General features: G+C 47.1%; 1 protein-coding gene across 4 annotated transcripts; it reads right to left on the minus strand.

The window, feature by feature from the left end:
* Positions 1–18464: 18464 nt before the first annotated feature.
* Positions 18465–101646, minus strand: TRMO (tRNA methyltransferase O). Of its 4 annotated transcripts, none has more exons than XM_029603784.1 (5): positions 101383–101646; positions 84797–84971; positions 77986–78143; positions 44723–45355; positions 18465–19932 (listed from the first exon to the last, which is right to left on the minus strand). In XM_029603784.1, exons 2-5 carry the CDS (start codon positions 84883–84885, stop codon positions 19700–19702), a joined length of 1113 nt encoding a protein of 370 aa, XP_029459644.1. In that variant the 5' UTR covers positions 84886–84971; positions 101383–101646; the 3' UTR covers positions 18465–19699. The 4 variants fall into 4 exon arrangements, with proteins under 4 accessions (XP_029459644.1, XP_029459624.1, XP_029459614.1 ...); XM_029603764.1 differs by lacking the exon at positions 101383–101646 and adding an exon at positions 101180–101254; XM_029603754.1 differs by lacking the exon at positions 101383–101646 and adding an exon at positions 100187–100430.
* Between the last annotated feature and the right edge of the window lie 42533 nt (positions 101647–144179).

Genomic DNA, 144179 nt, shown 5'->3' on the forward strand with positions numbered 1-144179 from the left:
GCAGTGCAAATCTTATTTCCCTACTGAACAATTGTGTACAATAAGTAGTCATTTTCTTCCTATACACCAGCACCTTAGCTGAAAAATCGGAGAATAAGAGAAACTTTTGTTACGTTTGTGGATCCTTGGACAGAGGTAGAGTAGATACAACCTACAGGGAGGAGTCCTGCAGGTCCCTACCATTGGCAGGTGAATTCGGCTGGAGCTTCTCTTATTCTCTGATTTTTCAGCTAAAGTGCTAATGCACCCTCATGGGCCAGCCTGGAGGTGAGAGCGGCAGTCCATGAAAATAGCCCGTAGACTGCCAAATGTAACAGTATTCACCACTTAAGCCCCCCTCCAGAGGCCTTGAGTTTGCAGGGGTACCGACCACAGAGAGACCTTCGGATCCCTACGGGTCTCTTGGTTCAGGCAGTAGTTTCTACAACTAAACGATTGGTTTTGACCCTAGTTCGTGCAATTCTGGGGGCTGAACCTTTGCTGCAGGTAAAGGGGTGGTCACTTCTGGGTTTCTTTGACAGAAAACAGTCCCCACTATTGGGGTGAGGATAACTTTCCTTCTTAGGGTTTAGACAGGCAGGATCAAATAGAAGTGAAGGTTACCTTTCCCTCACATATTGCAGAAGGGTGTACAGGGCTCATATTTCTTCATCTTTCTCAGTAGTTAATGATGCAAATCTTTTCATAGGTCAGTTATGTTTCTTTTCCAGGTTTTTGTGTTCCATTCTCTCTTGAGTCAACTGGTCTTTCAGTTGTGCGAAAACAATCTTAAGAGTATTCTTGTGGAGACACTAAGCGGCGATTTGAGTTTCTTGAGACTCCCTGCCAGGGGTGCGAATGTTCAGAAGGGTGGCAGCCATAATTAGACCTCAAACAAGATCCTATGCACCCTGGTACCCAATGGGTGAGTTCCCATCGTGGACCAATCAAATTGTGGTTGATGTTTCTGCAGCCATGGCAGACCCAGGATGACTTGACTCAAGGTTCTTGGAAGAACATGGAAAGTAGGTGTGTGCGGGTCCTACTCTTAGCATGAGCAGAAGAGTGGTACAAGTTACCAAACTGGGAAGAGGATCTCCATGGACGGAGGAAAGCGCCAAAGGTGGTGTCAAGGGAATCATGGGAATTCAGTACCGGTCAACATGCTGCTATTGCACAAAATTCCCCCCTAGTGCCGGAATCCACCGAGGCCTGGGTGGTGAAGCACACAGGGGTTTTTTCCAAGGAAACAGTCAAGAGGAACTGGGGAGACGGGGTTGCCAGACCAAGAGTCACATGCTACAATGCTTCGGGGTGGAGGACGCTTCCCCTTCTCTCAATGTACCAAGCCAATAGGTGACCAGAAGTCCCACAATAAAGGCAAAGGCCTAGTTGAAGTTGTCAAGTCTTCTCTTTGTTCATGAGATAGGAATGCCCAGTTGCATGGGCACCTCTGGTAAACCCACCAATGGCATGATGGGGTCAAATATCAAGGAAACAATGTCCTGTAGTGACCCTTTTTAGAGGAGAGTCTCTCAAGCTCACTCCTGGAGCCATCTGTCAATCTTCCTCATGAGATCGATGAGGCCTTTGAGAGGTGGGAGGTTCCCATGCCAAGATCTCATCTTTAATCTTCCAGGAAGATTGCATGTAAACTGTCTCCCTGCCAGTTCAGTTCCGTGGCCAGGGTTCGGTACTCTATGGTGAAATCTATTAATGGTCAATTTCCTTGGCGCAGGTGCAAGAGGTCTGAGCCCAACGTGGGCAGCCAGCCAGGCTCATCAAAGACTTGCTTAAAGGCCAAAATGAATTGTTGAAGATTCGCGAGAAGAGGATCTGAGAGCTCCCATAGGGAGGTGGCCCAGGCCACAGCCTTACCATCCAAGGGTGGGGGTCTTTCTGACCTCTGGATTTATGTGGCTGATCCATTACTCCTGCTTAGGGGCTTAGTTTTCTATTTGTCCTTCTGTCTTCTTTTTTGTTTAGACAGGCACTTACAAATAGGCAGTTCTAGATAAAATATCCTTTAAGTGTATCAGGGCAAGATCTCTTGTTTTTCAGACTGCTTTTGGGGCCTGTCAGTATTTAACTGCATATTTCTTGGTTATTATAATTCATATTTGCTGCTTTCAGTCATAAAATCTGGGATATCTCCTCACATTCTCCTTAGCCTGTTTAATCCCTCTCCAGGGCAGCCGTTGTCTTTAGGCCCCAGGAAAGGAAAAAGAAAACAAAATGTTCTTCTGTTTGTCATGGGTTTCTGTCTGTGCAAGCGTAGCTCATAAATCCTCAAACTGACACCATATGTGGCACTGTGTGCAGTCAGAATGGCCAGAGAATTCACACAGGCTAGGCTTTGGCTGAATATTCAGGAACTTTATTAAGTTGCTACATATCTTCACAGTTTACAAAGAAAGCAAACAGCAACTTCCTCCTCTTTCCCCAAACCTCCTGTTCCATCCTGGGCCTAGCCAGATATACACCTTCCCAGGGGCCTCCTCCTAGACCAGGATACCCTATTATCTGAAGCTTAAGGTGGACCGGGACAGATTTCTGGATATGGTCCCTTAAGGTATTTTGGGGTTTTCTTGTGTACACCCTTTCACAAGAGGAGGAAGATGCAAATAGAAACCTTAAAAAATGAATACAAGGCCTAGACAACAAAATGGATGATCTTGAAAACAGGTCCCTGCATAATAATTTAAGAATTGTGGGACTTTCTGAATGTCATAAATCTGGAGTTAAAGAATCGTGGTTCCCTGAGAAACTTGCTGTGCCTGGACTTAAAAGATAATCTGGTGCTTGATTGGGCACAAAGATTGGGCTCCAAACTTATTACCCAAAATATACTGCGAGTGATTAAAGTGAGGCTGTTGAACTATTCACATAAAATTATATTACAAGTTTAAAGGAAGAAAGTATTAAGCTTTAAGGGTTATAAAATATTGCTATTTCAGTATTTCACCAGTAAGATATATGTATTGCAGAGAGAGTTATCTCCTATTTGTGCTAATTTTTTTTTTTTTTTTTTTTTGCAATATTTGACTAAACTGCGGTTTTGGCATGGAGGACAAATGAAATTTTGAGTCTACAACTTTGGCATAACTGTTTATTCAGTCTTTTTAAAGAGCTAGCTGAAAGAACCTAATTATGTTGAAATTGGTCTATCAATAAATAGATGGTCTAGATTTTCTATTTTGAGTTTTTTAGCAGGCCTCTGCTACATTAATTCCAGAGTAAGTTTTGGTGAGATGGAATATTGTTTCTTTCTGTATACCTAATTTTTATGCTGATAATAGAGATTATTACTTATAAATGTAACCCTTTTTCCATGGAGAAACTATGTCCTAAAGGGCCATAAAAATATTTGTACTTCAAGGCTAACTCCTCAGTCTTTTTTTCCCCCTCTTCTTGTCTCAAGAGGTGGGTTCTTTCTGTCAGGGGAAGGATGAACTTCAAGGCCCAGGGCTCTGATGGAATACCTTGTGTGTTCATTATCTCGGCTCTTTGGGGCAGGTACTTGTACAAAACAGGTGAGACTTGTTCAAATAAGAGTTTACTATGTTTTGTTGTAAGATAATTAAGTTTAGTGATGGTAAAAGAATACTAGCTTAAAGTCTCTCTATCCTTATGTATGTGTCCCTCAGTGTAGGAAGTTAAGATTTGCTTATCCTGTGAGGGAATGATCGATTTATTTATTTGTTTTTTATATACCGACATTCAACATGTCATCACATCGGTTTACATATAACAAATTGAAAAAGAAAAGGTTACATTGTAATAAATAGTAGAAAGGAGATAGTCAAAACAGTAGAGGGGGAATTAATGAGCAAGGGAAATAAAGAAAGTATGATTAGTAAATATTAAATAGAGTGGTGATGATGATTCTTCTTATTATGTTGGGTATGGCCAGGGTGTCCTAGCAGTGAAAAGGGTCCCCGGTTCCCACAGTATCTGAGGTCCACAGTGCATTCCTGGTCTCCAGCCTGTCTGTGGTCCTGCACTGGATACTCCACTGGGGGTTTCCTGATGTCTTCTTCTCTTCTCTCCTTTGAAACTTCTTTCCATTCAAATTTCAGGGGACCTTCCTGGAGGAAAAATCTAAACTGCTTCTAATTCTGGATAAGGAAGCGGGCAGAAAAATACTTCTTTCCCACTTGAATGGCCAAACTAAATTTTAGAAGAAAAATACTGTCACTTCACTGAAGTCTTTTCAACATCCTCTGGGGTGAAGGGGTGAACAGATCCCTCCTGTGCTCCCAGACAGGGGTTTGCAGAAGGCACAGGTCTCAAACACAAAAAAAATCTCAAAACTCAGCTAAAAGAGTAAATATCAGAGTCTCTCTGCAAGAGGTACATCGCTGGAGGCACGGTACAGGACTGCAAGGTTGGATGCTCAGCAGGACCAGAGACATTCTTCCACCTAGCCATCCTCCTCCCCCCCACAGATTGAGCTCATGGGTTCAAGCGGTCAATGGTTCCTGCAGTGGCAGTATATAATGGTGAGTTAGTACTACCGAACAAGGTTGAACACAAACATTGGCATGAAGGAAGGAACTGGCAAGGTGTGGCAGACAGGACGAGGTAAGGCTTGATACAGGAGCTAGACAAGACTTGGTATAGCAAATGTTGCTTACCTGTAACAGGTGTTCTCACAGGACAGCAGGATGTTAGTTCTCGCATATGGGTGACATCATTAGGATGAAGCCCAATCACGGAAAACTTCTGTCAAAGTTTCCAGAACTTTGACTGGCCCCTACTGGGCATGCCCAGCATGGCACTAACCCTGCAGCCAGCAGGGGTCCCCCTTCAGTCTTATTTGAAAGCTACAGGTAGTGCCGAAAAATAAAATAACAAAACGTTACGAACCCAACACCGCGGGGCGGTGGGTGGGTTTCGTGAGGACTAACATCCTGCTGTCCTATGAGAACACCTGTTACAGGTAAGCAACATTTGCTTTCTCACAGGACAAGCAGGATGGTAGTCCTCACATATGGGCGAGTACCGAGCTGAGGATGACCGAACATGCACCAAATGTACCCAACGGCGTGCAACAGGCACAACTGGGGTGGAATTTGGTAGAGGGCATCCTGAACCCTACCAGGCAGGCAGAAGGGTGTTGGTACGTCACGTTGGAAATAGGTTACGCAGGACAGACTGGCCGAAGATGGAATCTTGACTTCCGGCTTTGTCCAAGCAATAGTGGGCTGCGAAAGTATGGAGGGAACTCCAAGTGGCAGCCCTGCAAATGTCAGGAAGCGGCACCGATCGAAGGTGTGTTACTGAAGTCGCCATGGCCCTCACAGAGTGTGCTTTAACACGATCTTGAAAAGGAATGCCTGCTTACTGATAGCAAAAAGATATGCAGTCTGCTAACCAGGAGGAGAGAGTCTGCTTACCCACAGGTTGCCCTAATTTGTTGGGATGGAACGAGACAAATAACTGAGGGCTCGTCCTGTGGGCAACTTTACGGTCTAGATAAAAAGCTAGAGCCCGCTTGCAGTCAAGGGGATGCAGAGCCTGTTCCCCTGGATTGGAATGGGGCCTGGGAAAGAAGGTAGGTAGTATGATGGATTGATTAATGTGAAACTCCGAAACTACCTTCGGTAAAAATTTAGGGTGAGTGCGGAGTGCTGCCCGGTCCTGCAGGAGTTTAGTGTAAGGCGGATAGGTAACTAGGGCCTGTAACTCACTAACCCTGCAAGCTGAGGTGATAGCCAAAAGGAAAATCATTTTCCAAGTGAGATATTTTAGATCACAGGAGTGAAGAGGCTCGAATGCTGGTTTCATGAGCCGACCAAGAACCAGGTTAAGGTCCCAAGAAGGGGCTGGAGTACGTAAAGGTGGCTTGATGTGGAGCAAGCCCTTCAGAAAGTGTGTTACAAGGGGTTGTACTGAGATAGGGACATCCCCGACCCCTTTATGGAAGGCGGCTACCGCACTGACATACATTCTGATGGAAGATGTCTTGAGACCCGACTCTGACAAATGCCAGAGATAGTCCAAAAACTGTGGGATTAGACAGGAAAAGGGATCAAGGGACTGAGAAGTGCACCATGAGGTAAACCTTTTCCATTTATAGGAGTAAGATTTTCTCATGGAAGGCTTCCGAGAAGCAATCAAGACACGGGAACTGGGTCTGAAAGGTTAAGTGGTTGAAGGATTAATCTTTCAACATCCATGCCGTCAGGGACATGGCCTGAAGATTGGGATGGCGTAGGCTCCCGTTGTTTTGAGTGATCAGAAGCAGGTCCTGTCCCAAGGGAATGTGCCTGCGGATGGAGAGATCCTGTAGTATTGGAAACCACACTTGGCATGGCCAGTGAGGTGCTATCAGGATCATGGTTCCCTTGTCCCGACGTAACTTCACGAGAGTCTTCGAGAGAAGAGGAAGTGGAGGGAATGCATAAAGGAGACCGGTTGCCCATGAGAGGGAGAATGCATCTCTGGACTGAGAGCCTTTGCTGCGAATGAGGGAACAGTAATGGTCTACTTTGTGGTTCTGAGGGGATGCAAAGAGGTCTGTCTGAGGATGACCCCATTGTCAGAAGATGGAGTTTGCTACCGAGGGGTTGAGAGACCACTCGAGCGGTCGGAAGACACGACTCAGCTTGTCTGCTAGAACATTGTCCACTCCCTGCAAGTAGGTGGCCCTGAGGTACATCGAGAGGGAGAGAGCTTCTGCCCAAATCTGCGCAGCTTCCTGACACAGAAGGAAGGAGCCTGTGCCTCCCTGCTTGTTGATGTACCACATGGCCACCTGGTTGTCAGTCTGAATCAGGATGACTTGATTGGAAAGGCAATCCTGAAAAGCTCTGAGAGCATATCACATTACTCGAAGCTCCAGGAAATTTATCTGGTATTTGGCTTCCTCTGGAGACCAAAATCCTTGCGTCTGCAGATCGTTCACATGGGCTGGGCTCTGCTCCCCCCCCCCCCCCCCCGAAGTTGGAAGCGTCATTGGTGAGAATGACTTGAGTATCTGAGCTTCTGGCATGTGAAAGGGCAATCCCTGGAGGAGATTGCTCTGATTGTTCCACCAAGCGAGAGACAGACAGAGTGAGTCGGTGATGTGGACAATGGCCGATAGAGGCTGAACAGCTTGAATCCATTGTGACTTCAGAGTCCAATGCATGAGTCTCATGGCCAAGCGGGCCATCGGTGTGACATGGACTGAGAACGCCATGTGACCTAGGAGGACGAGAAATTGGCATGCAGTCGCAGTATTTTGAGACTGTAACTGGTGAGCGAGAGACACGAGAGTTAACGCTCGTTGTCGAGGTAGAAAAGCTTTTGCCTGCAAGGTGTCCAAGTCTGCCCCAATGAACGACAAGGTTTGAGATGGGACTAAATAGGATTTCCCGTAATTGATGAGAAATCCTAGTGAAATGAGAATGTGTAGAGTCAAAGTGAGGGACGACTGAGCCGCTTGCTGGGTTGGGGCCCTGATTAACCAGTCGTCCAGATAGGGGTAGACGTGAACACCTTCTTTTCTGAGAAAAGCTGCGACAACTACGAGACATTTGGTAAAGACTCGTGGTGCAGATGCCAGGCCGAACGGAAGCACTCTGTATTGATAGTGCTTGGGGCCTACTAAAAACCTCAGGTATTTGCGATGAGTTGGAGTTAGCGCAATGTGTGTGTATGCATCGTGGAGGTCCAGAGAGCAGAGCCAGTCTCCTCTTTGTAGAAGAGGTAGAAGGGATCCCAAGGTAACCATCTTGAACTTTTCCCACTGGAGGTACTTGATGAGAGCACATAGGTCCAGGATTGGACGAACACCCCCCGATTTTTTGGGGATCAGAAAGTACCAGGAATAGAACCCTAGGCCTTGCTGCAAGTACAGAACGGGTTCTATTGCTCTTGACTGGAGAAGGAGGGAGACCTCTTGTTCCAGAAGAATGGAGTGGTCGGACGTTCTCCACGTCTGCAAAGGTGGGGAGTCCGGTGGCAGGGTGAGAAAGTTGAGATGGTAACCCTGAGCAATGATTGCCAATACCCATTGGTTGGTTGTAATTGACTGCCACATGTTGAGAAGATGGCACAATCGATCTCCTACTGGTATGTTTGTAAGAGGAATCTGGCTGCTGCTCTCCAAGCGGAAGTCAAAAACCTGAAGCAGGTCCTGGCTGGGGAGCTGCTTGTGGTTTCTGCTTTCGGACTTGGCGAGGTTGAGGTTTCTGATAAGGTCTCGTAGTACGGGACCTTGCTGGTGGTGGGTAGGCCTTCCTTGGACTGTAGAAAGACTTCTTAGAGTCCTTCCTGAAGGGCTGTCTTGAGGAGAAGTCTGAAGGTATCGAAGATAGCTGTTTAAGGGTCTCATGATGGTCTTTTGATTCAGCCACCATTTGTTGAATCTGTTCACCGAACAGATTATCTCCCACACACGGCAGGTTGGACAACCGGTCTTGCACTTCTGGGTGAAGGTCAGAAGATTTAAGCCAGGCCCACCGTCTTGCTGAAATGGCAGCTGCAGACACTCTAGTAGAGGTGTCAAATATGTCATAAGATGTTCGAATCTCATGTTTTCCTGCCTCAAAACCTTTGTTAACAAGGGTTTGTAGCTGGTCTTGGAATTGTTCAAGCAGGGACTCAGATAGATCCTTTATCTGTTTAAAGATGACCCTATTATATTGGGTCATATAAAGCTGGTAGGCAGCAATTCTGGAGATGAGCATGGCTCCTTGGAACACTCGTCGACCAATGTTGTCTAGGAACCTTTGTTCCTTAGCAGGTGGGGTGGATGACTGAGGTTTTGACCTTTTTGCCTTTTTCTGAGCTGACTCTACCACAACTAAGTGGTGGTCAAGCTGGGATTTTTGAAAACCTGGGGCTGACTGAACTAAGTAAGTAGTGTCAGCCTTCCTGTGAACTGGAGCAATTGACCCAGGATTTTCCCAGTTCTTTTTGAGAAGATCAAGAAGTACTTGATGAATGGGAATGGAGGTGATTACCTTGGGAGCATCCAGAAATTGGAGTAACTCCATCATTTGGTGCCTGTCATCCTTTTCCATCTGAAGTTGAAAGGGAACTAACTCAGACATTTCCTTCACAAAATTTATGAATGAGAGGTCCTCTGGAGGAGAATGCTTTCTACTTTCAGTAGAGAAGGTGGTGAAGGTAAGTCATCGGTGTCTGTTGAAGTATCATCACCCCAAGTATCATAAGGATCAGCAGACTGTCCTGTAGGACGAGAAGGGGGTTGGATACCTGAAGGCCCCGGGCGGGGCTCCGAAAAAATCGAAGGAATCGCCGGAGGCACCGATGATGGCATGGAAGGCATCGGTGCATCGATGGACATATTGGCACCGATGGCTGAGGTAAAACTCCCGATGGAGGAATGTAGGACGGTGTTTCTCCTCCCGATGAAGCCGTCCTCAGGGAGGGCATCGGAACCATCGGAGACCCGGGATCCATCGGTGGAAGGGCGGCCATCAGCCCCTCCATCCTGGACAGCAGCAGTGCCAGCGCTACCGGAATCTGGTCGATGACAGCTTCCACAATCTGTGCCGGTGGAACCTGGAGACGTTGCATCGCCTTTTCGAAGGCCTCCTGAACCAGCCGGTCCAGTTCTTCTCGGAGACCTGGAGCAAGCAGCCCCGGCTCCAGAACAGAAGAGGGAGGCAGAGGCACAGCCGGAGGGACCACCTTTACAGGCGGAATCGCGGCTCCCAAACCCCAATCGGGTGAGGGTGGCCTCGATGACCCGGTCGCAGGAATGGTCGGTGCCTTTCCTGGATGGGGCTTCTTCGACAGTGGCGAGGTCGATGACTTCGCTCCCTCAACGGTCTGAGTCTTGCGATGTTGATGACGATGTCTCTCCCTGCGATCCCCTCGATCCTGAGGGGGAGTAGCGGGCGTCGATGGCCGTGAAGACGTCGATGGTGGTCGGTCACCGGTCGGTGGTCAATGCTGGCGCGAAGTCGATGGTGTCGGGGTCTGAGCACTGAAGAGGAGTTCCATCTTCTCCATTCTGGCTTCGCGACCTTTTAGTGTCATGAGGGCACATTTGGTGCAAGTCAGGTCATCATGCTCACGGCCTAAACACATTACACAGACTCCATGGGGTTCTATGATAGACATGGTGCGAGTACAGTCCGGGCACAGACGGAACCCCGACGCCATGGCCATTGAAAAAAAATCAAGCCGCGGTACAGTTGACAGCCAGTAGGCCACAAGGGTCAAATTCGACGGTAATCGACAGAAAAACAGAGGAAAAACTTACCGGAGTACCACAGTCGAAGAAAAGTTAGAGGAGGGACCCCTGTAGGGCAATTTAACTTTAAATAATTCCGTGAGGAAAATTCCTGTCAGGAATCACTTTAGAGCTCCTAAACCGCGAGGCTACTGCTGCGCGGAAAAAAGAAGACTGAAGGGGGACCCCTGCTGGCTGCAGGGTAAGTGCCATGCTGGGCATGCCCAGTAGGGGCCAGTCAAAGTTCTGGAAACTTTGAAAGAAGTTTTTCATGATTGGGCTCCATCCTGATGATGTCACCCATATGTGAGGACTACCATCCTGCTTGTCCTGTGAGAAAGGCTGAGACAAATAAACATGGTCATTTATCAAACTGTGCTACGGCGTTTTCGCCTCAACACATGCGATAAGCACCATAATGCATGGTACGATGCAAATTTTTAAAAGGGGAGGGATTGGGGAGGATTCGGAGGCGGGATTTCTGAAAAAGTGGGCTGGCTTTGCACTTTGCGAGCTATAATGACGAAAATAACTACACCTTTTTCAATTGCGTTAAGCTGTGCGATATCATGCATTATGCCCATAAAGCAATTTGTGATTTTTTTTCGCAAATTCCATTTTGGGCATTTTTAGGCTGGGGAAGGGTCTGAGATATGGGAGGAGAGTGGAGGAAGGGCCTGAGATGGGGGGAGAGGAGAGGGAGGGGAGGGGGTGAGAGAGAGAGAGAGAGAGAGCGAGCCTCTGGGGGTGGCACCATAGTATGCAGCTATTTTTGCTACTATAGGAGGCCTACCTAGTGGAGGTTTAAGGGTCTCTATATAAACACTACCCAAGTTACCCAATGACACTGCCCACTTGATCTTATACTTCTGAGGCAGAGCAGTAGAATTTCATTTATTTTCCTTTTTGCCAGATTCTGGATTATTAAGGAGGGGCAACTGATTACCATTAATGGGTTTTGGTTTGCAAACACGAGCAATGTTTGCTTGTGAAATGAATGCCAATCCCTTATTTGATGTCTTCAAGATGTAACTTTACATTATGGTGTTAGCTGAATTTCATTACTGAGCACTGGCAGGTTATTGGTACACAATTAGATTTAACTGTACTGATCTCAAGCTTTCTTCATTGAAGGGTACTTTTCTGAATACTGCATCATTGGATTTACTTTGTTTTGAAAGCAATGACTGACTTACATTCTTTATATCAATAACCCTTACTATAAGTTTGCCTTTTATTTTTTATAGACATTTGATATTTCACTTTTTTATTAAATGGATCCAAGGTAGACTGTAAACAAACAGGGTCATTCATCAAAATGCATTATGGCGTTATCGTACGCAATATGCGTTGACGCCATAACGTATGCAATAACGGTAATTCACGGCCCACATTTTTAGAAGGGGTGGGATCAGGGAGGCGTTGGGGTGGGATTTATGAAAATGAGGGTCAATATCACACTGTTTTAACACCAGAAATAACTATACCTTTTTTCTGGCAGAAGCTATCTCTATAGGAGGGCCATCTAATAGCTCGAGGTGAGGGGTTGGAGGTGGTTTAGGGTAGAGTGAGACGTACAGACAGCACAGTACACCTTGGTGAAGATTTGACATCATTTGGAGTGAGGAAAGTCTCACAAAGATGAAATTTTGTACTATGTTATCTCACCCTAGCTTGATGGTACCATAGAGTCTTGTTTGTTAGTAGTGTTGGACAGTATGATGGAACAGAGAGAATAAAGCAGATGAAATGCTGGCAGCGTTAGAAGGATAAGGTAGTTCAATAAAAAAGTTAGAATAAACTTTAGGGTAGATCATTCATGGTAGGATGAAAGTCTTTCAGGATGTTTGATGTCCACAAATTTAGCTTTAGACAAAGGGGGAGTGGCACCCAAATGTTAAAATATAAGCTTCTGATCTTTTTTTGAAAATTCTTCTAGAATGGTTGCTCCTGGTTGGGGTTACTTATTTATTTATTTATTTATTATTTTTATATACTGACATTCATCTCAATTGAGATATCACACCGGTAGGTATTGAGATATCACACTGTAGGTATTTCTCTATCCCCAGAGGGCTTACAATCTAAGTTTTTGTACCTGAGGCAATGTAGGGTAAGTGACTTGCCCAAGGTCACAAGGAGCGATAGCGGGACTTGAACCTTGGTCTCCTGGTCCATAGTCCAGTGCTCTAACCACTAGGCTATTCTTCCTCCCTTCCTTCCTATCCTTCCTCCCTGAACCACCCCTTTAACATCGAAAACTTATTGTTTTCGATGTTAAAGGGGTGGTTCAGGGGTGGGTGGAGAGAGCCAGTGTTTTTCTGTAGAACCATGTTATTGGATTACTTACCCTAATATAAGATTTTTAAACTGCTGATGCAGTGAAGCGATGGATGCAGTGTTTCATTTCTTGGCTTTTATATGGTCTAAGAGTGATGGTGACCCACTTTAAATATGTAACTTGGAATGTAACTGGTCTTCATACTTCAGTTAAAAGATACAAAGTCCTATCACATTTAGGGGAATTGAAAATACAAATAGTACTTTTACAAGAAACACACCTTACTGATTTTGAACACAGAAAATTGAAACATAAATGGATTCCCCAAATTCTTAATGTTCAGGAACATCTAAGAGCTGTGGAGTAGCTATATTGATTCATGACTATTGCCAATGCAGGAGGTAAATTTATAATACTTTTGCGGAAACTCTATGGCAGGGGTGACCAACTCCAGTCCTCTAGAACCACAAACAGAACAGATTTTCAGGATATCTACAATGAATATTTATGAGATAGATTTGGATGGACTGCATCCACTGATTGCAAATCTTGTAAATGACTGGTGATTATATACTTCAGCACATTTAAGGGAGTTGAGAACACAAATATGTTGTGCCTCCCCTGTGCAATATGATGGTCATTCATATATGATCTAATATGTGAACTGTTTTCCCATTTTCATTGTGATAAAGTGAGATCAAGTTTGTACTGGTTTGATAGTAATCTTGCACTTTAAGGGTTCCTTATTTTTGGCATCTGCGATAAGCAGCATGGCTTCTATTGACCTTTTGGGATCCTGCCAAGTAACTGTGACCTGGATTGACTACTGTTGGAAACAGGATACTGGGTTTGATAGACCTTTACTATGACAAATCTTGTGCTCTTAGGTAGTTCTTATGCGTCAACGAACCCCATAGGGCCTGCCAAGGGCTTACAGACCGTTACTCACAGTGTGTCCGGCTTTGCTCTACCACAATGGCGCAGCGGACCTGAGAAATAGTGCTACAGAAGGGGGAGCTTTGCACAACCTAGTACAGAAGGAGCCGAGGAGGAACAACTGACTTTATACCAACCTGCAAAGTTCCTCCATCTTCCAGGCCCTGATCCTCCGGGACCTTGGTCACATCCAACCACAATCGTTAACAGTTGGCTTGGTCATGGTCTGGCCCCAGACACTAACAAAAAATATCATGACCATTGGTTTAGACATCTTCCAGGCCCACAGGCAGTCTTTGAAGCCCCTGGGTGTGGTCTTCTTAAGAACCAGGCATAACTTTTTCTTTTCAGTAGCACTGAAAACTGCTGTTGAGGGGCAAATCAATTCAAGTTAAAATTAAAAAAAAACCAACCCACAAGCAACATGAAATACTGAGAGAGGGTACAGGTCTGAGCAGGATTTCAGACAAAAAAAGAATGAGACTCATGAAGCAGCACCCACACAGGAGCTCTAGCACATGCTCAGTACAGCAAAAGCTCCATAAGGTAGGATATGAGGGTCTTTTCAGCGCTGTCAGATGACATCAGCCCTGTGAAATGGCTAATTCAGCGCTGCTTGTCAATGAAGAAAGAACAGCTCCTTATACCCTCTACTCTTATTAAGTGCAAGATCAGTTTATCTCACCCCTGTTCTTACAAGAAAATAATCTTGGGCTGAGGCTACAAAGAGAAAATATGGGTATGAAAAAAAGCAAATTTGCTTACTTGTAACAGGTGAAACATAGAAATGACGGCGGAAGAAGACCAAATGGTCCATCCAGTCTGCCCAGCAAGCTTTCACACTTTTATTTTTCTCTCACATACTTATCTGTTTCTCTTGGTGTTCTTTGAACACAAGACAAATCAGCCACACCCGTGAGTGATGTTATCTGATAATGCTGAAAAGTAAAAGCTCTTGCACAGCTGCCACTATGTTAATCTCTGCAATCGTTTTAGCCAGTTAGCCAGTCTTCAACTCTAGAGGGGAGACGGGTGGGATTGTGTGGCTGATTTGCCTGCTGTCTACAGCGAACACCTGTTACAAGTAAGCAATTTTGCTTTCTCGCAGGACAATAATCAGCCACACAAGTGGGGACTCCCATGCTAAGTACTGCATGTAAGTATTTGCGATGTTTTCATAACAGTACTGGGAACCTATTGCGTTAAGAGATTGGTGGGAGAGCTGAAGAAATTAATTAAATTAAATAAGCTACTGAGAACTGCTTGGCCTAAACTGTCTTGATATGAAGCATTTTCTAGGCAGCAATGTATGGATTGAAAAACCAGGTGGCAGCCTTACAGAGATCCTCTATGAAAGTGGTAGGAAGATAGGCTAAGGAAGCTGCCATAACCCTCCCTCTGTTACCTTCAAGATTTTGTCCTGATTGTATCACTTATTATTACAAATCAGACATCCACGCGGATTATAAATCTACTTTTGGTAGAAATGTAGGATGAGTCTTTAAAAACTAGTCGCTTGTGGAAAATTTAAGTATAAGAAGAGTAAGAGACCAAAGCTTGCTATTTGCTTACTTTCTGGGAAGAAATAGCATATATCAAAATTAAAACATTCCAAACAAAAAAAAGGTATTAAGCATCTGTTGCTAAAGGGTCAAATGGTGATAGCATGAGTTGAGCCAGAACTAAATTTAGATCTCAAGGAGCAGTGGAATTTTTAATTGGAGGTTTAAGATGAGTTAGGCCTTTCATGAACCTAAAAATTATAGGTTGATGGGAGATAGAAAATAAATTCAAATTTTTGTGGTATGCTGTGATTGAAAACTAACTGTGTCAGAGTTAGTGATGTCTGTGCAGCACAGACCATGGACCACTGATGGTCCCTTCAGGCAGGAAGGCTGCACTATAGCCAGGATCTGCACACTAAGCCCATCTGATTCGGGAATGAAAACTAACAGTGGCAGTGGCTCTGCCTCTAAATGGGTATTTTGCACAAGGGAGAAGGTAGGGTGAATGAGCAGATGAGGTGGTAGAAGCAGGGCAAAATAGGAAGAGGCAAAAGGGAGATGATGAGAAAGAGGAAAGGAAAAGCAGGAGGCAGATGCTGGGGTAGTAAGTTACAGGGGATAGGATGCTGGGGCTGGAAGTTAAGGAGGAAGGTTGGAACCCACCTCTGCTGCTCACAAAAATAAAGCTTGCATGCACCCCCACTGCTAATCCACGCCAGGCTTTAGGGGGCACTTATGATGATTTTCACCCAGGGCACCATCTGCCCTAGGGACAGCCATGTAGGAGGTACTGAAATAAAAGATGAACAGGGTTGCTGACAAACAAAATCTAAATCATCTAAATACCAGACTATTTTCTTGAAGCTCGAAAAATGTTGCTCACTTCAGTAGACAATGCATAGAAAATATTAGTTGACTTTCAACATTCCCATAATGAGAACCAAAGACTTGACAGCTGGAATGAAGAAGATTCCTGTTGGATCGCCTGATTAGAGGCTGGCTAACTTATACCAGATATTCAGCAGCATGGATGCACCGCTGAATGTACCCAGTTAAACATATCTAGCTAACTTTGAATTATCTAACTAACTTTAGGACTACTCTGAGACCGTCCTAAAGTTATCTGGATAAGTTTATTCCTTTCCAGACTGTCTCCAAGTTATTTAAATAGTAAGCTGGATAACTCAAATCTGGAGAAATCGGCAGAATTTTTGAAACTCTGTGGTATGCCCAGCTAAAAGCCAACTTAGCCAGGCAAAACCTTTTCAATATAGATCTCAATCTTATTGGAAGTTGAACAGCTAGGAACTGAAGTCAGAGAAACCAAATTTTACATGTCTAAAAGGAGGCTAATTAAATCATTAGAACCTTTTCTCTTGTCAGCTTCTAAATTGTCTTGGCTACACGTGAAATTGGGGGGGAATGCAGAGAGAAGTCCTTGATTGGGAAAGCACTTCTAGCTAGACTCTCTCTTGCAAGGCTCCTGGAGCAGTATGTAGGAACTTTGATGTTTAATGGCATTGCAAAGAGGTTTTTATTATGATATTTTTTTTGTTTTTATAATTTATTGTGCACCATTTTGATATTCTGTAAAAATCAGTAGCGCAAAATAAATTACCATTACCATCTACAAGAAGTCCTCAGACTTGATACAAATGGATTCCTAAAAAGGTTGTCTGAAATCAAAAAGCAAGTTGATAGCAACTGTGCCATAAGAATAATGTTAGAAATGGAGAACTAGTTTAAGCACGATGACCAGATACCGTATTTTCATCAAAATAACCCAAAATAACCCAAAATAACCCAGAATTTAATAACAACTTCCGACCTATTTCCAACCTACCATTTATAGCTAAAATCATGGAAAAACTGGTAAACATCCAACTATCCAACTACCTAGAGGACCACAGTATTCTGTCCCCAAACCAATATGGTTTTCGCAAAGCCGCAAGCACCGAAACGCTACTAATTTCACTCATGGACTACCTACTCTCTGGTATTGATAAAGGCCAAGCATATTTTCTAATCCTCCTTGACTTCTCGGCGGCCTTTGACACCGTCAACCACGCCCTTCTTCTAAAACAGCTGGCAAACATTGGTTTAACAGGTGCCACACTAAACTGGTTCAAAACATTTCTAGAAAACAGAGGATACAGAGTCAAAATTCATAATAAAGAATCCCAATACCACCCTTCTAATAGAGGAGTGCCGCAAGGATCATCACTTTCACCCACCCTTTTCAATGTCTACCTGCTACCACTCTGCCAACTACTAACAAAATTAAGCCTGAAACATTTCCTTTTTGCAGACGACATACAGATCGTAATCCCTATAAAAGAATCAATCTCAAAAACAATGGAATACTGGGACAGTTGCCTATTAGAAATTAAACTTCTCCTCAACAGTCTAAACCTTGTACTCAATGCTTCGAAAACAGAATTCCTGCTCATATCACCGGAAAACAATAACACACTTCCTAAACCACCCACACTCCTTCAAACAACCCACGTAAGAGACTTAGGAGCCATCCTAGACAATCGTCTCAACCTCAAAACATTCATTAACCAAACCACCAAAGATTGCTTCTACAAATTACATATCCTGAAAAGAATAAAACCGCTGTTTCACACTCAGGACTTCAGAACAATCTTGCAAGCAATAATCTTTTCCAAACTAGATTATTGCAACTCATTACTATTAGGCCTCCCAGCTTCTTACACCAAACCTTTACAAATGGTTCAGAACTCTGCAGCCAGAGTCCTTACAAATTCCAGGAAAATTGACCACATTTCACCTATTCTCAAAAACCTCCATTGGCTTCCGATCCACTATAGAATCATGTACAAAACCATTAACATCATATACAAAACTATCAACCAACACACGCAACTTGACCTACAAATACCTCTTAAAAAATTCACCTCCGCCAGGCCTATCAGGGAACACTACAAAGAGTCACTCCAAATTCCAAAGGCCAAAACCTACCAACATAAATCCTTGAGTCTCAGAGCCTTCTCATCAGCAGGTCCAGCTCTCTGGAACTCGATCCCACCTGATTTGAGACAAGAGCCATGCTCTTTAACATTTAGGAAAAGACTAAAAACTTGGCTTTTCAAAAAAGCATTTCCAAGCCTTGAATAAAACCTCCTCTCACTAGCACTAACTCGTATGCAATAATGGAATGTAAACACGAATCAACCAACCTCAAACCCTCTCTCACTAATTCCTGCTGAATATTTATCATACTATTACCATTCACAACTGTCATATTTATTCATTTGATTACCTATGTACCGTTTCATTTTTCACTTGCTATTCTAATGTATCAATAGGCTGAAATGTAAATATTGTGCTGTTCAATTTCTCCCCTTCCATCCCAAGTTTATTTTCCTTGTTTTTGTAACTTTCCCTCTCCCTTTTTCTGATTCACTGTATTTAAAGTTCAAGGTTCTTATTGAAAATATTGTTTTTTACGTTACGTTATGCTTTACACTCCTTGTTATTTGTAAACCGGGTTGATGTGATGCCTATCATGAAACTCGGTATAACAAAAACAATAAATAAATAAATAAATATAGTACTGTAAAAAGCATAGCCACATTTTAAAGCATTACTTTTTTTTTGTCTAAAGAGGACAGTATCAAGGCATGCCTACAGGACATTGCACTGACACTGTTTTGTGGAAAGGAAGTCCCTGGTACGCTTCCTACTGATGTCACTTGGCAGGCTTCATGGGCATCAGCACACCAGTGTGAAGTTCCTGGAAGACACTCAGGTATCTTAAAAGTCAAAACAAGAGTTTTTAAGTTAATCACTTTGTTTATTTACAAATTTTATTTATGAATTGCATAAAATCAAAATCCGTAGGGATAATGGATGTCAATTTAGAAACAAATACCTATAGTACCTGAATGTAGAATATAAATCAAATACATTGTAACTCTGAATCACTGTGATTCAAAACACCTTAAGTCAAGGATTTCCTGAATTAGCAGTGTACTCCAAAGTTGAAATAACTACTTCTCTATGTGATTGTCTAACGACCATTTGTGTGGTTGCAATTGGCAACTTAGGATGTCTGCTATCTAATTTTGGTTTCTTGGAAGATAAGCAGATAAATATTTACCTTTTTAGATCACCCTTGGATGTTTGACAAGGGCTGGAAGAGGCTGTTCCTCCTTGTTTGGTAATTTAGATCATCACCACTTTGTCCTTTAACCACAGATTAAATACCTTTCGAGTACTGAACACTGCTCTCAGTTCTAGATGATTTGTGCAGTTACTTTTCTTGTGGTGACCAAGCTCCTTGAGGTTGATTAGGTGAGTGCCCTTGTCTTCATTGGAGGCATCAGTGGTTACTATCATTTGAAACTGAGGCTAGTGAAACAAACTAACCTCACACTAAATTTGAGGTATCCAACCAGCACGCTAGAAGACGGATTAGAGCATTGGATATTTTCACTTTGTAAGATAGAATCAACATTTCCAGCCCACTATTATGATTTTAATTGCCATTGATCTTAGCTCCTGCTGAGACATGTAAAGGGAATAACATGGACTATCGATCAATTGGTCCTGCTGTCTACGGAGACTTTATCAAGCTTTCTGCACCCCAAAAACTCCCCAAACTACTGGAGTGCTGAGATCCAGTAGCTATGCTAGTCCAGGAGAAAACCAGATTCTTTGAAGGATATGAAACCTTTTACTAGACCAACATAAGAGTTACCAAAAGATTCTATAGAGCATAAACTTTGGAGATTTCATAACACCTCCTTCAGATGAGCTGTTGTACAACGTGAAACCTTAAACACCATTGTCAGTGTACTGACTTGCCTCCACTGGTTTTACTCGAAGTACTTCTGCAAAACCCTCACCAAACCAACATGTAACATGAACCATATCCAGAGTGAAATAAAAGAGACGATCTTGGCATTGTTTTCTTCGGTACACTGATCGAGGGTCTGCTGCTAATACTGTGGTGATTGCATGCTTCATTTCTTCTGGGGATCGGAAATATCTGAACATTTTCAGTGTAGCTGTAGACAAAAAACAGAAAAAACACAAATTAAATGGAAATTGGAACTCAACCAAAACATTATCCCAGAAATATCTAACAGAAGTACAGATCAGGCAGAAAACCATAAGTACTAATAATAAATTGTTTAAAAACCGTGAAATGTTTAAGAAGTAAAACTTGTTTGTACACTGCCAACGAGCCTAAATATGTTCACATTAATTTAGTAAAACACTTGCTCTCTTGCCTAGGAAAAGGGATCCTGCAAGGTTGATCCAGTCCAGATATCTAAAGCACACAAAGCTGCCACCATGCCACAGTACTAGATTTTCCGATTCTCCAGTAAGGAGTCCAATCACCCATATACCCAGAGCATATGCATGCATCATTGAAGAAGCAAAATTTGCTTACCTGTAACAGCTGTTTGCGTTGACATGACAAAGTCACACAAGTGAGAGACATCATCTAATGGTGCAGAGAGGAAAAAAACTCTCAAGAGCATAGGAAAAAAAAAGTTTTTCTGAGCATGCATGGGGTTGCTGTGCATCTGCCAATATATGACACTCTTCAATCTTTATAGCAAGCTAACTATAAGGATTTTCAGAAGGCGTTTGACAAAGTTCCTCATGAGAGGCTTCTAGGAAAAGTAAAAAGTCATGGGATAGGTGGCGATGTCCTTTCGTGGATTGCAAACTGGCTAAAAGACAGGAAACAGAGAGTAGGATTAAATGGGCAATTTTCTCAGTGGAAGGGAGTGGACAGTGGAGTGCCTCAGGGATCTGTATTGGGACCCTTACTGTTCAATATATTTATAAATGATCTGGAAAGAAATACGACGAGTGAGATAATCAAATTTGCAGATGACACAAAATTGTGCAGAGTAGTTAAATCACAAGCAGATTGTGATAAATTGCAGGAAGACCTTGTGAGACTGGAAAATTGGGCATCCAAATGGCAGATGAAATTTAATGTGGATAAGTGCAAGGTGATGCATATAGGGAAAAATAACCCATGCTATAATTACACGATGTTGGGTTCCATATTAGGTGCTACAACCCAAGAAAGAGATCTAGGTGTCATAGTGGATAACACATTGAAATCGTCGGTTCAGTGTGCTGCGGCAGTCAAAAAAGCAAACAGAATGTTGGGAATTATTAGAAAAGGAATGATGAATAAAACGGAAAATGTCATAATGCCTCTGTTTCGCTCCATGGTGAGACCGCACCTTGAATACTGTGTACAATTCTGGTCGCCGCATCTCAAAAAAGATATAATTGCGATGGAGAAGGTACAGAGAAGGGCTACCAAAATGATAAGGGGAATGGAACAACTCCCCTATGAGGAAAGACTAAAGAGGTTAGGACTTTTCAGCTTGGAGAAGAGACGACTGAGGGGGGATATGATAGAGGTGTTTAAAATCATGAGAGGTCTAGAACGGGTAGATGTGAATCGGTTATTTACTCTTTCGGATAGTAGAAGGACTAGGGGACACTCCATGAAGTTAGCATGGGGCACATTTAAAACTAATCGGAGAAAGTTCTTTTTTACTCAACGCACAATTAAACTCTGGAATTTGTTGCCAGAGAATGTGGTTAGTGCAGTTAGTATAGCTGTGTTTAAAAAAGGATTGGATAAGTTCTTGGAGGAGAAGTCCATTACCTGCTATTAAGTTCACTTAGAGAATAGCCACTGCCATTAGCAATGGTTACATGGAATAGACTTAGTTTTTGGGTACTTGCCAGGTTCTTATGGCCTGGATTGGCCACTGTTGGAAACAGGATGCTGGGCTTGATGGACCCTTGGTCTGACCCAGTATGGCATTTTCTTATGTTCTTATGTTCTTAAGGAACGGAGGATGAACTATCTACAGTCCGGAGAATTGATGGACCAGAGGCAGCATGGATTCACCAGGGGAAGATCCTGTCAGACAAATCTGATTGACGTTTTTGACTGGGTGACTAGAGAATTGGATCGAGGAAGAGCGCTCGATGTCATCTACTTGGATTTCAGCAAAGCTTTTGATACGGTTCCGCACAGGAGACTGGTGAATAAACGAGAAGCTTAGGAGTGAGTGCCGAGGTGGTGACCTGAATTGCAAACTGGTTGACGGACAGAAGACAGTGTGTGATGGTAAATTGAACTTTTTCTGAAGAGAGAGCGGTTTTAAGTGGTGTACTGCAAGGATCTGTGTTGGGACCGGTCCTGTTCAATATCTTTGTGAGCGACATTGCGGACGGGATAGAAGGTAAGGTTTGTCTTTTTGCGGATGACACTAAGATCTGCAACAGAGTGGACATGCCGGAAGGAGTGGAGAGAATGAGACGGGATTTAAGGAAACTGGAAGAGTGGTCGAAGATATGGCAGCTGAGATTCAATGCCAAGAAGTGCAAAGTCATGCATATGGGGAGTGGAAATCCGAATGAACTGTATTCGATGGGGGGGAAAGGCTGATGTGCACGGAGCAGGAGAGAGACCTTGGGGTGATAGTGTCTAATGATATGAAGTCTGCGAAACAATGCGACAAGGTGATAGCAAAAGCCAGAAGAATGCTGGGCTGCATAGAGAGAGGAATATAGAGTAAGAAAAGGGAAGTGATTATCCCCTTGTACAAGTCCTTGGTGAGGCCTCACCTGGAGTACTGTGTTTAGTTCTGGAGACCGTATCTACAAAGAGACAGAGACAAGATGGAAGCGGAACAGAGAAGGGCGACCAGGAAGGTGGAGGGTCTTCATCGGATGACATATGAGGAGAGATTGAAGAATCTAAATATGTACTCCCTGGAGGAAAGGAGGAGCAGGAGTGATATGATTCAGACTTTCAGATACTTGAAAAAATTTAATGATCCAAAGACAACGACAAACCTTTTCCATCAGAAAAAAATCAGCAGAACCAGAGGTCACGAGCTGAGGCTCCAGGGAGGAAGACTAAGAACCAATATCAGGAAGTATTTCTTCACGGAAAGGGTGGTGGATGCCTGGAATGCCTTTCCGGAGGAAGTGGTGAAGTCTAAAACTGTGAAGGACTTCAAAGGGGCGTGGGATAAACACTGTGGATCCATCAAGTCTAGAGGGCGTGAATAAAGAGGAGGCAGCAAAACACTGCACGGAGCAGCAGTAGCCACAGAGGCATTCACGGAGCAGAATGCCAGTGGCTGGAGTTCCACCTTCACGGAGCGGAAGGATGGAGGGCTGCCATCTAAAAAAAAAAACAAAAACAAAAAACAAACAAACAAACAAAAAAAACAGGGGTGGGTAAGAGTATGGGGCAGGGGTGTGGCCTGCTTGTTACAGCTGTTGCTACCCCTAATTGAGCTGGATGTTCACTTGGATGCAGATACGGCGCTGCTCTCTACATTGGTGGTGGGGTGGAGGGGAATTAGGGCTGGAGGGTACTGGAAGCCAATAGTAACAGGTGGGAGAGAGAAAATGGGAAATAAAAAAATGGATAAAGTGTGTAGCTTGCTGGGCAGACTGGATGGGCCATTTGGTCTTCTTCTGCTGTCATTTCTATGTTTCTATTTTGTGACTGACTGGTCCTGCTATCGATGGAAAATACTTATTACAAATAAGCAACTTTGCTTTGCCCATGGATAAGCAGGGTAATCATCAGTCACACAAACAGGGGACTCCCAAGCAATGACAGATTTAGGATTTTGCCACCCCTAGGTGTTGCAGGTGCCGTGGGACCTGCAGAATTTTTAATTTTTTAGGACGTAATTGCACCAGGAGTACTTATTTGATAGCGGTTGTAGATGCTGGTACCACTGGAACTTTAAGTGCCATTGGGCTTGTCTCAAGTGGAGACATGCAAATGGTGTAACAAAGTAAGGAGGGTAATTAAGGCCATATGGTCCATCCAGTCTGGCCAGCAAGTTGCTCATGGTAGTAACTGCTGCTGTGTGCAGGTTACCCCAATGCCTTCTGTTAAGTAACATGCAGTCTTGCTGCCATGTAGCCTAGTATTTTCAAGCATCAGCAGGTTGAAACTTTTGTTTGGAAAAAAAGCAGAGTTGCTTACCTGTAACAGGTGTTCTCCCAAGACAGCAGGATGTTAGTCCTCACATATGGGTGACATCATCAGATGGAGCCCTGTCACGGAACACTTGTCAATGTTTCTAGAACTTTGGCACATTGAGCATGCCCAGCATGCCACTAACCCTGCAGCCACCAGGGGTCCCCCCTTCAGTCTTGTTTGTAGCAAAAGTACGAGCGAAAAATAAAATAATAAAACGTAAGCGAACCCAACTCCGCGGGGTGGCAGGTGGGTTTTGTGAGGACTAACATCCTGCTGTCCTGGGAGAACACCTGTTACAGGTAAGCAACTCTGCTTTCTCCCAGGACAAGCAGGATGGTAGTCCTCACATATGGGTGAACACAAGCTACAGGCTGAGTCATACGTATGAGGCCAAGCAGCACTGAACATGTGCAACAGGCACAACAACTGGGGTGCTGTTGGCAAGGATGAGGCAGCCTGAAATTCACAGCGGGTCGAGGTAGGACGAGTTGGGTTCCTACACTGGAAACATATTTCTTAGGACAAACTGGCCAAAGACGGAATCCTGTCGTCCAGCCTTGTCCAGGCAGTAGTGAGCTGTGAAGGTGTGGAGAGAGCTCCATGTCGCAGCCCTGCAGATGTCAGCAATCGATACTGAACGGTAGTGTGCTACAGACATTGCCATTGCCCTGACTGAGTGTGCCTTTACTCGTCCCTGCAGTGGAAGGCCTGCTTGCTGGTAATAGAATGCGATGCAGTCTGCCAACCAGTTTGACAGTGTTTGCTTGCCCACCGCATTCCCAAGTTTGTTCTTATCAAAAGATACAAAGAGTTGGGTGGATTTTCTGTGGGCTGTAGTGCGGTCTAGGTAAAACGCAAGAGCATGCTTACAGTCCAAGTTGTGGAGAGCTCCCTCACCTGGGTGAGCGTGAGGTCTTGGAAAGAAAGTGGGCAAGACACTGGACCGATTTAAATGGAAATCAGTTACCACCTTAGGAAGGAATTTAGGGTGAGTGTGGAGAACCACCTGGTCATGGAGGAACCTTGTGTAAGGTGAGTTGGTCACAAGGGCCCGTAACTCACTCACTCTGCGAGCAGACGTGATGGCTACTAGGAAAACAACTTTCCATGTTAAGGTATCCGAGTTCGCAGGAGTGCAAGGGCTCAAAAGGAGTGTGCATGAGCCATGCAAATACCACATTGAGGTCCCATGCCACGACCGGTAGCTGTAGAGAAGGCTTAAGCTGTACTAAACCTCTCATGAAGCAACTCACTAGGGGTTAAGCCATTATCGGGGTATCCCCTATTCCTTGATGGTAAGCAGAGATGGCACTAAGGTGCTCTCAGATAGATGATGTCTGGAGATCAGATTCCGAGAGGTGCCAGAGTTAATCTAACAGACTCTATGTGGGGCAAGAAATGGGATCCAAGCCTTTTTGTGTGCAACACAAAGTAAATCTCTTCCATTTAGAGCAGTAGGATTTCTGCATGGAAGGCTTCTGTGAAGCTACTAGGACTTGAGATACATCACTTGAAAGGTTGAGTGGTTGTAGTGTCAGCCTTTCAACATCCAGGCAGTCAGAGAGAGAGAGGGCCTGGAGGTTCGGGTGGCGTAACTTGCCGTGACTCTGTGTTATGAGGTTGGACGAGATGCCCAGGCGAATGGGGTCCTGGACAGAAAGGCCGCAAAGTATGGGAAACCAAATTTGGCGCGGCCAGTACGGGGCTATGAGAATCATTAAGCCCCGGTCCTGTTGTAGCTTCACGAGAGTCTTGCTTATCAGCAAAATTGGAGGATACGCATAAAGCAGGCCTTTGTTACAGGGACAGGCGAAGGCATCTCTGGCTGATGCATGCCGATCCCTGTGCAGGGAGCAGAAGCTTTCCACTTTGTGCTTTTGACTGGACGCAAAGAGGTCGATGATCAGATGACCCCACCGGTGGAAGATTCTGCTCGCAACTGAGGGTTCCAGAGACCATTCGTGGGGCTGGAAACATCGGCTGAGGCGGTCCATCAGTGCATTCTGTGTGCCCGCTAGATAAGTGGCTCGCAGAAGAATCGAATGCGACAGGGCCCAGGCCCAAATCTGCGCCGCCTCCTGGCAAAGCAGATAAGAGCCCGTGCCCCCCCCCCTGTTTGTTCAGGTACCACATTGCAACTTGGTTGTCTGTTTGAATCAGGACAACTTTGTTGGAGAGGCAATCCTGAAATGCATAAAGGGCATACCGCATCACTCGAAGCTCCAGAAAGTTGATTTGATGGGTCGCTTCGACTGTTGTCCAAGTCCCTTGAGTTTGAAAGCCTTGGACATGGGCTCCCCAACCTAGGTTGGAGGTGTCTGTAGTTAAGGTCACCTGAGGAGTTGGTTGCTGGAAAGGAAGACCCACTTGTAAGTTGGCTTTGTGTGTCCACCAGGCAAGGGACAGACAAAGCTGTCTGGTTATGTGTAACAGGGACAACAGCGGCTGAGTAGCTTGTCACAACTGGGATTTCAGAGTCCATTGGGACTCTGAAATCCCATAGCCAGGCGTGCCATAGCCATAGTCCCATAGCCAGGCGTGCCATAGGGGTGACATGGACTGTTGATGTCATCTGGCCGAGCAACCTGAGTAGCTGGCCAGCTGAGGCTCCTTTTCGTTGGCAGATAAAGCTGGCAAGGTTGGGCAGCGTAATCACACAGTCGTTGGGTAAAAATGCTCTGGACAGTGTCGTGTCTAGGTCTGCTCCTATAAAGGAAAGAAGATGAGACTGTGTCAATTGGGATTTGGGGTAATTTATTAGAAATCCCAATGAGTTTAGAAGCCTTATGGTGAGTCCGAGAGAGTCCAGGGCTCCTTGTTTTGACTGGCTTTTTATGAGCCAGTCGTCCAGGTATGGAAAAACGTATACGCCTCTGCTGTGTAACTGCGCAGCCACGACTGCCAGGCTCTTCATAGAGACTCAAGGCACCGAGGCTAGGCTGAATGGTAGTACTTTGTATTGATAGTGATTGCGGCCCACCACAAATCGCAGATATTTGCGATGAGGTGGGGATATCGCAATAAGAACATAAGAAAATGCCATACTGGGTCAGACCAAGGGTCCATCAAGCCCAGCATCCTGTTTCCAACAGTGGCCAATCCAGGCCACAAGAACCTGGCAAGAACCCAAAAACTAAGTCTATTCCATGTTACCATTGCTAATGGCAGTGGCTATTCTCTAAGTGAACTTAATAGCAGGTAATGGACTTCTCCTCCAAGAACTTATCCAATCCTTTTTTAAACACAGCTATACTAACTGCACTAACCACATCCTCTGGCAACAAATTCCAGAGTTTAATTGTGCGCTGAGTAAAAAAGAACTTTCTCCGATTAGTTTTAAATGTGCCCCATGCTAACTTCATGGAGTGCCCCCTAGTCTTTCTACTACCCGAAAGAGTAAATAACCGATTCACATCTACCTGTTCTAGACCTCTCATGATTTTAAACACCTCTATCATATCCCCCCCTCAGTCGTCTCTTCTCCAAGTCCTAACCTCTTTAGTCTTTCCTCATAGGGGAGGTGTTCCATTCCCCTTATCATTTTGGTAGCCCTTCTCTGTACCTTCTCCATCGCAATTATATCTTTTTTGAGATGCGGCGACCAGAATTGTACACAGTATTCAAGGTGCGGACTCACCATGAAGCAATACAGAGGCATTATGACATTTTCCGTTTTATTCACCATTCCCTTTCTAATGATTCCCAACATTCTGTTTGCTTTTTTGACTGCCGCAGCACACTGTACCGACGATTTCAATGTGTTATCCACTATGACACCTAGATCTCTTTCTTGGGTTGTAGCACCTAGTATGGAACCCAACATTGTGTAATTATAGCATGGGTTATTTTTCCCTATATGCATCACCTTGCACTTATCCACATTAAATTTCATCTGCCATTTGGATGCCCAATTTTCCAGTCTCACAAGGTCTTCCTGCAATTTATCACAATCTGCTTGTGATTTAACTACTCTGAACAATTTTGTGTCATCTGCAAATCTGATTATCTCACTCGTCATATTTCTTTCCAGATCATTTATAAATATATTGAAAAGTAAGGGTCCCAATAGAGATCCCTGAGGCACTCCACTGTCCACTCCCTTCCACTGAGAAAATTGCCCATTTAATCCTACTCTCTGTTTCCTGTCTTTTAGCCAGTTTGCAATCCACGAAAGGACATCGCCACCTATCCCATGACTTTTTACTTTTCCTAGAAGCCTCTCATGAGGAACTTTGTCAAACGCCTTCTGAAAATCCAAGTATACTATATCTACCGGTTCACCTTTATCCACATGTTTATTAACGCCTTCAAAAAAGTGAAGCAGATTTGCCCTGGGTAAAGCCATGCTGACTTTGTTCTATTAAACCATGTCTTTCTATATGTTCTGTGATTTTGATGTTTAGAACACTTTCCACTATTTTTCCTGGCACTGAAGTCAGTCTAACCGGTCTGTAGTTTCCCGGATCGCCCCTGGAGCCCTTTTTAAATATTGGGGTTACATTTGCTATCCTCCAGTCTTCAGGTACAATGGATGATTTTAATGGTAAGTTACAAATTTTTACTAATAGGTCTGAGATTTCATTTTTTAGTTCCTTCAGAACTCTGGGGTGTATACCATCCGGTCCAGGTGATTTACTACTCTTCAGTTTGTCAATCAGGCCTACCACATCTTCTAGGTTCACCGTGATTTGATTCAGTCCATCTGAATCATTGCCCATGAAAACCTTCTCCATTACGGGTACCTCCCCAACATCCTCTTCAGTAAACACTGAAGCAAAGAAATCATTTAATCTTTCCGCGATGGATATAAGCGTATGTGTCTTGCAGGTCCAGAGAGCAGAGCCAATCCCCTTGCTGAAGTAGAGGAAGCATGGTGCCCAGGGATACCATCCTGAACTGTTCCTTGCGAATAAATGTATTCAAGGTACGGAGGTCCAGAATAGGCCAGAGGCCGCCTGTCTTTTTTGGAATTAGGAAATATCTGGAGTAGAACCCCTTTCCTTGCTGATTCGGTGGAATAAGCTGGGCCACTGCGTCCTGGATCTTATCCCCGAACAGGTTGTCTCCGGTACAGGGTAGATCTGCCAGTTTGTCCTGCACTTCCGGGCTCAGGTCTGAGGCCTTAAGCCAGGCCCAGCATCTAGCACTGATGTCTGCTGTCGAGACTCTGGATGCTGGTTCAAAAGAATCCTAGGCAGCTCTGACTTCATGTTTACCTGCTTCCATTCCTTTTTGAAGGATGGAGGAAGTCTTCTTGTTGTTGCTGTGGTAATGTCGCCGCAATCTCCTGGACTTGTTTCCAGAGATTTCTATTATATTGGGTCATGTATAGCTGATATGCTGCAATTTGCGATATCAACATGGACCCTTGGAAAATTCTTCGTCCCAACGCATCCAATGCTTTCTGTTCCTTACCAGGAGGAGCAGAGGTGTGGACGCGATCGTTTAGCCTTTTTCTGAGCTGATTCCACAACTACAGAGTGGTGGGGCAGCTGACTATTTTGAAAACCTGGGGCTTGTTGAACCAGGTAGGTAGCATCTGTCTTTTTATTGACTGGGGGTACTGTACCTGGATGTTCCCACAGGCGGTGCATGAGGTCCAAAAGAACTTCATGTACCAGTATTGCCATTATTTCTTTTGGAGCATCTACAAACTGTAAGACCTCCAACATTTTATGGCGAGCATCTTCCTCCATGACCAGTGTAAAAGGTATAGTCTCAGACATCTCTGAGGAAACTGGCAAAGAAGAGGTCTTCTGGAGGAGATTTTTGCCTTTCCTCCAGCGGTGAAGGCCCTTGAGAGCAAGTCCTCGGATGTCATGATGAATCATCTGAGGATGCATCTTCCCATGGATTATAGGGACTTTCTCCTTCTCCCAGTGGAGCTCCAGATGGAGGAAGCCTGCCAAAGCAGAGAGGGCGGGAAGGCATCGATGGATGTGGCGCCGGCATCGATGGAATCAGAGCTGGCATTGAGTGCATCGAGGCAGATGAGGTGCGCTTAGGGACCTGTAGGCCCAATGGCCCTATTATGGGCTCTGGCATCGACTGTTCCCTTGGAGGGATGTGGCCGGGAATCGATCCTTCCTCCTTCAAGGAACCCGGTACTGGAATCGAGACCTGTGGAGGCCTCGATGGATGACTGGATGCCAGCGTGTCAGGTGGCAGAGGAGTTGATAAGGCACCGATGAGCGTATCGAGGTGCTCAAGGAGCGGTGCCATCATCAAGGAAGTCTGTTCCGGGGCCGGCGCCGATGGCGACGGGAAGCCTAGAAAGTCTTTCGGCACTGCCTCTTGGATCATGCGGTCCAATTCATCCCGGGAAGCCGGCATGGGTGGCACAGTGATTGGGGTAGGAGGCAGGCTAGGCGTCACCGGAGCCTCCACGGGGGCCCGTGGAGGCTCAGTGCCCGGCACCTGTGGGGAACGCCTAGAGGTCCCGGGTCCAGAGGACTATGGGAGTTCCTCTCCCCGGGCCCTGTTTGCAGGCAGCTCGATGGAAGTCGATGCCGCTGCAGTATCGGTGCCGGCACCGGTCGGGGACGCCCATCTGTGCTTCCCCTCGGTGCTCGGACTGGTCTTTCCCGGCACTGAGGATGATGACACCGATGTCCTCTATGGACGGTCACCCTGTCCACGGTGCTCCTGGCGAATCGTCTCAGAGGTCGACAGACCCTCCAAGGTCGGTGGCGCTTGAACTGGCGTTGATGGAGCAGTATGTTTTGAAGCAAACAACTGCTCCATTTTGTCCAGGCGAGCGTGACGGCCTTTGGGGGTCATTTGTGCACAACTAGGGCATCGATGAACATCGTATGTGGGGCCTAAGCACAAAACAGACTTCATGCAGGTCCGTTATGGACATTGTCCTCGGACACTCAGGGCATTTCCTAAACCCAGTCACCATGTTAAAATTTGGCGGGCACACGGTCGGTGATCATCAGGTACCGAAGTGGTAAGCCGCTGGGAACCAACCGCAAGTACCGGAAAAAACACTTACCGAGCATCGTAGGGAATGGAGCACGATGGGGACCCCGATGAGGGATTTTTTAAAGAAGATAAACTTCAAATAGTTCCGTGAGGAAAGTTGTGAGAAATTTCTCACAGAGCTCCTAAACCGCGAGGCAACTGCTGCGTGGAAAAAAAAAGAGACTAAAGGGGGGACCCCTGGTAGCTGCAGAGTTAGTGACATGCTGGGCATGCTCAGTGTGCCAGTCAAAGTTCTAGAAATTTTGACAAAAATGTTCCATGACAGGGTTCCATCTGATGATGTCACCCATATGTGAGGACTACCATCCTGCTTGTCCTGGGATAATTAGGATTACTTTTGGTTAGATCATGTGTAAGCAGTGAAAAACAAAAAACATTTTTCTTCCTCAAAATAGCAGCAACTACAAGAAGGCATTTTGTGAATAGCCAATTGAGAGGCGCTGAAATAAAGAACCCAATATTGATAATGTTAGTTGACAACAGTAAAAAGTAGATATTTCCTGTGAGCCTTATAGCTTGAGATATGCATGTAGGCATCTTTGAGGTCCAGAGTGGGTAGTCAGTCGTTGAATTACAGTTGAGGGTTGATGGTTCCTAGACAGCTCGTCTTGAACTTTTCCTTCTTCAGGTATTTATCTAGATCCCTGAGGTCCAAGATGGGATGGAGGCTATTTGTTTTCTTCAAAATGAGGAAGTACTTTGAGTAGAAACCTGTGTTTCTTTGTGGTATTGAGACTGGCTAAACTGCATTTACTGCAAGGAGGGTTGACAGTTCTTGTTGAAAGAGCTGAAACTGTTCCATATGGAGTGATTCTTTTGGTGATTATATGGAAGCAAAGTTTTGAAATTTAAATGATATCATCGATCTTATAAAAGACCATACAGTGTTGAAATGTTGACGCCTTCTCCCCAGTGGGACATTATTCAAATCTAATTTGCCTAAAAAAGGGGTATACAGCAGAAAACCCCAGAACACCTTAAAAGACCGGCTCCAGAGAACTGGCCCGATCCACCTTAAACCTAATACAGCAGGGAATCCTGATCATGGAGAGAGATCCCTAGGAAAGGTGTATAACTAGCCAGTCCAGGAGTGAATAGGAGGCTCAGGGAAGAGAAGGAAGCCTAGAGAAAGAATACTGCTGAACTGCAAGTTGTATTTCTACTTTTGTTTTGTTTACTGCAAAGAATAGCAGAGGTGCTTTGCTTTGTTTCTGTAAAGTCACAATTAAGGGAGCCCTCTATATCAATGTCAACTCACACAATATGTCAGTGAATGTATTTTTATTAATGAGACCACACCATAAAAACCTATCTAGACACAGAATACTATCTAGCACAATCACGCTTCACATTCATACTAACACATCACACATTTAAAAATATTATCACATTTAATATTAAACAATACTTAATAACATGTGCTAAACATTTAAACAGCACTGTATATGATTTTATAATGTTTTTCAACAAAGACAAAGCTTAATAATGTGCAAAAAGCAGCACTGCTTAATAACATGTGCAAAAATCAGCTTTTAAATCGCATTAAATTAACATATGCTCCAAATTTATTCATAGGATACTGGGAAATAAACCAATATATTAGCTCAAAAAATCTCCTTTTTCAGTCATGATCAATATCCAGTGACCACAATGATTTAGCATAGTCCATTGGACTCCTTTAGGACCAATCCAACAAGCGATCCTTGTTTCACCCGTCTTTGGCGGGCTTCCTCAGGGATAATTCACGCCAAATCCCTCACTCTATGATTTCACTTAAAAATAAACAAAAAAAACCAAAGTACAATAAGGTATCCAATGTTATTCATGTTTTCAGAAAAATTCAACCAAAAATGCTTACCTCCTATATAATTAGCCCTCTCACTTCTACGGTCTCCTGTTTTAGTAATAACTCGATACTTTTCACAAACGTTTCATGACTTCAAACATCGCTTCAAACAAGAAAAACCTCTTTCAAATCATTTTCTCCAGTTGCTTATACTGCAACCAAAAATATAGATTAACTTTTACAAATATTGAGGACACACAACGCCATTAACCAGCTTACTTACATCTCACCTACATACTCACATTTAAAACAGAACTGACGACACTTCCCGCCGGTAATGTGATCCACTACACATAGCTCATTACTTTTATATTGCCATCAATATTATCTCAATTCCAATTGTCTCTCAAATGACGAAACCCATTGTCAATAATTCATTAACTGATTAAAGAAAGGCTACCCACTAAATCGGGCCATTCAATCCATTTGGGGAACTTGTGTTCCAATCATTAATAAATTTTTGTTCCATGCGTCTCAAAGCAGAAGATAGATCCCCACCAAATTCCAATTTTACTTGTTTGACAACAAAAAAACTTTAATTGTTCTACCTCATGCTTATTCTCAATCCAGTGTTTGACCAACGGAGCCTCTTCTTTTAACATTCTAATACGGCTCTTATGTTCAGTGATGCGTGTCTTCACAGCCCTTATAGTTTGCCCAATATAAATATATAAACAGGGACATAAAATAGCATATATCACTCCTGCAGAATTACATGTAAACAAATCCGGTAATTCATACGGGCGTTTTAAATTTGGATGTTGAAAGGTTTGTATGGTTAATGCATGATTACAAACTGCACAAGAGCCACAAGTAGCCTGTCTTTATGTTTCTTATTTTGAGAAGCATATTGTGTATCCATTAGTTGGGTTTAATCATGTAATATGGTGGGCCAGATATATAGATGATGTTTTTGTAGTATGGAATGGGAGTATAGAAGAATTAACAGCGTTTTGGTCAGAGGTTAATAATGGTGATACTCATCTACATTTTACAGTCTCCATTGATTCTAAATCTGTTTCATTCTTAGATATGCGGGTATATGTGGATCGGGATAGAATTGTCACTTCCGTTTACAGAAAACCAGCAGACAGGAATGTATTGTTGCATGCCCGGAGTTTTCATTCGAGACAATTGAAAAATAATATCCCAATTGGGCAATTTTTGCGTTATAGACGACTGTGTTCATCTGTTGATGAATTTAAAAGTCAGGCAGTGATATTAACCAATAAATATTTGGCTCGGGGATATTCTAAGTCCATTGTCAAAAAAGCTTACAAACGGGTTCTTTTTTCCAACAGGGATAACCTTTTGATTAAAGCTCAAAAGGAACCTTTATCCAGAGTAGTTTGTTCGGTCCCATATTCATCGAAATCTTCTCAGATTAAAAATTTGGTGAAGAAACACTGGAATGTTTTGGCCCCTTTAAAAATTTTTGACGACTATCCAATTTTTGCTATTAAGAAATGCAAAAATTTGTGGGATAATTTAAATCAACATAGTAAGAATAGGGGTGAAAATCTGATTCGGGGTCAAGTAACTTGTGGCTCTTGTGCAGTTTGTAATCATGCATTAACCATACAAACCTTTCAACATCCAAATTTAAAACACCCGTTTGAATTACCGGATTTGTTTACATGTAATTCTGCAGGAGTGATATATGCTATTTTATGTCCCTGTTTATATATTTATATTGGGCAAACTATAAGGGCTGTGAAGACACGCATCACTGAACATAAGAGCCGTATTAGAATGTTAAAAGAAGAGGCTCCATTGGTCAAACACTGAATTGAGAATAAGCATGAGGTGGAACAATTAAAGTTTTTTGTTGTCAAACAAGTAAAAAGGGAGGAGGAATAGCCTAGTGGTTAGAGCAGTGGACTATGAGCCAGGAGACTGGGGTTCAAGTCCTGCTGTCACTCCTTGTGACCTTGGGCAAGTCACTTTACCCTACATTGCCTCAGGTACAAAAACTTAGATTGTAAGCCCTCTGGGGATAGAGAAATACCTACAGTACCTGAATGTAAACCGGTGTGATATCTCAATTGAGATTGAATGTTGGTATATAAAAATAATAAATAAATAAATAAATAAAATAAAATAAAATTGGAATTTGGTGGGGATCTATCTTCTGCTTTGAGACGCATGGAACAAAAATTTATTAATGATTGGAACACAAGTTCCCCAAATGGATTGAATGGCCCGACTGAGTGGGTAGCCTTTCTTTAATCAGTTAATGAATTATTGACAATGGGTTTCATCATTTGAGAGACAATTGGAATTGAGATAATATTGATGGCAATATAAAAGTTATGAGCTATGTGTAGTGGATCACATTACCTGCGGGAAGTGTCATCAGTTCCTGTTTTAAATGTGAGTATGTAGGTGAGATGTAAGTAAGCTGGTTAATGGCGTTGTGTGTCCTCAATATTTGTAAAAGTTAATCTATATTTTTGGTTGCAGTATAAGCAACTGGAGAAAATGATTTGAAAGAGGTTTTTCTTGTTTGAAGCCATGAAACGTTTGTGAAAAGTATCGAGTTATTACTAAAACAGGAGACCGTAGAAGTGAGAGGGCTAATTATATAGGAGGTAAGCATTTTTGGTTGAATTTTTCTGAAAACATGAATAACATTGGATACCTTATTGTACTTTGGGTTTTTTTGTTTATTTTTAAGTGAAATCATAGAGTGAGGGATTTGGCGTGAATTATCCCTGAGGAAGCCCGCCAAAGACGGGTGAAACAAGGATCGCTTGTTGGATTGGTCCTAAAGGAGTCCAATGGACTATGCTAAATCATTTTGGTCACTGGATATTGATCATGACTGAAAAAGGAGATTTTTTGAGCTAATATATTGGTTTATTTCCCAGTATCCTGTGAATAAATTTGGAGCATATGTTAATTTAATGCGATTTAAAAGCTGATTTTTGCACATTATTAAGCTTTGTCTTTGTTGAAAAACATTATAAAATCATATACAGTGCTGTTTAAATGTTGTTTAGCACATGTTATTAAGTATTGTTTAATATTAAATGTGATAATATTTTCAAATGTGTGATGTGTTAGTATGAATGTGAAGCGTGATTGTGCTAGATAGTATTCTGTGTCTAGATAGGTTTTTATGGTGTGGTCTCATTAATAAAAATACATTTACTGACATATTGTGTGAGTTGACATTGATATAGAGGGCTCCCTTAATTGTGACTTTACATAGATATAGGGAACCTATTGAACTATATTTTTCCCTTAGTGCACTATACACTTGTTTTGTTTCTGGTCATTAAATAAAGAAGTTTGAGAGATTTGGCAGAGTCTAGCCTAAGTCTGTTTTCTAGCTACCCCAAAGACTGTTTGCATTGCTAAATAGTGTGTCAGTTCAGGGATTTCTGCGCTAAGCCTTGCACATATAGAAAAACCACGCCAAAAAAAGGAATAAAAGCGGGAAAATATTTTTCTCTTTCCTCCTTCCTTTTCTTGGAGCCTCACTGCAACGGCAGCCAAGAGTTTAATTTACAACAGGCTAAGGAGTGAGAGACTTGTATCTACAGTCAGAGTCAAACTAAGGCAGGGTTTTTTTTTTCCCCTGCAAGGAAAAGAAAAGTTGTTTGGGTGTTCTAGATCCGGACAGAGTACTTTAAGGAAACTTGTGTTACCACAGCCAACAGGATAGCATGGAGTAATACAGACCCTCAATGAAGGGCAGCAAAAAACCTTGGGAGCAAGCACACCCTGACTGAACAGTTTGACCAGCAGCAGGCATTGTTGAGCAGATGACACTGAACCAGTTAGCCCAAGCAATGCAGACCACCATGATGTAAGCATGGCCTCCAGCTCCTGTTCTGTTCAAGAAGGCAGGGGAAGGCTCGGACGTGTTCTTATAGAATTTTGAAAGAACTGCCCACTTGATGAGGTGGCCAGAAGCTAGCTGGACTACATACCTAGCAAATCTACTCCATGGCAAGAGCCAAGGGGCCTTTCAAGTGGCCAATCCCAATGGAAGAGCCAACTATCCCGCTGTCAAAACAACCAACCTGCAAAGAACAGATTTAAACAATAGAGACCTACTAGCAGCAATCCCGAAGGAGTACCTTATAGTTCAGGGAAACTCCACAAAGCCTTTTTTTTTATCAGCTAAAGGATGCCGGATGGAATTGGCTATAGCCAGAGGTGAAGACAGGTGTCGAGGAAGCCAATCGGTTCCTTCTGGAGCAGTTCCTGGACAGGCTGGACCGACTCACGACACCCAGGACTCTGCCTGGAGAAAGTGTTGGAAATAGCAGATACTTTCCATCAGGCTCAGATGATGCCAGTAGTGCAGAGGCTGAAAAGATAACCAGCACAGGCTCCTTATCGTGGCAAGGAGAGTACAGGACCCCAACACCAGTCCCTGGAGCAGGACAACTCTGCCTCCGTAATTAGAGCACGGCCACCAGGTGTCTCTGCCTTTTCATTTAACCTGAGATGTCACATCCCCGCTTACTGCAGGAGCTAGGGAGGAAACGCTAATAGAAACAGATGGGTTTTCAAAAGTTTCCTGAAATTTAATAGGTGCTTCTCGGCCTTAAGAAAGCCAGCAACAGAGAACATTCACTCATGGCATTGAGCCAGGTGAATAAATTTGACAGTAGGGATGACAAGCAAGCCTTTGGATGCAGAGTGTAAAAGCAGATAACTGACAGGCCTAGGTAAACTTCTAGAAGCAAGATCAATCACTGCTTTGAAAATTTGTATAAGAACTTTAAAGCATATGCCACTATATGGGAAGCCAGTGAAGATGAGCTAAAATTGGAAATATATGGGACTGAAGAGGCATTCCCAAAAGCAGATGAGCAGCTGAATTTTGAATGGCTTGTAACCTGCTAGAGACCCAAATAGAATTACAGTAATCTAATGAAGTAAGGATTAATGACTGTGTAACAAGATGGAAGTCAGATGGAGATAACACAGTCTTACTAGTACATAACATACAAAGTTTGAAAAAACAGTTATAAAGAAGAAGCTGAGTTTGTGAATGTAGAGAAAGAGCTGAACCTAACTGAATTCCTAAGTCCCAGGCTTCAAGTTTAATTGGGATATTAACATCATTAAAGGCCCAATTGGAGAGGACACCCTGAATTTTAGAGTACGAGAGAAACACAAGGTAGAGATTACTTACTTGATAATCTCCTTTTCCTTAGTGTATGCAGATGGACTCAAAACAAGTGGGTATAGTGTGCTCGTGCTAGCAGTTGGAGACGAATCTGACGTCAGCACGTGTACATATACCCCCGCAGGAAGTGCAGCAACTCATTAATCTTCCTTGCAAAAGCTTTATGAATATATGTGTGACTGACCGATCGATTAAGGGAACATGATTACCCTGACCGATTGATAGTAGCTGGAGACCGCCAGGGTTCTCAACCGGAAGGCGTCGACACCCGGCAGGGTGGATGCCCTATCATAAGAAAACATGGCTTACCATGAGTCTGTGAATCCCCATGTATGCCGGCAGCCGGCCGGGATGCTGAGTCCATCTGCATACACTAAGGAAAAGGAGATTATCAGGTAAGTAATCTCTACATTTCCTAGCGTGTAGCAGATGGACTCAAAACAAGTGGGATGTACAAAAGCTACTCCCGGACTGGGCGGGAAGCTGCCCGAGGTCCGTTCAGGATTGCCCTCGCAAATGCTGTGTCCTCCCTGGCCTGGACGTCCAGACAGTAGAATCTGGAGAAGGCATGGAGGGAGGACCACGTCGCCGCTTTACATCTCTCTGCAGGCGACAGCATCCTAGTTTCTGCCCAAGAGGCCGCTTGCGCTCTGGTAGAGTGAGCCTTGACCCGGAGAGGTGGTGGTTTTCCCGCTTCTACGTAGGTCGCCTTGATAACTTCTTTGATCCAGTGGGCATAGTTGCCCGTGAGGCCACTTCCCCTTGCTTCTTCCCGCTGTGAAGGACGAACAGGTGGTCCGTCTTTCATACTGCTTCTGACATTTCCAGGTATCTGGACAGTAGCCTGCCGATGTCGAGATGGTGTAGTATTCGACCTTCTTCCGACTTCTTCAAACCTTCCGTGGTAGGCAAGGATATGGTTTGGTTGAGGTGGAAGTGTGAGACTACTTTGGGTAAGAAGGAGGGAACCGTGCGAAGATGGATAGCCTCTGGAGTGATTCTGAGAAACAGATCACGGCAGGACAGGACTTGTAGCTCTGAGATGCGGCGTGCTGAGCATACAGCCAGCAGGAACACCATCTTCAAGGTTAACAAATGGAGGGACAGGCCTCGAAGTGGTCTGAAGGCGGGTCCCGCTGGAAATTCCAAAACTAGGTTGAGGTTTCACAGGGGTACTGGCCACTTCAGTGGCGGGTGAATGTGTTTGATTCCTTTCAGGAAACGTGAAACGTCTGGGTGTGTGGCGATGCTGTTGCCGTCACTCCGGGGACCGTAGCAGGATAGCGCTGCCACTTGAACCTTGATGGAATTGAGGGACAGACCCTTCTGAAGTCCATCCTGCAGGAAATCCAAAATGATAGGGATCTTAGCGGCATGTGGATTGGTGCCGTGAGTTTCGCACCAGGCTTCAAATACTCTCCAAATCCTTATATATGTTAGGGATGTGGAGAACTTGCGTGCTCGGAGGAGTGTATCTATTACTGGCCCCGAGTATCCTCGTTTCTTCAGTCTAGCCCTCTCAATGGCCAGACCATAAGAGAGAATTGAGCTGGATCCTCGTAGAGATTGGGACCTTGCCGCAGCAGGTCCCTGTGTGGAGGCAGGGGATAAGGGATTCCCTGCCAGTAGTCTTCTCATGTCTGCGTACCAGGGTCTTCTTGGCCAGTCCGGGGTCACTAGAAGAACTAGGCCTCTGTGCCGCTGAATCTTGTGTATAATGGCGCCCAGTAAGGGCCATGGAGGAAAGGCAAATAGCAGGATCCCCTGGGGCCATGGCTGTACTAGGGCATCGATCCCCTGGGATAGAGGATCCCGCCTGCGGCTGAAGTATCTGGGCACCTGAGCGTTGGACCTGTCCGCTAGTAGGTCCATGCCCGGAGCCCCCCACCGATCCACAATCATCTGGAAAGCTGTGGGCGACAGCTGCCATTCCCCCGGACTTAGGCTTTCTCTGCTGAGGAAGTCTGCCGTGGTGTTGTCCTTCCTGGCGATGTGGACGGCGCAGATGTCCTGGAGATTTGCTTCCGCCCAAGTCATCAGGGGGGCTATTTCTAGGGATACCTGTCGGCTTCTGGTTCCGCCCTGTCAGTTGATGTATGCCACCGTGGTGGTGTTGTCCGACATCACTCTGACCGCTCTGTTTCGAAGTCTGTGGGCAAATCGCAGGCACGCTAGCCTGACTGCCCGTGCCTCTAGTCGGTTGATGTTCCACCCAGACTCTTCTCTGTTCCACCGCCCTTGGGCGGTGAGTTCTTCGCAATGTGCTCCCCAGCCGTTCAGGCTGGCATCTGTAGTGAGCAGGGTCCAGGTTGGGGAGGACATTCTTGACCCCCGGCTCATGTGGCTGAGCTGCAACCACTACCGTAGCTGATTCCGCACCCTGGCCGGTAGAGGTAGGTGTATGGTGTAGTTCTGTGATCGTGAGCTCCACCGAGATAGGAGGGCGCGTTGTAATGGTCTCATATGAGCCCGCGCCCATGGTATCACCTCCAGGGTGGATGCCATAAGGCAGAGGACCTGTAGGTAATCCCAAGCTGTGGGCGGGTGGCGCTCAGCAGGGCCTGCAGACGATTCCGGAGCTTTGATCTTCTCTTGGAGGTCAGGCTGACCTTGTCTTCCTGGGTGTTGAATCGGACTCCTAGGTATTCCAGCGACTGAGAAGGCTGTAGGGAACTCTTGTTCAAGTTTACTACCCATCCTAGGCTTTCCAGAAGAGCTATAACTCTGTTGGTTGCCTGGTGGCTCTCCTCCGGTGACTTAGACCTGATCAGCCAATCGTCCAGGTAGGGATGGACGAGGAGTCCTTCCTTCCTGAGGGACGCCGCCACTACTACTATGACCTTGGTAAAGGTCCGCGGCGCGGTGGCTAACCCGAAGGGTAAAGCTCGGAACTGGAAGTGTTGGTTCAGGACTTTGAAGCGTAAATAGCGCTGGTGATCCCGATGGATTGGGATATGCAAGTAGGCTTCCAACAGATCTAGGGATGTGAGAAACTCCCCTGGCTGTACTGAATTTTTGACAGATCGCAGAGTTTCCATGCGAAAGCTGGGGACCCGTAGGTGTCGGTTGACTGACTTGAGGTCCAGGACGGGCCTGAAAGTGCCCTCTTTCTTGGGTACTATGAAATAAATGGAATAATGCTCAGAATTTATCTCCCCTGCAGGCACTGGGATTATGGCTTTTAGGGATAGGAGCCTCCGCAAGGTAACTTCTAGTGCCGTCCTCTTGAGGGGTGAACAAGGAGAATCCACAAACTTGTCCGGCGGGAGCCGAAGAAAGTCCAGGTAGTACCCTTCTCGGTTGATGGCGAGGACCCACTGGTCCGAGGTAATCTCGACCCATCTGCGGTAGAAGAGGACTAGCCTGCCCCCTATGGCTGCTACCCCCGGATGGGTCAGCTGATTGTCATTGTGGGGTACGGCCGGGACCCGAACCCGAGCCGGTTCCCCTCTTGTTGTGCTTAGTCCGAAAGGACTGGTTCCTGGCCTGCGAACGAGGTGCTTGGTAGCGAGTCCTGTAAGGGTTGAAGCCCTGAGAGTTTCTACCTCTGGATGGTCTAGGAAAAGGGCGCGGGCTCCTCCTTGGCCTGTCTTCTGGTAGACGGGGTAATGGAGAGGCACCCCATTTATTGGCCAGTTTCTCGAGGTCGCTGCCGAACAGGAGGGATCCCTCAAAGGGCATTCTCGTGAAACGTGTCTTGGAAGAGGAGTCGGCCGACCAGTTACGTAGCCAGAGCTGCCTCCTGGCTGCCACTGAGGATGACACTCCCTTGGCTGTCCTACGGACTAGGTCGGAGGCTGCGTCAGTGAGGAACGAGAGAGCTGATTCCATCTCTTCTCCCGGGGTGTTGTTCCTAGCCTGTGAAAAACAGGAACGCGTCACCACGGTGCAGCAGGTCGCAATTCGTAGGGACATGGCTGCCACCTCAAAGGCTTGCTTCAGAATGGCGTCCATGCGCCGGTCATGTGTATCCTTGAGAGCCGTCCCCCCCTTCCACCGGAATGGTGGTGCGCTTCACAATTGCGCCAGCATTTCCTTAGTTGCCGGGTCTAAGGGGTACATGCCAGCCAAGGCTCGACCCCCTTTGAATGAGGCCTCCGGCGCATTCCATTCCAGATCGATTAGCTGCTGTGCTGCTTGTAGGAGGGGAAAATGGTGAGACGTTTGGGCGCAAGCCCTCTAACAGGGGGTTCATTCTAGGTTCCCCTGGGGTGTCATGGCCTGGGAGAGCCAGTTCCGACAGGCATTGAGAGATCAGGCCTGGGAGATCCTCTTTCAGAAAGAAGCGCCTCATGGTCTGATATGGTTCAATCCCTGAGGGAAGTTCTCCCTCCTCGGGGGGCTCGTCGTCTTCCTCAGGGCAATCTGAATCCCCATAAGTGGGGGTTCCGGGTGGCGAGTGGCCGTGCCTAGGCCTAGAGGGTCCAGGGGCCGGGTCATCCGGTACGTATGGACCCGGTCGGGGAGCAGACTGTATTGTGACAAAGGCATGAATCCCCTTGAATAATTCCACCCAGGACAGCGAAGCAGGATCTGGCCTCAGGGGCACCAGGCCTCTCGGGTTCCCTGGCTGCTCACCGCTGCCTGCTAGGTCCGGGGTGTTCCCTGAGGAACCGGCAAGTACGCTGGGCTGCGACCGGCCCTGGCCCGGGACTCCCAGGGCCTCTTCACATTGGACACATAGGGAGTCTGCTTCCTCGCTCTGTGTGGCTCTGAGGTTGCATGCAGAGCAGAGGCTTATGCCTGATTCTGGACGTGCCAGCTCTGCTGACGCATGGGCTCTCTTACGCTCCATCTCGTCTGTTAACTCAGCTGGAGTCTGCGCTTTGCAGTCTGCGCTTTGCAATATGCGCGAAAGGTGTGCGCCTGCCAATCTGCGCTCAATCACGTGTGCCTGTCCACGTGCGCTGATCAACGTGCGCGATTCAACGTGCGCCTATGAACGTGCGCCTATGAGTGGGCGCTTAGTACGTAACAACAGGCGCCTATTGCGCGGTGACGAACCAGGGCAGAAGGCGACAGCGAGCAGGCAGGCAAAACGGCGACCCCCTTGACAGGTTGCCATGTAGGCAGACTCTGCTACTCCTCGGTTCCTCGGAGACCAACAAGTAAAGATGTACGCCTTACCTTGTCTTCGGCGCTTCCCGGCTGCGACCCGGGCGGTCTCCGGCTGCGGGGGGAGAGGGGGCGATTACCGTCACCGCCGCGCTCGAGGAGGTGCACCCGCTGCCTCTAGGCCGCGCCCGAACTAGTCTCGCTCGGGGGCCAAGTCCACGCCGGGACCAAGGCTGCCTCAATGCCGCGCCCGAGCCCTCCTACTCGGGGGCTAGGTCCCTGCCGCGAGTCGGCCACCGGACCGAGGCTCTTACCTCAGAGGGACCACGGAAATCGCCTCGGGAAACTCAACTGGGGGAGGGACCGAATGGTATCACCGCAGGAGTGTGGGGCTCATCTTCAGGTAGGCTTCTTCTATGAATTTAGTCGTTAGAATTTGGAAAAACGCTCAGCGTGCGTGAGGGAGCTCCAAACTGCTTTGGAGACGGAAATTACTGCACTTCCTGCGGGGGTATATGTACACGTGCTGACATCAGATCCGTCTCCAACTGCTAGCACGAGCACACTATACCCACTTGTTTTGAGTCCATCTGCTACACGCTAGGAAATAGAGTATTTACTTCCTTTAATAAGAGTATTTTTGGGGTGACCAAAAAAAGAAATCAGGAGACATAGAATTTTATTGCTGTTCACCTTCTGATCACTCAAACACATCAAAACTCTCCCTTCCCCTTCTCACTATCATTGGCATGTGTTTTGTTTTGATCTAATTAAGGGGAGTATAGCTCCTGAAAACTAGTTAAGAAATATCACTTTTTTTTTGTTCTTAAATCTTTATATCTGTGCATTGCACTGGATTAACAGCAACAACACTTTTATTCAGGACTTTATAGGAATCTGTTAATATAGAGATGTAACAATTAAAATAGAGCTCATTTAAAAAATATATATATTTTGTGACTATCACAATCTTTACAAGGGGAATCCTTGGTGAAAAATTCTCAGGTGCCAGGTCATCTGGTTGCCTGGCATTTGCTGCTGGCCCGAGCAGAGACACCATGGCATCAGGCTGCTCTCTACCAGTACAAAACAGACTGGAGGTAGAAGAGGATAGAGTAAAAATATAAAACTAAAAGCGAGCCAAAAGAAAAACAAATAGACAAAGACAAAATAAAACAAAAATAACTACGCCAAAAAAAAAAACCCTAACTAAAAATAAATTCAATTAAATAAATAAATAGAAAGATTTTAGCAGGAAAAATACATGTTTGTTCTAGCTATTAAAAAGTTTTGGCTGGTGCTTAAGTTTTCTAAATTTTTTTTTACCTTTGCCTTTAATGGAAACACTAGCACTACACTTTTAATTTTGTTAAGTCACAAAACAAAATGTCCAAACTAAATTAACACATCCAAAAGCCTTCTCATTTGAGAACTGTTCTAGGGGTGTGAATAAATGCTTAGACTACATAGCCACAGCTCCCAAAGTTTTACTTCCAGCTTTGTTGCCAACTATATAAGAGCTTAAGTCAGCCATTTTTCCATATTACATTTCTAAATTTCCATTCTGGGCTGAATTAACTTGTGTATTAATTGCAGTGATCTGCACATAGTAACTAAAGCAGCAATTAAAAAAAAAAAAAAAAAAAGGTCTCTGTGTAAGCAGCCACCCTATTTTTAATCTTACCACAGTTTGGGACCTAAAGGAGAAAACAAGAAGGCAATAACTCAGGAACAAAAAAATCATTTTATGTTTTACTGTACCTGTAGATCCTGCAGCTTTAAACTGCCTGATTTCCATTTCTGAATGAGCAGTAAATCTGACCCGCAACGTGGCAACAGGAGAGTCCCTCACCCAAGATGGCACACTACTGGATAGGTGTTCTTCCTGCTGCAGTAGCTGAAATTCTGAATGTTGCTCATTTTGGATTGCCCTTGATCTTTCTCCCACTGTAGCCTGCGCAGTATCCTGCGACATATGTGTGTCAGCCACAACCAAGGGATGCAACCTCTGGCCATCAGTTGCTACAGGGGAAATATCCATTCTTGGAGCACTGTATTCTGATTTGCCTAGTTTAGTTTTATTGGAATCTTCATAGCTCAAATGCTTTTTTTGATCACTTTCCAATGCTTGGCAGTCAGGATCAGGAAACACTTCCTTCTGGTTCTGATGGGGCCGTGGCCTGCCGCTGTGCAACACATTGGGCATGTCTCCATTATCAGCCATATCCACTGACTCTGGTGAACACTCACTTTCACACCGGCCACCTTGTTCATTACACATGTCAGCAGATAGCTCTGCATTCTGTGGTGAATCGTAGTCTGAGATATATGGCTTAATGTCAAGTACTGGCGTGCCTTGTATCATATCAATTCCAGAGAGGTGCAGGGTTCCCCCTAAATATAAAATAATAGCAAGACATACAGTCTTAAAGTATGACACCAAATACTGACTATGCCAAATGTCAGGCTGGCTACCCTGACTCCATATCACAATTATAACAGCTACAATTCTGCATTTAACTCACTGAAACTTACAGTCATAATCCTTTCTTCCTATTAACAAAATTAGAAGTATGACTATGTGAAGGGGCCGATAAAAAAAAACAAAAACAACACACTTCCATCACCTACACTCATGATTTGCTTTTTCCTTCTTTTAGTGATAACTGGATTTCAAATCATAAATGCAACTGATTTTTCTCTGACATCATTTAATAATTGATAATCACACTGATCAAATACATTTCATTGTTAACTACGACCAGATGGTGCTTAGGTCCAATTGACAAAGGCATAAAATTCAGAGTCACTAGATTAGTAGAGACCAGGAATTTAAGGGTGGCAAGAGATCATAGTGCTGGATGTACTTTGCAAGTGAACTGCGGGGGCCAGCAGAAAACAACTCTCTCAGCTGCTCCCATCTCCTGCAGTCCACTGGTTATAAATAGGAGTGCTAATAAGAGCAGGTCCTGGGAAGAATTAGGAACAGCACTTTCCACCTATTCTCCCTTCCATTGCTTACAGATGCATCCCTCTTGTAGTAGCATGACAGCAACAAAGTGAAAGGGATGAGAAGAAATGGGAGAGTTAGTAAACAGGAGACTGGAGAGTATATGAAAAATGAGAGAAAAAATGGGGATACATAGAATAAAAAGGTGAAAGTGGGGAGAGTGATACACAAGGGGAAAGGGTGAGATAGGGCAAGAGAACAAAGGGTAGCGATACAGAGCAAGGCAGGGTGGGGGAGATGGGAAGAAGCTTGTACTGTCCTCAACAGGATAAGCTGGAGCTCAGATCAGAGAAACACAAGATGACACGAGGAAAGTCAGAAAAACTGCAAAACATTAGGAGGAAAAGAAGGGAACGAGAATAGGGTTTCCAGTAGGTCAGTACGTGATCTGCCTGGTCAGGTTTTAATGAAAAGCAGGCAGAGCCTTTAAACCAGCAATGCAAGTGCCACTAATCTGCCAAACACCAATCTCCACAGCACTCTCCTCTCCTCCCCCACAGACCTGTCCTTCTTGACATATTAGAAGCAGCTGGGACATTAAATGAAGACATGCAGGCCTGGAACTCAGCCAGCATGCACTCCTCTGCTTCTGGGTCCAACTAGAGAGGGCAGGAGGGGCCTGGGAATGGAACGTGCACTGGCTCAACCCTAGGCCCATACTCTTTTACCTTGTGCCCCTACTTCTTCTGTTGTTGCAAGGATTGGGGGGGGGGGGATGATTGTTGGGGAGGGCTAGCTATCCAATTTTTTTTATTTTTGAAAGTTGACAAGAGAGAAGAAAAGGAAAAATCTAGGACAGAGGAAATGGGGTGTTAGTGTTTTCTTGAACCAACGGTAGTGCCAGAAATTGCTGTTTTTGTTCAAATGTACTTTATATTAGAGGCATATGCTTGCACAAGGCAGGTCTCTTATCATGCTAGTACTGATCTAAGTATAGTTGTAAAGCAGAGAAGGCACCATTGTTTGTTACTACTCCATATTTGCGATTATTATAATGGAGAAATTACTACCTGATAATTTCGTTTTCCTTAGTGTAGACAGATGAATTCAGGACCAATGGGTATAGTGTGCTCCTGATAGCAGTTGGAGACGGATCTGACATCAGCACGGGTACATATACCCATGCAGGAAGCTCTGCTCTTCAGTATTCTCCTCGCAAAGCAATTGTGGATATATGTATGTCTGGATAATTTGATTAACTTGGTTAACTTTGTTTAACTTGAATAACTTGAGAAACGTGATCAACTTGAACTGGTTGACGTGGACTATAGCTGGAGACCGCCAATGCACACAACCGAGAAATGCCGACACCCGGTAACTATGGGTGTCCTAGCTGAAGGGAAGCGTGGCTTACCCGTGTTTGTCTTGCTCTCGGGAATTGACACCCGAGGTTTTCGTGCATAGCGGCAGCCATGGGTGGGATACTGAATCCATCTGTCTACACTAAGGAAAACGAAATTATCAGGTAAGTAATTTCTCCATTTCCTATCGTGTAGCAGATGGACTCAGGACCAATGGGATGTAGAAAAGCTACTCCTGAACCGGGTGGGAGGCTGCCCGTGGCCCACTTAGTACTGCCCTTGCAAATGTTGTGTCCTCCCGAGCTTGAACATCCAGACGGTAGAACCTAGCGAAGGTGTGACTGGAGGACCATGTCGCCGCCCGACATATCTCGGCAGGTGACAGCATCTTGGTTTCCGCCCAGGACACTGCCTGGGCTCTAGTGGAATGGGCCTTGACTTGTAGTGGTGGATGCTTGCCTGCCTCTACGTAGGCCGCCTTGATTACTTTTTTGATCCAGTGGGCTATGGTTGCCCACGAGGCCGCTTCTCCTTGTTTCTTCCCGCTGTGGAGCACGAATAGGTGGACCGTCTTTCGTACGGATTATTTATTTATTTAAAAATGTTTATATAGCGCCTTTAGAAATAAGATTGATCAAAACGGTTTACAAAAGACAAAAAAAAATAAAAATATAATTACAAATCATAAAATAAAAATAGAATAAAAATTTACATAAAACTGGTTAATAAAAAACAATTAAGTGAGTGTTATTTTTACAAACAAGTAAAAGAAAAAAAAATAATGTCTGTGAAACTTTAAACATAAAATTGAGATATATTATAATTATTAATTCATTGTACCTGTTTATTTGATGGAATCTTATATGCCAACCGGAAGAGATATGTCTTTAGTGATTTTTTAAAATTGATTTCTGTTAGCAATTTGACGAAGTGTGTTTGGTATGGAGTTCCAAAGAAACGGGCCTGCCACAGAGAAGGCACGTTTTCTTGTAAAGTGTAATCTGGCAAGCTTTGGTATGGACTAGGAGTCTGCCGATGTTAAGGTGGCGAAGACATCGAGATTCTTCCGAGCCCTTGTGCTCGTCTGGAGATGGCAGGTGAGATGGAAGTGAGAAACCACCTTCGGAAGGAAGGAAGGAGAGGGACAGTGCATAACTGTATGGATCCCGGTCTGAATCTGAGAAAGGGTTCCCGACAGGATAGTGCTTGAAGTTCGGAGATGCGACGGGCCTAACATATTGCCACTAGAAATGCAGTCTTCAAGGTTAGTAATCGTAGAGACAGACCGCGGATAGATCTGAAGGAGGATCCCGCTAGGAAGTCTAGTACTAGATTGAGGTTCCATAGGGGTACCGGCCACTAAGGGTGGACGGATCTGATTGACCCCTCTCAGGAAGCGGGAGACGTCCAGATGAGATGTTAGGCTAATGCCTTTCACTTTGGTTCCGAAGCATGCCAACGCGGCCACCTGAACCTTGATAGAGTTGAGGGACAACACCTTCTGTAAGCCGTCCTGCAGGAATTCTAGGATTGTGGGAATTTTGGCTGTCCGCGGAAGGATGTCGTGGTCTTCAAAACAGGCTTCGAATATTCTCCATATTCATATGTAGGTTAGCGATGTGGAGAACTTGCGTGCTTGGAGCAAGTTGTCAATCACCGCCCTCAAGTATCCACTCTTCTTCAGGCATATCCTCTCAATGGCCAGACCATAAGAGAGAATAGAGTTGGGTCTTCGTGGAGGATCGGGCCTTGCTGGAGCAGATCCCTGTGTGAGGGTAGGTGGAGAGGACTCCCTGTCAAGAGTCTTTGCATGTTTGCGTACCATGGCCTTCTTGGCCAGTCTGGGGCCACCAGAAGTACTATCCCTCTGTGGTGTTCTATCTTGCGGATAATCCCGCCCAGTAGGGTCCACGGGGGAAAGGCATATAGCAGGTCTTCCTGTGGCCAGGTCTGGACGAGGGCATCGATCCCTTGGGATTGTGGTTCTCGTCTGCGACTGAAGAAGTTGGGGACTCGGGCGTTGGACCGGGTTGCCAGGAGATCCATGGCTGGGGTTCCCCAGCGGTTTTCTATCAATTGGAAGGCTGTGGACGACAGCATCCATTCCCCTGGGTCTAGACTCTCTCTGCTGAGGTAGTCCACAGCAGCGTTGTCTTTTCCCGCGATGTGGGCGGCTGAGATCCCTTGTAGATTTGCTTCCGCCAACCCCATTAGGGAATTTATTTCCAGGGACACCTGTTGGCTTCTGGTTCCTCCCTGGCAGTTGATGTAGGCAACTGTTGTGGCATTGTCCGACATGACTGACCGATTTGCCCTGGAGTCTGTGATGGAACAGTAGGCAGGCTAGTCTGACCGCCCGGGCTTCCAGTCGGTTGATGTTCCACCCGACTCTTCCTTGTTTCATTGCCCCTGGGCCGTCAGTTCCTGGCAGTGGGCTCCCCACCCTTGTAGGCTCGCATCCGTGGTGAGCAAGACCCAGGTTGGTGGAGATAGTCTTACTCCCTTGCTTAGATGGTCTTCTTGTAGCCACCATTGGAGCTGGTTCCGCACTTCCTCCGGGAGCTGGAGGCGAATGGAGTAGTCCTGGGACATCGGGTTCCATCGTGACAGTAGGGAGCGCTATAGCGGGTGCTTGTGGGCTCTTGCTCATGGGACCACTTCCACGGTTGATGTCATAAGGCCGAGGACTAGGAGGTAGTCCCATACTTTGGGGCGGGGACCTCGAGCAGGTCTCGCAATTGGTTCATCAGTTTTCTTCTCCTTGTAGGGGAAAGAACAACCTTGTCTTGTTTGGTGTTGAACCGGACTCCCAGGTATTCTAGAGATTGGGAGGGCTGCAGACAGCTCTTGTTTTTGTTGACGACCCACCCGAGGCTCTCCAGTAGAGTCTTGAATCTGGTGGTCGCCTGATGACTTTCATCTGGAGATTTTGCCCTGATCAGCCAATCGTCCAGCTATGGAAGTACGAGGATTCCTTCTTTCCTCAGTGTCGCCGCCACTACCACCATGATTTTGGTGAACGTGCGGGGGAGCTGTGGCTAGCGTGAAGGGTAGCGCCCGGAACTGATAGTGGTGATCCAGGATCGTGAAGTGTAGGAAGCGCTAATGCTCATGATGGACTGGAATGTGCAGGTAGGCTTCTGACAAGTCCAGGGATGTAAGGAATTCTCCCGACTATCGCCCTTATGACCGAGCGCAGGGTTTCCATTTGGATGTGTGGTACCCTCAGGTAGCGGTTGACAGACTTGAGGTCCAGTATGGGCCAGAACATTCCCTCTTTCTGGGGGACGACAAAAATGGAATAGTGCCTAGTATTTTGTTGTTGCGTGGGCCCCAGCGTTATGGCCTTTAGGGTGAGTAATTTGGCCAGTGTGGTTTCCACTGCCATCCTCTTGGAGAGTGTGTGGCAAGGAGATTTCACAAACTTGTCCGGAGGTATGCCGTGGAAGTCCAGATAGTATCCCTCTCGAATGATGGTTAGGACCCACTTGTCCACTGTTATCTCGACCCATCTTTGGTAGAATAGGGCAAGCCTGCCCCCCATCGCTTCTTCCTGTGGATGGGTCGACTGATTCTCATTGTGGAGTGCGACTGGGGCCTGGGCCAGAGCCGGCTCCCCTCTTGTTGTGTTTGTTCCGAAAGGACTGGCCCCTGCCTGCGGGGCGAGGTGCTTGATTATGTACTCTTGTAGGGTCTAAAACGCTGTGATCCTCTGCCCTTAGGTAGTCGAGGAGAGGGGCATTGGCTTCTTTTGTTCTTGTCCTCCGCTAGCTGAGGTACTGGAGATTCGCCTCATTTGTCGGCTAACTTTTCCAGCTCGCTCCCGAACAGGAGAGCTCCTTTGAAGGGCATTCTCGTGAGTTTCGTCTTGGAAGTTGCATCGGCTGACCAGCTTCGGAGCCAGAGTTGCCTTCTGGCTGCCACTATGGATGCGATGCCCCTGGCTGAGGTGCACACCAGGTCGGAGGTTGCGTCTGTGAGGAAGGATACTGCTGGTTCTAGTGCTTCGACGGGCGTGGTGGCTTTCCTGGGCATTGATAAGCAGGCGTGTGTCACCACGGCACAGCAGGCCACAATCTGCAGCGACATGGCTGATACGTTGAATGACTGTTTAAGGATGAATTCCTGACGTCTGTCCTGGGCATCCTTGAGTGCCGCTCCTCCCTCGACTGGAATAGTAGTGCGCTTTGTGACCGCGCAGACCATGGCATCCACTTTGGGGAACACTAGTAGATCTTTGGCTGAGGGTTCCAGTGGATATAGGGCTTCCAGGGCCCGCCCCCCTTTGAAACTGGCCTCCGGGGCATCCCACTCCAAGTTGATCAGCTGTTGTACGGCTTGCAGCAATGGGAAATGGCGGGAGGCATGACGGAGCCCTTCTAGGAGAGGGTTCGTCTTTGGTTCCTCTGTGGCACTTGTGCCTGGAATGGCGAGCTCCTTCAAGCTGAGAGCCACGAGATCTGGTATCTCGTCTTTGGAGAAGAAATGCCTCATGGTTTGGTAAGGTTCCGTTCCTGGAGGTATTTCCCCTTCCTCCAGGGAGTCTTGATCCTCGTCAGAGGTGTCCGTGTCCCCTATGGTGAGGCTTTTGGCCGGGGGGAGCACGTCACTGGAAGGCTTGGAGGGCCCTGGGAGGCAAGGGTCCTCTGGTGGCGGATATGTCTGTGCCATCGGTGGCAGTTGCATGTGGATAAAGGTGTGGAGACCCTTAAAGAATTCTACCCAGGAGAAGGATCCTGGGTCTAGATTAAAGGCTGCTGCGTTCCCCAGGGACCCCGTTTGGGGGAGGGTCGTGCTGGGGATAGAGAGGTCCAGGGTACTATCGGTGGATCCGGATTCCTGTACCGGCTGGGGGGGCCTTGTCCAGGTTCTCCCAGGGCCTCCTCGCACTTGTAGACACAGAGCCTTGGCCTTCTCGTGCTGCGCAGCTCTTATGTGGCAGGCTGGGCAGAGGGCTTGTGCCTTGGTTTTCTTGGCCGGTGGTGCCATGGTTTTGTGCGCGTAGGTCATTGAAACCCCGGTCTGTGCATTTACTGTGCACACCAGGAGGCTTAGCTATGCGCTCTGGGTGTGCCCAAGATGTGCCTGTAGGCTGGGATACGCGCTCACTGAGATACGCGCGCCGCTGTGCACACAGACTTAACTTGTGCGCCCGGCACAGTTGTGCGCGTAGCTGTGCGTACGGCACCTATGCGCGCACAAGTAATTTGTGCGCCCAGCTCGTCCTTGTGCGTAAGGTTCAGTTAGGTGGACAGAGCGGCAAAATGACGTCGGCGACCACACGAGCAAGATGGCGACCACCTCAGAGGGTCTCCATGTGGGAGGACCCTCGTATCTGATCAGGTCTAGCCCGGCCTGGGCTGATCAACCCGTTGGTACAGACGCTGGCTGGCGATCTGTGCGGTTATCCAAGCCTCGGAGACTTAGAAAATGTTTTCTACATTACCTTGTCTCAACGTTTCCCGGTTTCGTTCCGGACGGTCTCTGGCTGTGGGGGGAGAGGGAAGTGCCTTCACTGCCGCGCTCGGTATTGCACCCGCTGCCTCTCAGCCACTCCCATTGCTGGGGGCTAAGTCCACGCTGGGAACCGGCTACCGGACCAAGGCCTACCTGAGGGATCTCGGAAATCACCTCAGGAAATCTCAACTGGGGGAGGGACCCTTAGGTATCACCGCAGGAGTGTGGGGCTCGTCTGGAGAGGTAAGATTTCTTTGTTGTTTGGAATTTTCTCTCTTCTTTGGTTTGAATACTCTTAACGCTGAGCAAGCGTGTATAGAGTCCCGAACTGCTATGGAGATGGAAAATACTGAAGAGCAGAGCTTCCTGCACGGGTATATGTACTGGTGCTGACATCAGATTGAAATCTGACTCAGTCTCCAACTGCTATCAGGAGCACACTATAGAGCACACTATACCCATTGGTCCTGAATCCATCTGCTACACGCTAGGAAAAGATGTATTATGATTCTGGATATTGTCAAGTCGAGCTGCAGAATTTTGAATGATTTGTAATGGATGCAAAATGGAGAGGTAAACCAATGTAAAAAGTTGCAATAATCAATTCCATGTAAGATTACAATTTGAAGCACAATGCTAAAGTTGGAAGATTTGAGGAGCTTCAGATGACACAGTAATTTCAGTTTCATAAAAGATACCTGGATCACAGATTTTACCTGGGGTAGCATGAATAGCCTAGGGTCCAGAACTATGCCCACAACACAAACCTTACAAGATGGGATGATGGAACAACTATCGAATTGGAATAATGGAAGGATGTCATACAGTCATGGTTGTCCAAGAATTATTTCAGTTTTTTCATATTAAGTGATAGGTTGTTAGAGCGAAGCCATTTCTTGATTGATGTGAGACAGGAAAAAAAAACTGGACAGTTGCAGCCCATGTTGATTTTAGCAGGAATACAAACTGGATGTCATCAGCATCAACGAGAGAGAAGTACTGAATGATTCAGTATATCAAATGCTGCTGTAATGTCTATCTATAGACAGACTCACTCTACTTTTTCAAACCTAAGCATATTATCTGTCTGTCTGGTCCCATGCTGTACTACTGTCTGCCTCCAGAGGGCACACACTGCAGGCCAATGCATATGCTTTGCAAAGCTCCACAATTCCAAACAGCACAGATCCAAAGAGGAAAGCTGCCTGGCGACTTGAAAACTACAGCCTCGTGGCCTGATTGAGGCAGGGAGCTATATGATTATTGAGCACACAGGTAACGGTGTCAGAATGGGGAAGAATGCAGGGGGTCTGGCAGGGAAAAAAACATGCTCTGATTAATTTATTCGGGTCTCAGCTAGTAGATAAATATTTTTCAGTCAACCTGTCACTTTTTTTCCCTTGGTTCCCCCAGTCTTGCTTTGGTTGCATCTTATTTGTCTACGTACCTTCCTCATCTCCTTTCCTTCTTTTTTTTTCTTAAAGTCCAAATTCTACTTAATTACCGTGTTTTTCGCTCCATAAGACGCACTTTTTTTCCCCCAAAGGTGGGGGGAAAATGTATGTGCGTCTTATGGAGCGAATATAAAAAAATAACCAAACAAAAATCTAACAAACACCCCCCCCACCCGACCCCCCCAAGACCTGCCGACTTAATTTCCTACAACCCCCCCCCCCCCCCAAGACCTGACAAATTAATTTCCTGCAACCCCCCACCCTCCTGACCCCCCCAAGACCTGCCAAACGTCCCTGGTGGTCCAGCGGGGGTCCGGGAATGATCTCCTGGGCTTGGGCCGTCGGCTGCCAGTAAACAAAATGGCGCCGACGGCCCTATGCCCTCACTATGTCACTGAGACCGACCGCTGCTATTGGTCGGTCTCAGTGACATAGTGAGGGCATAGGGCCGTTGGCGCCATTTTGTTTACTGGCAGCCGACGGCCCTATGCCCTCACTATGTCACTGAGACCGATCGCTGCTATTGGTCGGTCTCAGTGACATAGTGAGGGCATAGGGCCGTCGGCTGCCAGTAAACAAAATGGCGCCGACGGCCCTATGCCCTCACTATGTCACTGAGACCGACCAATAGCAGCGGTCGGTCTCAGTGACATAGTGAGGGCATAGGGCCGTCGGCGCCATTTTGTTTACTGGCAGCCGACGGCTCACGCCCAGGAGATCGTTCCCGGACCGCTCCTGGACCCCCGCTGGACCACCAGGGACGTTTGGCAGGTCTTGGGGGGGTCAGGAGGGTGGGGGGTTGCAGGAAATTAATTCGGCAGGTCTTGGGGGGGTCAGGAGGGTGGGGGGTTGCAGGAAATTAATTCGGCAGGTCTTGGGGGGGTCAGGGGGTGGAGGTTGTTAATTTAAAGGGTTGGGATGGGGGGGGGGGGGGGTTTGGGGGTTCCCACAGAAAGAAAAATTTTCTGATCTGGGGAGTGGACCGAAATGGCCCTCCCCAGACCCGAAAACAAAATGGGGAGAAAAAAAAAAACTATGCACTCCCCTAATTTGCTCCATAAGACGCCCAGACGCAGAGCCGGTTTAGCACAATTTTTTTTTTTTTTAATTTTCCCCCTCTGAATCCTAGGTGCGTCTTATGGTCAGGTGCGTCTTATGGAGCGAAAAATACGGTACTTTCTTGTTTGGTGTTCCATGCACTCTAAATGTTCAGGACATATGATAGGGCACCTAAGGAATGACAAGTGTAGAGAGTTTTATGTAAAAATTTAGACACCCTTGGTCAAACTGTAGTTTCACTGAATATCTAAATGAAAAAAAGCTGACACAACCATGATACAAAGTTAAATAATTCCAGACAATGCATATCCATGAAGGAAGGATGCCTAGTGACCCTGGAAACCACAGGCCCCCGGCCTCCATCGGGCTACAGGGCTATCGAGCGATGAGGACGCATATGATGGTATCAGGCCGGGAAAGAATGCTGGGGTTGAATATACTCGGATGAATTTCTCCTGGTGTCAGCTAGTATACAAATATTTTTCTACTAACCCATCATTTTCACCCCCAGAGTTCACCCCATCTTATTTTACTGCATCTCTAGGTCGATGAGTTGAGTATCATTGCATACATATTGCAAATAAGGCCATGTCCTCAGAGGATTCCTACCACTTTCATTGTGGATCTAGCTAAAATAGCCCTCCACAATAATTTTATGCTTAAACGGCAGTTTTATCTTCAACCACAAGGTGTGGCTACGGAACCTGTAATGAGTTAAGATATGACAGTCTGATGACAATTATTTACATGGGTCACATTGGTTTCAATATTGGAGAAATTACTTACCTGATAATTTCATTTTCCTTAGTGTAGACAGATGGACTCAGGACCAATGGTTATAGTGTACTCCTGATAGCAGTTGGAGACGGATCAGATTTCAATCTGACGTCAGCCCTAATACATATACCCCTGCAGGAAGTGCAGCTCTTCAGTATTCTCCTCAAAAAGCATTGTGGATATATGTATGACTGAATAATTTGAATAACTTTATTAACTTTATAACTTGGATAACTTAATTAATTTGAACCGGTTGAACTGGTTATAGCTGAAGACCGCCAGTGCCCTCAACTGAGAAACATTGACACCCGGTAGGATGGGTGTCCTAGCTGGAGGAAAGCATGACTTACCCGTGAATCACTCGCTCTCGGGGGTGTCACCCGAGAATTCCATGAGTAATGGCAGCCGTGAGTGGGATGCTGAGTCCATCTGTCTACACTAAGGAAAACAAAATTATCAGGTAAGTAATTTCTCCATTTCCTAGCGTGTAGCAGATGGACTCAGGACCAATGGGATGTATAAAAGCTACTCCCGAACCAGGTGGGAGGCTGCCCGTGACCCACTTAGTACTGCCTTTGCAAATGCTGTATCCTCCCGAGCCTGAACATCCAGGCGGTAAAACCTGGAGAAGGTGTGGATGGAGGACCATGTTGCTGCCTGAGATCTCGGCGGGTGACAGCATCTTGGTTTCCGCCCAGGACACAGCCTGGGCTCTAGTGGAATGGGCCTTGACTTGTAAAGGCGGTGGCTTGCCTGCTTCTACGTAGGCCGCCTTGATGACTTCTTTGATCCAGCGGGCTATGGTCGCTTGCGAGGCCGCTTCCTTTTGCTTCTTCCCACTGTGAAGGACGAATAGATGGTCCGTCTTTCGTACGGATTCCGACCTTTCCAGGTATCGGACTAGGAGTCTGCCGATGTTGAGATGGCTTAGACTGCAAGACTCTTCCGAATTCTTATGCTCATCTGGCGATGGTAGTGAGATGGTTTGGTTGCGATGGAAGTGAGACACCACTTTGGGGAGGAACAATGGAACTGTGCATAACTGGATAGTTCCCGGGGTGAGTCTGAGGAATGGCTCCGGGCAGGACAGCGCTTGTAGCTCGGAGATACAGCGGGCTGAACAGACTGCCACTAGGAAGGCTGTCTTCAATGTTAATAGTTGGAGAGACAGGCCATGAAGAGGTCTGAAAGAGGCTCCTGCTAAGAAATCAAGGACCAGGTTGAGGTTCCACAGAGGCACTGGCCACTTTAGGGGAGGTCGGATCTGCTTGACTCCTTTCAAAAAGAGGGAGACATACGGAACCAAGAGCTCTCGCTCTTGGTTCCGTAGCATGACAATGTGGCCACCTGAACCTTGAATCAGTTGAGAGACAATCCCTTCTGTAGCCCGTTCTGCAGGAATTCCAAAACCGCCGTAATTTTGACTGAGCGTGGAACGATGTTGCGGTCCTCGCACCAGGCTTCGAATACTCTCCAAATCCTTATGTATGTTAGGGATGTGGAGAACTTGCGTGCTCGGAGTAGGGTGTCAATTACTGCCCCCGAGTATCTGCTCTTCCTCAGGCGAGTCCTCTCAATGGCCAGACTGTAAGAGAATCGAGCTGGATCCTCGTGGAGGATCGGTCCTTGTTGGAGCAGGTCTCTGTGTGGAGGTAGAGGGAGGGGGCTCCCTGTCAGCAGTCTTCGTGGCCAGTCTGGGGCCACTAGAAGTACTGGTCCCCTGTGGAGTTCTATCTTGTGTATGATTGCGCCCAATAGGGGCCACGGCGGGAAGGCGTATAACAGGGTCTACTGTGGCCAGGTCTGTACCAGGGTATCGATTCCCTGGGACTGGGGTTCCCGCCTGTGGCTGAAGAAGCTGGGCACTTGGGCATTGGACCGGCTTGCCAGGAGATCCATGGTTGGTGTTCCCCAACGGTTTACTATCAATTGGAATGCTGTGGTTGACAGCCTCCATTCTCTTGGGTCTAGACTTTCTCTGCTGAGGTAATCCGCAGCGACATCGTCTTTCCAGGCGATGTGGATGGCTGAGATCTCTTGAATGTTCACTTCCGCCCATGACATTAAGGGGTCTATTTCCAGAGACACCTGTTGGCTTCTGTTCCTCCCTGGCGGTTGATGTAGGCCACTGTTGTGGCGTTGTCTGACATAACTCTGACTGACTTGTCTCTGAGTCTGTGATTGAACCGTAGGCAGGCTAGTCTGACTGCCCAGGCCTCTAGGCGATTGATGTTCCACCCCGACTCTTCTTTGCTCCATTGCCTCTGAGTGGTCAGCTCCTGGTAGCGTGCTCCCCATCCTTGCAGGCTGGCGTCCGTGGTGAGCAGGATCCAGGATGGTGAGGATAGTCTTGCTCCCTGGCTCAGATGGTCTTCTTGTAGCCACCATCTTAGTTGGGTCCGGATTTTGTCCGGGAACTGAAGGTGTATGGTGTAGTTCTGGGACAGTGGATTCCATCGCGATAGTAGTGAGCGCTGTAGGGGTCTCATATGAGCTCTTGTCCATGGCACTACTTCCAGTGTGGATGCCATGAGGCAGAGGACCTGTAGGTAGTCCCATGCTGTGGGGCGAAGCTCGCTCAACAGGGTTCGCAACTGGGTCATCAATTTCGATGTCCTTGTAGGTGTCAGGATGACCTTGTCTTGTTTGGTGTCAAACCTGACTCCCAAGTATTCTAGAGATTGGGAGGGCTGCAGACAGCTCTTGTTTGTGTTGACCACCCACCCGAGACTCTCCAGTAGAGTTTCGACTCTGTTGGTCGCTTGGTGGCTCTCCTCTGGGGATTTCGCCCTGATCAGCCAATCGTCTAGATAAGGGTGTATGCGGATTCCTTCCTTCCTCAGTGTTGCTGCCCCCACCACTATGATCTTAGTGAACGTCCGGGGTACTATGGCTAACCCAAATGGTAGTGACCGGAACTGGTAGTGATGGTCCAGGATTGTGAAGCGTAGAAAACGCTGATGCTCTTGATGGATCGGAATTTGTAGGTAGGCTTCCGACAGATCCAGGGATGTAAGGAACTCTCCCAGTTGTATCGCCCTTATTACCGAGCGTAGAGTTTCCATGCGGAAGCAAGGAATCTTCAGGTGATGGTTGACTGACTTGAGGTCCAGGATGGGCCTGAACGTTCCTTCTTTCTTGGGAACGATAAAATAGATGGAATAATGTCCAGTATTTACTTGTTGTGGAGGCACCGGTGTTATGGCCTAACACCGGTGCCTCCACAACAACCGGTGCCTATAACCTAAGCTTGACCCTTCTGATCTCGCCAACTACCGTCTGGATCTCTAATCTCCCATTTATTTCTAAAATCCTTGAAAAAACTATCAATCGCCAACGCAGTGACTATTTAGATGCCCACCAGGTCCTCTCCTCCTCCCAATACGGCTTTCGCAAATTACATAGCACAGAAACCCTCCTCCTGTCCCTTACTGATTACCTAATCAAAAGCCTAAAGGACAATCTCATCTTCTAGCGATCCTTGATATCTCAGCTGCGTTCGATACAGTCAGCCATCAGATCCTCCTCCAAAGACTTCGTGAGATCGGAATAACCGGACTTGCCCAAAACTGGTTTAGCTCCTACCTTTGCAACTGAAATTACAAAGTCAAAATTGGCAACCACAAATCAAAAGAAATCCCTCTTACGCAAGGGGTCCCTCAAGGCTCCTCCTTGTCATCTACCCTATTTAACATCTACTTACTACCCCTCTGCAAACTTCTATCCAACCTTCAACTCCCACACTTTCTGTACGCTGATGATGTACAAATTCTTATCCCTATCTCCGATTCACTACCCAAAGCTCTAGAACTCTGGGAATCCACACTTGTCGCAATTAATAACCTCTTAAATAGTATCCAACTTGCCCTCAATACCACGAAAACAGAACTGATGATTATATCTACACCTACGTCCTCACATACCACACCAACAACACCTTTAATTTCGCCACACATCCAATTCTCACATCAAGTCCGAGATCTAGGAGTCATGCTGGATGATCAAATGACATTTAATAAAATTTATTAACGAGATACTCAAAGAATGCTTCTACAAGATTCATACCCTTAAAAAACTTAAACCTCTACTTCACTTCTCTGACTTCCGCACAGTTCTACAAGCTATGATCTTTTCCAAAATTGACTACTGTAACTCTCTTCTATTAGGATTACCTAAAAATTCCATCCACCCTCTGCAAATCCTGCAAAACACAGCAGCCCGTATCCTCACTAATACAGATTCAAAGGAACATATTACCCCTGTTTTAAAAGAGTTACATTGGCTCCCTATTCCCTCCCGCATACAATACAAGACGCTATCACTCATCCATAAGGCTCTACACAACCCAGACATGAAATGGTTTACTGACTCCTTACAATTCCATACATCTAACAGACCTACCAGAAATCCATACCTCGCCACTTTACAGACCCCCTCTCCCAAACTATCCAATTATGCATCTACCAAGACTCGAGCCCTTTTTCTAGCTGGTCCCATGCTATGGAATTCAATGCCCACTGACCTGCGTCTTGAATTGTCTCCTAAAATATTCAAACAAAAACTCAAAACATGGCTCTTCACCCAAGCCTACACATAATATCCACCCGCTCATTTACACCCAATATCCTCCCTTCACCCACACCTAATACCTCTTCTCCCAACATGCTCTATTTCCTTCACGTTTAGATAATTTTCTTGTATTTTTTATATTCCTTATTTATACTCCACCTAGCCATCCTCTTTCCTTCTTCCCTCATGTTATTTATAAGTGACCCTGCCTCTCTTTATCCTCTCCCTCCAAATTTTACTTAAATTTGACACTAGTTTACCCATGTTATTTTCTTTATTCTACATGTTATTTGGTTAACTTCATATATTTTATTTGTTTAATGTACTACGCCCTGGCGTATGTTCTTGTTTCCTGTACACCGACGTGATATCTTTGATGAATGGCGGTATATAAAAACCAATAAATAAATAAAATAATCAAACAAATAGCCTCTAAGGCTAGTAATCTGGTCAGTGTAGCTTCCACTGGCATCCTCTTGGAAGGGTAGTGGCAGGGGGATTCCACAAACTTGTCCAGAGGGAGGTGGTGGAAATCCAGGTAATATCCCTCTCGAATAATGGCTAGGACCCACTTATCCGAAGTTATCTCGACCCATCTTTGGCAAAATAGGGCAAGCCTGCCCCCTATGGCTTCCTCCTTTGGATGGATCGGCTGATTTTCATTGTGGGGTGCGGCTGGGGCCTAGGCCCGAGCTGGCTCCCCTTTTGTTGTGCTTGTTCTGAAAGGACTGGCTCCAGCCTGCGGGGCTGGCCGCTTGATATGTGCTTCTATATGGGTTGAAGCACTGTGATCCTCTGCCCCTGGAAGTTCGGGGGAAGGGTCGCTGGTTTCTCTTATTCCTGTCCTCCGGTAGCCGCAGCAGTGGGAACTCGCCCCATTTGTTAGCTAGTTTCTCTACTTCGCTTCCAAACAGGAGGGTTCCCCTTGAAGGGCATCCTTGTGAGTCTCGTTTTGGAAGATGCGTCGGCCGACCAGTTTCGGAGCCAGAGTTGTCTTCTGGCTGCCACAGCGGATGACACTCCTCTAGCTGCGGTGCGCACCAGATCAGAAGCGGCATCCGCGAGGAATGATACTGCTGGTTCTAGGGCTTCCCCAGGAGTGTTGTTCCTGGTCTGTGATAAGCAGGCCGCGATCTGTAGAGACATAGCGAAGACATCAAAGGACTGTTTGAGGATAGATTCCAGACGTCTGTCTTGAGCATCCTTGAATGCTGCTCCTCCCTCCACCGGGATAGTAGTGCGCTTCGAGACCGCGCAGACCATGGCATCCACTTTCGGACATGCCAGGAGATCTTTAGCGGCTGGGTCCAGAGGGTACATGGCTGCCAGAGCATGCCCCCCTTTGAACCCAGTTTCTGGGGCATCCCATTGCAGGTCAATTAGTTGCTGGACGGCTTGTAATAGTGGGAAATGATGGGAGGTCTGACGGAGTCCCTCTAGTAGGGGGGGCTCGTCTTAGATTCCCCTGAGGCATATGTACCCGGGATAGCAAGCTCTTTTAAGCTGTGTGTGACCAGGTCTGGAAGCTCGTCCTTTGTGAAGAAGCGCCTCATGGTTCGGTGGGGCTCTGTCCCCGGTGGGAGTTCCCCTTCCTCCAGGGGTTCTGAATCCTTATCAGAGTTGTCCTTGTCCCCCAAGGTGGGGCTTCTGGGCGATGGGATCACTTTCCTGGGCATAGAGGGTCCCGGGATGTTGAGGTCCTCTGGTGGAGCTTGTGGCCGTATTATAGGAGGCCCCGGGTGCATGTACATGAAGGTATGCAGACCCTTGAAGAATTCCACCCAGGAGATAGATGCTGGGTCTAGACTAAGAGGCGCTGTGTCCCTGGGGAGCCTCGTTTGAGGAGGGGTCCCGCTGTGCAATGCTAGGTCCGGCGTACTGTTCGAGAGGCTGGAACCCAGTACCAGCTGGGGAAGGCCATGAGTTGGATCCACTAGGACCTCTTCGCACTGTAAACAAAGGGCCGTGGCCTCCTCATGCTGTGCAGCTCTAATGTGGCATGCTGGGCAAAGGCCCTGAGCCTTGAGTTTCTTTTCCAGTGGTGCCATGGCTTGTGCGCGCAAAATACAGTTGGGCGCTCCGGTGTGTTGAAGTTGTGCGCGTAGGTTTGGTGCGCGCTGATGTGCGCCCAGATCGAGTTGTGGGCCCAGCACAGTAAGCCCGTGGCTACGCGCGTCATCTGTGCACATGGTACTTGTGCGCGCGACGTTGTGCACACGGATCGGTGCGGCGAACAGATCAAAATGGTGACGGCAACCACGCGGACAATATGGCGACCACCTCGGAGGGTCTCCACGTGGGAGGACCCTCGGATCTGACCGGGGTCTAGCCCTGCTAGGGCAGATCAACCCGGTGACACTGGTCCCGGCTGGTGACCTGTGCGACTCATCGAGCTTCGGGGACCGGAGACTTAATTAGATTTCTACCTTACCTCATCTCGACGCTTCCTAGTCTCGTTCCAGGCAGTCTCCAGCTCCGGGGGGGAGAGGGAAAATACCTTCACCGCCGCGCTCTAGGTTGCACCCTCTGCCTCTCAGCCTCACCCGATGTCGGGGGCTAGGTCCCCACCGAGGGTCGGCTGCCGGACCGAGGCTTACCTCAGAGGGATCGCGGAAATCACCTCGGGAATTCTCAACTGGGGGAGGGACCCAATGGGTGTCACCGCAGTAGAGCGGGGCTCGTCTGTAGAGGTAAGATTTCTTCTTATTTTGGTTTTCTTTGGTGAAATTACTCTAACGCTGTGCGAGCGTGCATAGAGTCCCTAACTGCTATGGAGACAGAAAATACTGAAGAGATGCACTTCCTGCAGGGGTATATGTACTAGGGCTGACGTCAGATTGACATCTGATCTGTCTCCAACTGCTATCAGGAGCTCACTTTATCCATTGGTCCTGAGTCCATCTGCTTCACGTTAGGAAATAGTCCATTGGGTGAAGGAAGACATTACAACTGCCTATGTGGATATGGATGTACCATTACCTAGACAGGTCATGGTGCATTCCACTAGAACTCAGGTGGTCTCGTGGGCGGTGATTTGGTTATCTCCTGTTGAGATTTGCCGGGCAGCGACATGATCATCCTTTACATACCTTCTCCAGGCTTTACTGCTTGGATGTTAAGGCTTTCGCACGTGTGATGTTGACAGGACCACAGGCAGCCTCCCACCCTTTTCGGGAGTAGCTTTGGTACATCCCACTGGTGTGGACTGGCCTGCCTGAGTGCAGAGAAAGGCGGAATTACTACTTACCTGATAATTTTCTTTCCCCTAAGGAAGGCAGGCCAATCCCACAGCCCACTCCTGGGCTGCAGACGATGCAAAGTGTTATTCTGATTTGTTTTAAGGACTGGTAAGTGAAATAACCAGCCCCTAAGATCAGTTGATGTTACATTTTTACCAAGCTTACAGGCCAATCGGAGCGCACTGTTAACCGGCATTTGGACGCGAGTTTTCGATGCACTAGCTTTACCCCTTATTCAGTAAGGGGTAATAGCGCATCGAAAACGCGCGTCCAACCCCCCCCCGAGACTAATAGCGCCCGCAACATACAAATGCATGTTGATGGCCCTATTAGTCATTCCCACGCGATATACCGTGTTTCCCCGAAAATAAGACAGCGTCTTACTTTCTTTTTACCCCCAAAAGTCCCACTATGTCTTACTTTCAGGGTATGTCTTATATTGGAAAAAAAGTCGAATTTGGTTTTAACCATAAAATAATTATTTATTTACAACCTGAACAGTATGGTATTCACCACAAAACAGTTTTATAAAAGCAAGTGCCAAAAAAGTCTTGTTACAACCGTATCATGACGGTATTTCCATGTATAACATGTAAAACAATGAAAAACGGTAAGAACGAACAGTTTGAATATGTTATACTGGCAGATAAAACAGATTTATTTTATGATAACCATGTCATCATCTTCAGGAACATCATCATAAACATCCACACTCTGAGGTTCCTGTAGATTTTCTTGGGACTCTCGGGACTCCATTTCTTGCTGAATCATTGGCCCAAATCTCTCATGGGTAGCAACGGCACTGTCCTGAAATGAGCAGGTCTTGTCCAGGTAGCCAGCTCGCAGTGCATTTGTGACGCAGGTGTCAGTGATCTTATCCCATGAATTCTTCACCCAGTTCACAATTTCTGGCAGTTTGGGCTTCACAAAGTTCCCACGTACATTTCTCTCCATTCGGTTTTCAATGTAGTCATTGATTTCCGCACGCAGATAGTCCTTGAACGGATTGTTAATGGCGATATCCAGAGTCTGGAGATAAGGCGTCATCCCTGCGGGAATCATGATTTGGTCGATTCTTCGCTCATGAAGGAAGTTTTTCATGTTTTTGGCGCGGTGTGTGCTGGCTGCATCCCAGATCAGCATCCCTTTTTTGTTTCCTCGCATAACAAGCGGCAGCATTACATCAAGCCACTTCCTTATAACATCTTGTGTGGCCCAGGCCTTTTCAGTTTCCAGCACATAAATGCCAGAAACCCGCTCAATCTTGTCCTTCTTGCCCTTTGCAATGAGTAGCGGTGTTACTTTAGTGCCATCCAGACGAATCGCCAAAATGCAGGTGACACGTGCACTTTCATAAGCGGTGGAGGGAACGTACACTGAGGAGGCACCTCGTTGATCAATGGTGGTTTGAGCTGCTTGGCCCATGAACACGGCAGTTTCATCCATGGAGATCATGTTGCAAAGACTGTACTTAGAGAAGTCAATGTCATCCACAAACTTCTTGTAGGCAAATGCACGTTTAACAATCTCAGCATCTTCCAGCCTAAAGAGGGTTGTGGATCTTCTCAAAGACAGGTCATTGCGTTCAAGAAAGCTATCCACCTAGTGCTGTGATGCCTTGAATTGTTCAGGGGAAATGTCAAACTGTGGTGCCACTGCAAGGGCATACTCCTGAATCTGAGCCCTGGTCACCACCAATGTCTTTGCTCTCCTGTCTGCAACCCACTCAGAGACCAGGCTTTCCAGCTCTGTATACATTGGTTGTCGACCACATCCAATCTTGCGCTTTTTAGCCATTCTGCTCTCCACTTTTTCACTCAGGTTAGTGTATTCTGCACGCCATTTTTGGACCAATCGGTGATCCAACATTTTCTCCTTGCAGAACTCCATTACATTTTTACCCAAAGATTCTTCGACAATCGCTTTTTTATACTCCACGGTGTAGCTCTTCCTTTTACCACTGGAACTGGAAGCGCTCATGTCTAGGGGCAAAAATATAGTGTACGGTAAAAGCACTGCTTATGGTTCCATATCACAGTCTCCCATAGGGTTACAGCCTCATACAGTATCCCAAACAGGGATACGGTAGTACCGTATATGTGTTATGCGAACAGGGGACATAGGCAATATACCTCTCTATCCTGTGTCTTCGCAGACAGCGCGATATCAGTGCGGGAGATCGCGCGGGGCACATCCAATGAGAGCTGCCGGAGACACATGACGCTATGTCTGACAGCTCTCATTGGCTGTGCCCATGTGACCTCCTGCTCTGCTACACAATTGGTCGATCCAGTATCGTCCGGTCGAAGATTGCCCGTCTGTAACGTGCTCATAGCGCACAATTCGGGGGCGCAAGGCAATTCAGAGATACAGTCACCAGTTTCGCGCGTCCGTAGCGCTTCTTAAAACAGACGCGTAACCCTTCCCGCACCCGGCATGTAAATGAACGAATTAGCTGTATAATGAAGGAATTAGCTATTCCCCTCCGATACCGTAACGCGCGCTCATGTTCTCTCATTAGTAACGCACTGTTTTGCCGCGGCCGTAACATCTTAGTTTACCGCCTCCCCCTAGTAGGAGTTAGGACTGTGAGTCTACCGGTAGTACGGTAACAAATCCATGGACACCGCTTAAGACACTCAAAAACAATAAAACACAATAAAAAAAAAAAAGCGATACAGAGATGATCGAGAAAATGTAATGATGTGGGACACATAAAACCTGTCAGAAAAAAAAATAAAAATTTTTAAATTCCTGTCGGAGGGCCGCGTGGGTCCAGGCGGCCGGCGGGAGCCGGGTGGTCGCGTGTTAAATCTAGGCCGGGTCGCACAGGCGCGCATTCATTCACTGCCGGTGGGGGCTGCGATTCGGCGCTCAAGGCAGTCACATGCCATGACGTCACAGCATGTGACTGCCTTGAGCGCCGAAAGCAGCCGGCAGCGGCAGCCGAAAGCAGCCGGCTCCTCCGCCTGGATGAATGAATTCATTCACTGCCGCAGCCCCCACCGGCAGCCCCCACCGCCGAATCGCAGGGGTCGCACAGGCGCTGTGGGCCTGTGCGCGCATTCATTCACTGCCGGTGGGGGCTGCCTCGGCAGCCCCCACCGGCAGTGAATGAATGCGCGCCTGTGCAACCCGGCCTAGATTTAACACGCGACCACCCGCCGGCCGTCTCGAACTAACGCGCGTCCACCCCCCCCTCCCACCGCCGCCGCCTGGAACAAGCGCCCACCCGCCCGCGGCACTGTTTCTACCGCGGCCTTACTGGATCGACCTGTCAATGAAGCCGGCGCCACCGTCCTCCTCCGCGCTATGCCGTGGCTACCTTTTACTTTACTACGTCTTACTTTCGGGGGATGTGTTACATTAGCCGACCCCCCTAAAATTCCCACTACGTCTTACTATCAGGGGTGTCTTACTATCGGGGAAACACGGTAGTAAGTAAAATGTGCAGCCAAGCCGCACATTTTACTTTAAGAAATTAGCGCCTACCCAAAGGTAGGCATTAATTTCTGCCGGCGCTGGGGAAGTGCATAGAAAAGCAGTAAAAACTGCTTTTCTGTGTACCCTCCGACTTAATAAACTGGCATTAAGTCGGAGGCCCCAAAAGTTAAAAAAAGTAAAAAATAAAAAAAATTTTAAATGGGCCCATGGCTCGAAAACTGGCGCTCCTGTCCAAAAAGAGGCGCTAGGGACAGTGGTGTCCCTAGCGCCTCTTTTTACTGCGGACCCTAATTTAAATAAATTAATTTACTGTATCGCGTGGCGCCGGTTTCCCGCGATTTTTACTGTATCGGCCCGTTCGTGCTTCTCGTTGGTTGGAAGCATGAGTGGTTGATGATTAATAGTCGTGTTCAAGTATAATCAGTTTGTCCGCTGTTTGGCTTTTTTAGAGATACTGGCAAGCTGATGTTGAGGCAGGGCTATATGTCTGTGAAATCAGAATGTCAGTTTTACTCAGTCTCTATCTGTTGGAAGGAGTGCATAACTTACTGGTGTGGCATGGCCTGCCTTCCTTAGAAGAAAAGAAATTCAGGTAAGCAGCAAATTGCTTTTTTTTTTTTTTACACCTTTGTCTTGGCATTGGCATTTTAGTTTTCTAATTGCTTTTGTCCCAGTCTCTTTTCTGTTTGTCTGTCTTCTCTTAACTCTTCACCCCCCCCCCAGTCTCCTGTCAATATTCCATTTCTTATTTCTTCTCCTATTTTCTTCACATCCTCTTCCTCTGTATCTGTGACCAGTTATCTTTCTTTTTCAATTCCTCTCACCATTTCTTTTTTTCTGCCTCTGTCCACTCTGATGTCACCTTTTTCTTCTCCCCCCCACACTCTAATCCTCAATCGCCTCCTTACGTGTCGCCTACTTACCAGGTTTCCCTTGCCTTTGTGCACCCCTTTCCCCAGCCCTTGTGTGGTGAAACAGATTTTGCATGCTCTGTTTTATTGTTCTGCCTTTGATAATTTCCCCCAGAGAACTCATGTCCTATGTGCTAGCTTGCAGGTGGTGGTTGACCTCTGCACTGTAGTTCAAGCAGGGACTTTGGATGCTGCTTTGATTCAGCAGGAAGCTTAAACAGCATACATAACCCAGCAGTCCTGAGAACATGAAAGACTGAAACATCCCGTAGTTCCATTGATGAGAGAAAGCTCACTGTTAGTATTTTGTGCCTTGATTGGCTCTTCAGACTGAGAACTGGCCCTGAAAGTCTTGGGAGTACAGAGGGGGAGTGGATCTCTGTGCTGAGGCCCTGTTCAGTTCTTGTGGACAGCTTTTTCTCCTTCCCAAGCACTAAATAAGTAGTGTAAAGTGTTTAGTTACCTTTTGCTGTTTAAACCTTGTTGTTTTACCCGCTTCTGGTTAGCATATTAAATCTCGTAACTGTTTACTATTCCTTCTTTTTGTTAATAATTAGTTTTAGTTCTGCCTGTCTTGGACTGATTAATGATTCTGGTATTATATGTATTTGGTCTGTGAGTGTTTTTCTAGGAAGTGTGACCCTTGGGAGGTGTGGGGTCCCAGTGTCTCTAGAAACCTCCATGGGATAGCTTGTGGGTGGGGAAACTTGCCTAGAGGCAGGCAGGAACCCAGTTGGCAGGTGGGAGGTTGCCAGTGTAGGGGCATGTGTGCAGGCGGATCTGTGCAACATTTGGCAGGATCCTCCGAGTGGCCACAGGATTACCTTGTGTGAGTGTTAGGGGTGGCACTGAGGTGTTACGTGACAACTTGCAATCCACACTCTCTCACACTACTTTCCCAGCCTCTTATTTTCCCTCCTACCACCACGACCTTGGAGAAGGTTCTGGGCACAGAAGCCAGACCAAAGAGTAGGTCCTGAACCTGACGACAACCAAGTTTCCTGCGTTTCGCTGTTCTATGTTCCTGCCAAATGGGGCTATGTAAATATGCCTCCATCAGATCGAGAGACGCAAGAAATTCCCCTTTCTGAACTGTCAATTACGGAGCGCAGAGTTTTCATCCTGAAGTGAGTCACAGGCAAATGCTAAGTGATTCCCTTCAGATCCAGGATGGGTCAAAAGGAACCTTCTTCATTCTTAGGAATGACAGAATAAATACAATAGCGCCCCATATTTTCTTGTGATCTGGGAACTGGAATTTTGGCCTTCAGCTCTATCAGCTTTCTTAAACGTAACCGCCACTGGCTCTCTCTTCACTAGGGAGTTGCATGGAAAAACCATAAATGCATCCGAAGGAATTTAGAGAAAGTCTAGAACAAACTGTCCCTTACCACCTCCAGGACCCACTGGTCCATCATAATCTGGGCTCTCCTCTGATTAAAGTGAGATAGACAATCACCTGTTTCCTGATCCAGTAGGTGAGCCCTCACACCTTCACTGCAAAGATCAAGAAGCTCTGATCTCGGAGCCAGTGTCCTTATGAAGTTTCATAGACCAAAAGGACAAACCGTCTGAATAGACGAGACTTGAAAAGCTGATCCTCTAAGGGAGAAAGCAACAGAAATCCCTGGGGCAGCCCTTAATCCCAAAAGAATGAGACACTGCTTTCCTGTCCTCCAGCAATCGAATTTTGGATTCATCCCATCTATTCGCCATCTTCTCTAACTCACTGCCGAAAAAGAGTGAACCTTAAAGGGTAACCTTGTCAAATTTGACTTGGAAATAGTGTCTGCTGACCAGTTTTGCAGCCACGACTGGCACCTAGCCACTATCACCGAAGCCACACCTCTAGCGGTCATCCGCACCAAGTCACTGCCCGCATCAGCTAAGAATGTGGTTCCCAGTTCCATCACTGGCCTGTTATCAGACCTCACGCCTCAAGACTCCTGAGAGAGACGCAAACATGCCCGAGATACCAGGCAGCAGCAAGAAGAGTGGGAAGACTCTGAAAGGAGATTCCCTGTTCCAGATTGGAAAGTACCTGCCACCAGGACAAGGAGACCCAGAGGGACGGGGTGACTTGAATGCGATCTTGAAAGCTCTGTGGCTTGCCGCCACTGAGACCTCAGGGTCCATTGGGCTCTATGCATGTGTAAACGTGTCAAGGGAGTAACATGGACGGTCATGGCCATGTGGCATAACAAACTCAATATGTGCCAAGTCAATATCTGCTGGCTCTGTTGAACAGCTGCGTAATGGCTGCTACTGTGACAGCCTTCTGGTGCGGCAGAAACGCTTTGGCCTGAGCTATGTCTAGCAGGGCTCCGATAAGTCCAATTGAGATGATGGACTGAAATAGGACTTAGGATTCATTCTCAACTACCCAAATGACTTCAACACTTAAATGTTCAAGCGCATGGACCTGGCTGCCCCTGCCTGAGAGGTGCTCTTGAACAGCCAATCATCCAGATTGGGAGTGCATGTTTTTCCCTGTCTGCAGAGGTGCACCACCACCACAGCCAGGTATTTTGTGAATATCCATGGGGCGGACACGAGCCCGAAAGGCAACACCCAATACTGGAAGTGCTGTTCCCCTACTATAAACCAGAGATACTTCCAGTGACCATGGAAAATCTCGATGTGGGTGTATGAAGATAGAGGGAGCATAGCAAAAGAGGAATCAAGGTGCCTAGGGAAACCATCGTGAACTTCTCTCTTTAGAAATTTGTTCAAGGCTCTCAGGTCTAGGATGGGACGAAGTCCTCCTGTTCTCTTTGGAATCAAGAAGTACCTGGAGAAAAATCCCTCCCTCTTTGCCATGGTGAAATGGGCTCCACCGCTCTGGCCATTATTTATTTATTTGTAGTTTTTATATACCGACATTTGTTTAGTAACATCACATTGGTTCACAATCAACTATACTTCGCAACAGAGCTAAAAAAACCCAAACATTTAGCGCCCGTGCTTTACAAAAGATATTTTAACTTTAGGATATAAGGGTAGGAACAGAAAGAAGGTTAGAGCGTAATAGAAAATAACTAAGAGAAAAGTTGGGAAATTAATTCAATTAAAATAGATAAATAATTTAAGGTTGACTTGAAAGCACAATGGGAGACATGGTTGCAATATAATTGGGGGACAACATATGTACACTCTATTAAATGGGATAAGGGGTATTATAGAACAGTAGAGGTAGGTAAATTTATTCACATATCACGTCATATATCAAAGATCTAAATACGGTAGAGCTAGACGCGATAGACAAAGAGAGAAATAACCGAAAGAGAGTGAATAGGGTACAGAAATAACATCAAATTAAGGGGGAACAACACTAAGGTTGTAAAAAATCATGGGGGAAGGAAAAGACTTATAATACATTGGGGGGGGGGGCAAGAGAAGGATGTATTGGGGAAGAGGGCATAACTGCGAGGTGGAGGGCAGATATAGAGCTTACACAAATGTGTGGGTATAAGTCTAGTAGGAAACAGAGATGCTGATAGATAATTGTATATAACTTAAGTATAAGTTTTTAAGAATAGCCAGGTTTTGAGTTTTTGTTTGAATTTTGTGGGCATGATTCCTGACAGAGATCAGGTGACATATTGTTCCAACATAGAGGCCCAGCTATGGATATGGCACGCTTTCTAGTTATGTCGAGTATGGTTGCTTTGTGAGAGGGTGTGTGGCAGCATGTTGTGTTCTGGGGGGGGGGTCTGGAGTGCTTGTGGAAGTGTAGGTCAATGTTGAGCCAGATCGTATTTTCGGTGTGTAGGGTCTTATATATTAAAGATAAGGTTTTGAACATAATCCTTTGTGCAATGGGGAGCCAGTGCAAATCTTTGAGGATGGGTGTAATATGTTCTGACCTTCGAGTGTTGGTGAGGATATGAGCTGCTGCATTTTGCAGCATTTGTAAAGGCAGTACGGAGGGTTTGGGTAGGCCTAGAAGGAGGGCGTTACAATAATCAACTTTTGAAAAATGAGGGATTGTAGTACGGTGCGGAAATCATGTTGATAAAGTAGAGGTCTTAGTTTTTTAAGTGTATGTAATTTAAAATAACCATCTTTTATAGTATTGTTAATGTGTTTTTTAAAGTTAAGGTGGTTGTCTATTGTGACTCCAAGATTTTTTACATTTTGTGTAAAGGCGAAAGAGGTGAGTAGTGTGTGAGTACATGCATCAATGGTATTTCCTTTCTGGGGGGAGATAATCATAATTTCAGTTTTATCCGGGTTGATAGCTAAGTTTATGCTTGTAAGGAGTGTGCTAATAGTTGCGAAGGCTGTGTCCCATGTTTTGAGGGCATTGTTAAGTGAGTTGGTAAAGGGGATGACGATTTGTACATCATCGGCATAGATGAAGTACAGGAGGCCAAGTTCCGAAAGTAGGTGACAGAGGGGGAGGATGTATATATTAAAGAGGGTAGAGGAAAGGGCAGATCCTTTCGGTACTTCGTGGTTTATATTATATGGTTGAGATTCGTGGTTTTCAAAGTTGACTTTATATTGGTGTCCTTGCAGGTAGGCTTCAAACCAGCGTAGGGGGGGGGGGGGGGGGGGGGTATCTGCTATGCCAATTTCCCTAAGCAGGGTAATGAGAATATTGTGGTTAATGGTGTCGAAAGCTGCAGATATGTCAAGCATGGCTAGAAGGTAAGATTGGCCCTTGTCAAATCCAGTGAGGATGGAGCTGGTGAGAGAGATGAGTAGGGTTTCGGTGCTCAGATGCCTGTGAAATCCAAATTGTGAAGGTGAAAGAAATTCATGTTTTTCCAAGGTGATCCGTGAGCTGCGCGCTTACAATTTTTTCTAGAATTTTTGCCAAGAGAGGTAGGTTGGAAATGGGTCGGTAATTAGTGAGGTCGGAGGCATCGGCTTTGGGCTTTTTCAGTATGGGTTTGATGATGGCTTGTTTAAGGGCGGTGGGGACTTCTCCAGAAACTAGGGAGCAATTGATAGTTTCTGGGATAGACAGTAGATGCTTTGTGGGTATGGTGTCACTAGAGTGTGTGGCAGGTTTCATTTTTCTTATGGTGTTTTCGATTTCTAGGGAAGTGGTGGGTTCAAAGGAATTGAAAGCGGCATGTGGGACTTGTGGGATGGTTTTAGTTGTGAGGTTATAGCTTGGAAAACGAGCCATGATTTTAGCTATTTTCTCATGAAAAAATTTGGCTAATTCCTCACTTTTGATGTGGGCATCTTTGTCAGAGGAGGGTGTGGTGCTGATTTTAGTCATTTGCGCTACATATGTAAAGACAGCATTTGCATTGAATTGCAAATCATGTATTCTTTTTGCATGGTATTTTTTTTTGTATTGAGGGTTTGCTCACAATATATGCATAAGGTTGCTCTGTAAGTGTTGCGTCATGTGAGCGAGGGGTCATTGCGCCAGTCTTTCTCCAATTTTCTGAGGGTGCGCTGTAACATTTTTATTTCAGGCGTATACCATGGTTTATGTGATGTATTGCGGTGGCTGATTTTTTTTGTACGTAAGGGGCAAATTTCATTGGCGATATTCTTGGAGAGTGAATTCCATGATGCAATTGCAGTGTTAATGTCTGAAAGGTCAAGATTGTGCAGATTTTTACTGAGTGCGTCAGTGAGGTCATCCATGGAGCATGATTTGCGAACCTGTATGGTATTACATTCCGGGAGTTTGGGTATGGTGGTCAGTTGCAAGGTGAGGGTAGTGTGGAGAAGGTGGTGATCTGACCATGGGACAGCTGTGCAAATGGGGTCACTTGCGGAGATGGTTCATTAATGAAAATCAAGTTTAGGGTATGGCCGGCTTGATGAATAGGGTTGGAAATAATTTGCGTGTATCCCATAGCTTTCAGGGCTGATAGAAAGGTTTCACAGGCGGGCGAGGATGGTAGAGAATCAACCTGTATATTGAAATCACCCAGAATGATAGCTGGTGTATTGATGTCAATGTTTTGGTGATAAATTCAATGATGGGAGATGGATTTTTTGCAAGAATACCTGGGGGTATATAAGCCAGACAGATTTGCAGGTGAGGGGATTTAAAAAGCCCAATTTCAAATTTTGGGGCAATTTGCACAGGATATGAGATTAGTTGTAATTCCTTTTTTGCAGCAAGCAGTAGCCCACCTCCCTTTTTTTTGGTCTTGGAATCGAGTAGATGTTATATATATCATTGGGCAATTGGTTAAGTAGGACAGTGTCAGTTTCTTTCAGCCAGGTTTCGGTTATAGCGCAAATATCGGGTTTATCGTCGAGTAGCATATCATGTAGTATGTTGGGTTTTTTTGTGACAGATTGCACATTAAGAGGGAGGAGAGCTCTGCTAGTAGTACTTCCTGATGCACTACCAGCCCACCATGATACCCAATAGATTTAATTGGTGCCCTTATTGGACAATGGACAGAACCCATTGGTCAGAGGTTACACTGGGTCACTAGTTCGCGAAGAACCGCAGCCTTCCCCTAATCAGAGGGTCCATTAGCCCGAGTACAGGCAACTGGCTGACACTCCCTGCAACCCAGTCAAAACCCTGTCCCTGGGTTTGACTGAGGACCCGGCTGGGGCTTGGGAGCTCTCTGCTGCCTGGGACAGACTTGAGAGCTCTGACGATGATGGGATCGAGGGAGCGGAAGATAGTATTTCCTTTGGAAAAGAAGGACTTCCTTGGCCCCTGCCTCAAAAGCCTCCTGGAAGAGGAGGACGGGTCTGGAACGCTGGCAGAGAGTTGTTGAAGGGTCTCATGATGGTCCCGAAGCTGGGCCACAGCGTCCCTCACCCTTTCTCCAAAGAGATTTTCTCCTGTATCTCCAGTCAAAGATCTGCGGCCTGTAGCCATGCCATTCTACAGGCACTGATTTCCTACTGCAGAGGCTCTTGATGCCATCTTAAAAATATCGTAGGCCGCATGGACCTAGTGTTTTCCACACTCTAAACCTTTGCACACCAGCGACATGAAGGTGTCTTGCTGCTGTTGAGGCAGCTACTCAACTGCCTCCTGCACCTGCTTCCAGATGTCCTGCGAATATTAGCTCATATACAGCTGATAGGCAGCGATGTGGGCAATAAGCATGGTGCCTTGGAACACCTTCCTCCCAAGAGCATCCATCGCTCTATGACTCTTCCCCATGGGCGCCAAGGAGCAAGTCCGAAAGCGCTTGGCCTCTTGAGGGTGGATTTGACCAAATTACACTCAACTCCATCCCCACTCCCTGGGAACGCTTCTGCTTATTTCAGGTAAACGTACATGCACATAGGCCCGACTTGCATAAATTTATGACCATAAAGGATGGGCAATTGTGTAAAAGGCCATATACCTGATTAAAGCAGTAACTTACCCACATAAACTGTTCTGAAAATTACTCCCATGATGCATGTCCCATATTTGTCCACCAGAAATGTGGTAACCTTATTCTTATCTTATCGTACCTTTAAATGATGTTTAAACACAAAGATATTGTTAGGAAAAAAAAAAAAAAAAAAAGAGAAGCCCATGAAGGGCTCCATTAGTTTCCTTGCTCCAGTCCTGTCTGTTCCCTGGTGTTTCAATTCCTTTTCCCAAGTCCTTCATTCCCCTTTTATTTCTGCCCCAGCCTTACTAGAGCAGGATTTTCTTCCCTAGGAAGAAGTTGTGGCAAAACAGGGTTTTCCATGCTTTGTAGATTGTTGTTCTGTCCTGTGACACTTTTCCCCAGAGAGCTCACTTCCTCTGTGTTGTGTTTTTGACCTCTGTATTGGCGTTCAAGCAGAGGCTTTGGATGCTTCTTTGATCAAACAACACATCCCAGCAACCTGAGTGCATGTAACATTGAAAAACCATACAGTGCCATTGGTCAGAAAGCAAACTTAATACTGTGTGCCTTGACAGGTCATGGATACGGAGAATTTGCCCTGAAGGGTCTGGAACTCTACAATCTTGGCTGGGAATACAGAGAGAACAGATCTCTGCGCAGAGGCCCTGTTCAGTTTCTGTGGACAATCTTTGCCTGACCTCCCCAAGCATGAGATAAGTAGGGAAATGTTTTGCTGTATAATCCTTATTTTACCAGTTTCTGTTTGCAGTTTAAATCTTATCTGTTCACTGTTCCTACTTTTTCTTAATAAATTTAGGCCTAGATTTATCATTTTGCTATAAGTTTCGCATGAACAGCGCCTGCGATTAAAAAAGGGGCGTGGTTAGGGTAATTTCTGAGTTACCGCAACACGTGCTATTTTAGCGCTTCACATAGGTATTTTACTGCAACCTGTGTTAAATTTATCACACCCGTAATATTTTCACTTCTCAAGCTGAGAAGTGCCAAGACAGGCATTTCCATGTTTTGGGCTGCTCCTGGTGAGGGAGAGGGAGATAGGAAGAGAGGGGGACTCTTTATAAGGCTCTTATAGTAATCAACTATTTATATCACTGTAGGAGGGTCAACTAGAATCTAGAGTTGAGATTTTGGTAGTGGTCTAGGGTTTGGGGACCAGTTTTACATGCACAGTCAGATGTACAAACAGCATAGTACACACCAGTGAACAATTGATGTGATTTGGAATGAGGAAAGGTACACAAAAGATGAGATATCTACAATGTACTCTCGCCCTAGCTTGATGGACTCTCTACCCTAGGTGCTATCAAGCAAGGGTGCCCTATCACGATTTGAAAAATGACCCAGTTTGTTAGCTCTGCCTGTCTTGGACTGACCAATGATGCTGGTATTGTGTATATTTGGTCTGTGAGTGTATCTCTAGGAACTGTGTGACCCTTGATTTTGAGAGGTCTATGTCCCTAGAAACCACCAGGGGATAGCTTGTGGGCGGGAAACTTGCCCATAGGCAAGCAGAAACTCAGTTGGTGGGTGGGAGGTTGCCAGCATAAAGCACATATACAGGAGCAGGCAGGCCTGCTCAGTGCTTGGTAGGATCCGCCAAGTGCCACAGGGTTACCCTGCATGAGTATTAGGGATGGCACTATGGTGTTATGTGACAGAAGTCAAGAGCTCCTTCTGTGGCTGGACAAGCTCCAGGGAAGACACAAGCATTCCCCCTTGCCTTTGCATAGTAGATGAGCAATGGTGGCAATTTCCTGTTGAGCTGGGAGTGGGAAGGATAATGCAGGGCTTTGACCAGCTCCTATGTATATAAAAGGTATGAAGGGAAGGAATTCCTGCTTCCTGTACATTAACTGTTTTTACTAACAAACCATGAAAAAAAAAAAGAACTTATCTATCCTTCTCCATATAAAACCAGAATGATCTGGGTTAAATAACAGAAGAGATAAAGACATGTATCTATAGCAAGAGATGTCAAAGTAGTATCTTTTTATTAAGCTAACTTAATACATTTGTGACTCGCTTACAAGAATTATGCTTCCTTGACATAGCAGACCTTGAAAAACTGCACTATGCACTGAAAAGTCAAAGCTCCAAGTACGAGCAAATTTGGGGTTGATATAGACGTTCTATGTTTAGCTTGAATTACCTGTTATTGTCATATCCTCCCTCTTGTATTGGACAAATTGTATTGTATTGCTGAGAAAATATTATGCCATCTGAGTGGACAGAGAACTTGCCTAAAAAACACTTATTAACTAAAGAGTTAAATAATTTATGCTTCCATCAGGTCAGCGCAAAATGTTAATGACCTGATGTAATATAATGTTCAAAAGCTAGTTACAAATCTACAACTTGTTTGTTGACTTTTATTCCTACACAGCAACTTTTGTCTGACAACCACTGCAATGTTTCATTCAACAATAATTTTTGTCCTTACAGCACACTTTCACTTAATTTTTTTTTAAATTCCTTTGCAGCAGATGAGAAATCAACTGCAAGTTTTACCTTCTATCTTTTCCAGTTTGGCAAGAGTCAGTCCAATTGCATTGGGACGATGAGGGCTTCTGGTAGAGAAGATTCCAGTCTTTGCTCCGTTCAGTCTAGGAGGTTGTACTTTTGCCTTACAACTCAGGTGACCATTTTTATGAAAAACAAATAAAATCCTATTTGAAAGAAATAAAAGGAGTTAAAAGCACATGGAGCTAATGAACATCTCTCAAAATGCTCACATCCCATTTTGGGTAGAAGCAATGGGACATTATCTTTACAAGTGATTCATTTCTAAAAGTCTACTCACGGCGATTTCAATTCTGCAAAGTTCTTTGCTGAGCAAACAAGCCAATAACCAGGATATGTTTAGCCCCTGATATTTTTTGCTCCTTCTCCAGAAAGATACCCAGGGGCAGCTTAGAGTATGTTCTACTCCCTACAGGGAAGATTTATACCTGCATTTTTTTTTTTTGCATACCTCGGAAAGTCCCAGAATTGAGGTCTTTATTATCTAGGAATGATACTGAATACTCTGAGATCCAAAAAGCAAATTTCTTACTATACTGCCATTTATTCTCTGCAAAAAAGGCCACCTTACAACTAGAATCAACCCAATCGTCCAAGTTATGGTTTTCTGTACACCTAAGCAGCATAGTGAAAAACAAATCAAGCAAATGACTTATATTGCAAGCTGGCTGCTATAGAGTATTAACCAATATGGGCTGCTTTTTAAACAAGCATTTTACAAAGAGACGGGAGAATAGAAATTATTCAGGAATAGGCAGATAAGCACAGACACTCAGTACTTAGGACGGTACAGTAGAGTAGTCCATGAACTACACATCACAATAAGCATATTGATAACACCATGTATGATAAATTTACCCGTGAAAATACCTTCGGTACACTCGGTCATGACCCACTTCTCTAAAAATTATTTTGTCTAATGATATATTGTAACCGAACCTTTGATGGCACCTGTTAGAATGTACTATAGTACACTTTTACCTACATTAAATATGTGCCTACATGTAAACCGTTGCGATGGTATATATCTTAGCGACGGTATAGAAAAAAAGATTTTAAATAAATTTAAATAAATTTATTTATTTAACTGCATGGCTTAACACCACCTTCATAAATAATTCTTAGTAATTCTGTCTCCATGGGAGGCAAAAGCCATGTGTCTGGACTGATTTGTGGTATTCCAGGAACGAAAATTAGCAGGTAAGAACCAATTTTTCTTTGACAGCACTTGGGACAGCACCACCTTCATAAATAATTCTTAGTAAGAATTATTTATGAAGGTGGTGTTAAGCCATGCAGTTAAATAAATAAATTTATTTAAATTTATTAAAAATCTTTTTTTCTATACCGTCGCTAAGATATATACCATCGCAACGGTTTACATGTAGGCACATATTTAATGTAGGTAAAAGTGTACTATAGTACATTCTAACAGGTGCCATCAAAGGTTCAGTTACAATATATCATTAGACAAAATAATTTTTAGAGAAGTGGGTCATGACCGAGTGTACCGAAGGTATTTTCACGGGTAAATTTACATGTTGCTCATGTACATATACTGTATATTTCATTACATATTGGTTTTCCCAAGTGCTGTCAAAGAAAAATTGGTTCTTACCTGCTAATTTTCGTTCCTGGAATACCACAAATCAGTCCAGACACATGGCTTTTGCCTCCCATGGAGACAGAATTAAATCTTTACTGACACTGCTACTTAACAATGTGCTACCTGTAGTCCCTCAGTATGACCTATACCCTAGCCAAGTTGAGATAAACCAACTTCACTCCCCACCCCCAAATGGAGCAGAAGAAAAGGGATTCAGTTTGCAGGCTTGACCATCATCTACAGAGAGGACTAAAACTCCCAAACCGAAAAAAATTTCTTTACTAGCTACACTCCACAAACAAACAGAGGTCTTTCCAGAGAGGGCGGGGCTCTAGACTGATCTGGGGTATTCCAGGAATGAAAATTAGTAGGTAAGAACCAAAATTTTCCTTTCCTGTTTATACCCCAGATCAGTCCAGATGCATGGGATGTATCCAAGCTCCCCTAAACTGGGCAAGAACTTGAAAAAGCTGCTCACAGCTCACACTCTCCAAAACCAGCTGCTTCTGGTGCCCAAACATCAGCAATGCCTTGTGAAAATTTGTACAGAATACCCAGTCACTGCCCGACAGATCCCCTGCGAGGACACCAACTGACACTCAGCCCAGAACGCCACCTGCGCCCTAGTGGAATGTGTCCGAAGCCTTACAGAAATAGGATGCCCCTTGCAAATATAAGCAAACAATGGCCTCCTTTAGCCAGCGAGCCATAGTGATTTTAAAATCTTTTCACTCTTTTTCGTTCCTCCAAACTTAACGAAAAGATGATGAACCTTTGAAAACGGTCCGAGACCTTCAAGTAGGGTAGCAGTATCAAAAGTCCAACAAGAGAAAGTCTGCACATGTGGAGCAGAAGATTCTAAAAACTGAAGGAAAGCATCCCCACTGGACAATGGCTGAAGCTCTGAAACCTCCTGGCTAAACAAATAGCCACTAGGAAGATTACTTCCTGCATAAGGTCCTTTAGGGACACCTTCCTCCACAGCTCAAACAGAGGACCTCAGAGAACCAGTCACACCAGATCAGGGTTCCACGAGGTGGGACACTTGCCTCACCTGCATGCGCAAATGCTTTACTCCTCAAAGAAAACAGACCACAACCTGTTTCAAAGCCATGGTTACCATGTGTACCTTATCTCTGAAACAGCCCTAAGCTGCCACCTCAACCTTTAAGGAATTGAATGCAAGCCCTTTTGGAAGACTGTGTTGCAAACCCCCCCCCCCCAAAAAAAAAAATGCAAAATGTGAGACAGACAATGTGGAAAAACACTTTTTCTGAGACACCATGTCTCAAACACCTTCCACTCCCTAAACATAAGCCGGAGAAATGGAAGGTCTCCTAATCTGCAACTAGGTGGAAGTGACTTCTTCTGAATAGCCCTTTTGCAATTTAAAGGTTCCCTTCACATACCAAGCTGTAAGACCAACATGAGATACCAGATCCAAGACTGGTCCTTGATGCAATAATTTGGGACAATGCCAGAGCCTTAAGAGTACCATCCACCAACAGATTTACTCAGTTAGTAAACCACGAGCGACATAGCCACTCTGGATCTACGAGGATCACTATCCCTGGGTACATCTCGAAACATCTTAGCACCCAACCTATTAGTGGCCCAGAGAGGAAAGACGTACAAGAGAATCCCATGGGGCCACAGAAGAACCAGAGCATTGAGCCCCTCCACTCAGATCTCCTACCTGTGACTGAAAAAAATGGGATGCTTTGACATTCTACTTTGATGCCATCAAGCCCAGCTGCAGAATGCCAAGTGAAGCAAGTGAGTGCCCTCGCCTTTTCCTTCAGCTCCCGTTCTCAGAGGTCCAGCACCAGTCAAACTAAGAAAGTCCACCTGAATGTTGTCCACGCCTGCGGCAAAGAACTCTGCTAGCACTACTAGATATGACTCTGTCCAGTGGAAAGGCTCATGAGCTTCCCGAGAGGCCATTGAAACTCCTGGTCCCCCCTTGTCAAATGATGTAAATTATCATTTGTTACAGCATCTGATAGGACTGTCACCACTTGATTGTGCAACCGTGGAAAAAAATGCAATACATTTGTGAACCATCCTCTTCTCCAAATGACTGACCGACCGCAATGTCGCCTAATCCTGGCAAATGGCTTCTTAGACTTACAGACAGGTATTTGTGATTACTACAACCCCTTCCGGGATCTCCAAATCTTATGACCCTCTCCAAAGTGGCCCGGGGGGAGGGGGGAAGCTAAGATGGTGGCTTGACCGTTTGCACGGCTCTGCACACTCTCGGGTATTCATGTAAAGTTTCCTAATCTTGTTACTTAAAATGCCTCCGAAGAAGAAAGGGAGCGTGAGAACGTACCCCTTGCATTCTACAGCTCTACCCGGGCAGAAAACGAAATTGCAGTGCACCGGAACGACTTTGCAAAGTGGGGCTAATGATCCAGCTGTCGAGATTGGTGGAGGAGAACCTGTCCCGGCCTTGAAGGAAGTTTCGCTTAGCCCCCTGAATGAAAGTCCACTGCCAGTTGCACAGGCTACCATGTCGCCATGCTCTGCTTGGAACCCAGAAGAGAGAACCCATATTATAGAGGATGAGGGAGCTGCGCCATTGGAATCTCCCATGCTTAGTTCCTCTAGAGCAAATGGGAGAGATGCCGGTGTTTTAGAGCTGGTTGGAGCGACTGGTCAGGCACAAGTGGAGATGAGGGGCCTGTAATTGATCCCCTTCTTTTTGCCAGCACAATTGCTGTAACTCAGAAACCTGCGGTGGTCACCCTAGAATCTTTATAGGATCTAACATCATCAATGGCTAAAGTATTTACTGACTGCTCGTTGAAAATTAACTTATCTCAGCAAGTGGATATTATTTGTAAGAACAGTGATTTTCATCAGCAGGAAACTCTAGAAAAGTTTAAAAATGTGGAAGTGGAATTACACCATGTAAAAGGAATTCAGTCTATTATGCAAGACCGTAGAGCTATAAATAGGAAGGAGAAATTTATAGAGAATGCTCTGAGACACTTAAATTTTCGAGTTTTAAACTTTCCCAGGGTTGTGAGAGAAATCCCTCGTTACCCTCAGAAGATATTTCCTTGAAGTATTGGCGTATACAACAGAATCTGCTCCCCCCTGGACAAAGTGTATTTTTTGCCAACTCGCTCTAATATGTAATTTCAAGCCTTCCCTCTTGATTTAGAGAATTTAACTGCTTTCTTAGAGTCATCTAATTGTGAAGTAACTGAAAGAGCTACTCTTGATATCTTTTTTCACTGAAAAAGATCTGAGTGACATAATGAGGTTATTTTACAAAATCTAATACTCTCTTTATGGGTCAAAAATTCAGGATTTTTCCTGATTTGACTAAGTCTACTCAGATGAGAAGGAAAGGTTTTCTGGCTTTACGCCAAGAAACTTTAGCTCTTGGTGCAACCTTTTTTCTGAGGTTTCCCTGCAAGTGCATTAAGTATAATAGAGATAATTATGATTTTTTTCTTCCGGAACAGTTAAAGAGCTTTATAGATTTCAGGAAGGTTATGCTACAAGTTAGCAATACCTAGGTTAATTCATCATACTGGATATAATGCACATTGTATTGAGTTATGTCTTTGCTCTATTAAGGATTTCCTATTGTTAGTCTCCTTTTATTTTTTCCAATGCTAGCTCCCCCTTCCATTATTGTGGTCTAATGGGTAAAAAAGATAGAAGGGAAAGATTATCTTGATATTGTAATGTCTTTACTTTGTATTTCCATAATTTTCTTTGTGAATACCATATTGCTGTACAAAGTGGATACTTTGCTTGAAGTTGTAAAAAATAAAGAATTGTAAAAAAAAAAAAAAAACACCAAAGTGGCCCAAGGTAACCACTAGGTTTAAAAGATAAGTGAAAATAGCTCTCGTTACTGTTTTTATGAAACATGTTTGTTTGATGCGGTGACCTGATTGAGGGATCTTCCCAGGACTGTGTGTAAAGAAAAGGAAAACTATAAATATCACTAAAATTAAATAAAAGCGGACCAGAAGGTCAGAAAACTTGGCTGTCATTTGAAAAGTTGTGCCTATGAAGGTCCTACACAAATAGCTGAATTAATACATTAAGATTTTACTGAGAAACATTGTGGTGTGATTGATAGTTTTGTAGCGTTGCCTCAGATTACTGTGTGGTTTGGGCTGTTTTTGAGTCTTTAATTCCTACCCACCCCATTATTTGATACACAGATTTTGACTTTTATTGGGAAGAAATTCTTCAAAATAAAACTCAATTAGGGATTTACGAGAAAGTGCAATTATCTCTGATTTTAGCAAAATGATTACTTTTAATCCTACCGAACTAGCACAAAGGGCACCTAATAAATGAAAGAGAATTAAATTTTGATTAAGTGTTCCCATTCTTTGAACAGCTTCAATTTTAGCAACTCAAGAAAATTAAGATACAGATAGAAGTCCAGCAGCAAGATGGGGGGTATTCAGTCTTTTGTACTGAATTTCATATAAATGATTACCTTCCAGTTGGACAGAAGTTATATATGCACCCGATGCAAAGAGCTCCTGGCTCTCAGAATTTGATTTCGATCTCTGGAGGCCAGAGTGGCAGATCTGGAGTAGCTGAGGCAGCCAGAGGAATAGAGAACAGACCTTCAGGGACATAGCAAAGTGGTCCCCAACAGTCTTGCAGTCCTTATGCTGCACTAGAGGAGTAAGGTCACCTGGAAGGAGACTATTAACTTGGTGTGTCAGGAAGTGATCCTGTAGCTAGGACCTGCCCACTAATTGATGCCTTTATCCTCACACTAAAAATGTATCTCTATGGGCACGTGCCCAGGAGGGAAAGGTTAGGACTGCTGTTGTAGTTGGTAATTCAGTCACTGTGGATATCCTTACAACTAGTGTGACTGGATGATAAGATCAACTGCTCTGTTAGACCTGAACCCCAACAAATGAAGACGTACTCAGCCGCAGATTTATAAACATGGCTGCACTTAGGCATGCAGACAGCCAGCTTTCCCCCACCAAAGGATGGCACGACACCATAGCTATCAATGTGCACATCATTGAGCAGGTCCCTAGAATTCAGTTCTGCAGTATGTGAGCATTAAATGAAATAAAATAGGCGACATGCAGAAGATAGATGACTACAGGTTCTTACATACTCTGCCTATTGGCAAATACATCCCTGAAACTACTTACAGTTGCATTACTATCTCATAAATTCACTTACCACACATGTGAAAAATGCTCTAAGCCTATCAAGGAATGTTCTGGATTGTTAAAGACACTTTTGTTTATTGTCAAGCGAGCACGTGACATCCTGCAAACTGTTGGCTGTCGTGGAGTTCCATTCTTTGCTGAGAAACATGAGTCTATATAACCAATTGGAATAGTTACGATGTTCCCTATGGGGGAAAAAAATAAATAAATCAGGGTTTTTAAGGAAAGTAGCATGGATCAAATAAAAATGACTACACTGGATCAGTGATGGCAAACTTCAATCACTAAGAGCCATAAATAAAGTCTGGTTTTCAGAATAGCTAAACAATACAAATTAACCTGGTTCTTGAAACAAATTATAACCACATTTATCTTATTGTGGTAATTCTGAGAATCTGGAAAACAATTCATAAAGACAGGACTGGAGAATATCTGGGCACCAAGTCACCTGGGAGCATAACATTTGCTAAGTGGCACCTGTCACCAATGTTAGTGGCCCACACCAAGCCAAGCAGCAAAAGTTGTTCATGTCAAAGATCCAGCCAGAAACTGCTGCCTCGAATGTCTTAGGGGTGACTGAGGCTATAATTATTGCTGTCCCCAGCCAAGAATCCACTGTGGTCAACAGAAGAACCCAGACCAAGACATTTTGGCCTGTGCTAGTGTGCTGGGATTGAGGAGAATGCACTCAGGGAAGAAAGGAAAAGGGCAGAGAATGCATGAAAGGAAGAGAAGCAAAAAGAGGTAGGAATAGTGTCTGGGAGTAGGAGAGAGCAAAGAAAAGAAAAGAAAAATGAAAAACAGAAAAAACTAGACAAAAAATAAAGAGCAAAACGAGACAAAGAAAAGTCAAACTGGGAAAAAAAAGAAAAAAATTTGCTGACTCCTAAAAATGTTTGCCTGGCATCTAAGTCTTCAAACTATGTTTCCACATGGGGGAATCCTGCCAGGAGAAGTGCTTTGGGGCTTCTAAGATGCAACAATGCTGTTTTTCCTTTAAATGATCATACGTACTTCACTCTCTGGAGCTGGCTGGGACCCATTTCAGCAGAGACTCTGCAGTTTGTCGCTGTGCCCCTGCATGCAAATTTCTCCCCGACTCACTGCTGCTTCTATCAGTGGCAAAGATGAGGAAAAGTAGGATGTTTCCTTCTGCATCTCTCCCTGCTCAGGGTCCCACATATCAACATGCGCAGTGTTTTGTGGCCCGGTGTGACCCGAATTTAGAGACCTCTTATTTTTTTTTTTGGGGGGGGGGGGGGGGGGGGGGGGGGAGGGTCTCGAGTCCAGGCCCTAGTCGCTTTTTGATTGAGAGTCCACCCGGTCTTTGCCAAGTGAAGGAGCTCATGACACGTCCACGCCCAATACTTTGGATGTTGGAGGATTAGACAGAACAATTTTGGAAACTGGATCAAGAGTACTGAAATCTAAAAGGATTCTAGTAGACTTGGGAGGGGCGGTTACCCTATTGGCCTCATTTTGTAAACAGCAAGATAAAAACATGATATTCCAGAGATAAAGAGCATCTATTCTGTGGGCAGAAAGTTCAATTATTTCCTGATGTGTCTAGAGCAGGAGTGGGCAATTCCAGTCCTCGAGGTCCACAAATCAGTCAGATTTTCAGGATATCCCTAATGAATATGCATAAAATATTTGCATACAACTGAAGCCATCAAGGCCAGCATCCTGTTTCCAACAAAGGCCAAACCAGACCACAAGAACCTGGCAAGTACCCAAACACTAAGGAGATCCCATGCTACTGATGCCAGTAATAGCAGAGGCCATTCCCTAAGTCAACTTGATTAATAGCAGTTAATGGACTTCTCCTCCAAGAACTTATCCAAACCTTTTTTAGATCCCAGCTATACTAACTGCACTAACCACGTCCTCTGGCAACAAATTCCAGAGCTTAATTGTGTGTTGAGTGAAAAAGAATTTTCTCCGATTATTCTTAAATGTGCTACTTACTAACTTCACGGAGTGCCCCCTAGTCCTTCTATTATCCTAAAGTGTAAATAATCAATTCACATCTACTCGTTCAAGACCTCTCATGATTTTAAAGACCTCTATCATATCCCCCCCCTCAGCCGTCTCTTCTCCAAGCTGAACAGCCCTAACCTCTTCAGCCTTTCCCCATAGGGGATGGAACAGCTCCCCTATATCATTTTGGTCGCCCTTCTCTTTATATTCTCCATCACAACTATATCTTTTTTGAGATGTGGCAACCAGAATTGTACACAGTATTCCAGGTGCAGTCTCACCATGGAGCAATATAGAGGCATTATGACATTTTCCATTTTATTAACCATTCCCTTCCTAATAATTCCTAACATTCTGTTTGCTTTTTTGACTGCCGCAGCACACTGAGCCGAAGATTTTAAAATTATCCACTATGATGCCTAGATCTTTTTCCTGGGTGGTAGCTCCTAATATGGAACCTAAGATTGTGTAACTACAGCAAGGGTTATTTTTCCCTATATGCAACACTTTGCACTTGTCCACATTAAATTTCATCTGCCATTTGGATGTCCAGTCTTCCAGTCTCGCAAGGTTCTCCTGCAATGTATCATAATCTGCTTGTGATTTAACTACTCTGAATAATTTCAGTTTATAGTTTTTATTATCTATGCAGACTATTTTTTCTGTGAGATTATATGTTATAAGGACAATCATTTATTTCCTTGATATGATCCTTATTTGAATATTGCTTATGATTATTTGACTTAATTTAATTCTTTATTGATTTAAGAAATATACATTTCCACCAGGTTCTCTGGAACTGTCCTTAAATAGTTTACATCTTATTTATCTGACCAGCCATAGCTCCTTGGCATTGAATTTCTACCACAGTTCCTCAAGGCTCTGCACTATGTGGCACTTTTTAACATTTACTTGACCCCCCACCCCCACAAACTGTTAGCCTGCTTGGGTATCAATAATAAACAATATGATATACAGTTTTTTGTGCCCAAGCAGAAATCATGTCTACTGCAAATGAGTTTTTAAGTATCTGTTTTGCAACTATCAGAGCCTGGCTCAAGGCAATCATCTTGCACTCAGTCTTGATAAGACCAAGATTATGATCTTAAGTAGATTTCCTCGGAATGATGCTCTTTAGTTTTGAGAATCTCAAAATTAAAAAGTTTCTACCATAATCTTGGTATTATCCTTGATCCTGAGTTGTCAGTGAAGCCTCAAAATTAGTTCCCTGGTGAAATCATCCGAGGATGCTACATAGGTTAAAACCCTTACTACTACTTATGACTTTAGGACTACCATGCAGGCTCCAATTCTTAATGAACTAGATTACTGCAATTCTCTGCTCATAGGCCACCAGCTAACACGCTGAGGGCTCTTCAAGTGGGACAAAACCCAGCTATAGAATGTTAATTGAGCCTGGTCCCTGTGAATATATATCTAATTCTATTCTTTACATTGGCTCCCTTTGTTGTGGTGTATTAGGTACAAAATTGTCCTGCTGGTTTTTAAACTTCTACATCATGGCAGCTCTCCTTGGGCAAACAATTTTGAAATTTTATGTCCCTACCTGGATGGAAAAATGACTTACCTGATAATTTCATTTTCCTTAGTGTAGACAGATGGACTCAGAACCAATGGGTATAGTGTACTCCTGATAGCAGATGGGAGACGGAGTCCGATTTCAAAGCTGACGTCAGCCTACATATACCCGTGCAGGAAGCTTAGCTCTTCAGTATTCTCCTCGAAAATCAATTGTGGATATATGTGTGCTCTAATAACTTGATTAACCAGGACTGGTTCAACTGATTTCCAAATTGGAGACCGCCAGTGCACTCAACCGAATAACGCAGACACCCGGCAACTAGGGTGTCTTGAACTAGGGGTAATACCTGGCTTATCCGTGCTTGTCACCCGAGTTTTCTGGATTCCGGGGCAGCCATGGGTGGGATGCTGAGTCCATCTGTTTACACTAAGGAAAACAAAGGAAAACAAAATTATCAGGTAAGTAATTTCTCCATTTCCTAGCGTGTAGCCAGATGGACTCAGAACCAATGGGATGTACAAAAGCTACTCCTGAACAGGGCAGGAGGCTGCCCTTGGCCCACTTAGTACTGCTTTTGCAAATGATGTGTCTTCCCGGGCCTGGACATGGAGGCGGTAGATCCTGGAGAAAGTGTGTATGGAGGACCACGTCGCCGCCCGACAGATCTCGGCAGGCAACAGCATCTTGGTTTCTGCCCAGGACACAGCCTGGGCCCTTGTAAAATGGGCCTTGACTTATAGAGGTGGAGGCTTCCCTGCCTCTACGTAGGCCGCCTTGATTACTTCTTTGATCCAGCAGGCTGTAGTTGCCCAAGAGGTCGCTTCCCCCTGTTTCTTTCCACTGAGAAGGACAAATAGGTGGTCAGTCTTTCGCACAGATTCCGATCTTTTCAGGTATCGGACTAGGAGTCTGCCGACATTTAGATGGCGAAGACTGTGTGAGTCTTCCGAATCCTTGTATTCATCTGGAGATGGTAGAGAGATGGTTTGGTTTAGATGAAACTGAGAAACCACTTTCGGTAGAAAGGAGGGGACAGTGCGTAATTGTATGGATCCCGGTGTGAACCTGAGGAACGGTTCCCAACAGGACAGCGCTTTAAGCTCTGAGATGCAACAGGCTGAACATATTGCCACTAGGAATGCAGTCTTCAGGGTCAGGAGCCATAGTGACAGACCATGCATTGGTCTGAAGGAAGTTCCTGCTAAGAAGTCTAGTACTAGATTGAGATTCCATAGGGGCACCGGACACTTTAAGGGTGGTCGGATTTGTTTGACCCCTCTCAGGGAGCGGAAAACATCTGGATGGGTTGATACGCTGATGCCGTCCAACTTGGCTCTGAAGCAGGCCAGCGTGACCACCTGAACCTTGAGGGAGTTGAGGGACAACCCCTTGTTCAAGTAGTCCTGCAGAAATTCCAGGGCCTTGGGAATTTTGACTGTCCGCTGAAGGATCTCGCGGTCCTCCCACCAGGCTTCAAATACTCTCCATATTCGTATGTAAGCTAGTGATGTGGAGAACTTGCGTGCTCGAAGTAAGATTTCAATCACTGCTTTTCTTCAGGCGAGTCCTCTCAAGGGCCAGACCATAAGAGAGAATCGAGTCAGGTCATCGTGGAGGATCGGTCCTTGTCTGAGAAGGTCCCTCTGAGGAGGTAGGCACAGAGGGTTCCCCACAAGAAGTCTTCGCATGTTTGCGTACCATGGCCTTCTTGGCCAATCCGGGGCCACTAGAAGTACTAGTCCCCTTTGGTATTCTATCTTGCGGATGATCTTGCCCAGTAGTAAATGTTCCTTGTTTTAAAATGTTCCTTGTATTCGCTCCCAAGCGACTGTTCTGTTTTCAATGTAAACCGGTGTGATCTGTATTCTATACAGGGACGTCGGTATATAAGAATTTAAAAATAAATAATATAATAAAATAGTAGTGGCCATGGGGGGGGGGAACGGCGTACAGCAGGTCTTCCTGTGGCCAGGTCTGGACAAGGGCGTCTATTCCCTGGGATTGCGGTTCTCGTCTGCGGCTGAAGAACTTGGGCGTTGGACCGGGTTGCCAGTAGATCCATGGCTGGGGTTCCCCAGCGGTTTACTATCAACTGGAAGGCTGTGGTCGACAGCATCCATTCCCCTGGGTCTAGACTCTCTCTGCTGAGGTAGTCCGCAGAGACATTGTCTTTTCCTGCGATGTGTGAGGCTGAGATGCCTTGTAGGTTTGTTACTGCCCACGCCATGAGGGGGTCTATCTCCAGGGACACCTGCTGGCTACTGGTTCCTCCCTGGCGGTTGATGTAGGCAACTGTAGTGGTGTTGTCGGACATGACTTTGACAGACTCGCCCCGGAGTCTGTGGCTGAATCGTAGACAGGCTAGTCTGACAGCGCGGGCTTCCCGCCGGTTTATGTTCCACCCCGCCTCTTCCTTGTCCCATTGTCCCTGGGCTGTCAGTTTCTGAAAGTGGGCTCCCCACTCTCGCAGGCTCGCATCCATGGTGAGGAAGATCCAGTTCGGTGGGGATAGTCTTACTCCCTTGCTCAGATGGTCCTCCTGTAGCCACCATTGGAGCAGGGGCCGAACCTCTGCTGGTAGCTGGAGGTGAATGGAGTAGTTCTGGGACATCGGGTTCCATCGTGACAGTAGGGAACGTTGTAGTGGGCGCATGTGGGCCCTTGCCCATGGAACGACCTCCAGGGTTGATGTCATAAGACAGAGGACTTGGAGGTAGTCCCATACCTTGGAGCAAGCATAGTTCAACGGTTTTCGTAGCTAGCCCATCAGTTTCCTTCTCCTTGGAAGGGGAAGGACAACCTTGTCTTGTTTGGTGTCGAACCGGACTCCCAGGTACTCTAGCGATTGGGAGGGCTGCAGGCAGCTCTTGGTTGTGTTGACAACCCACCCAAGATTCTGCAGTAAGATTCTTGACTCTGGTGGTCACCTGGTGACTTTCCTCTGGAGATTTTGCCCTGATCAGCCAATCGTCCAGGTAAGGGTGATTGAGGATTCCTCCTTTCCTCAGTGTTGCCACCACTACCACCATGATTTTGGTGAAGGTCCGAGGGGCGGTAGCTAGTCCGAAGGGTAGCGCCCAGAACTGGTAATAATGGTCCAGTATCGCAAAGCGTAGGAAGCGCTGATGGTCGTGATGGACCGGGATGTGGAAATAGGCTTCAGAGAGATCCAGTGAAGTCAGGAATTCTCCGGGCTCTACTGCCCTAATGACTGAGCATAGGGTTTCCATGCAGAAGTGTGGTACCCTCAGGTAACGACTGACGGTCTTGAGGTCCAGGATGGGCCGGAACGTTTCTTCCTTCTTGGGAACGATAAAATAGATGGAATAGTGACCAGTATTTTGTTGGTGCGTGGGCACCGGGGTTATCGTCTTTAGGCTGAGTAGTTTTGCCAGTGTGGTTTCCACTGCCGTCCTCTTGGAGACGGAGTGGCATGGTGATCCACAGCATCCCTCCAGACAAATTTGTGAGAAGTCCAGATAGTATCCCTCTCAAATGATGGTTAGGACTCACTTGTCTGACGTTATCTCGACCCATCTTTGGTAGAAGAGGGTAAGTCTGCCCCCTATGACTTCTTCCTGTGGATGGGTCTGCTGATTCTCATTGTGGGGGGCGGCCGGAGCCTGTGCCTGAGCCTGCTCCCCTCTTATTGTGTCTTTCCGAAAGGACTGGGCCCTGCCTGCGGGGCGAGGTGCTTGGTAGTATGTATTCTTGTACAGTCTAAAGCGCTGGGCTCCTCTGCCTTTGATTCTTCGAGTGTGGGGGGGGAGGGGGGGAGGAATGCTGGTTTCTTTTGTTCCTATCCTCCGGAAGACAAGGTACTGGAGATTCGCCCCATTTGTTGGATAACTTCTCCAGTTCGCTTCCAAACAAGAGGGATCCTTTAAAGGGCATTCTCGTGAGGTTCAATTTGGAGGTCGCGTTGGCCGACCAATTTCGGAGCCATAGTTGTCTTCTGGCTGCCACTATGGAGGAGACGCCCCTGGCTGAGGTGCGCACTAAGGGCGGATTTTAAAACCCCTGCGCGCGTAAATCCAGCAGGATTTACGCGCGCAGGGCCCTTGCGTGCCGGCGCGCGTAAAGCCCCGGGACGCGCGTAAGTCCCGGGGCTTTCGAAACGGGGAGGGAGGGGGCGTGTCCGGGGGCATTCCCGAAATGACGCGGTGTTTCGGGGGCGTGCCGTGGCGTTTCGGGGGCGGGCCCGGGGCGTGGCGCCGGCCCAGGGGCGTGGTCGAGGCCTCCGGACCACGCCCCCGGGACCGGAGGACGGAGCGGGGCTGCCGGCGACGTGCGCAAAGTTACGCCTGCTGAAAGCAGGCGTAACTTTGCCGACAAAGATAAGGAGGGGGGTGGGTTAAGTAGGGGAAGGGAGGGGAAGGGAGGGGAAGGGAGGAGAAAAGTTCCCTCCGAGGCCGCTCCGAAATCGGAGCGGCCTCGGATGGGACAGGCAGGCCGCGCTGGGCTCGGCGCGCGCAGGTTGCACAAATGTGCACCCCCTTGCGCGCGCCAACCCCGGATTTTATAAGATAGGCGCGGCTACGCGCCTATCTTATAAAATCTGATGTACTTTTGTTCGCGCCGGTGGCGCGAACAAAAGTACCAGCGCGCGTATTGTTTTAAAATCCGCCCCTAAGTCTGAGGTCGCATCCGTGAGGAAGGATATCGCCGGTTCTAATGTTTCATCGGACGTGGTTGCGTCTCTGGAGAGAAGCAAGCAGGCAAGTGTTACTACGGCACAGCAGGAAGCAATTTGCAGGGTCATTGTTCCTACATCAAAGGACTGTTTAAGGATGGCTTCCTGACGTCTGTCCTGGGCATCCTTGAGTGCCGCTCCTCCTTCGACCGGGATGGTTGTGTGCTTAGAGATTACGCAGACCCTGGCATCCACTTTTGGGAACTGTAGGAGTTCCTTGGCCATGGGTTTCAGGGGGTATAGGGCTTCTAAGGCCCATCCTCCTTTGAAGCTGGCCTCTGGGTCATTCCATTCCAGGTCAATCAGTTGTAGTACGGCCTGCAACATTGGGAAATAGCATGAGGCCTGACGAAGGGACACCAAAACAGGTTTCATCTTTGGTTCCGCTGTGGTACCTGTGCCTGGAATGGCCAGCGTCTTCAGGGTCAGAGACACGAGAGCTGGTAACTCGTCTTTGGAGAAGAATCGCAGCATGGTTCGGTATGATTCCATCCCTGGAGGGATTTCTCCTTCCTCCAGGGAGTCAGTCTCTTCCCCTGAGGTGTCTGTATCCCCTTTAGGGAGGCTCTTGCCTAGGTGGGGCACGTCTCGAGAGATCCGAGAGGTGCTTGGAAGGTCTTGTGCTTCTGGTGAAGACTGGGGCTCTGTCGTAGGCGGTACAGATTGCGCTTGGACAAAGGTTTGCAGCCTCAGAGTCTGCAGACTCAGAGAGAGGACAATGTCGGGGCAGGCAGGCGGCTAACAAGAATGGTCAGGTGCAAGGGGTTGGGTCCAGACAGCAGGCAATCGTGGTCAGGTCCAAGCAAGAAGTCAAGAACCAGAGAGTCACACCAAGAGTGGACAAAGACATACAGAAGACACTGGACAAGATAGACAGGACAAGGAGGGCTGGATGAAAAAAGCTGGAAAGTAAGGTTGGATGATGCAAGGCTGGAAGATAAGGCTGGACAAGACAAGGCTGGATATAGAAATGCAATACAGCAGGAACCAGTCATTTGCCAGCCACATGCACTGCTAAGGCAGGAGACCTGTCGCTGAGGTATTGATGCCAGGTTCAGAGGCACCTCAAGTAATGTAGGCTGCAGAGTCAAAGTGTGCCACAATGACTTTTCCTACTGTGGGATCTTTAATTCTTGGAGTGCGCCATGTGCGCATGTGTAGAGAGGGAGGATCAGGAAGACAAAGGCATCTGAGCATCGCACACTGCTCCCATCGGCGCGTGTACCAGCCTTGCCATGGACAGAGGTCTTGCTGTGCCTGGAGAGTGCGGTGGCTAACGGGGCCAGCCCTTGAGCCACCCATCTTAACAATATCAAGACTTTTTGTTTTCAGATGCTGTGGGGATCATTATTTTTCAAACAGTGGATTGGGGTTAGTTACATCAGAGAATGATTTTGAAATGACATCGAAATATGGCACTGTATCAAGGTTCTATTTTTGGTGAGCTCCAACTTTGTTTTTTGAAAAGATTGAATGAATTATATTAGAACACATGAGGTACTTTGAACACTTCATCACTTAAATAGCAAAATAGGGATCAGGAATTCCATATAGAGTTGCAGTTTTACATTTCCCTGTCACTCTACAATTTGACAATCCCACAAAATTATATAAAAAAAAGAAAAGTATTAAGCATGTGGTTGGGATCTTTCACATTTATTGACAGCTTCATCTATAGCACTGGTAAGGGAAGTTTTAAGCACTTATGAGGCCAACAATGGACTGAATTGCATAGTCTGGGTAAACAAATAAGTGTTGGAGTAGCTTGCTTGTTGCGGCGGTTACTACCCCAAACCAATTAAGCCTGACACTTCACTTTGAATACATATACAGAGCAGCTCACTGCTTCATCGGAAGGGGGGGATGAAGAAAAGAGGATTTATATTAAGACAACCAACAAGGACTAAATTGCACAGGCTGGGTAAACAAATAAGCATGGGAGTAGCTTGCTTATTGCGGCGGTTACTACCCCAAACCAATTAAGCTTGATACTTCACTTAGATGCAGCTCCAGCACTGCTCTCTACATCAATAGCAGGGGTGGAAGAAAATTAGAACCAAAAAGTTACCAATAAGGGCCCTGACCTCACCGGTCAGAGTAACAGATAAGTATGAGAAAAATAACTGTGAAAGTTTGCTGGGCAGACTGGATGGGCCATTTGGTCTTCTTCTGCCATCATTTCTATGTTTCTTTGAAGAATTCCACCCAGGAAAAAGTCCCTGGGTCCATATTGAATCCAGGCGGGGTTATAGTGGAGGCCCCCCCCCCCCCCCCCGAGGTGCCTTCTTGTGTAGGCACCGAATCGGAGATACAGAGGTCCGGGGTACTATCATTAGTGGAACCGGATCCCTCTATTGGCTGTGGGGGGCCCTTGCTTAGGTTCCCCCTGAGCCTCTTCGCACTGCTGGCATAGGGCGGAGGCCACTTCAGGTTGCGCAGCTCTCAGGTGGCAGGCTGGGCAGAGGGCTTGTCCTTTGGCCTTCTTGACCGGCGGTGCCATGATTTGTGCATGTGGAGTGCTTTAAAACCCATCTGTGCGCGACGGTGTGCACGCCGGGAGGCTTAGTTGTGCACTCCAGGTGCACCGATGATGAGCGTGCGGGATGCGCAAGATGTGCGCGCAGGCAACTGCTTTGTGCGCCTGGCTAAGATGCGCGCGCCGCTGTGTGCACAGGCCTATCTGTGCGCGCGGGCCGTTTGTACGGGCCGCTATGTGCCCAGCACCGAAATGGTGCCGGCGACCACGCGGACAAGATGGCGATCCCCCTCAGAAGGTCTCCACGTGTGTGGACCCTCGCACCGGAGTCTAACCCAGACGGAGCTGCTCAACCCGATTTTACAGTCGCCGGAAGGGACGATCTGTGTGGCTAATCGAGCCTCGGAGACTGGAGACTTAGAAGAGGTTTTCTACCTTACCTGGTCTCGGCGTTTCCCGGTCTCGTGCCAGGCAGTCTCTGGCTGCGGGGGGGGGGGGGGGGGGGAGCGGGAATTACCTTCACTGTCGCGCTTGATTCAACACCCGCTGCCCCTCAGCCGCCCTGGGGGCTAAGTCCACGCCGGGAGCCGGCTACCAGACCGAGGCTTGTCCTTGAGAGATCTCAGAAATCACCTCAGGAATTCTCAACTGGGGGAGGGACCTTTAGGTATCACAGCAAGAGAGCAGGGCTAGTCTTCCTCAGGTAAATTTTCTTTCTTTGTTTTAAAATTGCTAACACTATTCTAGAGTGTGGAAGAGTCCCTATCTGCTTTAGGAGACTGAGAAATACTGAAGAGCTAAGCTTCCTGTATGGGTATATGTAGGCTGACATCAGCTTTGAAATCTGACTCAGTCTCCCAACTGCTATCAGGAGTACACTATACCCATTGGTTCTGAGTCCATATGACTACACGCTAGGAAATTATATTTATTAGAAGTCCTCTCTTTGTGCACGGTCCTTCTATCAGAGGCTCGTGACTGTGCTTTTTCCATTATCAGTCCCCAGTTGTAGAATGAGCTCCCAGATTTTACCAGAACTAAAACCTGGTATTACCACCTTCAAAAAAGTAGTGGAAACCTTTTATTCAAAAGCATTTGACAATGATGTGTTAGGCTGATGATGATGTCTATTCATAGGGAATGCTTATTTAAAATAATCTTGTTTCTTAATATACATATGAGGATATGATATAGTAGGCATGTCTTAATTTTGGCTCTGTTTCTCTGTTCATTTGTGAGCTCTAGTTTGATTTTTGTTTTTAAATGTTTTTGTTTAAGTTGTACAAATTTTATTTTAGCATTTTAATTATTTTACTGATGATATTTTTTCTTATTTATTTTCTTATTTTTGATTTTATGTTGTACCATGTAAAATTTATAGGTAATCCATCACAAACAATGGCCCCGAGCGGAATATAAATTGCTTAAATAAAATAAAAAGAAAGACTGGATCTATTATCCATTCTGAAATTTGAGGAAATAATTGCTAAAGGATAAACTTAAACTTGAATATTTTCAAAAAATGACAGGAAAGTTTATAAGACTAAAAGGAAAGTTGAATAATAATACTAGAAGGCTGACTTGTAGTTTCAGTTGTTGGTTTCTTCCTGCATGCAGTAAAAATTGAGTTAACTCCTGATGCAGTAAGCTAATGGTATGCTAATGCATTATCAGGCCAATACAGTATGGTGCGCTCAGCTGAGCGCACTGTTAGCCCCCGTTTGGACGCGCGTTTGACAGTAAGGGGTAATAGCGCATGTAAAATGTGCAGCCAACCCCCCGAAACTAATAGAGCTCATCACATGCAAATGCATGTTGATGAGCCTATTAGTTATTCACCCGCAATACAGAAAGCAAAATGTGTGGCCAAGCCGCACATTTAATTTCAGAAATTAACTCCGATATTAAGTCAGAGGCCCCAAAAATAAAAAAATCTTCTGAAGAAAAAAAAAAAAAAAATCTGCCCGCGGGTTGGAAAACAGACGCTCAATTTTGCCGGCGTCCATTTTCCAAACCTGTGGCTGTCAGCAGGTTCGACAACAGATGCCGGTAAAATTAAGCGTCGGCTGTCAAACACGCTGACAGCTGCCGCTTCTGCCAATAAGAAGATGCTAGGGACGCACTAATGATCCTAGCGCCTCCTTATTAGCACGGTCCCCAATTTCAATACAAAAATCGCGCACCCAGGAGAGGGGCCTGGGCGCTCACGGGAGAGCGGGCGCTCATCTCGGAGCACCGGCTCTCCCGCGCAGTTTACTGTATCGGCCTGTATGAGTATGAAAAAAAAGCGGCAAGATAACCCAAAAACATGAACAGGTATACTTGGCACGCATAAAATACGATTTATGCAAAGAAAACATTTTGTGCACACAAAATGTCTTCTCTGCCTAAAATAAAGTTTGTGCACAAAACTCATGTCCAACTTTGCATCATTATGAATGAAATGCACATTAAGAAATGTTTTTATTTTTGTAACCTACCCTTCCACTATAAAACAAAAAGAAAGGGTTCAAAATAAAGAGGCTGTCTTTCTAGGCCAGATCTGTGCTCAGCAGAATGCATAATTGTACCCGCAGGATAAAGGGCTAGCTACAGATATTGAGTTCAATATCACAGCTTCAATGGTTCTGGAAGGGAAATTAAAATTAAAAGTATTGTAACACCTTAGCTTGCAACAAATAAACTAAAATGGCTTACTCTGAGGCCTATTTAAAATTCATATCCTTTAGCCCACCCTCACCAGCCCATGTATCCAAGCAAATGGGACCAGGAACAGAGAGAGAAATAGAGAAAGGGAGAAAAGTAGAAAGAAAGCTCTGTTATAAAGTGAGCATCGGAGGAGATCACTGTAATGACATTGTTCTGATAGACAAAACAGGGTCCAATGATTCCAAATCGCAAGTATGTGGATCCTACTCACTTAACACTGCTTAAAATCTCCAGCAACTAAATTAGCCAACAAAATACAGTCTGAAACGAGTCTTACCACTACAGGGTGCATGCAGAAGAAACCAAAACATTAGCACCTCCTTTAGACCGGTCAGTATTGCCAGTTGGGCTGTTTTCACACCCAAATAGGCTACTTTTTGTGACTGGCTGCAGGAAATCTTTTGCTTTTTTGGGTTGCAGTTGTTTGGGATACTCAAAGGTGTGTGTGTGGTTTTTTGGGCTTTTTTTGAGATGCCACTTTTTAAAACATCTTTTGAGTTCTGAGCTCTTGAAAGTGGGATTCATTATTTGTTTCGCACTTTTTCCTCTCGTTATCTTTTTGCAGGCATTTCGGGGGTAGAGGGGACTCTCCTAGAGCAGTGCCTTCCCTGGGAGCTGGCAGCTTCACTACTTCATTCTGTCTCCTGAAAAATTGATGTTTTGATAGGGAAAGCACCATGGAGGTTGATCTGACACCAACTGCTCCCTGGGGGGGGGGGGGGGGGGGGAGACTAGCAGCCATTTCTTTTGTTAAGGAAAGGTTGGCAAAACGAGAAAATGCTCAGGGAGAAATTCCTTCTGTTTTAGGCAATCTTTAGATTATTAAATCTAATTTAAACATACTATGGATAAACATTTAGTCACAATGATTGTGCAACACAACAAAATTCAAGAAAAATTTGTGGTAGATTTTAGAACAAATATTTATAGGGCAGGGATGTAAATATTTTCCTTAATCAGCTTTCCTAGCCAAATCATTTATTTGTTTCTTACCGAATCCATGGGCTGTCAGACCCTGCAAAGCTGATCACATAACAGTTCCTGGAAAGGTTGCATTATATAACCACATAATTGCTGGGAGAACAGGAACTAATTACGTGTCTTTATAATCTTACCACAAGAGAAACTAGGCCAATCTCAGGCTAAAAAAATTTCACTGTAATGGATTTTGTTTTTAAAGGATGTTTGAACGGAGATGTGCGGATCTGCTTTTTTTACATCCATAGTTATTAAAACACAAGATTTTTTTGTCAATTTGCATGCAATGCAGGACTTTGTATAGAATTTTGCATAATTAAAGTGTTATTTGAATTATTTAAGTTTCTGTACAGCAATTATAGCTTATAATAGGAGCTATAAACTTTGGGCTAGATTTTGTGATTGGCTGGACTATAAAAATGTTTTACTTCTGACAACACAAAGACCAGTCCCTGAGTCCACAAACAGATTCGGTATTCAGCATAACCAATGTAACTAGCACTGTTGTTAGACCATAATGTATATGCAAATATATCTGAAACATTTTTGACCAGTACCAGATTTTTAAGCTCAGGAGGCACATTCTGACAGGCACGGGATCGTCAGTTCCACTCCATCCCTCGCGCCTGGGGGGAGGGAACAGAAGAGGAGATAGATGCTCAAGAAGAGTCTAGGGTGCGCATCAGACACCAATTGTAACTATCCGGAAAACTAGACCTGTCGCGACCCCGCCCTAGACAACGCTCTAAATCCTGAGCCAATCAGTAAAAGCTTAGTTCAGAAAAGATAAAAAAAAAGGAAGGGAAAAGCAACGCACAGATAATCTCTTTTGAGCGAGATAAAAAATCGAATTGTAATCTCCCTTATGATGGGAACGCTTGTAATTAGAGGCCTGTTATAGTATCAGAGCGCGGTCCATTTGCTGCAGCCCCTGCGAGTCGAGCCCTCCTCAATCACGCAAAGCAGCGGACCCACGTGCAGCGGACCGTCACTCCGGGCTCGCGCTCTCCCGTGGGCTCACCTGATTCCAGAGAAGAACTCGCGCAGCATGAGGCGGGAAGGCGCCCAGCTAAGACATCGTTCTTCGCACTGCGCATCGCATGTGGCTTTTGAATGTTGGCTACGTAACTGAAATTGCTAGAGAACGCTCGTCTCTTCCTTTTACTTATTATTGTTAATTAAAAGCTTCTGCGACCGGAAATAGTCGCCCTTTTTTAGTTGAATTTGTTTCTCCGTCGTGTTATGGTGACGTCACCACGCACGCGCGCGCTCTCCCCCCTACTCTGGATGGCGTGGAAACAAGTGCGGCCGTCACGAACTCGGGGTGGGAGAGGTGTGTAGAATTTCTGTGCCCTAGCAGTGTTAATTTAGCGATTTTTTTAAACTGTTATGGCCACAAAGAGTGAAATCTAGCTAGAGTGGGCCCAGCTGGCTGGTTCTGCCGCTTTCCTGTTCCCTACCGCCATAACTGGGAACTTCCAGTCACCCTGAGATTTACCATGGATTAGCGCGGGTGGGGGGCAACTGCACAGTGGGACCGGATGCTCACAATTTTTACATATTCACACTTCACTGCTCATTCTCTCACATTCTCACACCTTTACTTCTGCCACTCTCCCACCAATACACACACACACCTCTCCCTCTTCCATGCACACATGCCCACTCACTTTCACACCCATGCTCACTTGCACTCAGCTCTCTCCTACTCACCTACATACACTCTCAGATCTTCTTCCTACACAAATACACACACTCTCACAGACATGCTCATTTTCCCGTAGATAAGCAGCATGAATTAGCCATGCTGTCTGGGACGTCTTCTGTGCCACTAGATGGCGGAGCTCTCAAAGCTAAATTGATTTCTGCCAGTGAGGGGCGCCAGCCTGCATCATCTTGCGCCGCCTCGAGTCTCCTCCGTCCGTTTTTTTCTGCGCAAGTTAAGTAAAGTATACACAGAGCTCTCTCTCGCCTCACAGACATTTTTCTAAAAAAGGAAAGAAAAAGAACACACCAAGTCCGCCAGGCTTCCAGTTTGCCAGAGTGGCAAAGGACATCAGCCACGGATGAAAACAACAGAGTTCCCCCTTCCTGGGCCCCAATCCGGTTAGCCCGGCCAGGACTGCAGCCACTCCCCCCCCCCGCCCCCAAAACCAGTGGCAACGGGGTGGCCCGCATCACAGGGGAGGAACAACGTTGGCCTTTGAAAAGACTCACCTAGATCCTCTACGCCCCCCCCTCCGCCTACAGGACCCTTCCAGGGTCGAACCTACTCGGTGACCTCCCAGTTCGTCCGGGCCGGCACTGAGTTGAGCTCCCGCGGCAACGATGCACTGAGCAGGGGGTCTGCATCTTCACACTGACATTGCCCAGAAACCTTCCAAGAGGAACACTCACGACCTCCAGTGGGCATCCTGCCCCCAGAGATCCGGAGAGCCACATGCTGCGGGCAGCAGTACTCCGAAAGGCGCTCCACTTCCTCCACGAGCACGTCCTCTGCCACGAGGTCATTCACGCTAATTATTCAAATTACCAGAGGACTTACAGTTTCTCACAGGACAAGCAGGATGTTAGTCCTCACAAATGGGTGACATCGAGGATGGAGCCCAACCACGGAAAACTTCTGTCAAAAGTTTCTGGAACTTTGACTGGCCCCTACTGGGCATGGCCAGCATGGCACCAACCCTGCAGCCAGCAGGGGTCCCCCTTCAGACTTCTTTTTTCCGCGCAGCAGTAGCCACGCGGTTAAGGAGCTCTTACTACATTCCTGACAGGAATTTCTTCTCGAACTTCTTTGAAGTAAAATTCACCCTACAGGGGTACCTCCTCTATCTAAATTTAGCCTGCAGTACTTCGGTAAGGTTTTTTTGCCGTTTTTCGCCGATTACCGTCGAGTTCGGCCCTCGCGGCCTGCTGGCCGTCGACCATCCCGCGGCTAAATTTTTGGTCATTGGCCATGGCGTCGGGGTTCCGTCGGCGCACCATGTCTATCACAGACCCTCACAGAGTCTGTGTATTATGTTTAGGGAGTGAGCATGATGTCCTGATTTGCACCAAATGTGCTCTTATGACACCAAAAGGTCGCAAAGCCAGAATGGAGAAGATGGAACTCCTGTTCCATGCTCACACTCCGACGCCGTCCATCGCATCGACGTCCTCGGAACCGGCACCGTCGAAGTCCTTCCATCGTCGGCAACCTACCGGTGACCGTCTGCCATCGACGTCTCCACGACCATCGACTCCCGTCCCTTCCCCCGAGGATCGTGGGGATCGGAGGGAAAAGCATCGTCATTGACATCGCAAGTCTCAGACCGTCGAGGAATCAAAGTCATCGACCTCGGTACCGTCCGAGCCTCCACCGAAGAAGTCTCGATCAGAAGCGGCACCGTCCACTTCTGTTTCTGAGACACCGAGGCAACCCTCACCCCATCGGGGTTTGGGAGTCGCGATTCCACCGGTGACGGTGGTCCCTCCGTCTCAGCCTCAGCCTCCCTCTTCCGCGGAGCCGGGTATTGTTAACCCAGGTCTCCGGGAAGAACTGGACCGGCTGGTCCAGGAGGCCATCGACAAAGCGATGCAACGGTTCCAGACGCCTTCGGCACCGACTCCGCCACCGAGAGCGGAACCAGTCACCGACCCGATTCCAGCAGCGCTGGCACCGTTGCTCGCCCGGATGGAAGCGCTCATGACTGCCCTTCCGCCGGTGATACCTGGGTCACCGACAGCACCGGTGCGCTCCCTGATGCCAACTTAATCTGCTGCAGAAACACCGTATTGAATTCCTCCTTCGGGAGTGGTTCCATCGATGCCGTGTCATCCCTCGCCACCGATACATTCCTCCGGGGCGATACGCACATCGGCTCCATCGATGCCTTCGATGCCGGCACCGATGCCTCCAAAGGTATTTTCGATGCCCCCGGTGATTCCTTCGGGTTTCTCGGAGCCTCAAACGGGACCTTCAGGTATCCAACCCCCTCGTGGTCCTACAGGTCAGCAACCTGACCCTTATGACACCTGGGGTGATGATACTTCCACAGATACCGATGATTTACCTTCACCACCCTCTCCTGCTGAAAGCAGAAAGCGTTCTCCCCCCGAGGACCTCTCTTTCACCAATTTTGTGAAGGAAATGTCGGAATTGGTCCCTTTTCAGCTTCAGTCAGAGCAAGATGACAGACACCAAATGATGGAGTTACTCCAATTTCTGGATGCCCCAAAAGTCATCACTTCCATTCCAATTCATAAGGTTTTTCTGGACCTTCTAAAAAAGAATTGGGAAACTCCTGGATCTGTTGCTCCAGTAAACAAAAAAGCTGACTCTACTTACCTGGTACAGTCAGCACCTGGCTTTCAAAAACCTCAGGTAGACCACCACTCTGTTGTGGTAGAGTCAGCTCAAAAGAAAGCTAAAAGAATGAAGCCATACTCATCCATATCTCCTAAGGAGAACAAGTTCCTAGATAGTATAGGCAGAAAAGTATACCAAGGGGCCATGTTCATTTCCAGGATAGCTTCTTATCAGCTGTATATGACCCAATACAACAGGGTCATTTTTAAGCAGATACAAGAATTTTCAGATACCTTACCAGAACAATTCCAACAACACTTTCAAACCCTCGTACTTAAAGGATTTGAAGCTGGAAAGCATGAGATAAGAACATCTTACGACATCTTCGATGCTTCCACTAGACTGTCTGCTACAGCCATCTCAGCAAGACGCTGGACTTGGCTTAAGTCTTCTGACCTTCGCCCGGAGGTTCAGGACAGGCTCTCCAACCTGCCCTGTTTAGGGGATAATTTGTTTGGTGAGCAAATTCACCAAATAGTTGCTGAATTAAAGGATCATCACGAGACCCTTAAACAACTCTCATTGATTCCTTCTGACTTCCCTTCTAAACAACCATTTAAGAGGGAACCTAAAAAGTCATTCTTCCGTCCACAGAAGTATTATCCCCCACACACCAAGTCTAGGTCAACGAGGCCGTATCAAAAGCCTCAGCCTCGCCAACCTCGAAAGCAAAAGCCCACAACAGCTCCGCAACCAGGCCCTGCGTTGGGGTTTTGACTTTCACTTAGAGAGCAGATGCCTAATCCCTCTACCAAACATACCAGTAGGAGGTCGACTAAGCCACTTTACAGAAAAATGGCATTGCATCACCACAGATCAATGGGTGCTAGCGATAATTGCACAGGGTTACCATCTAAACTTCCTAACTCTTCCTTCGGACTCTCCACCTCTGCAAGCGTGGAGACTTACCGACCACTCTGTTCTTCTAGAGCAGGAAGTTTCCCTTCTCCTCCAGTCCAACGCTATAGAACCCGTTCCTCTCTCGCAACAAGGACTAGGGTTCTATTCCAAAAAAGTCAGGAGGACTTCGACCAATCCTGGAACTACGGGCCCTCAACAAGTACCTTCACAGAGAAAAGTTCAAGATGGTAACCCTGGGCTCGCTTCTCCCTCTGCTGCAAAGAGAGGACTGGCTTTGCTCTCTAGACCTCAAAGACGCTTATACCCACATTGCGATAACTCAGTCTCATCGCAAATACCTCCGATTTCTAGTAGGCCAAAACCACTATCAATACCGAGTGCTCCCATTTGGCCTAGCATCCACACCGCGAGTTTTCACCAAATGTCTCGTAGTGGTTGCAGTGTTTCTCAGGAAGGAAGGCGTCCATGTCTACCCCTACTTGGACGATTGGTTGATCAGGGCCACAACCCAGCAAATCGCTCGGTCTTCCCTGACCCTGACAATTCGAACTCTAATTTCTCTAGGATTTCTTGTCAACTACGAGAAATCCTTTTTAGTCCCATCTCAAACCTTATCCTTCATTGGAGCAGACTTGGACACCTTACAGGCAAAAGCTTTCCTTCCTCATCAATGTGTTCAAACCCTTGTGTCCCTAGCTTGCCAGTTGCAGTCTCAACCCACAGCAACAGCTCGCCAATTCCTCATTCTGCTGGGACACATGGCCTCCTCAGTTTATGTGACTCCAATGGCCCGTCTGGCCATGAGAGTCATGCAATGGACTCTGAAATCACAATGGATCCAAGCCACTCAGCCTCTGTCGACCATTGTCCGCATCACCGATGCGCTCCGTCTGTCTCTTGCCTGGTGGACAAATCAATCCAACCTCCTCCAAGGCTTGCCCTTTCATCCACCAGATCCTCAAATAATTCTCACCACCGCCGCTTCCAATGTCAGCTGGGGAGCCCATGTAAACAGTTTACAAACCCAAGGATTCTGGTCTCTAGAGGAAGCCAAACACCAGATAAATTTCCTGGAGCTTCGAGCAATCCGATACGCTCTCTGGGCTTTTCAAGATTGCCTATCAAATCACATAATCTTGATTCAGACGGACAACCAGGTGGTCATGTGGTACATCAACAAGCAGGGAGGCACAGGCTCCTTCCTTCTCTGTCAGGAAACTGCGCAGATTTGGGCAGAAGCCCTCTCCCGTTCCATGTACCTCAGGGCCACCTACTTGCCGGGCGTAGAAAATGTCTTGGCAGACCGGCTGAGCCGTGTCTTCCAACCACACGAGTGGTCACTCAATCCCTTGGTAGCGACCTCTCTTTTCCAGAAATGGGGTTATCCCCACATAGACCTCTTTGCGTCCCCTCAGAACCACAAAGTGGCCAATTACTGCTCTCTCATTCGGACTCAGCACTCTCGGCCCAGGGATGCATTCTCCCTCCCGTGGACAACCGGTCTGCTTTATGCATTCCCTCCACTTCCTCTTCTGTCGAAGACTCTTGTGAAGCTACGTCAGGACAAGGGAACCATGATCCTGATAGCACCGCACTGGCCACGCCAAGTGTGGTTTCCCATACTCCAGGATCTCTCCATCTGCAGGCACATTCCCTTGGGAAAGGACCCGCATCTGATCACTCAAAACGACGGATGCCTCCTCCATCCCAATCTCCAAGCCTTATCCCTGACGGCATGGATGTTGAAAGGTTAGTCCTTCAAACACTTAACCTATCGGATTCAGTTTCTCGTGTCCTCATCGCTTCACGAAAGCCTTCCACAAGAAAATCTTACTCCTATAAATGGAAAAGGTACACATCATGGTGCACTTCTCAGTCCCTTGATCCCCTTTCCTGTCCAATTCCTAAATTTTTGGACTATCTTTGGCATTTGTCAGAATCAGGTCTAAAGACCTCTTCCATTAGAATGCATGTCAGTGCGGTAGCCGCCTTCCATAAAGGTATCGGGGGTGTCCCTATTTCAGTACAACCCCTTGTAACACGCTTTCTTAAAGGCTTGCTCCATTTGAAGCCACCTCTACGTCCTCCGGCCCCATCTTGGGACCTTAATCTGGTTCTTGGTCGCCTTATGAAACCACCCTTCGAACCTCTTCACTCCTGTGACCTTAAATATCTCACATGGAAAGTGATTTTCCTTTTGGCTATCACTTCAGCTCGCAGGGTTAGTGAGTTACAGGCCCTAGTTACCTATCCGCCTTACACTAAACTCCTGCAGGACCGGGCGGTACTCCGCACTCATCCTAAATTCTTACCTAAGGTAGTTTCGGAGTTTCATATTAATCAATCCATCATACTACCTATTTTCTTTCCCAGGCCCCACTCCAATTCCGGGGAATATACTCTGCATACCCTCGACTGTAAACGTGCTCTAGCTTTCTATCTAGACCGTACAGTTGCCCACAGGAAGAGCACTCAATTATTCGTCTCTTTCCATCCTAACAAGTTAGGGCAACCTGTGGGTAAGCAGGCTCTTTCCTCCTGGTTGGCGGACTGCATCTCTTTCTGCTATCAGCAAGCTGGCATTCCCTTTCAAGACTGTGTTAAGGCACACTCTGAGGGCCATGGCGACTTCAGTAGCACACCTTCGATCGGTGCCGCTTCCTGACATCTGCAGGGCTGCTACCTGGAGTTCTCTCCATACATTTGCAGCCCACTACTGTTTGGACAAAGCTGGAAGACAGGATTCCATCTTCGGCCAATCTGTCTTGCGTAACCTTTTTCCAATGTGACGTACCAACACCCTTCCGCCTACCCGGTGGGGTGCGGATGTCCTCTACCAAATTTCACCCCAGTTGTTGTGCCTGTTGCACGCTGTTGGGTACTTTTGGTGCACGTTCGGACATCCTCAGCTCGGTACTCACCCATTTGTGAGGACAACCATCCTGCTTGTCCTGTGAGAAAGCAAATGTTGCTTACCTGATGTAACAGGTGTTCTCACAGGACAGCAGAATGTTAGTCCTCACGAAACCCGCCCGCCGCCCCGTGGTGTTGGGTTCGTTTTTCTTATTTTATTTTTCGGCACTGCCTGTAGCTTTGAAACAAGACTGAAGGGGGACCCCTGCTGGCTGCAGGTTTGGTGCCGTACTGGGCATGCCCAGTAGGGGCCAGTCAAAGTTCCAGAAACTTTGACAGACGTTTTCCGTGGTTGGGCTCCATCCTCGATGTCACCCATTTGTGAGGACTAACATCCTGCTGTCCTGTGAGAACACCTGTTACATCAGGTAAGCAACATTTGCTTTTTCTGCCGATTCTGAACCAACAACATCAAAGCCCGCCCGATAGAACTTGAACGCCCTGTGTCAACACCTTCAACAGCTGGCCAGCCTCCCCCGCCGTCTCCTCCTGCAGGAGACTCCTCCCAATGGTCCTGTCCATCAGGCTCTTCCACAGGGTACCCTTCAATCCCTGCTGAGCTACAATCTAAACTGGTCTCTCCATCGGCAAATGTGTCTCAATTCTTGAAGAACGGAGGACAGATCCGTGAGGTGGGCACTAGGAAAGTCCGTGACCCAAGCAACAGATCTTGGGAATACTTCGAATTTCAACATTTCTGCTGAGCCTTCGACCTTGCTTCACCAACTATCCTTCACGCTGGGCGTACCAAGACTAAGAAATTCCCCTTTTTCGAGATCGCCGACTTCCCGTCGGATAGATCTCACATTCTGTCTGCAGAAAACTTTCCCTCCATGATCCAAATTCCTCCAACCTTGGTCGTGATAGAATCCGCGATGAAGAGAATAAAAAAAAAAAAGAATGACTGAAAGTCTACATTTCATACAAATACATTCCCCTCGACAAGGACTGTATATATCTTTTTTTTTTTGATTGACATGTTTTTATTGGTCATCTCAGAAGAAATATATAATACAATTGTTCAATTTTCAACCAACAGTTTTCATTCCAAGAAGAATATGCCCCCCCCACCCCCCCCAACCGAGATTACTACAATCAACTGTAGAAAATCTGGAGTACATGAAGTACAATATTGTTCAAAGTCAACAGTTCAAAACAACCTAAACAACTGCACTAGGTATCCCTTACATATTCATGTTTTCCCTAGAATGTCTGATTCTTCCATGTTTGATAAGGCTCCCATATCCTATAAAACTTGGACAAAGTATGATTTTTAAGTGCTGATAACTTGTAAAGAAAGTTATTGCGTTCAAGACGGATTGCCACTTCATTTTTTGTAGGGAGCTCTGGCTGTTTCCAAAACAAAGCTAGCTCACATCTGGCTGCAAGAATGATTTGGTGAACAAGTAACCATTGAGAGTATGGGATTTGTAGGGACAAATTAAGCAAAAAATGTTCGAGGTCGAAGGGAACCTGCAGTCCCACAATATCAGTAATCATTTTATTAATTTCTTCCCAGAACAGGTGCACCTTAGGACAACTCCACCACATGTGGAAATATGTACCAGTCCCACCACAGTTTTTCCAACAGTCGGCACTAGCAGAAAGTATAATCTTCTGTATCCTAACAGGCGTTAGGTACCATCTCATTAGGACCTTATATCCATTTTCTGATAATATGGCAGATACTGAACTACGTTTTGTGTTGTGGAATATCAGGTCCCAGGTCTCTGAAGAAATTAATTTACCCAAGTCGCGTTCCCACGCTTTCTCATAAGGGGCCCGACACCTCAGAGCATTGCCTAAGAATCCGTACAGATTAGAGATAATGCCGGACAAGCTGTCTGCTTTATTACACCAATGTTCCAAAAGTGTTTTACCCTTTTGAAGCTCAGCACCTAAATTTTCAGTTATTATAAAATGACATAATTGCAAATACCCAAAAACGTCCTGCTCGCTTAAGTGCCACTTCTCCCGAAGCTCCGGAAAGGTAAGAAACCTCTGGGAGCCCCATAAATGTTCCAATTGAACAATCCCGCTAACAATCAAGGAGTGATAGTGCTGTCGTATCTGTCCCGCAGGAAAATTTATATTATAATTGAGGGAAGTGCTATAAAAGCTGCGATCACCAGCAAAGTGTATTCGCCATTTCTCCCAAATAGCCAAAGTTGTCTTGGTGGGAGGAGCGAGTTCACCAACTCCTGACCAGGTGGCTCTGGGCTGCCAGACCATGGCCCGCAAGGGCATATTCCCTGCCAGGTCCTGTTCGATGTTTACCCAAAGCGGCTGGTCTTGTACCTTGTGCCAAATAATAATAGCCCTTATCTGGGCAACCACCCAGTACCATTGCAGATTCGGTACTCCCAATCCCCCCCTAATAGTAGGCTGATACATCACTGCCCTGCAAATTCGAGGAGGTTTCCGCTTCCAAATATAATCAAATTCTCGTCTTTGCCAGCATTTTAGCATGTTATTAGGTATAGATATAGGTAGTGATTGAAAGAGATACAGAAGCCGGGGTAGTAAGTTCATTTTAACTGCGGCCATCCGCCCCAGCCACGAAAGGGGGAGGGAGGCCCAAATGTCCAAGTCCCTAGTGAGTGTTCGCCAGAGAGGCTTATAATTCAGTTCTAGCAGGTCCCCTGAATTCTTACTAAGACGGATACCTAAGTATTTAATGCTATGTGTAGCCCTTTTAAAAGGAAGTTTGGTTTGTAATCGAGCCCGCTGCGCTTCTCCCAGAGTTAAATTGAGCACTTCAGACTTATCGAGATTTAAACGAAATCCTGAGACCTTCCCAAAATCTTTCAACACTTCAATAGCCCCCAGGAGGGAGATATCCGGTTGCGTGAGAGTAAAAAGAACATCGTCCGCAAACATGGCAATTTTATACTCAGATGTCCCCAAGTGCACCCCATGAATATCCCTTGAGGCACGGATGTGATAGGCTAAGGGTTCTAAGAAAAGGGCAAAAAGAAGTGGCGACAGAGGACATCCCTGCCTCGTACCTTGCTGGATGGGTAGGGGTTCTGAATATAAACCATTAACCTTAACTCTCACTTGGGGTTGAGTATAAATTAGTCAGCCATGCCAAAAAGGAATCACCAAAGTTCATTTTCCATAACACTCTAAAAAGATATGGCCAGTGAACCATATCAAAAGCCTTTTCGGCATCTATAGATAATAGTACTGCTGGGGTCCCTTGCCTCTGAACTGACCTTATGAGGTTCACCACCTTCCGAATGTTATCAGCCGTCATACCGCCCTTAATGAACCCCGTCTGGTCCAAATGTATCAATTTAGACATGACCCGCTGCAGCCTGGTGGCTAAAATCTTAGCAAATATCTTCAGGTCAACATTAATCAAGGAGATTGGTCTATAGGAACCACACACAGCGGGGTCTCGACCCGGTTTGGCTAGTATAGAAATTCCAGCTACATTTGTACTTGTTGTGAGAGGGTATCCAGACTTCAATGAATTAAACCATTCCTGCAATAATGGGGTAATTTGGGTATAAAATCTTTTATAAAATAAGGCTGTGTACCCATCCAGCCCTGGTGCCTTGTTAACTTTTAATCCCTTAATCACCTGCACAATTTCTTGCGCCGTGATATCTTTATTGAAAAATTGTCTTTCAAGATCAGTTATGCCAGGCAAAGCCACTTCCCGCAAATATGGTTCTATTTGATCAATTTGAATCAGGGGGTCTGCGGCATAAAGGGACTTATAAAATTCCATGAACTTTTGTCGCATGTCCCCTGGCTTAGTGAGCAATGTGCCTTTATCTGATTTAATGTGCACTATTTGCTGTTGGGCGACCCGTTTACGTAAGCGCCGAGCCAAATGACAGCTGGCCTTGTTCCCCCATTCAAATCATTCCTGGTTTAACCGCTGCAACTGAAAGGCAATATTTTCTAGCTCAAGTGTTGAGAGTTCATTTCTAACCCTCTGGAGCTTAGCATAACTAGCCTTAGCCAGTGTTTGCTGTGTACTCGCTCCAGTTCAAGAATCTCTCGCCGGAGCTGCTGTTGTCTCTGAAATTTAAGCTTTTTAACATATGTCGCCCTCGCTATTAATCGACCTCTTATCACAGCTTTTAGGCCTTCCCAGACCATAGATGGGTTTGTATCATCCTTCCCATTGAAATCAATATATTCGGAGATATCCGCTTCTAATTGCGTACAGTAGTGTCCATCTCCTAGCAGGGTGTTATTAAGGGTCCAGAATTGCCCCCCCCCCCCTCCTTCTTTAGAGGATTTTGCAGTAAGAGCTCAACCGGGGCATGAACCGACCACGTGATCGGTTGAATATCTACCGTACAATATTGGGGTAATAGCAATTTAGCTAGTAAAAAGAAGTCTAATCTGGAGTAGGAGTGGTGAGGGTGAGAAAAAAATGTATAGTGCCTACTATGGGGAAACTGGAATCGCCAAATATCTATAAGATTCCATCGTTTCATTATTTTCTTAACCTGGGCTCTAGCCATACCCATATCCATACCCGAGCTTCCACCCTTGGTGTTGTCAATTTGAGGATCTAGTGTGAGGTTAAAATCACCAGCCACTAACAAGTGACCTTCTACTGCCTGCTCTAAGTAGTGACCCAAAGCTGTATAAAACAGAGGCTGACCCTGCACTGGGGCATAGATATTAACCATTGTATATATAACATTTGCGAACTGGAATTTTACCATCACATACCACCCATCCGGGTCAGAAAAATGACTTAAGATCACACCCTGAAAGTCTTTGTGGAACATAATGGCCACACCGGAGTACTTATCCTGATGAGTGGCTGCTGCAAAGTATTGTATAGGATAAAGGGACCACTGCATGAGAGATTCATAGTGTTTCCTGAGATGTGTCTCTTGCAACATTACAATAGCTGCCCCTGCACGTGTCATTTCAGCTCGCAAGAGTTGACGTTTCCTGGGGCTATTAAGCCCTTTGACATTTAGGGACAGCATGCACAACTGTTCAATCATTATTTAAACATAGAGAGAGGTAGAGGAAGAAAATCAGAGAAACAGGGATACCTTCATGATAGAGTCTGCATACACACGAACTCTGTTGAGTAAAATGGATTAGTACTTTGTCTCGGTCCAAATCCCCAAACCCGAGTATGTATGCTATGTTGCCATAGCAAAGCTGCCCACGCAGCCAGAGGGGAGACCTATAAAAACATTGAGACGTGCCCTCACACCCCCCCCCCCCCCCGAGCCCACCAAGTGATCACATTGTGCATCTAGAACATACTGTAACCCCTAACAGAACTATAAAACGAACATTCTTTTTCAAACAAACCGGAACCCTGGACCTTGAAAGAGAACAGTCAGAGTGCTAACCATCCTCCTCGCTGAAAAGGAGGTCACCGTCACACCCCGCTAAATTTCTCTGTCCTGAGAGACAATTTAGTAATCCCAATGTTCCTCAGCTTTTGTCCTTGCCAGCTACTGAGTCCCCGGATTGCCGCTGCAGCCGTTTGTTGTTTTTTCCCACTCTCTGCCAACGTGGCGCTGCCAGCCGTCCCACGGTAGGTGTCTGGGTCGGTTGTCTAGCCTTCTGCACCATATATCCGGCTTCCATCAGTATATGTTCTGCTTCTTCGGCCTTCTGCACCGTGGTGGTGGATCCTTGGATGGTCATCGCCATTCCAAAGGGAAACAGCCATCGATATCTGATCCCCTCCTTCCGCATTATAGCTGTCGCTTCCTTAAATTCAGCCCTTTTTTTCAGTGTCAAAGGTGAAAGGTCGGATAATATTGAAATGGTATGATTTTCCCACGACCAACTTTGTTGCTTTCGGGCTATGGATAATACTTGCTCCTTAACAGGAAATCTGTGAAAACAGGCTATGATATCTCAGGGTCGATCACCAACTTTGGAGCCCAGGGTACGATGTGTCCTCTCCAACAGTATTTCCTTCATGCTCTGCTCCGGGTTATTACTGTCCAACTGAGACAGCAGGAAGCCACAGATTTTTTTTACCACCACTGCTGAATCCTGGTACTCGTCCGTTTCAGGCACTCCTCTGAATCTTAAATTACATCTGCGCCCTCTATTTTCCATGTCCTCCATTTTGAGGAGTAGTGCTGAATTTTCCTGCTGTAGTTCAGCCATGTGAGTATCCAATTGCTCAAATTTTATTTCCTGTGCTTCCTGTGTTACATCACACTCGTCCACCCGCCTCCCAAGGCTGGAAATTTCTTCCTTCATATCAGTAATTAATTCCTTCATCTCCTTTTTAAAATCAGTCATTTCTGTTCTAATTTCGCGGAACCATGCTTTAAACTCCTCCCGGGAGGGAATACAGCTCACCTCCAGCTCCGGGGTCGCTGCGGCCACGTTGGGCGCCACGTGCACCTCTCCCCGGCTCTCCGGATCGCTAGGCCCCGGATCTTCATCCACATTTTTATAAGAGAATTGCCGGAGGTCGGGCATCTTTTTTTTGGCGATCTGCGTCATGATCGGCACCAGAGTGTGGAGCGCTATTTTTTCCGGATTTTCGTGGGGTCTGCTGTCCGTTTAGTGATATTTGGGCTCGGGGAAGAACGGAGCACCTCGTTCAGGTGGCCATCTTCTGCGGTCAGGACTGTATATATCTTGACGCCTTTGTTAAGAGGTGTTCTACTCCACATGCTGCATGCGACGATTCAGCAACACATAATTTCTGTGGCGTAGTTTTTTCACTAGTGTCTCCAGTCTCTAAAACCTCCATCCCAGGATGGTAAACCCCGCAAGCATTCCATAACATGGAGGAATGTTTACAACACCTTCGTTCCATCTATGAAGGCTTTGACACTTCAGCAGAATGCACCGCAAACGCCAGTGCAGTTCGTCACTTGGCTTCCTTATGGGTGAGTGCAGTTCGTGACGGCGTTCACAAAAAAATAGGCGAACTACCCTTGTACTCCCGACAATTTCATTGGGGATAAGCTGGCGAAAACATTCGCTCAGCTACAGAAGCAGAGAATGGGGATCAGGTCTCTGATCGCCCCCTTCGCAACGCCTCATCAATACCCTATCCCAGCGACCTGTCTACCCGCATCGTCCTTACGGGCCATATCAATCTTACCAGCTCCCGTTATTTCGACAGAGTTGTCTTCAACCTTCATAACCGCAGGCACGGCGACGGCGTTCCTGCCCCCCCCCTCGCCAGCCTTGACAACCCCTTAGAGTATTTAAGGGTCCTTGTACCCACTGACTATGGTAGGAGGCAGGCTCTCCCACATCATTCTATGCCGGGAACATATCACAGCCGAGCTTTGGTCTGCACATTATTCGGGAAATACACGCCCTCAGCTTCCTTTCTCTTCCCTTTTTCCCGCACCTGGTCCGCCTTGAACCACTGCAATCCGCACTACGGGCTTCTGCCCTCGCACCTTCACCAGGGCTTACTCCCAATACTTCTTCCTTCCCAAGAAGTAGAATAGCCTCCGGCCATCCAGAACCTTCCGTTCTCTCAGATACCCAACGAGGAAAGAATTCTCTACCCCAATGGTTTTTTCACCAACGACCTCTGGATCCAGATTGCGTGGGGAAAAGAAGGAACATGGTGAGCTATATAGAGGGGACAATTAATGAACGCCTCAACCCAAGAGGAATGAGGTCAACATGAAGACTGGAAGGAATAAGGTAACCCCTTAAAGGTATTATGATAGGATCCAGTACCTTTTTCTACCTGGCCAAATACCTGCGGGTGGCCAGTAACCAATCCACCCTGCGAACCAATCTTCCCATATACCCATTTCTTGTCTGGTCAATCTATGCCTGCTCTTCGCCTACATGAAATCCCATATACAAACCATTCAGACCTTGCAGTTCATCGGGCTCTTTCAACCTCATTCAGGGCAGGGCCTCACTTCTGAAGCCCCAGGTGCCTGCCCTGACAACACGTGCGGGTCGCATCCAAGCGGCAACCACTACCCTGAACCTGACAAACCCTTATCATTCTCGGTCACGGAATAGCTTCAATCTATGTCATCCCTCACATGCCACTGCATATGCGTCTCTACACTGGGGTCTCAGCTCCCAGTAGAGTCAGTACTTCCGTCCTTTTCCACTCCTGTCACATTCACTTCCAGCATGCACATAGATTGGGAGTGCTGGTTGGTCACATCGGTGCTACCTGCAGGCTTACCTCTCTGACCCCCTCTGTCTCATATGCTACGCTTCTACCAGAGAATCAGGGGCTGTCGTCCACTGGGGAACGGGCGTGACACGTGACTCGCCCAAAACTTCAGGCCCTGACACACTCTTCGAACATTCGGGCAAGCCCTTCACGGACAGACTCCTATAGTCCACCCAGATAACCAGGCTCCCATATTCTACATCACCAAAGAAGGACCAAACAAAGGTTCCTAGTCCCCTGCAGAGCAGCTGTAGGAATCCTCGAAGGGGTAGAAAGAAGATCCATCTCCCTTCACCCTTCTTACCTACCCATAATTAACAACTCCAGAGCATACAAGCTTCGCAGAATATTTCATACCCTCGACTGAGAACTTCATCAGGAAGTGACAAATCAAACATTTTCACAAAAGGGAGTCTCCACCATCTCGATCTCTTCGCAACTGAGCAGTACAGAATACTGTACCTTTTTTGCTGGCTGTATCCCAATGCCCGCCGAATACCACAGAGGGCATTCCTCATAAACTGGAAAGCAGCGTACTCCCTCCCATAACCCGCCTTCCCCGCAGACAGCGCAAGCCTAATTCTCATCGCTCTAGCGTTGAGCCCAGCAGCCGTGGTACACCTTCCTAATACAGTTATCGGTGGACCAACTGATCCCTCTGAGAAACAACCCATGCCCCCTCACCCAAGAGGTGCTTCCCATCTCCACCACTTCACTCATCTCTGAATTTCAGTGCATGGTAGTTGCACGGCTCATATTCCAACTCTGGGATTTTTCTCCTCATCTTGGGGTTCTTCGGATCTCATTCCAAGTCACCCTCTACTCACATCAACCACCGGCGGAATGAGACGCACTGCACCTCCTGCTGCTCAGCTAATAGTGCAAACCCACTCACCTGCCCGCTGGAAAGTTTCCTGGCTTTCCTCCATCCCCTTTGTGAGACCCATCTGGCCACCTTCGGTTAGAGTACACCTCAGTACCATAGCCCCTACCATTCTCTCAATCTGGGCAAGGTTCTCTCAACCTTCAAGCTAGGTTGAGAGAACTTTGCCCAAATCTCATCTTGGAGTGAGTTTCCTCACTCCGAAGGCCAGCAAATCTTCACAAGAGACCACTGTTCTGTTCATAGGTGTCACGTAGAATGTCAAAGTGGCTCCTAACCCCCTACACTCTTACCTAAACCCCACCTCGAGTTACTAGGTGGGCCTACCATAGGTATACAAATACCTACCTATGGGCCATGACATTATGGCCAGTCTCTCTCTCTCTCTCTCTCTCTCCCCCCCCCCCCCCCCCCCCCCGTGTCTAGGACCATTAACAATGGGCCCCTGGTGGTTGAATGAAGGAAATACAACAGGTCTGGCACTTATCGCAGAATCTGAAAATGGTATCGCGATTTGCGCTAACTTAGCTCTTCGCACAGGTAATTAGCGCAAATTGCGATAAATGCTATATTAGCATAAAACACGCCCCTTTTGCTATCGCATGCGGTACTTACCGCATTTTGATAAATCCAGGCCTTATTTTATGATAGAGAAACCATGCTTTCAGCATTCATTATTCTTTGTTGGGAATTGGCAGTATTCCGAGTTAATTTATTTATTGCTGGTTCCAAAGATTTAATAGCAGTCCATAATGTGTCCATTGTTATTTCATTGGGTTTCTGGAGCAGACTTATGTCCAACACAGATTGAGATTCCACATTTCCCCCCTCAGCCAGGTCCCCACTCCTTTCTCCATTCTTAGAAAAGGTAATAATTTCATCTGAACCTGCATCCAACTCTGTTAGCCCAGAAGGTATTCTTTCTTTTACTGATGGTGGGGAGGGAGATTTAGGAGCACCGGGGCTTAAAGAGATGTCATCGATCAGTGACGTTGCTTCTCGCTCTGAAGCTGCACTCACAGCAGTCCCAGCATTATACCAATTGTAACATTAAAGAATGATGAGATTTGAGGCTGTGTTGGTGTTGGTAAGGGAGACGAAGTCTGTGTCTCCCTTATTCACACCTTTCTCTTTGTATGAGGCATAAAGTTATTAAAGATTTATTTAAATTGAAATGAGATCAATCTCTCCTTCTTTTATGTTCCTCTATATTTAATTATTGTCTCCCTGGCATGGGGGGAATTGAAGAGAGAGAGGGTCATATAAATTTTGGCATAAAAGACTTACTTACAAGTTCACAAAGACGATTTGTTCCTTACTCCAGCAACAATATTCGAGGCAAAAGTTCCAGGCAAAGCCGCGCGCCGGCAGCACCTACGCGCCGCAGGAGGGGCCGGCTTTTGAAGGCCTTCTGGTCCCTCCTTGATGACGTCGGCAAGGCGACCTCTCTGCGTCCGGGGCCTGGGCAGCGTCTCCATCCTCAGGCGGAGTCAGGAAATCAGCAGGAATCCAAAGAATAGGTAATCAGGAACCTCCTCGGGCTCCTCTCTCTCTCCTCACCCCGAATTGTGCCGCAGGAGGGGCCGGCTTTTGAAGGCCTTCCAGTCCCTTCTTGATGATGTTGGCGAGGCGACCTCTCTGCATCCAGTGCCTGGGTCTCCACCCTCAGGCGGAGTCAGGAAATCAGCAGGAATCCAAAGAATAGGTAATCAGGAACCTCCTCGGGCTCCTCTCTCTCTCTTCACCCCCAACTTGCCCTTTTTTTCAAAGACAAAATATCAAACCTAATGACAATGTTCCCCCCCACCGTCGCAGACATCACAACCCTCCCCATTAACCAACATGCCACCCTTAACACATTCGAGAGCATTTCTTCCCTAGAAATAGAATCCCTCATTAAAAAAATAAACTCCGCATCCCACCCAGCAGACTCAATCCCCATTAAATCACTAAAAGCCATTACAAACATAATAGCCAAACCCATAGCCGAAATCATAAACACATCCTTAACACAGGGAATTGTTCCAGATGCAGTAAAATGCGCCATGGTCAAACCCCTACTAAAAAAACCACATCTTAACCCCTCAGAGCCAGCCAATTTCCGACTCATATCCAATCTTCCATTCCTTGCGAAACTCCTTGAAAAAGTAGTAAATAAACAGTTGACTGAACACCTAGAAAAACACAAGATCCTACACCCTTCCCAATTCGGTTTCTGCAAGTTTTTTAATACTGAAACCCTTCTAATCTCACTCTCTGACAGTCCTAGGTTTAGACAAAGGTCAATCCTACATCTTAGCGATGCTAGATATCTCCTCAGCCTTCGACACCATCATCTGCTACTTGACAGACTAGCAGAAATTGGCATAAACAGTAACGCCCTGAGATGGTTCTCATCCTATCTAGAAAATAGATACTACAAAGTCAAAATTGACAACAGTGAATCCGATCCCATCAAACTCACGCAAGGCATACTGCAAGGCTCCTCCCTATCTTCCACACTTTTCAACATATATATGTTCCCTCTGTGCAAACTACTTGCCGACCTACTTCATCTACGTAGATGATGTTCAAATCCTAATCCCCATCACTGAATCCATATCTAAATCACTTCTAAATTGGGATACTTGCCTAATAACCATCAACAATCTTCTCGAACAAATGAATCTAGCCCTAAACACCACCAAAACGGAGCTCCTAATTTTGTGTCACAAACTAAACGATAAAACCCTAGCGGACATAACATATAACCAAGCAAAGCACCCAATCACTCAAGATGCCAGAAACCTGGGGGTCCTCCTTAAGAAATTCATCAACTCTACAATGAAAGAATGCTACTTCAAATTACACATCCTCAAAAAATTAAGACCACTCCTGCACCACAGTGATTTCAGAACAGTTCTCCAATCACTCATTTTCTCCAAAATTGATTACTGCAATTCCTTACTTCTAGGACTCCCTGCTGCAATTCTCAAACCCCTTCAAATGCTTCAAAATGCCACATCCAGAATCCTCACAAATACCTGTAGAAACAAACACATCACCCCTATTCTAAAAGACCTCCACTAGTTACCCATCCAGTTCAGAATACACTACAAGGATCTTACGCTCATACACAAGATGCTGCATAACAAAGACATGCACTGGTTCAACTCCGCCTTCCATTTCCAAAGCCCACGTAGAAACACCAGATCTGCCAATAAAGGAGCCCTACCAATATCTGCACCCAAACTTACCTCACTTCAACTAGAGAACGAGCACTATCTCTTGCCGGCCCCACCCTATGGAACTCCATGCCACTAGATCTAAGGCTCAAACCAAACACTCAGAATTTCAAAAACAAACTGAAAACATGGCTGTTCAAACAAGCCTTCATATGATCCCCCTACACCTCCCCAGCCACACACACAGCCCTCTGCATAAACGCAAAAGCCACAATATAATGGACATTCCTTTTCCCCAACAAGATCTCGCATATATAACCATCCTTATTTACTGTTACTTGTTCCTGTTCCTGTTAAGTTAAACTATACATGTTAGAATTACATTTTTAAGTTTGTTCTTTTTCTCGAACTACTCTTCTCTTCATCCTCTTCTCCATCAACTCCCATCTACCCTCCTTCCCTGTATCATGTTTAATTTTCTAAAATTAAGTTCAAATGTAACTTCCTTTCAGTCTCTACTTGTTATACTGTAAACCAATTTGATGTGAAAATGAAATTCGATATATAAAAGCGTAAAATAAATAAATAAATACTGTGTGTTTCTGTTAGACTAGAGTATGAGTGTGTGCCAATAGCGTTTCCTGAATCTTAGTTTATGTGTGTGTATCTGCATGTCTGTCAAAGAGGGTGAAAGGGTGTGTAATTCACACTCACTCAATCTACACCAATCTTAGGATGACCAGAACTCAAAATTTCCTAGCTATACTGGCACCACTGCAAAGCCATGTTATTCTAAATACTTTTTACCAAACCTGGAGACTTTTTGCAGTGATCTAGTGATTTTTTTTCAGGTAGGAGTTGGCAACACTGCTTATGCTTGTTACTTAGCTACCGAGCTTGTACAGTCTTCAAAAATTCTGAGGTGTGTAAAAATTGTGTGGAGGAGGAAATCACAGGACAGAATTGAATATCCTGTGATCCATCTATATCATCTTTTATTGAAGCTTGAGAAAACAATACCACAGGCAGAATATGTTCAGATAATTAATTGTGCATCTTAAAATTTTGCCCAGTAAAAGCCAAAAATCCTGATCTATTCTATTAATCATAAACATAGTTCATGAAACTGAATTATTTTCAGGGTTTTCTTTTTTTGTTCAGTCTTTTTATGAACATTTAATCAGCAGTAATAAAGATGAATAATCCATAACAGATGAAATTCAAGTAAAAGCAAAGTGTTACACAAGACAAAATTTATAATACATCTCAAGAAGGAAAAAAAAGAGAAAAAAACAAAATGAACTGCCATCCAAGCTGAGTACAATACTAAATTAAACTCTGGAACCTCAAAGAGCTGACACACAACTTTTATCTTTAAGAAAAGACTCTAGGTGAGAGGGATCCAAAAAAACAAAATTATTACCCTGATTAAGACACATTACATTTGCAAGGGAATTTTAAGAAAAAGGTTAGAACATAAGAATATAAGATATGCCATACTGGGTGTTGCGCTTCTGCTCGCGGGCCTAGCCATGAGCAGGCACTTACCTTTGTGGCACGGAGCAGCCGATGTTCTTCGCGGCAGGAGCTGCAGTCACTGCTCTTCACCGCGGCAGCTTCCAGGGTGAAGAGCACCTCTACGTCCAGCCTGAACATCTGCCTCCTGGCCTGTGGTATACTAGAGACTTTTGAATACCTTTTCCAGTCTCCTGCAGGTCGGTCTAAGGGTCCACTAAACTGACATTCCCTAACAATAGCAGTTTATGGATTTTTCCTCTAGAACTTATCCAAACCTTTTAAACCCATTTACACTAACTGCTGTAACCACATCCTCTGGCAATGAATTCCAGAGCTTAACTATGCGCTGAGTGAAAAAGAATTTTCTTTGATTTGTTTTAAATGAGCTACTTACTAACTTATGGAGTGCCCCCTGGTATCAGGGATAGGGCACTGCGTGCAGGAAGATCACAACACTCCTGGTATCAGGGATAGGGCACTGTGTGTAGGAAGATCACAACACCCCTGGTATCAGGGATAGGTCACTGCATGCAGGAAGATCACAACACTCCAGGTATCAGGGTTAGGGCACTGTGTGCAGGAAGATCACAACACTGCCATTATCAGGGATATGGCACTGAGTGCAGGAAGATCACAACACTCCTGGTATTAGGGATAGGGCACTGTGTACAGGAAGATCACAACACTCCCGGTATCAGGGATAGGGCACTCCCAGTATCAGGGATAGGGCACTGTGTGCAGGAAGATCACAACACTCCTGGTATCAGGGATAGGGCACTGTGTGCAGGAAGATCACAACACTCCTGGTATCAGGGATAGGGCACTGTGTGCAGGAAGATCACAACACTCTTGGTATTTAGGGCACTGCATGCAGGAAGATCACAACACTGCCATTATCAGGGATATGGCACTGAGTGCAGGAAGATCACAACACTCCCAGTATCAGGGACAGGGCCCTGTGTGCAGGAAGATCACAACACTCCCAGTATCAGGGATATGGCACTGCGTGCAGGAAGATCACAACACTCCCGGTATCAGGAATAGGGCACAAGTGTTATACTGTGGACCCTTAACCCGGAACGAGAGAACACCCACCTGAGGAAACGGGATGTCCTTCGCCTCTGGAAGGTGGACACCAGGAGAACCAACCCCTCAGTACCCCTAGCGACAGTCAATGCTGAAAGGTACAGGCCAAGGAGCCCACTACCGGGGTCCAAGAGAGGCAGGGGTCAGCGAAGATCAATTCCAATCCGGGTCTAGGCAGTCAGCAGGCAGAGCAAGGTAAAGTCCAATCCGGGTCGAGGCAGGCAGCAGGCTGAGTAAGGTAAAGCCCAATCCGGGTCGAGGCAGGCAGCAAAGCGAACAAGGTAAAGTCCAATCCGGGTCGAGGCAGGCAGCAAGGTAAGTAAGGTAAAGTCCAATCCGGGTCTCAGGCAGGCAGCAAGGCAAGGCAGAGTCAGGCACAATCCGGGTCTCAGGCAGGCAGTAAGGCAAGGCAGAGTCAGGCACAATCCGGGTCTCAGGCAGGCAGCAAGGCAAGTCAGAGTCAGGCAAGGCAGAGTCACACCAAAGAGCATAGCAAAGCACGGGACCTGTTGTGAAGGCGTCTGATGCCTGCACTGCACAGCGTTTAAATCTCCCTCCCTGCTGACGTCAGTTTCCGGGGCCGGCCTCGTCCTCGTGATCCGGCCCCTTTAAGGGGCGGGGCTAGTCGCGTCGCACCTGATGCCGTCCTGCGACGGCAAGACGTCTTCACGCTGCGAGCCGTGCTCCGCGGGCCCTGGAGGATGGCGTGCCATCCCGCCGGCGGGGAAGAGGTAGGGAGGCCCGATCGCATGCGATCGCGATCGGGCCTCATGACAGTACCCCCCTTCTTACGCCCCCTCCTGGACGGGCCTGGTTTCTCCGGATGTTGCAGATGGAACTGGCGAAGGAGAGACTTGTCCAAGATGTTGACCATCGGCTCCCAGGAGTTCTCCTCCGGACCGAATCCGTCCCAAGCGATCAAATACTCCCATCTCCGATGAAGGCGACGGATGTCCAGAACCTCCCGAACTCGGTAAATGGAGTCATCCTCAGAAGCCACAGGGGGAGACGGACACGGAGTAGCGTGGAAGGAGGACGAGATCAGGGGCTTGAGGAGCGACACGTGGAAAGAATTGTGGATCCGGAGAGTAGATGGGAGACGCAGCCGATAGGTGACAGGACCCAGACGTCTGCAGACGAAGAAGGGCCCTATGTAACGAGGGGCAAGCCGCATGGAGGGAACCCGGAGACGTAAATGACGGGTAGACAACCACACCCGATCCCCCGGGTTGAACTGAGGAGCAGGCCTGCGATGACGGTCAGCAGTACGTTTAGCAGTAGCGGCTGCGCGATGAAGGCGAGCATTAGTAGCCATCCAAAGTTCATGTAGCTGCTGGGCGGACAACTGAGCAGCCGGGGAAGCCACGGACAGGGGAGGAGGCAGTGGAGGGCGAGGCTGTTTACCAAAAACAATCTGAAACGGGGACTGACCGGTGGCAGAGTGGATGTGGGAATTATGAGCGAACTCCGCCCACGGGAGGAGGAGAGCCCAATCATCATGACGGTGATTCACAAAAAGACGGAGAAACAACTTCAGACCCCTGTTGACCCGCTCCGCCTGCCCATTACCTTGCGGGTGAAAGGCAGTTGTGAAATCTAGTTGGACGCCAAACTTCTTGCAAAGCCCACTCCAATACTTGGCCGTGAATTGAGGACCCCTGTCCGAGGTAATGTGGAGAGGAAGGCCATGTAGGCGAAAAATATGAGAGGAAAAAAGATCCGCCAGTTCAGGGGCAGAGGGCAACTTAGCCAGGGGCACAAAATCGGCCATCTTGGAGAACCTATCGACCACCACCCAGACCACCCGGTTCCCAGCGGATAGGGGAAGGTCCACAATAAAGTCCGTGGAAATATGGGTCCAAGGCTCCCGGGGAGGAGGAAGGGGTTGGAGGAGGCCCCAAGGTCGACCAGGCAATGGCTTCTGCTGCGCGCATTTTGGGCAGGATGCAACATAGGCCAGCACATCTTTCTTCATCTGCGGCCACCAGTAATAACGTGCTAGAAAGGCCCAAGTACCAGTTCGTCCCGGATGTCCAGCGGACAGGGAATCATGCGCCCATGAAAGCACCTTAGGACGCAGTCGGAGAGGTACGACCGTTTTGCCAGAGGGTATGGTCTTGGTAACCGCGAGCATCAGCTTAGCAGGATCAATAATATGATTAAGCATCTCTGGTACATCTTCAACCTCAAAAGACCGAGAGAGGGCATCAGCCCGTCTATTTTTCGTTGCGGGACGATACCGAAGAATAAAATCAAATCGAGAAAAAAACAGTGACCAGCGGGCCTGCCGGGGATTGAGGCGTTGTGCTCGGTTGAGATATTCTAAATTTTTATGGTCAGTGTAGACCGTGATGGTGTGTTGTGCCCCCTCTAACCACTGCCTCCATTCCTCAAACGCCATTTTAATGGCCAGTAACTCCTTATCACCAATCCCATAATTTTTCTCTGCAGGTGAGAATTTCCGAGAAAAGTAAGAACAGGGAAACAGGACTCCTCGGGCAGAATGTTGGCTGAGAACCGCACCAACCGCGATTTCAGATGCGTCCACTTCTACCACGAACGGGCAGTTAGGTTCTGGATGATGGAGACAGGGTTCCTGTAAGAAGGCTCTTTTGATATCCTTGAATGCTTGTGTGGCCTCCTGGGACCATATTTTGGTGTCCGCTCCTTTCCTGGTGAGGGCGGTGATAGGTGCTATAATGTGGGAATAATGTGGGATGAAACTTCGATAAAAGTTGGAAAAGCCAAGAAATCGCTGTATGGCTCGTAATCCTTTGGGCTGTGGCCAATCTTGAATACAGGCCACTTTTCCCGGATCCATCTGGAAACCGGTGGTGGATACAATGAATCCCAAAAAAGGTATTGACTGTTTTTCGAAAAGACATTTTTCTAATTTCACAAACAGTCTATTTTCCCTTAGTCGTTGGAGGACTTGACGAACATCTTTACGGTGGGCATCCAGATCCCTGGAATAAATGAGGATATCGTCTAGGTAAACAATCACTTGCTTATATAACATGTCCCGAAACACCTCATTCATCAAGTTTTGGAACACCGCAGGTGCATTACACAGGCCAAAAGGCATTACCAGATATTCGTAGTGGCCACTACGAGTATTAAAAGCGGTTTTCCACTCATCTCCGGGTTTAATTCTTACCAGATTATAGGCACCTCGTAAATCCAGTTTTGAAAAGATCTTGGCACCATGTAATTGGTCGAGCAGTTCTGGTATCAATGGCAATGGGTAACGGTCCTTGCGGGTGATCGCGTTTAGTCCTCTGTAGTCAATGCAAGGTCTCAAACCCCCGTCTTTCTTTGGAACAAAGAAGAACCCGGCCCCAGCTGGGGATGTAGAAGGTCTAATAAATCCCCGTGCGAGATTCTCCTCGATATATTCGGCCATCGCCTGTGATTCAGGTCCAGACAGTGGATAAATCCTGCCTCTAGGTGGGATGGCGTTGGGTAGTAGGTTAATTGCACAATCGAATCTTCGATGACAGGGCAAGATCTCCGCTTTTTCTTTAGAGAAGACGTCTGCGAAGTCGAAGTATTGATGTGGTAACTCAATCCTGGCAGTAGCTAAGGATAACGCTGATTGGTGAGACCAATGAACAAAAGTCTTTTGACATTCCGATCCCCAAGCTGTGATTTGCAGGGTCTTCCAGTCAATGTGTGGAGAATGTTTTTGTAACCAAGGTAGACCCAGTACCACTGGGTGGACAGTCTTTTCCAAAATAAAAAATGAAATCTCCTCCTTGTGTAGAATCCCGGTAATAAGGGATATGGGAGCAGTATTACAGGTGACTTGTCCAGGTAGGTTCTCACCTTGAATAGAGGAAATAAACAGTGGTGTTTTGCAGACCTGTGTTGGAATTTGAAGCTGATGGACGAGTTCGGCTAGAATAAAATTTCCCCCAGCTCCGGAATCGATCAAAGCTTGGGTGGTGAAAGATCCGTGTTCTCCTTGCAGTGTCACAGGAACCACGAATTGAGGAGCTGGGTTGCCCCCTAGGGTCTGCTTCTCGGAGATACCTAGGACCGGTAGTTTCCCGGACGCTCGGGACACTGAGCGAGAAGATGTCCCTTGTTGCCACAGTATAGACACAGACCCATCCTCCTTCGGCGTTGTTTCTCCTCCGGTGTTAGTCGGCTCCTACCGAGTTGCATGGGTTCCTCTTTCTGTTCCCTGGGAACCTCTGGAGTAACAGGAGCTATTAACGGCCGGGAGAAGTGAGGAGCTAATGGCACGAAGCGACGGGGAGGTCTGGATTCCTTGGCCCGTTGTTGAATCCGTCGGTCAATGCGACCTGCCAAATCAATGAGTGCATCGAGGTCTTCCGGAAGCTCTCGTCCAGCTAGTTCATCTTTAATACGGGGGGATAACCCCTCCAGAAAGATGCCTCGGAGGCAATCCGAATGTCATCCTAATTCTGAAGCCAACGTGCGAAATTCAATGGCGAAGTCGGCTAGCGTATGAAAACCCTGGCGTAGATTAAGGAGTTCTGACGTGGCTGTAGCAAGTCTCCCGGGTTCATCAAACACTTGACGAAAAGTGGAAACGAATCTGGTTAAATCGTTCAAAATTGGATCTCCTTTTTCCAGAGGGGAGAAGCCCATGCCATGGCCTTCCCGTCAAGCAGGGATATGATGAATGAAGTCTTTGTCCGGTCGTTAGGAAATTGTTGCTCTTGTAATGAAAATCGGATGTAACATTGGTTGAGAAATCCTCGACATACTTTTGCCTCTCCAGAGAACCGAGGTGGTGCAGGTAAGTGTGATACAGAGACTGAGATACTAGGCGGAAGTGGTGCCGGAGCTGCTGCTGCGGCCCCGCAGGAAGCATCTAATTGCCGTACAAGTCTATCCACGGTAGCATTTAAAGCCTCCAGACTCAGTTGTTGTTGCTGCTGCTGTTGTCGCTGCTGCATTAGCTGTTGGGCAAGCCCGGGAATAGCCTGAAGACCGGATAGATCCACCGGGTCCATGGCCTTCACAATCTGTTATACTGTGGACACTTAACCCGGAACGAGAGAACACCCACCTGAGGAAACGGGATGTCCTTCGCCTCCGGAAGGTGGACACCAGGAGAACCAACCCCTCAGTACCCCTAGCAACAGTCAATGCTGAAAGGTACAGGCCAAGGAGCCCACTACCGGGGTCCAAGAGAGGCAGGGGTCAGCGAAGATCAATTCCAATCCAGGTCTAGGCAGTCAGCAGGCAGAGCAAGGTAAAGTCCAATCCGGGTCGAGGCAGGCAGCAAGGTAAGCAAGGTAAAGTCCAATCCGGGTCGAGGCAGGCAGCAGGCTGAGCAAGGTAAAGTCCAATCCGGGTCGAGGCAGGCAGCAAAGCGAACAAGGTAAAGTCCAATCCGGGTCGAGGCAGGCAGCAAGGTAAGCAAGGTAAAGTCCAATCCGGGTCGAGGCAGGCAGCAAGGCAAGGCAGAGTCAGGCACAATCCGGGTCTCAGGCAGGCAGCAGGGCAAAGCAGAGTCAGGCACAATCCGGGTCTCAGGTAGGCAGCAAGGCAAGGCAGAGTCAGGCACAATCCGGGTCTCAGGCAGGCAGCAAGGCAAGGCAGAGTCAGGCACAATCCGGGTCTCAGGCAGGCAGCAAGGCAAGTCAGAGTCAGGCAAGGCAGAGTCACACCAAAGAGCACAGCAAAGCACGGGACCTGTTGTGAAGGTGTCTGATGCCTGCACTGCACAGCGTTTAAATCTCCCTCCCTGCTGACGTCAGTTTCCGGGGCCGGCCTCGTCCTCGCGATCCGGCCCCTTTAAGGGGCGGGGCTAGTCGCGTCGCACCTGATGCCGTCCTGCGACGGCAAGACGTCTTCAAGCTGCGAGCCGTGCTCCGCGGGCCCTGGAGGATGGCGTGCCGTCCCGCCGGCGGGGAAGAGGTAGGGAGGCCCGATCGGGCCTCACAACAACAAGTTCTAGTCACATTGACTGATCACTTTTTTTGTCAAGCTACCAACAGTTTCCATTTCCCATCCCCCCAACCATCACCTCAGTGGGAACCTTGGTAACATCAATAGATAAGAGGGCAGCCAGCCAATAGGAATACATATTCATTCCTAACTGACCTTTACTGACCTGGAAAGTGTCAATTTGTATCATTGTCTGTTAGTGCGCACTAACTCCCGGTTAGTGCGCACTAACTCCTGTTAGTGCGCACTAACACGATTTAACGATTTTTAACGATAAATCGTTAGAATTTCTATTGAATTCTGTTTCTTAACGATTTAAGACGATATTATAAGTATCGGACGATAATTTTAATCATTGAAAAACGATTCACATCCCTATTGCTCTATTCTGTATTTGGTGAGGGTCTGTGTATGTTCTGAATGTATGACTCAGGTCGGGTATTCTCCTAATAGGAAGTGTATTAATGTTTTAGGTCTTTCGAAGGGTGAAGCCCACACACAACACACATTGCAACAGGCCTGCCAAATGGGTTTTTTGAAGGGATTTCTGGTTGGCATCACAGCAGTGCATGTAAATATAATATAATGTAAGTGATATTTTTACTTCAGATACAGTATTTTGGTATTTTTCGTGTAAATGTTATAAATGCATAACTCTTAACTGTGTGTGTAGTGCGAGCCAGGAGTGGTGGGGGGCAGGGTTGCATTGTGCAAGGCTGTAGCTCTACGCAGGTTCAGCTTTAAGAAGACCTTGGCACTCCTGAGGTGATCCAAAAGCTATGAGATAAGTGGCAGAGGATATCTGTCTTTCTTCGTGATGATTTTTAAGCCTTGGTAATTTATGCAGGGGCATAAGGTTCCGTCCTTCTTGGCCACAAAGAAAAACCCCGCCCCTGCCGGCGAGGTAGAAGGGCGAATAAAGCCCTTGGCGAGGTTCTCCTGGATGTATTGTGACATTGCTGAAGATTCTGGAGGAGAAAGAGGGTACAGCCTACCCTGTGGGGAAATGGCTCCTGGAAGGTTGATGGCACAGTCAAAGCACCGATGTTCCGGCAAAATCTCCATCTTGCTTTTAGAGAAGACGTTCGTGAAGTCTTGGTACTGCGGTGGGAGGTCCAGGGGGATGGTAGCCAGGGGAATTGTGGTCACGGCTGGACCCATCGAAGGCAATCCTTAAAGCAATGAGGCCCCCAACTGGTGAGCTGGAGAGTTCCCCAGTCGAACTGGGGTGAATGTTGCTGGAGCCAGGGCAACCCTAAGACTATGGGGTGCAAGGCCTTCTCCAGAATGTAGAATGTAATTTGTTCTTCCTGCAGAAGGCCTGTGCGGAGATGTAGGGAGTTGGTCATAAACCCAATGTGGCCCGGCAGGGTGTCTCCATAGATGGAGGAAATATACAGTGTACGTTCACGGGCATTTGTGAGCATCTGCAGTTTCTTTACCAAGGCGCAGGTAATAAAATTCCCGCCGGCCCCCGAGTCCACAAGGGCGAGTGTGGGGAATTCTTGGCTATCTTCCACAATGGATACTGAAAGCATCAGTTGGGGGCTGCGTCGGTACAGTCTAGAAGCATGTCCCCTCCGGCTCCTAGGCTGGTCCTTTTCCCGGCTTCTGTGGGAATGATCCACCAAATGCCCCCTTTTCGGCGCAGAAAAAGCAGAGGCCAAGGTGGTGACGGCGGAGTTTCTCTTCGGCCGAAATATGAGTTCGGCCCAACTGTAAGTGTTAACTTCGTGGACCCTTGGACCGATCGGAACTGAAGGATGGAAGGTGGCTGAGCGGTACTCAGCACTGGTGCCGATCGGAAACGGCAGAAGCGGACTCGAGGGCGGCTGGCGGATGGAACCGCGGAAAGCCCTATGCGACCAAGGGCCTGTCAGGAAGTTGAGGAGAAGATGAGACTGGCCTGGTGGTAGAAGGTCTTCGCCCTGGAAGCCGGTACTCCCCCGAGAGGAGCTCGTAAGAGTCCGGCCGCTGGGACTTAGGAGATTCACCCTGGAAGCAGGTGTCCCCCCAGGAGGAGCCCGTAGGGACCCGGCCGCTGGGACTTAGGAGATACCTCGAAGACGGAGTCCAGAAGAAGTCCAAGGTCGAAAGCCAGAGGGACGTCGTTCACCAGGCCAAGTCGAAACCAGAGAATCACCGCTAGCCGAACCGAGTCAGGAACCAGAGAACCACCGAAGCCAATCCGAGTCAGGAGCCAGAGAATCGTCGAAAGCCAAAGCCGAGTCAGGAACCAGAGAGTCACCGAAGTCAATCCGAGTCAGGAACCAGGAGACGAAGAGAATAAACAGGAACTGAGCAACTGGGAGCAGGCAGGACCTGGGAACCTCGTTGCAAGGCAGAGAAGAGGAGCAACTGCAGGGCTTAAATAGCCCTGCAGCGTCTGACGTCATCGGAGGCCGTCCCCAGCTTCTCCCGCGCTGGCTCCTTTAAGAAGGGAGCTCAGCCGCGCGCATCTAGGGGGCGGAGCCAGCTGTGGAGAGACGCCGGCTGCTCCGCCGAAGCGAGGACGCGACGGCAGGGGAGCCTGCAGGCCCGGGCGAGATGGGAGTGCGCCGGACCTGCGGCGGCAGAGGCCCCCGGAGGCGCGGGGAAGGCGGCCAGGAACCGGGGCTGCCACGAGGTGAGCGGCGATTCCGGGGCCGACCCAGAATCGCAACAGTACCCCCCCTCCTACGCCCCCTCCTGGGGGGTCGCGGCTTGTCCGGGTGCTCGGAATGGAATTGGCGAAGAAGGTCCTTGTCCAGGATATGGGAAGAGGGTTCCCAGGAATTCTCTTCTGGGCCATACCCCTCCCATGACAGAAGGTATTCCCACCGATGGCGGCGACAACGTACATCCAAGACTTCCTTCACCGTTTACGTGTCTCCCTGGGCGGTGGAGGCAACTGTGGGCTCGGGTGGACTGGTCCGGAAGCAAGAGAGTACCAGCGGCTTGAGAAGAGAAACATGAAAAACATCATGAATCTTCAGCGTGGATGGGAGGCGTAACCTGTAGGACACTGCTCCTATGCGTTCGGCTACCGGGAAGGGTCCAATGTAGCGAGGCGCTAGTCTCATGGAGGGAGTCCGCAACTGGATGTGTTTAGTGCTCAGCCAAACCTTTGTCCCAGGTAAGAAAACTGGCGCGGAGCGTCGAGACCGGTCTGCATATTCCTTGAACCGGGCCGCGGTCTTGCGAAGTCTCTCCTGAGTGGAGAGCCAGAGCTGATGGATCTGGTCAGCTGTCAGCTGTGCTGCCGGAGAGGAGACCGTCACAGATAAGGGCAAAGGAGGCTTGGGTACTTTCCCGTAGACCAACTGGAAGGGGGACTGTAAGGTGGCCGAGTGTTTGTGTCGGTTATAAGAGAACTCGGCCCAGGGAATAAGCGAGACCCAGTTGTCTTGGAGGTCCCCCACAAAGGCTCGGAGAAAGGCCTTGAGGGTACGATTTGTCTGTTCGACCTGGCCGTTACCCTGCGGATGAAAGGCTGTAGTTAGATCCAGCTGTACCCCGAACTTCCTGCAAAGGGCCCTCCAGTACTTTGCTGTGAATTGGGGGCCTCGGTCCGAGGTAATATGCAGGGGCAATCCATGTAGCCGAAAGATATGATGGACAAATAGGTCGGCCAGTTCAGGAGCTGAAGGCAGTTTGGCCAGTGGCACAAAGTGGGCCATTTTTGAGAATCGGTCAATAGTGACCCAAATCACGGTCTTCCCCTCAGAGGGCGACAACTCCACAATGAAATCCATGGATATGTGCGTCCACGGTTCCGTAGGAATGGGAAGCGGCTGAAGGAGGCCCCAGGGTCGACCTGGTAATGGTTTCTGCTGGGCGCATGTAGGACAGGACTGCACATAGAGGCGGACATCCTCCCTCATCCGTGGCCACCAATAGAACTCCGTTAAGAGCTCAAAAGTCCGGGCAATCCCTGGGTGCCCGGCCGTGAGGGAATCGTGTGCCCATGCTAAGACCCTCCTCCTGGAGCGGACTGGGACTACCATCTTCCCTGCGGGTCCGACGTCAGAGGCGGCCAGACACACTTTAGCCGGATCCAGAATGTAGCGAAGCGGTTCTGGGGTATCGTCCGTCTCAGTAGCACGAGAGAGGGCATCTGCCCTTACGTTCTTGGCCGCTGGTCGGTAATGGAGGGTAAAGTTGAATCGGCTGAAAAAGAGGGACCAGCGTGCCTGCCGGGGGTTGAGTCTTTGGGCACGGCACAAGTACTCCAAATTTTTATGATCGGTGTAGACTATGATGGGATGCTGGGCTCCCTCCAGCCACTGGCGCCACTCCTCAAAGGCTAACTTGACGGCGAGTAGTTCCTTGTCGCCGATACCATAGTTCTTCTCGGCGGGAGAGAACTTACGAGAGAAATAGGAGCAGGGCCAGGTTTTCCCATTCTTGGAGGGTTGAGCCAGCACAGCCCCCACCGCCACGTCGGAGGCGTCCACTTCTACAATAAATTGGCGCAAAGGATCAGGGTGTCGGAGGCAGGTATCCCGTAGAAAGGCCTTCTTGAGTTCCTGGAAGGCTTGTATTGCGGTGGGGGTCCACTTACGGGCATCGGCTCCTTTACGGGTGAGGGCCGTTAGAGGCGCCACCAGGCTGGAGTAGTGCGGGATGAAGTGGCGATAGAAGTTGGCGAAGCCTAAGAAGCGTTGGAGCGCTTTCACCCCGTGTGGCTGAGGCCAGTTCTCGATGGCTGCGACCTTATCCGGATCCATCTGAAAGCCGGTTGAGGAGACAATGTATCCCAAAAAAGGCAGCGACTCTTGTTCGAATTGGCATTTTTCCAATTTGGCATATAGCCGGTTCTCTCTTAGTTTCAGGAGTACTTGGCGGACATGTTGACGATGAGAGGCAAGGTCCCGGGAGTAGATTAGGACATCATCCAAGTACACGATAACCGTGGTGTGCAGCAGCTCGTGAAGAACCTCGTTCATAAGGTTTTGGAACACGGCTGGGGCGTTGCAGAGACCGAATGGCATGACGAGATATTCGTAGTGACCGTCCCTGGTGTTAAAGGCGGTCTTCCACTCATCACCCGGGCGGATCCGCACTAGGTTATATGCCCCTCGGAGGTCAAGCTTGGTGAAAATGCGGGCCCCTTGAAGGCGATCCAAGAGCTTCGGAATCAAAGGCAATGGGTAACGATCACGACGGGTGATTTGGTTCAGACCCCGGTAATCGATACAGGGGCGAAGGGACCCGTCCTTCTTCCCTACAAAAAAGAACCCGGCCCCAGCTGGGGAGTTGGATGGTCTGATGAAACCCCGTTCCAGGTTCTCCTTTATATAGGCCGACATAGCCTGAGTCTCTGGCAGGGACAGTGGGTAGACCCTCCCACGGGGTGGAGTGGTCCCTGGCAGCAGATTGATAGCGCAATCAAAGGGTCGGAGCTCCGGGAGTAATTCAGCTTTTTCCTTGGAAAAGACGTCCCTGAAGTCGTGATACTGTGGTGGAACCGTCAAGGGGGTCGTGAGGAGAGGTAGCGTCTGCAAAGGACGAGCGGGAAGGCAGCGATGGAAACACGCCGAACCCCAGGACGTAATCTGAAGCGAGGCCCAATCGATCGTTGGCGAGTGTTCCCTGAGCCAGGGTAGGCCCAGGACAACTGGGTGGATAGATTTTTCAAGAATGAGAAAAGATATCTCCTCCCTATGCAGGGCTCCGACCTGAAGCTTCAGAGGAGTTGTGCGAGTAGCGATGGTACCCGGAAGTGGAACCCCCTGGATAGAAGAAACTCGCACGGGCGGTTCCTGAGGCAGGACCTCGAGCTGGAGCTGCTGCACCAGTTCTTGGAGGATAAAATTCCCCCCGGGCCCAGAGTCTAGCAGGGCTAAGGTGTCAAATCCTCCCTCAGGCAGACAAAGTCGTACCGGTACGGTACATGGGGAGTTGGGTGAAACATTGCCTAGAGTCAACTCCCCGCTAGACTCTAGGTTCGGGCGTTTCCCGGACGCTCGGTACAGCGGGCCAGGAAATGTCCCTTGCCCCCGCAGTAAAGACACAGTCCTTGGGTGCGACGGCGTCTCCGCTCTTCAGAAGACAGGGGGCCTCTTCCCAATTGCATAGGCTCTTCTGCCGAGGCGGTCGCGGCAGCAGGCGGGGAAGATCGGGTACGAGGCGGAGTGATCCTGCGACTGGTCTGTCCCGGCGTGGGTCTTCGGTCACGGAAGCGACGCTGGATGCGTCGATCGACTCGCCCGGCCAGCTCAATCAAATCTTGAAGATCGTCAGGAAGATCCCGAGCCGCAAGTTCGTCCTGGAGCCGTGGTGACAGTCCTTCCAGGAAAATTCCATGCAGACTGTCTTCACCCCAGGCCAGCTCAGAGGCGAGGGTCTGGAACTCCATCGCGTATTCTTCCAGAGGCCGGTTCCCCTGTCTCAGCTGGAGCAGTTCCGAGGCGGCTGTGGAGGCGCGAGACAGTTCATCAAAGACTCTCCGAAAAGACTTGACAAACTGCACTAGGTTGTTCAGTCGGAAGTCCTGACGTTCCCAGAGGGACGAAGCCCAGGCCAAAGGTTTTCCATCAAGGAGGGAAATGATATACGTCGTCTTGACTCGATCCGTAGGAAATTGCGCGGGCAGCAGGTCAAAACGGATGTAGCATTGATTGAGGAATCCTCTGCATGATTTTGCATCTCCTGAGTACCGGGCTGGTGCAGGCATCTGTACAGGAGCGGTGGAACCCATACTGGCCTGGGAAGAAGATGCCACAGGGGCGGCTGCGGAAGCCCCCTCCACGCGATCCGCCAGGCGTTGAACAGTCGACATCAAGGTGTCGAGGCAGATCTGTTGCTGCTGTAGCTTCTGGGCTATGCCCGGAATGGCTTTGAGTCCAGCAAGGTCCGCCGGGTCCATGGCCTTGCAATCTGTTAACTTCGTGGACCCTTGGACCGATCGGAACTGAAGGATGGAAGGTGGCTGAGCGGTACTCAGCACTGGTGCCGATCGGAAGGCGGCAGAAGCGGACTCGAGGGCGGCTGGCGGATGGAACCGCGGAAAGCCCTATGCGACCAAGGGCCTGTCAGGAAGTTGAGGAGAAGATGAGACTGGCCTGGTGGTAGAAGGTCTTCGCCCTGGAAGCCGGTACTCCCCCGAGAGGAGCTCATAAGAGTCCGGCCGCTGGGACTTAGGAGATTCACCCTGGAAGCCGGTGTCCCCCCCAGGAGGAGCCCGTAGGGACCCGGCCGCTGGGACTTAGGAGATACCTCGAAGACGGAGTCCAGAAGAAGTCCAAGGTCGAAAGCCAGAGGGACGTCGTTCACCAGGCCAAGTCGAAACCAGAGAATCACCGCTAGCCGAACCGAGTCAGGAACCAGAGAACCACCGAAGCCAATCCGAGTCAGGAGCCAGAGAATCGTCGAAAGCCAAAGCCGAGTCAGGAACCAGAGAGTCACCGAAGTTAATCCGAGTCAGGAACCAGGAGACGAAGAGAATAAACAGGAACTGAGCAACTGGGAGCAGGCAGGACCTGGGAACCTCGTTGCAAGGCAGAGAAGAGGAGCAACTGCAGGGCTTAAATAGCCCTGCAGCGTCTGACGTCATCGGAGGCCGTCCCCAGCTTCTCCCGCGCTGGCCCCTTTAAGAAGGGAGTGGAGCCAGCCGTGGAGAGACGCCGGCTGCTCCGCCGAAGCGAGGATGCGACGGCAGGGGAGCCTGCAGGCCCGGGCGAGATGGGAGTGCGCCGGACCTGCGGCGGCAGAGGCCCCCGGAGGCGCGGGGAAGGCGGCCAGGAACCGGGGCTGCCACGAGGTGAGCGGCGATTCCGAGGCCGACCCGGAATCGCAACAGTATGGGCTTCTCTGAATGTCCCATGGAGGCTACCTCCTGAGTAATGGGAAGGAGAGGTCGGGAAAAGGTGGGTGCCAAATGTACGTGCCTGCGAGGGACCTGAAGTTCCTGGGCTCATTGGAGGCTCCGGTCAATCCTACCTGTCAGATTGATCAGGGCGTCAAGGGACTCTGGTAGCTCTTTCACCGATAGCTCGTCCTTAAGCCCTCGAGGAAAATGGCACAGACACTGTCCGCCTGTCAATTGAATTTGGAGGCCAGGGTGCGGAACCCGATGGCAGAGTCAAACAATGGATGCATACCCTGGTGAAGGTGGAGCAAATCTGAGCCCAACGTGCTAAACATCCGGGCTCTTCAAAAACCTGCCTAAAGGCCTGCAGGAACAGTTGAATATCCTTGAGTAATGGATCCCTTGTTCCCACAGGGGTGATTCCCAATCCAAGGCCTTGCCATCCAGGAGGGAAATAATGAACGTGGTTTTCATGGCACTGGTAGAGAACTTAGCAGGCTGCAGGAGAAAAATGCATCAGGCATTGGTTCAGAAATCCCTGGCAGAGTTTGGGGTCTCCTGCATATCAGGGTGGAACCAGCAGTCGTATGGGAATAGTTGCTGTCACCAGACTAGGTGGTGTGGAATTGGATTGGCTAGTGGAAGTCATCAAGGCATCAAGACGAATGCTGAGCCGGTCCATGGTAGCTGCTACCATCTTGAGACACTGTTGTTGTTGCTGGAGCTTCTGCACCAGTCCGGGGAAGGCCTGGAGTCCAGAGAGGTTCGCCAGGTCCATGGCCTCAGCAAACTGTTGTTGGTGGCCCCTAGGCTGAGACAAGGATGACGCTACCTGTAGGGGCAACCCCAACAGGTCCTCGTCGTCGGCAGGCAGCATTGGTCGGTGCAGAGATCCAACTGGATCTTCACCAATACCAGCTCTTGTTCCCTGCAGTTGAGCCCTTGAGTGCCGGGGCCAGCTGTGTTGCGATGTGGACCCTTGGGCCAAGGCGGGGTTGATGCTACCTACAGGGGGCGGAGCCCGCTGTAGGTCCCCGCTGTTGGCAGGTGGCCTGGGGTGATGCAGAGACTCTACCGGACCTTCACCACTACCAGCCCTTGTTCCCCGCAGGTTGAGCCCTTGGGTGCCAGGACCGGCTAGACTTAGGCGCAGGTCTCTGTGCAAAGGTTCCAGGTGAACGTTGGACAAAGGCTGAGTTGAATGGGCCAAAGTCAGGGCAGGCAGAGAGCAAAGGAATCCAGGAGAGAAGTCAAGATCGGGGCTGGCAGCAAGCAGGGGAATCCAGGTACAAGCCAAAGTCAGGTCAGGTAGCAAACAGGAGAATCCAGGAGACAAGCCAAAGTCAAGCCAGAGGGGCTGTCCGAGGAGCAGAAGGGAACTGGAGCAGGAGCTGGATCAAAAACTGAAGCGGGAGCGGGATCAGGAACTGAAGCGGGAGCTGGATCAGTAGCTGAAATGGGAGGTGGATCAGGAACTGAAGCAGGAGCAACACACTACCCACGCGGAGCTGAGCCGTTCCTGAGGCGATTCTGGGAGGGCTGAGCTGCTCTTATATAGGGCCTTCTGCTGATGTCATCAGATGGGGCCATGGGTGAGTTTCCCTCCGCGGCCCCTTTAAAGGTTGGGGCGAGCCACGCACATGCGCCTAAGGCATCCTGTGGGGGAAGGCGTGCTGGCGTCGACATCGGGTTGCTGTGGTGGAGGGCAGCGGTCTCCTTGGGCCGTGTCCGCGAGGCAAGGTACATGGCCTTGGCGGGAGGTGAGTAGGGCTGGCTGCAGAGTGTGGCGGCCAGCCGGTTCAACAGTAGCCCCCCCCCTTTAAGCCCCCTTCCCAGAGGTCTGGGTTTCTTTGAGTGCCGGGCACGGAACCTCTGAAGAAGTCTTTTATCCAGGATGTTGACTGCGGGTTACCAGGAGTTTTCCTCTGGGCCGTACCCTTCCCAAGAAAGTAGATACTCCCACCTCCTGTTCCGACGGCGGACGTCCAACACTTCTTTCACAAGGTAGAGTTGGTCCTCAGCAGAGGAGACTCTTTGAAGAGTGGGAAGTCTTCTGGTGGGCCAAGAGAGGACCAGCGGTTTGAGGAGTGACACGTGGAACTTGTTATGGATCCTGAGAGTTGGGGGAAGCTGAAGCTGGTACGAGACTTGGCCAACTTGACGCAGAATCGGGAATGGGCCAATGTAGCGTGGAGCCAACCGCATGGATGGTACCTTGAGACGTATGTTACGGGTACTCAACCAGACCTTGTCACCAGGGTGGAACTGAGGGGCTGGACGCTAATGCTTATCCATAAAGCCCTTTGCTCTCCGGGCAGCTCTTTGGATCATCTCCTCAGTTCTTACCCAAAGGTCCTGGAGTTCTTGAGTGGTTAACTGGGCCACTGGTGAGTGAACGGTTAGGGGTAGTGGCAATGGTGGCAGCAGTTATCTTCCATATACCACTCGAAAGGGGGAGGATCTGGTTGCCGCACTCATGTAAAAATTGTGTGAGAATTCCGCCCATGGCAAAAGAGTAGCCCAATTGTCCTGCCGCTCATTCACAAAGGCTCGAAGGAATGTTTTAAGTGTTCTATTTGTCCGCTCCACTTGCTCATTAGCCTGTGGATGGTTGTTATGGTTAATGGTGTTTGGGTGGATCGTTGGACACTGTGTTAGCTGACCACGCCCAAGGGGGGCGTGTCTCACATAGAATGCTGGAAAAGTGGATCCTCTGCAAGGCAGTGCTGTAGTGGAAAGAGACTGAGAGTTATGAGCACACAATAAGAATAACATTCAGAGTCCCAATGTAGAAATAGGAGAAGCTCCGAGGCAGGGAGAGCAGGCCCTCGAGGAGTGAGTACCTGATCCCTTAGAGCAGAGAGACTCAGTAGCGTTGTACTCACTTAGCAGTAACAGAGATTCCACTAGACGAGAGGTCTGGCACTGGAGTAGAGAGCAGGCCCTCGAGGAGCGAGTACCTAGTTCCAGTGAAGCAGTGCTGTGGAAAGAGATGGTTCCTGTACTCACTGATGGTAACTGTAAGTTAGTTCTTCCAAGTAGAAGGGTAGAGGTTGCAGGCAGCGACTCAGGGAACATGGGCCCTCGAGGAGCAAGTACCGGTTTCCTGATAGCACCTGAAAGAAGCAAAGAGGCCCCGAGGAGTGGGTACCCCATTAGAGACCCCGAAGGGTAGTAAGAGTTCCAGATAGCGCTGGAGTAGCAGAGTAGCTTAGGAACGGAGAGCGAATCCCATCCGTAAGATTCCTGTTGCTAACTCAACGAGTTAGCAAATACTGTAGGCAGATATACCCGGAAGTCATGACATCAGAACAGGGGGACGCCCCTGATGTTCGCGCCAACATAGAGTTAAAGATGAGGGCGGCGTGCGCGTGCACGCCCTAGAGATACCTTGAAGGAGAATGGTGGGAGGCAGCACCAAAGCCGCTCCGGGGATGCCGGAGAGAAAGACAAGCAGATGCCGCGGCGGCCATCAATCCAAGGTGAGCGGGAGGAGCCGAAAGTGGAGAGAGGTAGGCGGGGCGAAGCCGTCAAAAACCGACGGACGCAACAATGGTAGGCCAAAGTGAAGTCCAACTTGATAATGAATTTATGACAGAGGCTGCTCCAGTACTTGGAGGTAAATTGTACCCCGCGGTCTGAGGTGATGTAACAAGATAATCCATGGAGGCAAAAGATATGGATGGTAAACAGCTTGGCCAGCTCGAGAGCGGACGGAAGACTGGGCAGTGCGACAAAATGGACCATTTTGGAGAAGCGGCCTATGATGACCCAGATAATTTGATTGCCACTAGAGAGAGGGAGATCTACGTTGAAATCCGTAGATAAGTGGGTCCAGGGTTCCTTGGGGGCTGGTAGTGGCTGTAAAAGCCTCCAAGGTCGCCCCACCATGGGCTTCTGATGCGCACGCATGGGGCAAGAGTCCACATAGGCTTTTACATCTTGATCCATCTGGGGCCACCTAGTATTCTCTGAGCAGAGAGAGTGTGTGGGCCAGGACTGGGTGGCCCACTACCCGAAAGTCGTAGGACCATTCTAGCATTCGGTGGTGAAGTCGGGTCACCGTTTTCCTGCCAGGACAGGGTGTGAGGCAGCTAGCAGGATTCGACCGTAGTCGATCACATACCCAAGAGGATCTGATTCCCCATCTTCCTCGAAGGCCCTCGAGAGGGTGTTGGCTCTGAGATTCTTAGCTGCTGGTCGATATTTCACCACAAAAACAAACCGATTGAAGAATAGGTACCAACGTGCCTGGCGGGAGTTCAGCTGCTGGGCTTGTCAAAGGTGCTCTAAGTTCTTGTGGTCCGTGTAGACCATGATGATGTGTTGGGCTCCTTCCAACCACTGGCGCCATTGTTCAAAAGCCAGTTTTATGGCAAGGAGTTCCTTGTCCCCGATACCGTAGTTCCTCTCCATGGGGGAGAACTTACGGGAGAAGTATGAGCAGGGAAGGAAAGTTCCTTTTGGGTAGAGCTGACCTAAGACAGCCCCAACTCAGATGGCAGAAGTGTCAACCTCCAGGATAAACGGGCGAGTTGGATCCAGATGGCACAGACATGTTCCTTGTAGGAAGGCTTGCTTCAATCAGAGAAACGCGGTGACCGCATTGGGAGGTCAGTCTCTGGAGTTAGCATCCTTCTTGGTCAGGGCCGTCAGGTTGTGACCAACTGGTAGAAGTTAGGAAGGAAATGCCTGTAAAACTTGGCAGCGCCCAGGAACCGTTGTAATGCTAGAAGCCCGGAAGGTTGAGGCCAATCGCGGATACAAGCTTCCTTCTCAGGATCCAAGAGAAAGCTGGAACTGGAGATGATGTACCCGAGGAAGGGAAGAGAATCCTTCTCGAAGACACACCTCTCGAGCTTTGTGTACAGCTTGTTGGCGCGTAACCACTAGAGGACTTGCCGCACATCCTGTCGGTGGGACTGGAGGTCCTTAGAGAAGATCAAGACATCGTCTAGATATACCACCACGGTGCGATACAGGAGGACCTGAAAGATATCATTCATTAAATGTTGAAAAACAGCAGGTGCATTGCACAATAGGGATGTGAATCATTTTAGGACGATTAAAATTATCGTCCGATAATTTTAATATCGTCTTAAACCGTTATGGAACACAATACAATAGAGATTCTAACGATTTATCGTTATAAATCGTTAGAATCGTGAGCCGGCACACTAAAACCCCCTAAAACCCACCCCCGACCCTTTAAATTAAATCCCCCACCCTCCCGAATCCCCCCCAAATGACTTAAATAACCTGCGGGTCCAGCGGCGGTCCGGAACGGCAGCGGTCCGGAACGGGCTCCTGCTCCTGAATCTTGTTGTCTTCAGCCGGCGCCATTTTCCAAAATGGCGCCGAAAAATGGCGGCGGCCATAGACGAACACGATTGGACGGCAGGAGGTCCTTCCGGACCCCCGCTGGACTTTTGGCAAGTCTCGTGGGGGTCAGGAGGCCCCCCACAAGCTGGCCAAAAGTTCCTGGAGGTCCAGCGGGGGTCAGGGAGCGATTTCCCGCCGCGAATCGTTTTCGTACGGAAAATGGCGCCGGCAGGAGATCGACTGCAGGAGGTTGTTCAGCGAGGCGCCGGAACCCTCGCTGAACGACCTCCTGCAGTCGATCTCCTGCCGACGCCATTTTCCGTACGAAAACGATTCGCAGCGGGAAATCGCTCCCTGACCCCCGCTGGACCTCCAGGAACTTTTGGCCAGCTTGTGGGGGGCCTCCTGACCCCCACGAGACTTGCCAAAAGTCCAGCGGGGGTCCGGAAGGACCTCCTGCCTTCCAATCGTGTTCGTCTATGGCCGCCGCCATTTTTCGGCGCCATTTTGGAAAATGGCGCCGGCTGAAGACAACAAGATTCAGGAGCAGGAGCCCGTTCCGGACCGCTGCCGTTCCGGACCGCCGCTGGACCCGCAGGTTATTTAAGTCATTTGGAGGGGGTTCGGGAGGGTGGGGGATTTAATTTAAAGGGTCGGGGGTGGGTTTTAGGGGGTTTTAATGTGCCGGTTTTGCGATTTTTAGATTTTTCACGTTTTTTCACGATTTTTCACGATTTTTCACGATATTTTACCCCCCCAAACGGCAACAATACGATTCCCTCCCCCTCCCAGCCGAAATCGATCGTTAAGACGATCGAGGACACGATTCACATCCCTATTGCACAATCCAAAGGGCATGACCAGGTACCCATAGTGGCCATCCCGCGTATTAAACACAGTCTTCCACTCGTCTCCATGTTTAATGCGTACCAGGTTGTAAGCTCCTCGAAGGTCGAGTTTGGAAAAGATCCTTGCTCCCTGTAGACGATCCAAGAGCTCGGTAATAAAGGGAAGCAGGTACCGGCCCTTCTTAGTGAAGGAGACGAGACCACCGGAGTGGGTGGTGGCGCCGCAGGAGTGGCGGCGGCATTAAGGCGGGTGTTGATCTGATCCAGAGTGTGCACTTAATTTTGCAAATGGGACATGCACAGCCACCCAAAATTGGGTTTGAGTTGCACAAGTGGGGGAATTTTATAACAGGTGAGTGACCAGTTTCACCAGTTTATAACAGGCGCCATGACCAGTTTCACCAGTTCATCCACCAGTTTGCCAAATCTAGAGCTAGGTCCTCCAACCCCTCCTGGTTCTTTAACCTGCACTCCCTGCAATTACCTTAAACCCCTCAGGCATGCCTGCATTTTTTTTTTTTAACTTATACCTCCTCCATAGTAGAAGTAAACTTATGCAGCACTGGACCTGGACGCGCCCAGGTGCATAGGTACTTGCGTGCTCTTCTCTTGGCCATGCCCTGCCCACACCACACCCCTTTTTTCTCCGATGTGAGATGTGCATGCATGGGTACATGTGCGCACATCACCCCTCCCACACACACACACTTTATAAAATTGGGTGGACACGTGCATGTGCAAGATGTGCACCCGTCTCCCAGTTTTGGCACGCGCATCTCTTTTAAAATTAATCTCAAATGCTGTCAACACTATTAGGCTTTACTGGTGAAACGGATGCTCAGAGTAGTTTCTATAATGGATGTCTTGGTTATAGAGGAGGTTAAACTGCAAAGCCATTCGTAACATTGATTCAGCTCTCAAAATAATAGGTCATCACCTCCTCATTTTGTAGTTCTAAATTTTTCAAAATCCAAATTCCTTATAATAATTCCAAATTCTCCCAAAGCCAAAAACAATATACAGGCACGTGAAGTCTCATTTTTTAAATATTTTTTTGTAGTTTCAACAGCCCAAATTCCATTTGTTGAAATGCATGTATATATATTTGTTAACTAAAGATCAATGTAATTAAATAATGTTATTTCAAATGTAGGTTTTGTAAAATTTCAAAACCTGACATCATTTTGCTACAATAATAAACTTTCCTCTTTAATTAAATTGCTACCTACCTAACCAGCAATTAATTTCACTGTCAGAAAAGAAAACATTTTTCCTTTCATCTGTCAACTAAGAAGTTTGCTCTTCTTAGGGTCATATTAATAATTATGTTTTGGAAAATGACTTAATTATTGATACACTGTGTTGAATTTTTCTAAATCTTGTTTCCTGTTGATTAGCGGGCAAGATGATTGTTTGCCTTAGCTTGTTCTTACATGTACCTGCAAACAGATTTTTGTTTTTCTTTAAAAGAAAATGTAATTAAGACTAGGGGCCAACTTTTCAAAATGATTGAAGGTGCTAAACAATAAAAATGACCCCTCTCCGGACACAGTGAAAGTATTTGTTCAATAGTGGGGGTGCAACAGCAGAGCTGCGACCTACGAGTTAAAGTAATTTAAGAAGATGCTTTAGAATAGTGTAGCTGTGTGTGTGATTGCTCTTTTTTGATTTGAATAGGACTGAAATTATGATCTAAAAAGTGCTCCCCTAGCACCCCCCTCCCACTCCAAAATTTCTCATCTTCATTTGTAAAATATTGATCACTTGCCCACAACAGAAAAAGCAGCTTTAGTAGTTTATTGCTCTTTCTTCTTCCCCTCATTATTGAAGTTTGATACTCTTGTCACTGCCTCAATCCAGTCCTGGGCATAAATTCTCAAGGGAGGCTCATAGCCTCTAGAGTAGGCTCCATGACCTTCCAAGGTTCTCGCATGGGGGGGAGGGGGAACAGGACAGTTTGAGCTCTTCAAGGCCCTTAAGGTTTTTTCTCAGTGGCGCTCTTCAGCCTCATCAGTCCAGTCAAAATCCAAAAAGTACCACATGGACACCTCAGCTGTTACTTAAAATAAGAGCAAGTTTGCTTACCGTAAACGGTGTTTTCCGTAGATAGGATGATGAATTAGCCATGCTGTCTGGGATGTCCTCCGGGCAGCCAGGTGGCGGAGCTCTCTTAGAAGATAGAGTCTTTTAGTGCAGTGCGCCTGCATAGATATTCCCGCGCAG

Source organism: Rhinatrema bivittatum, chromosome 1 (assembly GCF_901001135.1).
Source record: "Rhinatrema bivittatum chromosome 1, aRhiBiv1.1, whole genome shotgun sequence".
In the NCBI taxonomy this organism is placed as follows: Eukaryota; Metazoa; Chordata; class Amphibia; order Gymnophiona; family Rhinatrematidae; genus Rhinatrema; species Rhinatrema bivittatum.

Coding starts and splice junctions, on each gene's coding strand:
- TRMO (XM_029603754.1), bottom strand. CDS start 100,262: ATGCGCAGTGCGAAGAACGATGTCTTAGCTGGGCGCCTTCCCGCCTCA. Junction 78,144..84,796: donor GAGCATTTTTCACATGTGTG/GTAAGTGAATTT, acceptor TCTTTCAAATAG/GATTTTATTTGTTTTTCATA. Junction 19,933..44,722: donor TAAAGCTGCAGGATCTACAG/GTACAGTAAAAC, acceptor TTTTGTCTACAG/CTACACTGAAAATGTTCAGA.